General features: G+C 40.6%; 3 protein-coding genes across 4 annotated transcripts; all 3 read left to right on the top strand.

Moving 5' to 3' along the window:
* The first annotated feature begins 17,778 nt into the window (after nucleotides 1-17,778).
* Nucleotides 17,779-68,526, top strand: LOC133439458 (ubiquitin-conjugating enzyme E2 E2). Its single transcript, XM_061717483.1, has 6 exons — nucleotides 17,779-17,937; nucleotides 20,572-20,755; nucleotides 21,541-21,591; nucleotides 54,444-54,576; nucleotides 62,152-62,299; nucleotides 67,692-68,526. The coding sequence occupies exons 2-6, from the start codon at nucleotides 20,580-20,582 to the stop codon at nucleotides 67,787-67,789; spliced, it is 606 nt and encodes a 201-aa protein (XP_061573467.1). The 5' UTR covers nucleotides 17,779-17,937; nucleotides 20,572-20,579; the 3' UTR covers nucleotides 67,790-68,526.
* A 3,374-nt stretch (nucleotides 68,527-71,900) lies between these two features.
* LOC133439474 (ubiquitin-conjugating enzyme E2 E1) lies at nucleotides 71,901-92,535 on the top strand. The gene is made up of 6 exons (XM_061717484.1): nucleotides 71,901-72,014; nucleotides 76,373-76,556; nucleotides 79,207-79,257; nucleotides 82,219-82,351; nucleotides 88,521-88,668; nucleotides 92,239-92,535. The coding sequence occupies exons 2-6, from the start codon at nucleotides 76,402-76,404 to the stop codon at nucleotides 92,334-92,336; spliced, it is 585 nt and encodes a 194-aa protein (XP_061573468.1). The 5' UTR covers nucleotides 71,901-72,014; nucleotides 76,373-76,401; the 3' UTR covers nucleotides 92,337-92,535.
* A 4,355-nt stretch (nucleotides 92,536-96,890) lies between these two features.
* nr1d2a (nuclear receptor subfamily 1, group D, member 2a) lies at nucleotides 96,891-103,483 on the top strand. Of its 2 annotated transcripts, none has more exons than XM_061717487.1 (8): nucleotides 96,891-97,100; nucleotides 99,391-99,679; nucleotides 99,768-99,856; nucleotides 99,959-100,103; nucleotides 100,188-100,870; nucleotides 100,984-101,169; nucleotides 101,929-102,139; nucleotides 102,248-103,483. In XM_061717487.1, exons 2-8 carry the CDS (start codon nucleotides 99,526-99,528, stop codon nucleotides 102,445-102,447), a joined length of 1,668 nt encoding a protein of 555 aa, XP_061573471.1. In that variant the 5' UTR covers nucleotides 96,891-97,100; nucleotides 99,391-99,525; the 3' UTR covers nucleotides 102,448-103,483. The 2 variants fall into 2 exon arrangements, with proteins under 2 accessions (XP_061573471.1, XP_061573470.1); XM_061717486.1 differs by having other exon boundaries at nucleotides 99,440-99,679.
* Nucleotides 103,484-144,179: the final 40,696 nt, after the last annotated feature.

Here is a 144,179-nt window from a genome sequence, read left to right on the forward strand (position 1 = left end):
TGAAGCCGTTTTCCTTAACTGAGACGCATTAGGCCGTTGCAGTGCGTTTGGCCCTTGTCGGCCACCGTACTTCTGCAACTAGTAAACTTCTCTTCTCATCAGAAATAGTTAGAAGATCCAGCTCTCTGCAGGACTCAGCACTGAGTAAGCTGCACTTATGACAAGATGGTTGCATGATGATGTATTTTTAGCCATAGCTTTCTTGTATAAAGGAACGGTTGTGTTGGGTGAAGAAAAGAAAAGAGAAAAAGACAAATAAATAGAAAATTTAGCACTAGCATGGCAGCACCTGTGTCCAAATGGACTCACAGCAATCTGACCAGCACTGATCCATGCTGGACCCTCCTACTTGATTTCTTGCTTGTGTTGTTCTTTTAGATGTAAGTTGCTTTGGATAAATGTGTCTGTTAAATGACAGTAATAGTAGTAGCTAAACATGGGAGTGGAGATCAGCCTGTAAGCATGCAGAACAGTTCACAATAACTGAAATTTAAAAAACAAACCAACAAGATATGAATATGAGTTTATCCAACTGGCAAAAAGGAGCCTTTTGCACAGTGTCAGAATTTTACACCTTCATAATAAAACATTTCCTAATAGGGACTGTTATACAACATTTTGAACTTAGGATCTATTCAGACTGTGTAAGTAGCAAATCTCACAATAATAAATGTATTGTATTGAATTGAAAGCCTTTTATTGTCATTCTACAATGACATTGTGGAGCGTCTCCTGTGCTCAGTGCAAAACAATTAAAGTAAAAACAACACGTAAGTAAAAAGTGAAGATATGCAAAATAATAATACAAATAAAAAGTATGTCTTTAAATGCTTGTGGAAACTGTTTATCTTGTATTTGTTCAGGATGTTGATGCTTTTGGAAAGAACCTTTTCCCCAGTCTGTGTGTCCTTGCTGTTAAGTTTCTGTGGCGCCTGCCAGGCGGCGACAGCTCAAACAGCTGAGAACTGGGGCGTGAGCCGTCCTCGGTGATGCTGCGAGCTCTGCCGAGGCGCCGGGTGGAGTACAAGTCCGTCGGGGAGGGGAGAGGACACACGACGACCGCTGTTTTGACTGTCCTCTGAAGGCTCACTCTGTCCAGCTCCCGTACCAGGTGGAGACGCGGTACGTCAGCAGGCTCTCCAGCAGCAGCAGCTCGCTATGAGTTACACTAAATATATGCTATAGACATTGAGAAGCATGTTGTTTTTTCAGGGCCTACATCACTCATTTTTATCGCCCATTTTTTAAGAAAAACATCGACTATCGCACAGTATCATGTCCTGCTTTTCCAAAGACTTAAAAGCATAAAAGCCAAAATGATGTCAATATATTTTATTGCATTTGACAGTTGCAATAAATCGCGATGGTGTTGGGGAATACTGCGAGCGGCCGGTGGGCAGTTCTTCCCTGGCGGCTGTATGTGTGCCTGGTACTTTGTCAACACTCCTCCTTTGTTGGCATCGTAATCGAGCATGATTCAACCCTGCAGCCGTGATGTCATTAACTAAAATGTACCTCAATCATGTTACGAACCTCACGCCACCTCCATCAAAACTGATGCACAAGGTAAACGTCTCGTTTTTCACATTCCCGGTGCAGATATATTGCCCGCTGGACGACATCGCGCATGATGACTCTCATGTTGTTTTACTATTTCGCTGCTTCGAGGTTTCCTCCCACACGCCATCAAAGACCGGGAGGATTTTACGAGAGCCTTGGCTAATGTGGTGGGAACAGAGGTCATGTGACGGAGTCGGGGTCTCCCTTTAAACTCTGTCACCGCTGCCCCATAAATATGGAAACAAACATGATTTATGTCGTTTCACAGGTTCAAGATTCCATAACATGAAAGTATACAGTTTGAAAAATTTGTGTCCTGGCCTTTTTTATTTTTAAAAAAGCAGTTAAATGTTGTTGAAGGTAGTTTTGCTGTATGTAAATGTCAAACTTGACCCTAACAGTGTGGAAGGGTTAAGTCCTGAACCTGCATAAGATATACATCTGGTCCAAAAGGTAAACGAGTGAAGACATGACATGGAAATGAGACACACATGTAAACATGTTCAACGTGAGACCCACTAGACGAGCGTGGGTGAACCTGTTTTCAAGCATAAATTTTGGACAGACACACGGGATGTAGAGAGACCGAACAGCTGACTGAACCACAGTGTTTACATCCATGGTTTAAACATACAGCGGGAACGGTAATGTGATATAATGTGGTTTATATCACTGTACCACGCTGTACATTACGAGACGTTTCTTGATTATATTTTAACGTTACAGTCAGCTGTTTGGTCTCTCTCTACATCCCGTGTGTCTGTCCATTGAGCTGTTACGCTGAGAGCGCCCCCTGCAGGTTTGGTAACCGGTTATGAAGCGTTTTTCTTTTGAAGAAGGTTTCTGGTTTTATATCGTTTTGTGCTTTGCATCGTTTCTCTATTTGCAGCGCGTTTGGTCTGCATTTGTCTTTGTTTTTTGCAGCACGTTTTTTCATTTGCACCACGTTCCTCTTTTTATACCTCGTTTTGAGTTTGTGAATTTGAATCGTTTCTGTACTTGAAGCCGTTTTCCTTAACTGAGACGCATTAGGCCGTTGCAGTGCGTTTGGCCCTTGTCGGCCACCATACTTTTTTCTTAAGTATGAGGGAAATCTTTTATGAGCTTTATGTTAAAGGAGAAATATTATGTCTGTTATATTTTCTCAACTCTCAAACGTCTGAATTGCTTTGATCAAAATAACACAAGGATGCAACACAACAAGTCTTTTTTCAGCCGTGTTGGTACAGCTCAGTTCATAGCAGCCTGTTTTAGGGGGGCCAATATGACGCCTGACTCAAGAAGGTCAAGTGTAAAACTTTAGGGCCATGAAAGCAAATACTCCAACAGTACCAAACAGTAGTTCAGGGTAACGGAGCAGGACAGGACAACAGCTGGAGCAGTCCACAATGGCAGCGGTGCACTGGAGTGTGTGAACATCATATTTTGGGCGTTACTGTATCACGGCAGCAAGTCGATCTGCAAAAAAATGCAGAACGGTGCAAAAAAATGAGATGTTTGATTGTCTGTTTGTAGGAGGGTCCAGGTATGACAAGTCATGGGTGTCTGCTGCTGCCCCACCATGATGGAGCCGCTGAGGACAGAGAGCAGTCCCTCTTAGCACATGGTGAAGATGCAGGGGGGGTTGAGCTCTCCTCAGTCTCTGCAGGAAACAGACTTGCTGAGCTTTTCCACAATGGAGCTGGTGTTCAGGGTCCACGTCAGGTTGTCTCTGACGAGAACCCAAAGGAGCTTGGTGTTCTGGACAATCTCAACGTTGGCGCCCCCAATATTCAGCGAAGGTTGGTGCAGGTGTGTTCTCTCCTGACGTGAACAACCATTTCCTTTGTGTTGGATCTTCTTCGTCTTCTTATTTTTGTGCTATGTGTGCAGTTATTTCCACCCTTTGGCTATTAAAAGTTTGCAAGTAAAAGAAATCACACGCAGAAAGGTCAGATTGGATCCCTCAACATGCTTTTGTGCACATTTTAATGCCAGGTGTGAACACGCATGCTAAGCACTGGCCACATGTGGCTGCACAAGACGGATGGTATTGTAAGGTCTGAATGGGGCAGGTGATGTCACAGTCACTGAAATTTCACCCTGAATGTATACATGTCAGATATTTATGTATTTGTTTTTGTTTATGAATTGTTGAAAATGAATTTTGTATACTACAATATGTACTATGCTGCCTGAAATTTGTTTTTGATGAAAGATTATTTAATTTTGTATTCACTTATTTATTCAGTATGTATTTATTTGTTTTTCTTTATGAACTGTTAAATGTATCTTGTACTGTTTATTAACTGTCTTTTTGTATTTGGTAAACAGCTCTCATTTATTGTGTGTATTAACGTATATGTTCAATGTTTGACATTGTTTGTAAATTAAATTCAAATAAAAAAAAAAAATAAAAAAAATGTATACCGGTACATGTCAGATTTAAAAATACGGGAAATTTTCCGCCGCTGTCCCACCAGCCCAACCGAGGTCCAGTATTACATTTTAAAGGAGCTTGAGGCAGGATTTATGAAAAAAATGCGTATACGTTTTAAGTTTTCTAGTAATAATGTCAGATGAAGCGTTCCAAACCAAAAAGAATGAGCCCTCTAGCGTATCTCTCCGTTGCCTTGAACAGGCTGTGTGCTGCAAAATGTGCTGCAATTCCGGGCCCGAATTTCCCATCCTGCGGATGTGACGTCACATGACGCTGCATGCACGTTCTCCTGTGCCAGCTTCGCTGTTGGCTGCAGGAACCCCGACGGTCATCGTGGCGCTAATGAGTCTCATTTCTTATTCTTGCCTCAAGCTCCTTTAAGACAGGTTTATGAGAAATCTAAAATAACTACCTGTCAACCACTTAAAAGTACAATTATGTGCTCAGAATCTTACAGGCCATCCTTTTTTGACACTGAAATGCTGTGGACATTCCTATGTATGTAATTCCTACAATAGAGCCTAAATGAAAACACAAAGGGGAATTAAAGCACATTTAATTATTTCAAATATTTTCAGTTTATATACACAGTGATTGTCTTAAAGTGAAACATTTCCATTTTATTTTTATTTATCATTTTCACTCATGTGGTTCTCTGGCGCTGCGCTGGTGCTGCATCATTCGGATTTGTTGTTCCGAGTTGGGAAATTTACGGGAAAATACTAATACGGGAGGACGGCGGGAAAGAGGAGTAAAATACAGTAGTTTAAAACGGGAGACTTGACAGGTATGGGAAAGAGATATTTTCAGACCTAAGCAGGCTCAAAGAGAGTGTGTGGATTATGTATATGTGCTTTGCGGGAAACTTAACCTTTTTCATAATACGTCCCCTTTGAGAAGCAAGTCAATACATTTATCTGGCAAAGTCAAATGAAATCAACATGGCAATAAAGGATACAATAAAAGCTAACAAGCAGTCATCTGCCTCAGGGCTCCAACCCCCCGGGGCCTCAAATTCATTGTGTGTGAACTGGTTTTATAATGAAACAAAAAAGGAATTGTTGTATTTCACAAACTAACTGAACATTAAGTGACAGCATCCGCCGGCATGATAAGCTTCTGTATCTCTATACGCTTTGCATGTTGTCTAACTTTGCAGAACAGAGAATGCTCAGAGGAAACGTTTGCCCCGAGGACATCTCGTGGGTTAATCTGGCCGCATTTGTTGGTCAAGGAATGTTCTCTGGTAGAGAAGTCGTCTTTTAGCTGAAGGATTCACTTCGCTCGGGTGAACAAACTCAGTCGTCTGCAGGAGCGAGAGCCAAATAATGACCCGCATCCGCTTCGTTCTCCATTTCTATATTACAAAACAATTTACCGTGTAAAAACAATTTAAGTGCATATAAATCTGGTGTTATCTTTAAAAAAAAATCGACAACTAAAGTGTGACTATCCAAAATTTGGCAATGCACGCACACCTTTCTTAACATCATACTTAATAAGACCTGCGGCAATTGCTCAGGCAATAAATTTCACAGTGAAAACAACCATCCTCTGTTCAATAAATCTCTGCAAACAAAACATGAATGGCACGGCCCGAGCCTTTATGCGTTTCATTGATTCCTCAGCAGTAATCCCTCAGAGATGTGAAACAGTGAAACACACTGGTTAATCAAGATTTATTGTTTCCCTCTATTTACGGAAATTTTGCCAAAATATGCATGACTGTAATTAACAGGCATTTCACTACGGAGGAGCAAGTTTCACACCAACCGCTGGTTTGGAGCCAGTTATCGGGCAATTTATCCTCCATAGTTTACGAGCGAGCTTGCCCTCAGGCGTTCCCTTAGATCTCAGTGGATTTACTCTTGAGAAGGGAGAAGAAAAGAACAGTGCTTCCAGTAAGTCATTACTTCTGACTATGGGGTTATTAATCCAGACAATAAAGGCTGTAGCTCTCAGTAGTCTGTGTTTTACATTTATTTTGTGGGCTTTTAGCTGAGAGAGAGTTACAATGATTACGCAGGGAAATTTGGGGTTTTATTCAGCGACGGCTACGGTAACGCTGGTAATTATTTATCATATAAGCCACCGGTGGCTGAAGTATTTAGATTAGTAGGTGAAAGTCCAACAAGTAGAACATTTGACCTACTTTCTAAAAAAAATGAAGTGTTAAAGCAGCTTTTCTATTTTTAGATATTTCAAGCAAAACCTCTTTCCATTTCTTGCAAACAGACACAGGCACAAACATGAACACACAAAGGCAGGGGGAAAAAAAACAACAAAAAAACAAAAAGGAGAAGGGCCTGAAGCGTAAGTTTAGGAGACCTTTCATGTTCTGCACTTAGTAACACACCCTTTGGCAAGCATCACTGCAGTTCAGTCTTTCAGTTCTCGCTTGTGGGACTTTTGATCATCCGTCCCGCAAAACAGCATCTAGTTGTGTGAGATTCTCAGGCTGTCATGCTGCATTTTTTTCACGTATCTGCAGATTCCCCATTAAATTTAGGTCGCTGGACTGTGAGGGCCGTGACAAAACCTTCATCTCGCCCCCCTTAAGGGAGTACACTCTGGATTTCGAGGTACGTTTTGGATCATTTTCCTGCTGTATAAGCTGTCCCCTTTTCATCATCAGCCTTTTCTGAGAGACATGTTTCCTTCCACAACTTGCCACCAAGCTTTGAGCCGCCCCATGTGCTTTGGTCGCAATAAAAACCAAAAGCAAAGTTTATCACTTCCCAAAATCCTGCCAAACACATATGATTTAAAATGGTCACTGAGTGTATATGAAAGGGTTTAAAAATGAACAGTATTCCTCAGTGTTCACTGAGGATACAGATCTCAGACCAGCTCAAATGAGCCAAACAAATTCAAAAATACTTCATTAATCCTCAAAGGAAATTAATGATAGTTTAAGTAGTATAATTTCAGTCTCTTCAGAGAAGTTCATGGGCGAACTGTTGATGGCTGACCAACCGGACATAGTGGTTGACAAACTCCGTAAGAGAGCAGCGGTGACTGACGTGGCAATCCCAAGAGACAGTCAAGAAGAAGCAACGAGGAGCTTAAGAAGTACCCTGGGTTGGAGTAAGGAGATGGGGACGATGACCGTAGTGGTGTTGGAGTAGTTGGAGTAGTGTCCTCCAAGCTTGGAGAGGTCAGAGGTCAGTCCAAGGAACAGCAATAATACAACCCTCAAGCTACCAGGCCTTTGGTAGAGGACCCAGTGTTGAAGAGGGAAACCACCCACAAAGGAATGGGCAAGGGGTAGAAAAGCAAAACGTAAAATAAACCAAGTTTTATGAGACTGAGAAAAGAATCAGATCTGGTGGAGTTGTGGGAACAGAAGTCAATACTAGACATCACAAGTTGTCACAGTTTGTATCTGCAGCCTGGTTCACGTCACAGTATACCACACTCTCTCTCTGCAAAACTCTCATCCAAAGTTGGTCCATTCCCCAGAATCCTGACTGAGAAACACATTCTCCTCCGCCAATCATTTATTAAAGCATTTTCGGCACACATATAAGCAACATCGGACAGTTTGTACACACCGTTCTGGACAGTTTACCCAAGATTAAGCAGATTCAAGTCATACTGTATGGCTTGCATTATCTTATAAGACAGAAATCGCAGTGTGAACCTGGTCTAAGAACGGGCCGAAGCAACGAGACAAAAATTCTGATCACTTGCGATATTTAACCTCCTCAAGTGATCAGATCTGATCTAAAATGTCCTTGTGTCACCGTGGGAAAGACAAAATGAAAATGACTATTTGAATGGCCGGACTCTACAGTCTAAGGGGCATCTGCGAAAAAATGGACTGGAAATGCATTTAAAACCACCACTGTATGTGTAAAGATAACATTTAATGTTGTTTTTGGCTAAAAATTGGATCTGGGTTGGCAGTGTGAACACAGTGTTTATTAACAGCAGCTCACTGAGCAGGTGTGAAGCCCTCTAAACTCTGCAGTGAAGGCGTTGACTCATTCAGGGTTAATCCACCATGTTAATTAACGCGTGTGTTATTCCAGTGACCAAATACAAATCCACTCCTGTAACAACTGTGGTCCTTAGTTTGGCCCTTCAATCCACTGAGCTGGTTTTCTGTGCTGGTGGGTCGTCCTCCAACATCTTCAATGTCATGTTTCAACTTTTGTTCTTGGAAATGAGTCCAGGTTTATTTGTCTTTCATTTTTCCTCTGCATTTTGAGCAGGCTGACCAAATCCTACGAATTGTAGCATCCAGGGAAGATGCATCTATGTGATGACAGACAATAGATGGTATAGACACCAGTTGTGCCATAAAAATCCCAATTAGAGATGTATGAAGAACTGACTCTCTAATTCTAGTTCTCAGTTTTGTATGACACATACAGTCTAACAGGTTTCCATGCAAACCTGGGATTTAGCTTTACTTTGCCTCTGACCCCCAGAACGATAAACTTTTAATGAAATTCTGCACCATTTTCCCCAACAATGTTTTATTTTAACATATTTTTGCCTAATGTATAAATTTTCTGAAATTTCTGATGAAATTGCAGATATGGTTTTCTACTAATCAAACAACTAATCATGCATTCGCTAAGCTGTTCTTTCAGACTTGTCCACATCCAGTTTTTAAATTGCATAAAGTAATGAAAAAACCCGAAAAGACGGTGCTATTTCCTTATAATTTGTGCCTGCTTTGTGGTCATCGGTTATTTTATATTTCAAAGAACCAGGCAAAATCTGGCTTCTCCAAGACATCAAAGGCTAAAACAAAGAAGAATAAAAAGCAAGACTGTTGTATATATGGAATTGTTTATATTGTACATAAATCTCAAGTAAGCACCATGTCTTGAGAGATTTTCCTGCCTTTTATACCTTGTAACCTACTCTATAAAATTACCCATGAACTATATGACACCTGACTTTTACAGTCCCTTGGCTTATAGAAACAAGGAGGGCTAAATGTGTACAGGCAGTCACATGGTTGCAGTTACCTTGTTCCAGTTGTTTTGAATCAAGCATAACGAGGGCCATCAAACACTCGTAAAGGCCAGACACAGAGACTTTTCACATTTGAAGAAGTCAAACAATTACTTCAAAATCAGACCAATGGGAAGGTTATACACAGAGAAGATAGTAACTCTAAAGAATATGGTCTCAAATTATATTAACTGAAGGCAGATTATTAAATCTCATACACATAAAAGTCTTCATGCTACCCACCTATTTTAGATCTAAGTTGCTAATTTAAACATTTTTGAAAAATAATTATAGTGGATTTCATCCACTCATCCATCAATTAACTACCGCTCATCTGAGTTTGGGTAAAGGGAGAAGATCGGACCTCCCTCTGTCCAGTCACCTCCTCTAGTCTAGTAGTAGAGCCTTTCCTGGGAATACCAAGGCGATATGGGAATCTCTCCAGCACGTCCTCGGCCTCCCCAGAGAGGGGTCCAGTGGGCAGCCGGACCAAACGTCCGAGCCCCCTCAACTGGTGTCTGGATGTGGAAGAGCAGCAACTCTACTCTGAGTATCTTGCGAATCAAATCAAATCAAATCAAATCAAAATGTATTTATATAGTATATTACCTAATAAAATCAACATTTAACATGGAAAAACTCCCACACTCATGCTTAAAAACACACATCTGGTCATTTTCACACTCATCCTCACTTTAATACCCACACAGCACACACCCCTCCCCCACATAGACATTATTTATTTATTTATTTTTTAACAATCTTTTTATTACGTTTTTACATAAGAAAACAGCTGTTCTGTATACAATACAGTCACAAACTCAACATAATCACAGAACCCCCCCCCCCCCCCCCCCCATTGGCACCTAACCTCACATAATAGACATAAATACCAACAATAAATCAAATATGTAAATACTACTAAAGCTAAAATAAGTAAATAATAACAAAGAGAGAAAAAAATAATCATAAAATAAGTAAATAAAAAAATATATTAAAAAAAGGCCCAATATTACATTGTTCAGTTCAAATTTCAGGTCAAAAAAGGGGTCCAGGTCTCGTCAAATGAGATGCCCTTACCCATTAGAGACAGTCTAATTTTTTCCAATTTCATAAAATAAAGCACCTCCTTCACCCAGTTCCCACATAGACATTAAAACATAGGACGAAGGACCGAACTTCCCAATTTCCAAGGAAGAGTCCAACCGGTCCTTGACCCTCTTTTCCTTGTGCTGTGTGGCACCGTGTGGTAAATGGGCAGAACAAACGGGCCTGGGAACCCAGCTGTATCACGCCCTTCTGTCGGTCACTGAGCTTGGCTTACTTAGCTTATGTTAAGCTTGGATGATGATTGTTATCGCGCTTTTTTTAAGGACACTCAATGGTCGCAATGGGCCACATTATTCATTCACTCCCCATTCACACCTGGCCAATATGCGCTTAACGGCCTCTCCGACCACCACAACATTCATACGACATTCACACACCAGCGACCGCCTCACTGGAGGCGAGGAGGGTGAAATATCTTGCCCAAGGACACAACGACAGATGACTGGGGGGAGCGGGCTTCGAAACGCCAATGCTTCGATCATTGGACAGCCCGCTCCACCACCTGAGCCACTGCCGACCTTAAATAAAATATGTTTTAACATGGAGGTCAGAGAAGATTGATTTGCTTTAGGAGAAATGCCCCAGTGGGGAGTGAATTAAGTAAACGTTTTAATACTTAATTGTATTACTCCTGGATCAATACCACTGGGAAGTTGGGAGGTTGGTGTTTAGTCACTAACCAGAGTTCATGACCGTGTATAGTTTTCCTTTAATAAAACCAGAAATCTTGGTTTTAGTTAGATGACATTCACATCAGTTTTGTTTGTTTTGTTAACATAAAAGCAACTTCTTTTGGTGTTTCCCTTTTTAAGATTCACCACAATGTATCATTGGTTTCTTAATATTGATTTGGTACAGGTTTCCTGTCAGATGCCCTTCTCTTTTATCCAGGACTGACCAGCACCATGGTAACACTGTCTTGTTTGGTGGTAACTCAATGCCAAATGTATTTAGACTCAAAACCCGACATCTGAGAACCAAAGCGCAGACTCTAACCGAGAGTGTGATCATCTCTCTGGGTTATACTTCCCATTGCTGTTTTTAACTATCTCTCAGTTGTGCTTTTTTTCTTTTTGTGGTTACGAGTCTGAGTTGAGAGTCGAATCAGAACCGTGTCAATCTACAGCACGGAGGCGGGACATAGCTGAGATCTAGTAGCTCATTGACGACTGAAGGACTCGTTAGGCGCATTAAGGGAGCGGACGTTAACGGAGTTACGGAGTTGTACATTGTCTCGCATTTTAAAGATTTATACTGAACACATGGCAAAACTGGTTTCACTGAGTGTTGTTGATAGCCAGTTCACACTATAAGACAATGCTGTGGTTTTGTCTGATAATTTGAGTAATAAATCAATGTGTACAAATGTTTGAATTAATACTATTGACACTTTTCCACTAGTACCAACTCAGCTCAACTCAACTTTGTCTGGTTTCTTTTCCATTACAATTCAGCACCTGCAGCAGAAGTTGGCGGGTTGGAGCGAAGCTGCTGTGTCGTATTTGATTGTGTGATCTAAACGAAGAAGACAACAATACTAAAGATGTAGAACATGGAGTAGATGATATACTGTAGGTGCTGCTGGGTCAGTGGCTTGTGTTCGATATCAAGTTAAAAAATGAGAGTGAAAGAAGCTTCAAGCGGCGATGCTTTTTAATTTTTTTTAGTTTGTCTCGGCGCTGCTGAAAAGTCCGTTGGTAGCCGTGAGCAGCTATGAAGTGACAAAGCTCCTGGTAGATCTGGTCGTTCCTTATCGCCCGTCTAGATCCCTTTTTAATTCTGTCCTCAGCCACCAGGTTTATGAACATCTGCACCTCACAGTTGGATCATGCAACAGACTTTTGAGCTGTCATTGCCTGTCGAATAAAATGAACAAGAAGCCGCTGTCAGAGTCGCTCTTTTGTTGATGTCACATCCTGACTCAGACGTCTGACTCCCAACCCCCCGACCAATCGGTGGCCTGTAGTGTGATGACGTCAGATACAGGCCGACTCAGCCGCTTAAAACCATGGCATAGTAGATATAAAAAAGGTATCTACTCAGCACGTTACACCCCTAGTGGAAAGGCACCAAACAGAGGCGAGGCGAGTCGAGTCAGGCTGAGTATGTACTAGTGGAAAAGCTCCATAAGTAAGATTAGTTTCCCTAGTAGCAGTGTCATGTATACAGCACTCTGCTCTTTGTCAGGGAATCACAAGAAAAATGCTTAAAAATTGGATCCATTTGCAGTTTTTTTTTCAATACCTTTAGTATTTGGCGGATGTTTGGCTGGAAGCAGAGAGCAGAGTGGTGGTGAAGTTTCAGATCTAATATGTGTTTCAGTTGTTCACAGTTGAGTGGGTGGGAGAGTTTGAACAGTGAATGAGGTTTAAATATTTCACAAAACTGGCGCAGCATCGCAGAGTTGTTTGAACTAAGAGAATGAGTGGACAAAATGTTTAATTTATGAATTGACTTTTCCACAACCGTTAAAACATCACAGAGCTTTTTTTTCTTAGCGTTTGGACGTTTGGCAGTGCCGTCTGTTTCAGGCCCCATCCTTATATATGTTTCAGTGTTGTCTACACAGTGCTGGAAGTATTGATAACATGGATTAAGCACTCGGTCAAAAATGTGAAAATAGAAATCATCAGCTGCCAGGTTTTTAATTAGTGTGTCTTTGAAGGCATCATGTGAGCGATGCCCTGGCTGCTTCCTGCTTCAAACGCTGCCATGTTCTGTTGCCTCTTTTGTTGAATTTTTGGGCTTTTTGTAACAGCTGCCAGCCTGGTAATTCTCACATTTCACATGCGCAGCCAGAAAATTCTCCACTTCTCACTTTGTAAAGAGATTTTTTTTAAATCCCCTTCGTGTGGATGGCGTCTCGCTTCTTTTAAGGCCAAGTCTGAGAGTCTAATGAGAATAGTTACACGGTAATCTTTGACCGTTTACAGTGCGGTGTGCCCACCTGTGAAACTTCATTTTAATTAATTTGATTGTGGGATTTTTTTTCTTTCCCCCCCTTTTCTCTTCAGCCACAAACTGTAAACTGATTTGATGCGTGCCGTATCCCACAACAGCATTTCACTGACTTCAACGTACTGAGCACGATTGCTTTTGAGAAATGCTGCAAAAAAGCTTAAATATCCTTAACAGTTTATCTCAGTTCTTACATTTCACAGTCCTTTTTGCTAAATCGTGCGGTCGAGACCGCCAACGGAAAACTACTGAGTGTATCGTTGAGCTGAGATGATCTGGTTTGATTCAATTCTGGATGTTTTCCGCTTTGCTTTCTTACGACTCTGCTCGTGCTGATCATTCAAAATAACATTTTGGTTGGTTTTTTTCACTTCACCTGGCAGCGGCCTGGGCAGATCTGTTACTGTTTGGATGCTTCATCATTATCATAGCTTTTTCACCTCTACTTAGGTCTTAAAGCACATCAAGGACACAAAAACAACATCTGACAGGCTTTAAGTGAAGTTTATTTGGGCTCTACGTTCAACGATGAAACCCGTCCAAACTTCAGTGGTCTGTCAGAATCACAAGTTTCAATTGAACTGGACTGAACGAAAATGAATTTAATCAAATTCTAGTTCAATTCAAAATACGTTATTAATTCCCAAAAGGAGATTCATTCATATAACTTTATTAGATTTAATCAAACAGAAATTAATTGAACTGAAATTAAATGAATTTCATCAAATTCTAGTTTAATTGAAAATACGTGATTAATTCCCAAAAGGAGATTAACTCATATAACTATATTAAACCTAATCAAGTTGAATTTATCTGAATCAATTTCACCTAAATTGATTCAAACACTTTATTATTGCCAAAGCAAAGTTATTTTGTTATAAATATAAAAGGTTGTTAACTTTTTTTATATTTTGGAATACTGGGAATCTCAAGTACACTATTATTTTTCACAATATCTGAAATAAGATTCAAGCTTTTACTCTACAGCGGTCAAAATGACTTGAAAATACATATATAAGCAAGATATAACAGGATAATCAATGACCAAACAGAAAGCCACAAAAAGCAGTGAAATATGAACTGTTTAAACTTCAACATACTTTGAAGTCCGTACTATGCCTGTGTGCATCAACAGTTGGCATGAAAACTCCTTGAATATGTTGTTATAATAAAGAAATGTGCTGTAACTGTGTTATGATGTCACAGAGCCTTGTATTGTTTGCTATTCCCCGGAGAAAAGTCTGCAGGCTTGTGTTTTTAAATGGAAGGTTTTCTTAAAGCGATCAAACCCAGAGCGCTCTGTGGTTTCGCAGCAGAGCAACACCACCTCCTCACCACCTCCTCACAAACGTGCGTTTGTCAAGTCTGGAAGTGCTGGAACCTGGCCGTGAACTGGGCCCGCCTTCAAACCCCTCACTTACACAGTAATGACAACGACTAACTGTGAATATAATGTGTATGCAGGTTCTACGAAGCAGGAGGGGGGAAAAAAAACAGTAACACTTTGTTTGGGGGGGGGTTAGGTACTAAAATTTCTCATTCACTTGGCAAGTGACATCACGGATCCCAGTCAGAGAAGACTTTTCCAGCCTGTCCATTTTTGTCTCCACCCAACATCACATCTTGCTGCATTTGCTGGACCTCAGAAGTGGCGGAACTTCTGACGTGCCTTCATCCCACCATAAACAATGATCAAATTTCTTTGTGCACGCGACACAAATGGCACTTTTCCACTAGTACCTACTCGGCTCTACTCATCTCATCTCAGCTTGGCTCAACTTGGCCTGGTTTCTTTTCCACTACAATTATGCACCCGGAGCAGAAGTAGGCGGGTTGGAGCGAAGCTGCTGTGACGTATTTCATTGTGTGATCAAAACGAAGAAGACAACAACACTAAAGATGTAGAACCTGGAGGAGATGATGTATGTGCTGCGGGGTCTGTGGCTTGTGTTCAAAGTTAAAAAATGAGAATGGGAGAAGCTTCAAGCGGCGACGCTTTTTAAACTTTATTTTAGTTTGTCTTGGAGCTGCTGAAAAGTCAGTTGGTAACCGCAGCTATGAAGTGACAGAGCTCCTGGTGGATCTTGTCGTTCCTTATCGCCCGTCTAGATCCTTTTTTAATTCTCTCCTCAGCCACCAGGTTTATGAACATCTGCACCTCAGAGTTGGATCCCCAAACAGACTTTTGCATTGCCATTGCCTGTCGAATAAAATGAACAAAAGCCGCTGTCACATTCGCTCTTTCGCTGATGTCACATCCTGACTCAGACGTCTGACTCCCAACCCCCCGACCGATCGGTGGCCTGTAGTGTGATGACGTCAGATACAGCCGACTCGCCACTTAGAACCTCGGCAGAGTAGTTACAGAAACAGAATCTACTCGGCACGTTAGACCCGTAGTGGGAAAGCACCAAACCGAGTGGAGGCCAGCCGAGTCGGGCTTAGTAAGTACTAGTGGAAAAACGCCAAAACAGTGAACTTTCAGCGCTCTTTTCTTTGTGTGTGTGTGTGATTTTTTTTGGGGGGGGTTGTTTTGGTTTTTTCCACAATAGTTATCCATATCTCTTTGATTCACTGTGACCGGAAAAGCCGGAAGCTAAACAAAGGATCAACTAGCGCTCTGGGGGGTATTGCACCGCAGCGAAATTGAGTGACGGAGAAGTCCGAAGGGTTCACGACGCCATCACGGCAACGGCGTAGGCTCTGCGTTGGTTTAATGCAGAACCATGATTCAGGTTTTAATGTGACGCATAAGGTCAGGAGTGGAGTCTTAAAGGGGACCTATTATGAAAAACAAGTTTTTTCTTGCTTTAACATATATAAAGTGGTCTCCCCTCAGCCTGCCAACTCAGAGGAGGAGGAAAGCAACCAAATTCTGCAGTGTCTGTACAGCCGCCCGGATGATCCATCCAGTGTGATGTGGCTTCTACGAGCCGTTCAGATTCTGCTCCCTTTTCGTTACGTAACCAAAATGCGATTTACATAGGTTGGCCTACGATGCGTGAAACCACGCCCACAACTAACTCCGCCGGCCAGAGCTTCCGCCAGTTTTTCATAGCGGTGTATCGCGTCATTCAGGCAGCCAATCAGCACAGTACCTCATTATCATAGCCCCGCCCACTCAGAATCCCTCATAGAGAGTGAGGTTAGAGAATGGGAAGATAAACACATGGCTCAGAGGCTGAATTTCTCATTTATTTAGCAAAAAAAATCAAAAGCTTGTTTTTAAGACATTCAAGGCCTGTTTAAAATAGGTATTAGATGCCATAATAGGTCCCCTTTAAGTCGTCAATGTAACGTAGAGTGGGGTGGGGGGGCAGTCTGTGGCATTTTGACAAAATCATCTCATTTAGACCTCAGATAATCAGGCAATTATTTAATCAAATCGCAAATGTCATCTTTAAGACTGTGTTTTGCATAAAATAAGCTGTAAGTAATAAGGCAACCACGTGTTACTGTGTGCATAAGCTGGCATTGGATATTAAACACCTCTTAGCTGTGTGAATTGAAACGAGGTGGGGGGAAAGATGCAGTATGTGTGTGTGTGTATGTGTGTGTGTGTGTGTGTGTGTGTGTGTGTGTGTGTGTGTGTGTGTGTGTGTGTTTGTGTGTGTGTGTGTGTGTGTGTGTGTGTAGGCTTGCCACTGGTCCCTTGAAATACGGATTGGGAATTAAAAGTTGCGTTCCGTATTGAACCAATACAGACACATATCTTGCTCTTATTTATTACTGTCATAATATACAGGTGGAGGTCGGAAAATTTGAATATATTGCAAAGCTTCATTCGTAGTAAATTCAACTTAAGGTGAAATATTATTTCCCACTACATGCAAAGTGAGATATTTCAAGTCTTTATTTGTTATAATTTTGGTGATTATGGCTCACAGAAAACCCCAAATAAAAAATCTCCAAAAATTAGAATATATTATGAAATCAATAAACAATTCAATCATCAAAATTATAACAAATAAAGGCTTAACATATCTTGCTTTGCCTGTAATGAGACTATGTAATATACACGTATTAGTTTCACCTTTTAAGTTGAATTATTGAAATAAACTAACTTTTACACCATATTCTTCACCTGTAGGCTATATCATACATCTGGGCTGATGTGGACATACGTAGCATAGGAGGCTTTTTCAGTTGCTATATGGTTGTCTTACTTTAAACATTAAATCAAAGCGCTTTGTTTTTTCATATAAAATAAATACATTTCTATGCATTTTAGAAGTTTTGGGGATGTCCTTTTTTTTGGCTCCTGCGCTTTTCGGGGTGTCCGTTATTTTTATTTCTGAAAGGTGGCAACCCTATGTGTCTGTGTGTGTGTGTGTGTGTGTGTGTGTGTGTGCGTGCGTGCGCGCGTGCGCGTGCGTGTGTGTGTGTGCGTGTCTGTGTGTGTGTGTGTGTGTGTGTGTGTGTGTGTGTGTGTGTGTGTGTGTGTGTGTGTGTGTGTGTGTGTGTGTGTGTGTGTGTGTGAGGGGGGGTTGTTTCCTGCACACATGGGGCGCATAATGCGCAGCTATTCCCCCGCCTGAATAGACACTTTAAAACGTGTTAAAAGACACTTAATGACACATTTATAATACTTGTGATTCATTTCATTTGTTTATCTAACATTTCAGGCCTTTCTACTCACCCCAGGCCCGCATTTCGCAGACTAAACCGTACTTTCCTCCTCGGCTCAGCTCGGGCACGAGCGGGAGCGCGCCTGCCTGCCCGTCGGGAGCGCGCACGGGGGCGGTCCTGCGCGGCCTCGCTGTTTTCCGTGAGCGCGCCTGAGCTGCTGCTGCTGCTGCCTCCAGTGGAACAGCGAGCACTAGCCGTGCAAGGAGGAGGATATACACTTCTCCCCGTTCCTTTGCTCGGCACCCTGGGATTACGACGCGGGAAGTGCAGCATCGACGGCCAGCCGCCAGGTAAGAGAGCTCGGTCGAGTGAAAATGTCCCGTGTAAAAGTGTAGGAGGAAGAGGAGGAGGAGAGGAGAGGTGGATGTGTGGGACGAGCCTCTCTTTGTGCCGAGGAAGGGTCACTGGAACCGTCCTCCTCCTCCTCCTCCTCGTCCTCCATCAGCCACGCCGTCGTTCAGCCGAACATTCAACCTTACAAACGCTCCAACGCTCCCGCGCATGTTCAGTTAGTTTAAAATTAAAAAAAATAAAAAAATAAAATGGAGGCCTGTTTTTAGCTTATTTCCTTTTTTTTTTTTTTCTTTTCTTTTTTTTTTTTTTTTTTTTTTTAACCCCAACCCTACTTTCCGAGCCCCCCCCTCCCCCCCGCCTTGTAACGTTATTATGTTTACGTTGGCTCGGCTGCGCGCGCACCCCCCCATCGACCCCCTATTGTGTGTTTCATCTCTCCGCAAACGGTGACCTTTCCAGAGAGTCATATCTGCACCCACTCATCTAAGTTGGCACTGCTGTTATTACACCCCCCCCCTCTTTTTGAGGGGGATCTATATATATATATATATATATATATATATATATATATATATATATATAATTTATGTATGTATATGTCATGTGTATATAAAAACTGTCCCTGCTTCGAGTCTCCACCTCACCTCAGTCTTGATATCCATATCATCACCATAAAACGCCCCACGGGGACAGACAGACAGACAAGACAGTCTGTCCTCCTATTCAGTTCAATACGATCCGGCCGATCGATCTCAATCAACTACTTCCTAATCAGATATCTGATTCTGTTCTATTATTCCATTTCCAGTCTTGACGTATTTGTGACAGCGTGGTCATTTGGAAAGAAGGGCACGTTGGCTTCTTCCCTTTGATAATGTTCGTTTTGCTGGTTGAAAAGGCAGTTTTTTATCCCCCCATTTTGGTTAGGAAACCAATACGATCAATTTAGATCAACTGCTTCCCCATCAGATCTGATTCTATTATCTGTTCTATTAATCCATTTCCAGTCTTGACGTATTTGTGACAGCTTTGGAAAGAAGGGCACGTTGGCTTCTTCCCTTTCAAGTGTTTTGCCATTGATAATGTTCATTTTGCTGGTTGAAAAAACAGTTTTTTATCCCTCCATTTTGGTTAGGAAACCAATAATATCCAGTCGATCAATTTAGATCAACTGCTTCCCCCCATCAGATATCTGATTCTGTTCTATTAATCCATTTCCAGTCTTGACGTATTTGTGACAGCTTGGTCATTTGGAAAGAAGGGCACGTTGGCCTTTTCCCTTTTCAAGTGTCATTGATAGTATTTGTATTGCTGGTTGAAAATGCAGTTTTTTATCCCTCCATTTTGGTTAGGAAACCAATACGATCCAGTCGATCGATCTCAATCAGATCCAGTCGATCGATCTCAATCAACTACTTCCCAATCAGATATCTGATTCTGTTCTATTAATCCATTTCCAGTCTTGACGTATTTGTGACAGCTTGGTCATTTGGAAAGAAGGGAACGTTGGCTTCTTCCCTTTCAAGTGTTTTGCCATTGATAATGTCTGTTATGCTGGTTGAAAATGCTGTTTATTATCTCTTTGTTTGGTTAGGAAACCAATATGATCCAGTCGATCGATCTCAATCAACTACTTCCCAATCAGATATCTGATTCTGTTCTATTAATCCATTTCCAGTCGGACGTATTTGTGACAGCTTGGTCATTTGGAAAGAAGGGCACGTTGGCCTCTTCCCTTTTCAAGTGTCATTCATAGTATTTGTATTGCTGGTTGAAAATGCTGTTTTTTTTATCCCTCCGTTTTGGTTAGGAACCAATACGATCGAGTCGATCTCGATCAACTGCTTCCCGATCAGATATCTGATTCTGTTCTATTAATCCATTTCCAGTCTGACGTATTTGTGACAGCTTGGTCATTTGGAAAGAAGGGCACGTTGGCCTTCATCCTTCATCAAATGTCATTGATAATATTCGTTTTGCTGGTTGAAAATGCTGTTTTTTATCTCTCCTTTTGGTCCAAGTTCATTCCAAATCATAATATTTTAAGATATGCAATCAAAAGAAAAATATTAAAGATGACACAGACCTCATAAAGCCACTAATATAAAGTGTACTGAGCAGTAAAAGTAACCTCTTATCAATTACAAGGTGATTACATCATAATCTTTTACCTTGCCAGCCTCTTCCTGTTCAATTTATGTGAAGTTTTCAGCACTTTCAGTCAAGACAGAAACCTTAAACAAATTGGATGAGACGGATTAAAGTCCTTCAGTCCCTCAACATCGTTTTGAAAAATTCACAAAACACTTGATCTTCATAGTTAAGGTCAGTTAGACGGTATAAAATGAACATTTGGAAATGTATGAAAGTTTATTTCTACAGCACATTTAAAAAAACAACAAGCACTGAGCAAAGTGCGGTAGAAATCGCACAGATTAAACAAAGCAATATGACATAATTACGAAACCAAGAGCAGTGCCTAATGCAGTGAAAGAGCCTAAATAATGAGTAAAACACTTGTTCACATTTGTTTTCTGATATGTGACTGAAGTGTTAACCAGGGATCGGTGGCGGACGCCTTTTCTGGCTCTACGGTTGTCTCTTGACTCACGGTCCCGTGTCCTTTTCAGGGCCCACGATGTCCAGCGAAGTGCAGAGACCGGACGACAGCCCCAGCACAAGCGGGGGAAGCTCTGATATCGAACAAAGGGAAACGGTACCGCCTGAACAGGAGCGAGAGCAGGCACAGCCCAAAAAGAAGGAGACCAAGATCTCCAGTAAAACTGCTGCTAAACTTTCAACTAGTGCCAAGAGGTAAGTTAGAGGAAAAAGTAGAAAAAGAAAAAGCAGCGTGGATCTTAGTTTGGATAGCAGCGTTTACACTGGAGCTGTTTGTTAGACTGAAGGCCTCTCCCCCCCCCCCGCGCCTGAGGGTGTGAAGTTGTATAAAAAGACGACAGTCCCACAGGCATTCTCATTTCAAACATCCGTGCTATTCAGTGTGAAACCAAACCCACAGAAAAGGAGGTAGCTCGCTCAGCTCGGGCCCTGCAGTGTCAGCGCTGGCATTTCAAAGTGATATTCCCATTCCAGCCCGGTTGTTGCGAGGGACATGCTTCATGCTCTGCAACACTCCCCGTCTCTCCTACATGGCCGCCGCTCGCTGCTCCTCCGCCAGTCTCAGCCCCTCATTCTCGAAAAAGACAGGCAATGAGGGAGATTATGCAACCAGTTGAGCAAGGAGTTTGCTGAGCCTGCCGAGTCTTTTTATAAAAGTGACTGATGCGATGAACATATCCCCCTTTGTACGTCTGCGCTTCCCCTTAAAAGCAGCCTCTGTGAGAGGCCTTCAGCACAACAAGCGCCGTAATGTGGACAGACCTCAGTGTTGTCTGAGGCGCACAGCTTATTACATTAATGATTATAGCGGTAGTAGTTTGCACTCTCTTTGCTCTCTAAATCAGATTTTATTTCCGCTTGTCGATGATCAAAGATTAGTTCTCGTGCTTCGTTTTTTCTTTAGCTTCCTGTGCAATACTGAGTCCATGTGCTTCTGCTTTCGTCCTCCCGATGTAAACAATAAAATCCTTCTCTTCCAGGATCCAGAAGGAGCTTGCAGAAATAACACTAGACCCACCTCCAAACTGCAGGTAGGGACGCTCCGCCGCCTTGTGTTTTAAAAGCATTTCATGCACAGGAGCTGTAATGGATGCAGACAGCACAAATGTTCTCCTTTCATGGCTTCTTGTCTGCAGGAAAGAGAGAGAGAAAAAAAAAGGGAAGGTCACATCGTAATGCGCTCGCTTTTGTCTCTGTTCCCATAATGCTGCTGTTTGTGTGTTTTTGTTTTAAGATTGTAATCTCAGGTGGATTGGAGCGACTGTAGCGCACTCGCAGCCTTGTACATGAGAGTGTGGTGGCTCCACTGAAATGGTGGAAAATGAGTGGCGGTGTGACTTTAAAACCCGTTTTGATTCTCGTGTGGTCGCCCCCCCCTCCCCTCCTCTCGTCCTCCTCCTCCTCCTCGCTGTGCTGGGGATTTACCACAGACAATGGTTATTGTGTGCAACTGCCGCGGCTTTGAGCCTTTTGAGGAAGAGAGATGGTCGTGAGCGAGTGGCCGACCACATGCGCGTCGGCGTCCGCGGACACGACAAAAGGCGTACCTCTGGGGTGCTACTCGGGAGCCTGCCTTTATTAACCTAAATACCACAAAGTGACACGGTCATCGATTACAGCTCTGTTAATCGCAGCGCCGCAATTCATCTCCGCTTCTGCACTTGACTGCAAATTAGGAGAGAAAATGGAAGCCGGCCTTTGTTGGGGATGCTAGCGCTTTCTGATGATTTTAGATGGGCCGTATTCCTTCGTAGGCACCTGCTTAAGATGATTAAGGAAAATGGCTTGGTGTGTGTGACTCATCTGGCGGGTTGAAATTACTACACCCTCGACGGCATTGTTTATTGCATGAATTAATCAACCCCTGCTGGCTCTCCTCAGAAACCCTGACGTCATTAACCATAAACACCGAGCTAACCTTTTCATTTCAGCTCACAGCCCAGTTTTGTTATTGCACTGAAGGCTAAAAGAGATGTTGTTTTCCTTGAGGACTCTAATCTATCTCAACCCCCACCTCACCCCCCCAAAAAAAAAAAACTGGGCCGGCTCACACGAAGGATTTAGCTTGAGGACACAAGTAAGTCATTTGAAAGTAAAATAATCGCTCGCAGATATTTCCCAGTCATCGTCTTAATCGGGGAGCTAGTTGCTGGGGAAACAATTAAGCTTCTCCAGGATTATCGTTTTCCTGCGTGTGTTCCCCTTTTTTCTGTGCTCCAAAATCTAATAACGTGTTTTTCTGTGATGCTCTCACAAAGATTAGCCCTCTCTTAACAATGACGGGGTGTCGGATGCATCAGAAATGTCTTGTTGAAACGATCACAGCGCCGTGAATGAGCGCGAAACCGCGGCGGCGCCGTTCGTCGGGCGCGTGCGCGCTCCCGCTCAGGTGAGGCAGGCGAGGTTGTAAATTTCATTCGCTGTGACAAATGCAGGCAGAGACTCTGATCACGGAGGATTTCCCCCGCTCTTCATCCTGCAGTTACATCTGCAACGAGAGTCCTGCGTCTCCCAGGTTAGGAAACTATTGATCTAATTTAATGAAGCATCTAGACTCTTGATAAGTGTAATAAAACAGACGGCATCATCCTCCCTCTCAAGATAAGTGAAACCGTTTTGTTGCCTGCGTTTCTGTTACTGAAAAAGGCTGTAATGCCGATGTTTTTTAAAGGATTTCAATGCCGTGCGAGCATCATATCTGGGCCACAAAGTGCATCATCACTTCTTGGAAACTGCGGGCACGTATTTAAATTTTCTGCCAGGTTTGGTGTCTGTTCCGGTTTGTGACAGCCTGCTTGTTTTTTCCTCGGCAGTTGTCGTGCATCTGAGGAGAGCAGGGACGTGTTGAAGCCGAAGCGGATTTGACACAGGAATTATTCTCACTTTATACACTTGAAGTATTACTGCGCGGGCAGCTTGCGCTTGTACACCCATTAAAGCGTATAAAGCAGCTTTTGAAAGCTTTTCAGCAGCAGAAAACTTTGATTAGATGCATTTAAAGAAAAAGATGCTCGGCTTATCAATACTAATGGATTTCCAAAGCCTTAAAAGTTCACATTTATCTTATCATTGTTTGCATGTGTCGTGCTTATCTCTGCAGGCGTTAAGTCAGATGACAAAGGTCGTTGACCCCTAGATGTTGTTTACGTCTGACCTGTTTTTGCGTCAAGTAAAGTGATTCCGTAACATGTTTGACCCTTTTCTCCTTTTAGCTCTTTAAATTTGTTCTTGGTGAATTTAAAGATTGGTCAGCTACTCTGTAATTTGCAAGTTTGGTCTTTAAAATGTCATCATCACTCTCTTACCACTCATGTTGTGAAAGGCTTGCTTTGTTTGAATGCTCCCAAGCCTAAAGATATTAAAACATTTTTAAAAAACCCACACAATCTGAGGTGGAGGCATGAACCTAACCGCTAACGATGATAGCCGTAGGTAAATTGTTTTGGAGTTCCTCGGCTTTATCTCGCATCCCGGCCTAAATCGCATTCCATCTGTCCCACATCCTCCCCCTCTTTTCGCTTTGATATACTCTTGTCATAAAAAATTTCTGCTTTCCAGCTTGTATTTCCTCACCCATTATCTCTCTGTGTCATTTGCATTAAATCATAGATGTTTTAGCAGTGTCTGCTGTCACAGAAGCGTTTATTCGATGTGAAGTTGCACTGCAGACACTGTTATTTCAGTCAGAACCCCCTAAGAGGGATGCTTCCCGCCGGTTTGGCCCCTGTGCCGTCTCAATTCTCCCCGTGGACAGTCAGGCATACATCCATTACGACCGGAGTGATAGCAGAGCGATGTTCAGCACTCAGTTTGTAATAGCAAATATAATGTTTTTGAGTCAGACAATCCATTTTCAAAGGTGGCTTTTAAAGCTGCTGCTGTTCACTGATGTTGAACAGCCACAGCAGAATAATCCATTGCTGAAGAAGCAGAGATACAATTTTCTTCTTCTCCTAAGGCAACTTAGAAAGATTAAATGCAATGCAGCTGCAACCCTCGGTGCACTTTGGTAACAAGTTGAGCCTCCGTCTCTGTCAGCTTGCTCCTAATAATTCTGGGAAGAATCAGAAACCACAAGCTGAAGTGCAAGCAGACAAGGCTGAGAGGGATTTGATGTAGCAGAAAGGTTTTGTTTTTGAAACCTAATCGTAGAATAGCTCCCGTCGTGATTTGAAATAGTCTGGCTGATGCTTAAAAACACAGGGCCAAAACAGACCTTTTTATTAATTTATATTTGATAGAGTGACCAGATGGAGTTTGTTCCATTTCTATCACCTTTTGTAAGGGTGATTTTTAAATTTGCAAAAATGTGTGAAATTTGTTTCCATAATCCCCAGATCTGCACAAAACCAAAAGTTTAAAAAGAAATCCTGCAATGGAAATGGCACTAATTCGAAAAACTGTTAAAATATCAAATAAACCCTTTTTTTACCGGCAGGAGGTGGTTTTTCAGGCGATGCAATCCACTTATTCGCAAAGTGTCATGGAAATGTTATTTGCACATTTCATGTATCAAAATCTAGTTTCCAGCGTTTTTTGGCCTCATTAATACGATATAAATGTGCTAAAACACTATTAATTAATCATTATGGATTACATAAAGGCTTTTCCTCTGAATGATTTTTTTGAATGATCATCCTCTGTTCTTAGCAGCAATTGCAATAACTTGTCAGACAGAAGAGGTTTTTTGTCCATCTTCTTCAACGTTGAGATTTTTTTTGTTGTTATTTTGAAGAGATTTGCAGGATGATATACGAAAAGTTGCGAGAATTACGCTTATTTGACAAACAGTTCAATGGAAACATCACCCCCCTGCAGGGCCACCTTTATCACATTCAGAGATTCCATTTTTTTTTTTTTGCACAAAAGTGTAATGGAAATGCGATTTATAGATAAAAGTTAAATGTGACAAAGTACAATGGAGACAGAGGGAGTTCGGTGACTAAACAGCGGGCGTTTTTAGCTTGGATCCCGCTAATATCGTAATATAAACGCAAGACGTGTTATTTGTCACCAGACTCTTCAAAACACAGGGTTACAATAGTTGTTCAAGTGTGTAAGTGTCTGCAACTGTGTTTTTTTGTCATACATATTCAAAGTTGATTTTTTTCTTTTATTTGCGGCTGTACTGGCGCTTGTTTTGGTGACAACGTAACCTGCCTCTTATTTCTGCTACTCTAGTTACAAAAGAGCGGATGAGGAAAACTCTCTCTTGCATTTGTTTTAGCGTTTTGGCTGAAAGTTTTTATAGAATGAGAATGCAGTCGGAGGAAGACTTGACTGCTTGTTATTGTTGGCGATTTTTGAATGAACAGGCCTCTGAGCTGTTTTCCATAAATTCCACTCGCATGTAGACGTCTCTCTCAACAAGTAGAAATGTCGTGGCGACCTTCTTGGCAACAACAAAGCATTGTGGTCCACAAGACCATATTTTCCTACATGATCATATCCTCATCTGATCAAATAACATTGTTGCTTTGGCCCAGTCGTTGGTTTGTTCACAAGCCACATTTTTGCAACAGTGGCCATTCAATTTTTTTTTTAGCTTTATTTAGTTTCATCTTAACCTACAATCTACCAAAAAATCTAATTTAGTTTGGGCTTTAAGTCTAAAATCCTCCCTGTTGGTCTTCCTCTTTTTCTGCTGCCAGGCCGCATCCGTCCCCCAGTGTGTCACTATCCCTCCTCCCATCCTACATGAACCGTCTTATTTTGATTATTAGCTATGAAAACACTCTTTATACATGGGGTGGTTGTCAGATGTGCACTTTAGGCCCCGTTTACACGGAGCAATAACGGAGGCGTTTTCATGCGTTTTGGCCGTTCGTTAACACGAAAATGAAGCTCAAAGCCCCCAAAAACAATCATTTCTGAAAACTCCGGCCAAAGTGGAGATTTTCAAAAACTCCGTTTTCACGTTTGCTTGTAAACGGAGGAAAACGGAGATTTAGGCTTCAGAACGTCACATTATGCAACAGAAACGTCACCAGCGTCATTTGTGCGACCTGTGTTTACAATTTGTTTGGCCACCGTCAATATTTTCTTTTATTTGACCTGTTTTAAATTCTAAAGTCACACTTAAAAGTAACTCCACTTCTCTGTCACTCCAAACGAAAGACTGTCGTTCCGTCTTGGAAGTAACTGGCAGTCAAGGCTGATTTATGGTTCCGCGTTACACCAACGCAGAGCCTACGGCGTAGGGTACGCGGCGACGCGCACCGTACGTAGGCTACGCCGTCGATTTAACGCGGAACCATATTATTCAGGCTCCACACGTGTTGATGTGTTGATGTTTTTTTCCAGGATTCCGATTGGCTTGCATGACTTTACGCTTCTCGTTACACTGCCCCCTGCAGGTTTGGATGCTCATAGCACCTTAACAGCGTTTTCATGCGGGCTCGTGTAAACGAGGATATTTTTGAAAACGTAGAGGGGAAAATATCCGTTTTTGTAAATACCCGGCTATGTGTAAACGTGGCCTTATACATAGTGAAAATGAAGGCATTGTCATTCTTTTAAAGCATCTGGCATGTGTGCTGCAGCTTCTTAAAAGCGAGGATTTGATGTGATGATGACGTTAAACAAACTGATCCAGGGATCTGCTTTTATTGGGGGGGAAGGGGGCTGCAAGATTAACATTCTCAGCTTTAATGATGCTGCAAATCATTACTGCTTTCAGCCACTCTTGGTGTTTTCTACCCGTTTTGAGCATCAGCTGACTATCTTGACTATCATGTCATGACATCATGTCTGATTATCATGTAATTTCTCCTTCTTTATACCAGCGTGACACCGATGCTTAACAACAATGACCCTTTTGCATTCAATTTTCTTATTGAGGCATCATACCGATTTCTCACTGCCTGATTATGTCACGCAGGCGTCACATGATTGCTGACTTACAGCTTTTAACTTAAATATGCATCTTTAGATCATCAGAAGAGGCGAGGAAATGAGGCTGCCTTTGTTTCAGGTTCTGACCGGCAGCTCTGATGGAGCATCTCCGTGTCTGTGGTGGCTGCTTATTAGTTTTGTGAATGCCTCTGGGGAATAATGCGTGAGTGACACAGCCGGCATCATTTTTCACAGCGCTACCATTAAACACAGCAGGAGGGGGCTTATCAATATTCATGAGGGGGTGCTGGGGTGGAGGCCCCAGGAAGCGGAGGAGGGGGGGCTCATTGAATACCTCTCGGCTATTCAAGCTGATCGGTGTATCGTTAGCACTCGGGATACATTATAGGTGAGAGTTGCTGGTTGTGATAACAGCTTGAAGTGACAAAAAAAACACGCACCTTTCCCACACTTGCTCCAAAATCTGGCAGTGGTTAAAAGATGTCGGTCTTTTCTACTCCTTTCACATACCGCCATTGAGTATTTCCTTCCTCTGTCATCAAGAAATTTAAAAGAAACCAAAACAAACTGGATGACGCAGGAAATAAAGCACACATTTAATCTGTTGCTGATAATTACGCTCTGAAAGAATACTTGCATGTCCTCAGTGGAAAATGCACATTAAACACATCATCTTTTGTTTTAGTAAGAACAGCCAACACTCAAAATATTTAATGTTTCTTATTGTTTAATATAATTTAGTTCCTATCAAGTCGATAGGAAATGAGTCTTCCTACGGAGGTTTTTAAACCTCAACACAACTGGATTATTGCCTTGAATTCCAGAAAAACAACCGCTGTCAGCTCTTTGAGCCAACACATCTGCAGGTTACATCAGAATCTCCACTTGAACTCTGTCAGTCAAAATAAAAAGGCCTTATCTTGTGTTTAATGCCTAATTGTTGATTTTGCTACCAGTGTTTTCAGCGCCTGCCAGCATTGATAAAAGATTCAAGCATTTTTTTTTTGTGCCTCAGTCCCACAGACAGTGAAGTGACGCGGCCTGGTTTTGCTCTTTCCTCAGGTCTCACCAGGAATATGTGCTTTTGAACGCTGCCTCCTTGGCTTGATTCTGTGAAATTAAGGGTTTACTTCATGGTTTTGACACCACGTGAGAATCGTACGGTTATCTGCTCGTTTTAAAGACATTTTTATGACACCGTCATCGATTTACTCTTAATTGGTCACTCTCGTTTTCTCTTTCTCTCTTGGGCCTCTTGATTGCTTCTGCCATGATTTCCACTGGCTCTGTGTGATAGCTTTATCTTACTGCCGTTGTTGATCATCGTTGTTAGTGTGATGTACAGCAGTGTGCAGGCGTTGCAAGAGCCGACCATTACATGAGTCCAACTTGGGCCGGTTTTTGCTGCAAGACCGAGATGATACTTCCTAAAAACTGTCAAATATTTCTGGAAATGAAAATGAGGCCCCGTTTACACGGAGCAAAAACTGAGGCGTTTTCATGCGTTTTGGCCGAAAACGCAGCTCAAAGCCCCCAAAAATGATCATTTCTGAAAACTCCGGCCAAAGTGGAGATTTTAAAAACTCAGTTTTCACGTTTGCGTCTAAACCGAGGAAAACTGAGGAAAACGGAGATTTAAGATTCCATATGCACCAGAAACTCACCAGCGTCATGTGTGCGACCTGTGTTTGGCCACCGTCAATATTTTCTTGTATTTTACCTGTTTTATATTCTAAAAGTAACTCCACTTCTCTGTCACTCCAAACGAAAGACTCTCGTTCCGTCTTGGAAGTAAAGCCTGAATTATGGTCCTGCGTTAAATCGACGCAGAGCCTACGGCGTAGGGTACGCGGCGATGCGCGCCGTACGGTGTGCGTCACCGCGTACCCAACGCCGTAGGCTCTGCGTTGGTGTAACGCGGAACCATAAATCAGCCTTAACTGGAAGTTACACGTGTCATTTGTTGATGTTTTTTCCAGGATTCTGATTGGCTGGCATGACGTTAACAGCGTTTTCATGCGGGTCCGTGTAAACGAGGATATTTTTGAAAACGTAGAGGGGAAAATATCCGTTTTTGTAAATACCCGGCTACGCGTAAACGTGGCCTAAAATGAAAATATTTTAACATGTGACATTTTAACACTGAGGATCAAAGTAATGAAGCAATTCAGTTGTTGTTTTTTCACCATTTTTCCTGTGAACATGTCTGAAGATGTTCAAGAATACGGAGTTGATGATGATGATTGATGATTTTTTTTTTTTTTGCTTAACATTTCACAGGACTGCTTGAAGGCTAGTCCAATATCCATACCCTCTTCTCTTACTGCTGTCGTGCCTTTTGTAATGTGTGCAGACTATGGTTTTGCACTCTTGCCAAACCCTTTAAGTAAGTTGGTTTTACCTGATCATGACATATTTCTTGTGGGAAGCCTGTTGGAACGTAATGACTGGAGCGAATCACCAAAGCAGAACAGGCAACAGCTGGCTCATGCACTCCAGGAGATGTGATCGATAATGCTCCGAATCAGCCATTATCAATTAGGTTCAGGCTCTATGACGGTTGTGTTGATCTCATGAATCTTAGAAGGGGAAATACAGCTGAACCACAGTTGCAATGCTATTACAATGTCCTCAAGTAAAAGCAAGTCCTCTGAATCAAGCCAGCTAAGACGTTGAGATGGTTAGAGCCGTGTGAGACCAGCTGTTCTTTTTCAGAGAGCAATGATGAGCACAGACTGGTTTTCACGATCACTATTAACACTCCTGGTGTCATAATTGGGATTTACTGGATGTAATCTCCTGATTACTAAACTCCAGCGTAGTGTATAGTTTCATATCCTGTTTTGCACAGTGATTGGCAAACAGCGCCGCGGTGCTACAGCCGTAGCCGGACGAGGCCGTTTAACTGGACTCCTGCCTTTTGATCAGTCAGTCGTTTCATTTTACATGTATTTATACAAGGACACCGTGTCAGACGGTGCCACGATACTGCCGGCTTTCATCTTCCTACCATCGGGATATTCCAGTTCAACTAATATCCACGTCAAAATAACACCTAGATCTTTGTGCACCAAGTGCACATGTTATTTAACTGTCTTTTAAAGTAAGATATGCTCCATCAATAACTTTTACCCCTTTTACACCAAGCTGGTTCCAGGGCTGGTTCTGGGCTAGAGCCAGACTTAGCACCAGTTCTTTGGTTTTACACAGCCTAAGCACCGGCTCCTGGCTCTCAAAACTGGTGCTACACTAGCCCCAAGTCTTAGCTGGGCCAGCACAAAGAACCAGTTTCGTCGGGGGCTACGTGCTTACGTCGGGGGCTGGGGGCGGGGCTGGGGACGGTGTTACTGAACAACCAAAGCAGAATAAGCACAGAAGAGCGCCGTTTTTAAACAACGGAGCGTTGAAGACGGCGGTTAAATTAGAAGACTCTTTTATTATTACATCAATTTATTTAATAATGGATGTAAAACAGAAGCAGCAGTGGTCTATGGTACACTCCATCAACAGTAACGTCGGCGGGCTCCGTGCCCGCAGCCTCGCGTCCGAGCCCGCTCCCAGCCCGTCCCTGCGGGCCGGGAATTTTTATTCAGGGACAGGCGCCGTACGCCGTACCCTACGCCGTAGGCTCTGCGTCGATTTAACGCGGAACCATAAATCAGCTCCGGAGCCGGCAGTCAGCCAGAAATTCCGAAATTTTCAGAGCAAATTTCTTAACAGGCGTTATTTGGATAAACTGAGCCCAGGTTGGGGATCTTAAAGGTTACTTTACCTGAAAAAATATTAAAACTTAATAAAGTGCCATATTACCAGCGCTACAGCTGAAATTAAAACAGCTTTTGGCTCTCAGCTTCCTGATCAGGGTGGGGATGAAAACGAGGGGGAGTGGTGACGTGATGACGTGGCTCTCTGGCCAGCTGCTGGGCAGCACCAGCTTGTGTAAAAGCAAACGGTTCTTACTTAGAACCAACCGCGAACCTGCTCTAGCACCAGCACTAGCACCAGCCCTGGAACCAGCTTGGTGTAAAAGGGGTATTTGACAGCATAAAACAAAGTGAGGAGTGGTCACAATTTTCACTGTATGAATGAATGAATGAATGAATTTTATTTTTGTGTCATGTCCGAAGACCCATCCCTTACAGGATTATAAGACACCAGAAACAGAAAATCATCAATGTACAATATCACACGCACTTAATTGGGAGCTGCACAATGTACACCGGAAAAACAAAATAAATAAATCAAAAACCAGAATGGATATTTTTACATATATGTTACTTTTCTTCGCCTATCCCACACTTTCTCCAAATAGTCAGCAAGTGCAAATACTTTCTAATCAAAAATCCATTTGAGTCTCTCAGCATCGCTTACCCACATCAAATCCAAATTTGTATTCAATTTCCAGGAAATACAGGATTCCAAATCCTGTATTTATAAATTAAACCAGTGCAAGTAAAGTCAGTTTGTCAGCAGATGAATTATTTTTATATACATATATAACTGTATGCCATTCATCTTCCTAAAACTGGCACTTATATTAATATTAAAGGTTTATGGCTTTTAAAGTGCAGTTAAGGGCTATAGATTAAGTGTTATTTAAGTTGACAGCAAATATTTTGTATTGACTCTAGCAATTTCAAAAGCAATGTTTCTACACCATATTGAGACATAAATATGGCTCTCCAGACTATTTTGACGGTAACATGTTTAATGTCCATCTTGTATCTTAGATGAGCACGGGGAGCAAAATGTACATAGATGTTTCCACCACTCTCCATGTGCATCTCTGTGATGTATGCTGGAAATAGTTTGGATTTTTTTTATCCCAAACAAGTCAATACGTGCTCATTATTTTTCCTCCTCACGCTCAGTTTTGATTGAAAAATAAACACATTTGCTCCTGTAGAACGATGGTGCACATGGTGTCCCAGTGACAGAGACCTGATGTGATTTATCCCTAATGTTTTCCACTGCGGCAGTTGTTTGACAGGAAACACAGACCGCCTTGATTCATGTCTGTCATTGAATTCTCAATGTCCTCATTTGAGACGTAGTTTTCTGGCGAACATTTGTCCGCAGTGTTATTAATGGTTTTGTGGAGACATCGAGCATGAAGCATGACGTGTGGACATTTTGCGGTGCGACATTGCCATTACGGCGCTGCTTTCCACAGTAGCAGTTTAGGTCATTGAGAATGACTGAACGGTAATCTGAGGCCGACATGAAAGCAAACGGAAGAATCTCTTGGCAGGCGAGCAAATATGGTAACTCACAAGTAAACAATTGCTCTGAGATCCCATTACGCTTACTCAAAACCTAATGGATTTTTCTCCAAAGTCACAAATCAACGTTCCTGCCAAGAAGGTTAAGAGTGCCGTAATGACATATTTGCGGTTTGGGGGATGAAATGCTAATGCTCCTAATATTCTGTTGGTAGTGGTGCAATAAAGGATAACCAATGAAGAAGTCCTTAAACGACTACCCTTTTTTTCAGTGCTGATTTGTGCAATTGACGATATAAAAAAAGGCATTTCTCCACCTGCAAACCTTGGAGCTAATAGGGTGTCGGGGGAAAAGACGGAGTAAGGGGCTCTGCAGCAGATCTAGCAGCTTCAGATCACTGACCGTTTTAGTAATAAGTCTTACTCCCCTGGCCAAAACACTAAATGGCTGCCCAGAGTGCTTTTGCGGAAACGCCGGGGAAGTTGAAGAGCCTGTTTGCAATTTTGGCTGAATACACTTAAGTGGAAAGCTGTGAAATTAAAAAAAAAAAATATGAGCATTCGACTCCGAGCTAATGTACTCAATGAAATGCGAGAGGCTAAACACACAGTTTGGTCTCCGAGGTATTTTCTTTGCGGTAAATCCCTGGTCTGTTAGCCATTTCACACACTTCCAGTTTTCTATACCTGCCTCATCCTGTTCGGCGTCGGGGGTGGGGACAGGGGCCTGTTTTAAACAAGTGCTGGGGGGCACTTAAGGCAGATTGGCATCCCATCATGTGGCCGTGTAAAGACAAATGAAGCAGACTAGCATGAACACTCTCTCACGGTCGGCTCAGAGTCATCAATCAGCCGCCAGTCGGAGCAAACACAAGGAGATCACGCAAACTTTTCACTGAAACACCACAGCTGGGGTTCAAACCTTCGATCTGTGAGGCGACGTACGCACACTACTTCACTTGTCAACAAAGAGTTTATTCAAGCAAAGCAAGTACCGTATTTTCCGGACTATAAGTCGCTCCTGAGTACAAGTCAGAAAGGAAAAAACAGTCGCACTGGAGTATAAGTCGCATTTTTGGGGGACATTTACTTTATAAAATCCAACACCAAGAACAGAGATGTCATCTTGAAAGGTAATTTAAAATAAAAGTAGAATAGAGGCAACATCAGGATGAATAATTGTACGGTATGCTTACGTTACATGAGACAACTGAGAACGTGCCTGGTATGTTAACATAACATAAGAGTTATTCAGATTAGGGTTGTCACGATACCAAATTTCTGTTTCGATACCGATACCAATATTGTATTTCGATACTTTTCGATACTTTTCGATACTTTTTGTAAAAAGGTGGAACACTCTCAAATGTCAATATTTTCCTTTATTTTAAAGCAGACCTTGGGAACAATAACAACAATGAATAAAATAAATAATTGGCATGGGATATTAAAATGTTCAAACCTTTAGAACAGTGTGAACAAGTAAAATAAAGCAATGCCATTCAAATTAAAGTCACCATGTTAAATAAAATACTGAAGCAGCAAAAACTCCTGCTTCTGAGTGGGTGGTGTCACCCTCTCTGAGCCAGGAGCACTAGACTTCTGTAATTGGGGGAGGGAGGAGGTACAGTATTTTAATTAACATGGTCATTTTAATTTAAATGCCATTGCTTTATTTTACTTGTTCTCATTGTTCAAAATGTTTGTTTTGAAACTATAGGCCACATGAAACATTAAATGGGCATAACTAGAAAAATAAATTGAGGCTCATTCTATCATCTATACAGGACTGTCTCAGAAAATTAGAATATTGTGATTTTCTGTAATGCAATTACAAAAACAAAAATGTCATACATACTGGATTCATTACAAATCAACTGAATAATGCAAGCCTTTTATTAATTTAATATTGCTAATCATGGCTTACAGCTTAAGAAAACTCAAATATCCTATCTCAAAAAATTAGAATATTCTGGGAATCTTAATCTTAAACTGTAAGCCATAATCATCAATATTCAAATGATAAAAGGCTTGCAATATTTCAGTTGATTTGTAATGAATCCAGAATGTATGACATTTTTTTTTTTTTTTTTAATTGCATTACAGAAAATAAAGAACTTTATCACAATATTCTAATTTTCTGAGACAGTCCTTTAGGATAGGATTAGATATTGTAGGCTAATGGAATGTTTTACAAAAGTGTGTTTCAATATATAATATTAATTCATTAATATAATTCATTGCCTTAATGGTTTATAATATATATGAAACATTAAATAATATTAAAATATAAAAAATATATTAAAGTTATATTCTAGTCTGTGGAATTTTTTTTTATATTTTAAAAATGGCATTTATTAACCATGGACATGTTTTAACTCTGTATGTAGGCTACTGTAGGTTCACTACGGGGCTGGGAGAGGCTCTGTACTTCTTTCATTGACATGACAGTGCAGTGAACTGGTGAACAAAGTTATCAGCTGTTGTTCTTGACTGAAGTCGGGGAACAAGTCCGCGTGGTTGTCCTCGTTTCGACAAGTTTGAAGTGTTGCCTCCTTTTGCGAGACACACTTTGTAGCAGCGCTCGCACTGCGGTGCTGCTGGGTTCAGTGGCTCGCCCTTATCGCTCGGTTTGAACCCGAAATATTTCCACACCGTACTTCGGGCCCCCATTTTGTCCACAAGTACGGGCTTTTCTTCAGCTAGCTGCCATCTCTATTTATTATATATTTATTTATTTAACTTTATTTCAACCCGCTCTGTCTGTCTAACACGCGACTCGTTTCTCTCTCCTCCGCATGCGAGTGGGAGGGGGAGGCGGCTCTGCTTCTGCAACTACGTCACACTCGCTGAGCTCGCCGTGCTTAAAGAGACAGGCTCCAATTTACCAATTCGTTTGCATAGAAAAAATATATAAAAGTACCGTTTGTTTTTAAATGCTGGTATAGTACCGTTTTCAAAACTCTAGTACCGCGGTACTATACTGGTACCGGTATACCGTGCAACCCTAATTCAGATAACTATAGCATAAATAACATGCTAAGAAGTTTACCAAACCATCCATGTTACTCCAAATAACTAAAATCCAATGAAATCTTTTAAACGTAAAAACTCCAATCCTGTAATCCTGTAACTTTTGCACAGACTCATATCCTAAGTTCCTAAGTCACTTTTGTACAGACTCACCCGGCACTTTAAAACCTCATTTTGTACATATCTGGTCTACATTTTATTTTACTGTTTATACTTTTTATTGTTTATACATTTAATTTTATTTTATCTCTTATATATTTGTTTTTATATTTGTATTGTGTTGCACCAATCCCCAAAACAAATTCCTCGTGTGAAAACTTGGCAATAAACCCTTTTTCTGATTCTGATTCTGATTCTGATTATAAACAACTCCGCTAACTCCGGAGGTAGAAGATGCGGTGCTTCCTCTTCTACGTCGCTTACGTCAGACTCATCATCACTTGCAGTTCGCCCTCTTGCATTTTAGTGTGAAAATAACATGTGAAATGATATACCAGTAATAATGTGTTAATAATTTCACACATAAGTCGCTCTAGAGTATAAGTCGCACCCCCGGCCAAACTATGAAACAAAAACATGACCGTAATACTGTATGTCTAATTAAACGTGGTGTAAATGCTTCAGTGATCTTGCAGAATAATAAAAAAGCCTTTTACGTGTCAGTAAGTTGTTGAATGATGCTGTTCCTCACTTGTATTACAGCACGGCTTTGTTGGATATGTTTTAATGAGTCATGATGTTTTCTTTACACTAATCCCATCTATTATGGTGACGATATATGTTCTGTGCTGATCTCTGGCCGGTCTCTGCTGTTTGCTCGAGGCAACGCGCATGCTTTTGAAGAAAAATGCCCACGACGCCACAATCTGTGTCGTACCTCCTGAAACCTTTTTTATAGAATTATCAAGGAAACCCGAGGATATTTGAGACGGACGCCCTGCTGTATTTACTGCTTTGACTTCATATCTCAGTGCGTGCAAACTTCCTGAGTGAAAGGCCACTACTTTAAACTGCTCTTACGAAGTATCCTGCCTCAGTTCAATACACACTGCTCTTCGGATCGTCTCGGCCCAGCATGCACGGCTGTCTCCCCGTGGGAATGAAATTGTATCATTCCCTTTGACTTGAAAAGCTTGCATCCACCTACTCAACCATTTCCCTCGTCACCGGATAAACTTTCCGGTCAGTAATTACAGTATTCATTGTGCAGATTAACGGTAAAAGGCTTGATTATAAAACAAACCATGTCATTTCAGACTATATGAACAGAGGAAGGAGGTGTCACCTCAGCTGTTGAGCTGCATAGTAATTGGTTTTGGGGCTCTTTCACGCTTCGGGGGAGAGAAGATTGGTTCATTTAAGTTCCTCCTCCGATAACTGCAGCACCCACACCGTTAGGGAGAGAAGATCCCAACAATGTGACGGTTGGAAATAAACCGGAATGGCAAATAGTACAGATAATGGCTTTGTTTGTGCTTTGTTGTATTCACAAGCTCCAAAACATACTGGTTTACACTGTTTTATTTATAAGCACATTGGTGCGGTTTTTGCTCAGAGAGCAATTTACCTGCTTCCATAAACTGCTGGCGGTGTAACACTCAGCTGTTATGAGAGTACACTGGTTTCTTTTTTGCTTTTTCTTTCTTCTTTGTGGCCGACCACATCTTTAAAGTACCCAGTTGATGATGTGTCATTTCAGTGATTAAACCAGTTCTACCTTGAAGTCATTTCGATTACATGGAATTCCCCTTTGTGACTTTTCTTTTTCCATTTAGATTATTATGAATTAGTTTTTCCTTCATGCCATTCCTGCAACACTTGACTATCATCATCCTCGCAAACTTGCAACAACTGCGCCCATCGGTTCCAGGGATTATAGACTGTATTAGCCAGACGCCAAAGACAGAACCTTTCAGTAAACAAACCCCTCTTACACCCGCGTGAACAGCTGCAGGTGTCGGATCGGTTCGACTTCAGAACCCTCTAAGAATTGTTTTGCTTTATTTTCACGAGTCACGGAGCCGTGTCGTTTCGTCTCCATGGAAACATCTGCTCCAGCGCTGGTGTTATGTTGTCTGAACATCCTAGTCTGTCTGTCTAGTGAGCTCTGGATTTCTGGGATCGGGGATACAGGTCATGTTCTCCACAGGTTGCAGTGTTTGTGTCTGGTTTTCCCAGGATGCTGTTTGATTATCACCAGCCTGTGTTGATGAAGGATTTTGAAAATAACAATTCAAGATCAATAGACTGGTATTTAGTAAATTGTAGTGCAAACAGGGTTTCTAGACGTTTAATAATATTCAAATATTAACCAGAAGAAGGTGGTGGAAAAAGCGTCCTTGTGGGGTTTCCACTGCAGCTTTATTCTAATGTCCACTTGCTTATTTTCTTCTCTTTTTCTTTCGGTGGTAATAAACTTTTAATTAGTCTCCTGATATAAGCACTGCAAAGATATGACATTAAGCAGGAGTCATTGTAGCGTGCACAACTTCATCCATATTTTTGTCACACCATGTGGAGTTAAGGATTATTAGTATTCCACCAACGGAGACACGCTAAAGCTAATGGACCAGCACCAGAGCCTATTTAAGACGAGCTGCTTTTTTTGTTTTTTCTTCTCTTCTTCTTTCAGCTTTTCCCCCCAGGGGTTACCACAGTAGATCATTCATTTCCATCCTGCCCTTTCTTCTTCATCTCCCTGTCACATCAACCAACCGCACATCCTCTTTCAACCCCAATGTACCAAAAACATACGCTTGCAATTCACCAATGTTGCACCTGCAAGATAGTCACCAATGAACGGGAGGGGAAAAATACTTTGTTTACACAAATACAGCATCGATTATGTATCGGAGCTAGGCCTGTGTTGAAAAGATCAATTTTACAATTCTAAATCGATTCTCATATTAATTCCTAAAAATCGATTAATATGTCTAAAGATCGTTTTTTTTTTTTTGTTTTTTTTTACATTTTTTCCCATCATTACAACTTCTGGTATTTTTTTGTTTATGCCCAAAAAGGGATTTTGTTGGACACGAGAATAACTAGTGCCATGTTTTTGTCTTTTAGATATGTTTAAAAGTATGAAAACATTAAAGTTTTCAGTTATAATTGCATGAATTGTCTATATTTCTTTGCTGTATATACTGTCTTGGGGATAAATTGATAATTCTGCCCCACGATGTTTCTGAAAGCAGTTCTATCAGCATTCTGGGAGCTGATTGGTCCTTACAGCATCATTAGCTGCAATACTTGCTGTTGAATCTCAATATAATACTAGTATTAATATGTTGCAGAACTACAGTCATATCATTCATGCAACAGCTCAAAAAACTGTTTTATTAACAGTAACCCAATCAATATCGGAATCGGATCGAATCAAATCTTGATAATCGATTCTGAATCTTAAGAATAGGAATCGAATAGATTCTTGATATTTGAATCGATCCCCAGCCCTAATCGGAGCCAAAATAAAAACGATGTCCATTCGTCAGTTTTTCAGGCCGACTATTCTATACATATTCTTTATTCAAGCAGGTGAAATTCTTAGTGACGTTAAAATCTCTTTTAAAAGTGAGACTTTGTCAAGACTGCATCAAAACACATAACGGTTACATCACAAGTGCATTAAAACACAACACATAACTATCTCACACAAACAAGCAGAACACAGGATTTAGCTTCAGCTTGGGCGGCAACACTTCGCTTAAGATAGATTTAAACTCACCCAGCATTTTCAAATCTTTCTGAAGGTCATTCCAGGCTGAAGCAGCGGCATATTTTAGTTTAAGTCTTTTTTTTGTTGTTTATTTTCTCCCCAAGCTGTGTTTCCACTCTTGAGACCTGCATCTAGAAAGAACTTTGTGAACGAAGGGCATAATGAGTTCACAGAGATATGAGGAATACATCTTATCTGAGAACGTCTACAGACCAGCTCAACTGACGATCCGGTGAAGTTACTCGTGATATTAATCACAATATGTAACGTCATATTATATTTAAAAAGGTCTTTTTTTTTCGTGAATGAAACAGTATAGGGATGCAGCAAAAGAGCTAGAGAGGGCCACACAAGGACGACACCAAATGGAGTGTGCTAGCTGGAAAATAGCTTGTCTGGTGGGGAAAGAAGTCCCGTTTTCTTGAATGAAATGCAGTGGGGATGGAGTTTATTTGCCCTCTTGCCAATCAAAATGAAAGTCCAGGCCACAGCTCAGGTTTCCGGCATGCTGTCTGTTTTGTGGAGGTGGGGGTTGGGAGGGTCTGGATACCTGCATTTAATAAATATCTTGATATTCAAATATGCAGGTTCAGCTCTAAATTGTGGCAATCTAGTTTTATCCCCTTTAAAAATGCTTAAAAATGGCAAAGAAGTAGTGTTACAGGGAAATAGGTAGGAGGAAATGCAATGCAATCAAGCGGACCAATCACATTTGTTATGGTCTGTATCAACCTCACGCTTCCATTAAAGGAGAGATGCAGGCTAGGAAGTGTTGTGACCCTGCTTATGGGAGCAAAAACTAAATTATCACTATTTTTTTCAACTTTGAAATCACCATTATTTCAAACTATTATCTAATGACTTTAGATCATTGCATTTATTGACCTATTAATTTCACTGTAAGCTTAGATTGCTACCCAAATAAAAACTATTCAGAGCAACAGAGCAAATGCTGGTGGAGATTTTTAAATAATCTCTTAAACATGTTTGGCTGGAAACATCAGTATGACCGCAGCATCACTTGGGAGTCGCTCATCCATGGCCAAGTGGAGTTAATGTCTGTAGTTTGCATCTAATTCAGAACACACAGCAGATCATGTGGCAAAATAATAGTTTTTATCTTGATGACATTATTGTTGTGATTGTGGATATGAGCTAAATTGAAATCTGGGTTTGTAGTTTTTGTAGTTCCTTGAGGCTTTTTAATGTTAAAACTTGATATATGGTTTTTGTCTAGAATCTAAATCTGAACTTCAGTGTCTGATCTCATGACTGCATCCGTTTCATGAACTTAACCTGATCCTTAATGTCTGCGGGAATTTGCTTTGACTGATTACGATCAATAGATATCTTAACAATGTTGTGGAGATTAGCCCTGCTCATCCTGTAAGATAAAGGTTATCTTCTGGCATCAATCTGCAGATTGGATCGACGACGAAATCAGGCCGCATGGATGATTAAATGGGCAAAGAATAGTCTGGTCTCATATTCAGCACTGTATCACGAGGAAAGGTCATTGAATATATATGGAAATTAGCGCTGCCGCCTGTGAGCTCGGATAGTTTTTGGGAACTGGGAATGAAATGGCAATGTCAGGCTTCAGAACAACGTTTTTAGTGCGAGATACAATTACATACTCATGGTTTTTTGCTCGCGCTGTTTGCAAAAGCTGATGTTGCTTTAATCTGCTGTGGAAAAAAATGATTTCTCTATTAAAAATAGAAAACACCAGAGGAAAGGACAAACCTGAAAGCGGCGAGAGTCTGCTGAAACTCTATTTCGGTGCTCTTTTGTGGAGGAGCCAGGCCAGCTGTCAAAGTGGGTTTCTGCATGAGTGTAATGTCGGATGACAGGGCAGTGGCGGGATTCTCAGACACCCGCGCGCTGATGTATCCCCAGCCCCTGAAACAAATGACCCAAATACTCACTGAATCAACGCATTTGGCCGAGTATTGCAGATGTGGTGTTACTTCTGCAGAGGTTATTGTTGTTTCAGCGCTCACGACAAAGTCCTGAGGTGGCACTGTGGGTAAACGTGATATATATGCGATGAGTGCGTCTACCTGCTTGAGGTGGAGATCGTTCTTCCGCTGAGATAACATGAGCATTTGATGCTGTTTTCACACATGCACTCCGGGGCTGAAATGCTGCCCAGATCTCCCAGGAAGGTGGCATGTGAGAACACAAATCTCTGCAGCATTTTCTCTGCAATTCTTGCGGACATTTTTCACCCGGTCTAATGTGCAAATGTAGCAGCAAATCCTCCAGAGCGTTAACTGTGAATGAGTTGGAGGAGGGAGGACGGGGGGGGTGTTGAATAATTCCTTGTGATTTGGAAAAGTATTTAGAAATGTTCATCTTTAGTGTTTATCAAGACAAAAACAGTCATCGAGGTGCTTCACAGCGTCGCTGGTGTGAAAGAGAAGCGGCAGATTCCATACTGTACTCTTTGCATCATGTCATCCCTTTTTTTTGCAGCTCTGGTCGTTCACTTCCTGTCCTTCGTATTTCATGCTGGGAGACTGCATCCCCAGCAGAAAATCTTCTGCTGATTAGGGCATGTGTGAACAGCAACTGCAGGGGAAAAAAGTCCAGGAGAAAAATATCTGCACATTCCCCTCAGCTTGGTGTTCAAGGTTCATTTTATCATCTTTCTGAACATCTTGACGCATGATGATGATGGATTGTGTGACTAGTTGAGCGTGCCAAAACCCCAAAAAAAGGATTTTAATAGCAAGATTGTACAATATAAGCTTTTTTATATAAAGAATCTGGCAGAAATAGAGCAGTGGAATAGCTGGAGCAAGAAAAAAAACAAAACAGAGACGAGGTTCAATGAGATCAGACATTAAGGTGGGGAGTTCATGAGTCTCTGGTTAGAAGCTGGTTTTGAGCCTTGATGTTCTGGCTTTGATGCTTCGCAGTCTTCTGCCGGAGGGGAGGGGTGCGGACGGTGCATCTACAGGGTGGGTGGGGGCTTTCATAAGGCAGGACGCCCTTCTTCTGAATCTGCTGATGTAATCCTCTTCAATAGATTTTCTTTTTTTTTAATCCTTCTTTTGGACTTTACCACCCACTCCCTTTACTTCCTCTCAGGAGAAAAACAATTCCTGTCCTATGCTCTAATAAACAGAGAGAACTCTCTCCTTCATACACCTGTTGTTGCCTTATGTGACCTTGGACCTTACATGACCTTGGCTCTACGTGAGCTCCTTACAAATGCGCGACCGCCCTCTCCGAGCTCCGTGAAGTTGAGGTTTATTGGTGTTCTGCAAATGCTCCACCAGTGAAGGGATGGGGTGGGGGGTGTATTGCCTTCTCCTTAACCCTTTATGACCGGCTGGAGCGCCGGCTCTCCCGTTTGCATATTGATTTTCAAAATGTATGTACAATTACAACCGAATAAAACGGAGCAATAATTCTTTTTGCATGTTAAACAGGAATACTTTCACTTGCATATCCTGCAGTTAGTGTCCCAGAGTTTTAATCCATTAAATCATTTGGAAAAATCACATAATAGAAAAGCGCTGGATGAAGATGATCTAAACGCGATATATAACATGATATATCTCAAAAACTAAAGTATGAATTAATTCCAAATAAAGTTCCTGTGGTTTGAAAGGCTTCTGTGTTACTTTTATATTGTACTGTATTGACAATTTTGAGGGATCTAGTTATGAGATTTCTGTATTTAGAAAAATATGTGTAAAATTAAATAACGATTTACATTTTTTTGGTAGTTATTTGCACTTTTTAGCAATTTATTTAGTTAGTATGGACTTGTAACATACAGATTATTAAAGGTTGGCTTATATCGGATGTTTTGATGCATAGCAACTAGGGCTGTGCGATTAATCGATTTTAAATCTAAATTGGATTTATTAATCAAGACGATGTTAAAAAAAGGAAAATCGGAAAATCGATTTTCCTTTTTTGCAGCTGGCTGCATTACAGACAGAGCTCGTCTAGTCATCTTTGTTTGGTCAAGAAAATTGTAAATGTTGTCATTTTACTAAACTCAAGGAAGATTTACAGTATCTTTCAATTGCATTTCATAGGGAAATTTGTTTGCTATTTTTCTTTAAAAATAAAGATAAAATATTTGAAACAATTTATTCCATTGTCTTTTGTAGTTTTACCAAAAAAATCAAAATAGAAAATCGGGTTTTCAGAGAAAAAAATTGGGATTTTATTTTTGTCCAAAATCGCCCAGCCCTAATAGCAACTAAAAATACTCCATAAAATGGCAGTATAGCATGTAAAAATGTAAAACTATGCTTAGGCGGACTTGTTCTATGGTCGGTCATCATCTGATGCAGTTTTTCCCTCTACATCACCCTTTTTTCCACCTCCTGTCTCCGCTCAGACTGGTCATTGTCGGAGATTAAACCCATCACTGTGGTATAATTTGCAAATGTCACAATGTGATTGCGCTGGGATCTTGTCGAGCAGTTATATGTTAGTAGCGTGTATATTAGAGGACATGCAGCCATTTAAAGCGTGGCCTGACCGTCCTGACCAGATGATAGTAATTCATGTATGTCACAGCTTATTTCCTTGGGCAGAGATGATTATAGCTGTCTTGAGACATATTGGCACCACAGCTTGGGAGATTGATGTGTTTTTACGCTATGTGAATTCATGAGCGCAGTCTGTCAGCCCATCGGGGCATCAGGAAGAGATGAATCACAGGGGCGTACAACCTCTCTCTTGTTGTAAAAGGTGATGGCCTTGATGCTTTTCTACATGCTCCGAAGGTTATTGGTGGAAAAAGTGACCCTGCTTCTTAAGAGGAGCATTGGTCGCCTACTTTATTCCAGTTTCCAGATTTTTTTTTTTCCTCAAATCTGTGGCTTGACCCAGATGTTGAGTCTCTCTGACTCTCAGAAGAACTCCCTTCATTCATCCAAGGCTTCACGTTTGTATCAAAGGGGATTTCCTCAGTGGAGATGACCCCGAATGCGTTTACTGGTATGTCTGTAACCAGATGACACGCATTCCTCCGGATCCACCTCACAAATTGTGTTTCCCTGCAGATGTGACGGTTGGTCCTGGAGTGCACTCAGTCTTGCTGATTTTTAAGCACAGGATGGTGAGCAGGATCCAGCATAATGGAGGTGTGATTAGAGGAGCCCAAGTGGGGGTGGGGCTCCGCTCTGTGAGCCTCTTGTCTGCTGGTCTGCACATGGTCCTGTTTCCTTTGGTCGCCATGGAGACGTGCTGCTGGAAGCTGGGCTGAATGTCCATCAGTTTGGTGTTTATTCTCGGGTGCACAGATGTCCCTGGTAGCCTCGGCAGAGCTAGTGTTTGGGGGGGTTGGTCAGTCCCAGTAAACACCACTGCAAACTAGGGCTGGGCGATTTTGGACAAAAATAAAATCCTGATTTTGTTTTTTTTTTTGTTTTTTTTTTACTGTAAACCTGATTTCGATTTTTTTTGGTAAAACTACAAAAGACAATGGAATAAATTGTTTAGAATATTTTATCATTATTTTGAAAGAAAAATAAACAAATTTCCCTATTGGGAATGATGTGCAACTAAAAGATACTGTAAATCCTCATTGAGTTTAGTAAAGTGACAACATTAACAATCTTCTTGACCAAACAAAGTAAAAAATCGATTTTCCGATTTTCCTTTTTTTAACATCGTCTTGATTAATAAATCCGATTTAGATTTAAAATCGATTAATCGCACAGCCCTACTGCAAACTAGGGATGTCCTGATCAGGTTTTTTTGGCCCCGATCCGATTCCGAGTCATTTGATTTTCGAGAATCTGCCGATACGATTCCTGATCCGATTTAAAATAATGAACAAATAAGGAAAGGAAAATAAGCAGATCCAGGTTGTCCCCCATTTTTATTCTATTCACCTTATTTTATCATTTAGCACTTAAAACAGAGCAGTTCTCTTTGAGGTAGCTCGAACAATCAAATAATAATAGTGCAACTATTAAATAGTAAAAATAGTGCAAATTTAAACATGAATTTGAATTAAATAACAACAGCAACTCAACTTAAAATACCCAGCAGGCATGTAAACAAATACGCAAATAGAGGAGCAACAGTGTCATAAAGTGAGGCCAGTAATGTGCTTTTTAGACTCCTTTTCTGGCTTAAAGAATAAAATGTTTGTGTTTGAAGGGACCTACATTCTTCCTCACGGTAGCAGGGTGTCCATCACGCCGCCCTCATGCACGCGAAGTCGGCAAGAATACACGAAAACGCCTGTGGCGTTTTTCTGAGACGACACCGACGCTTCGCTCTGGTTTCAATCACCGTTGTAACTTATCTTTTATTTATTTGCCTCCGCTATAACGCTGCTGTGCTCATGTGCAGATAACCGCAAACAAAAAACTTTATTGAACTCAGTTTACGTCACACGCACCCCCCCGCCCCCTATAGCTTTCTTCATATTAGCAGTGTTGTAGCACAGAATTACGTGGACCACTTGCTTGTTGATACACTAGTTGTTTTGCATTTTTTCCAAATCCTCTTGATATCAAAATAATGAGAATAAAATATATCCGATCCCTGATCAGGATGCATCATCCGATTTCGATCAAGTCTGAAACAACATAGGGCTGGGCGATATGGACCAAAAGTCATATCTCGATATTTTCTAGCTGAATGGCGATACTCGATATATATCTATATTTTTTCTGTGACATAATTGGGGTTTCCCCCAAAGCATTATAGCATAGCATCTCTGTTAGCTTCATTTTTTTCTGAGGCAAACCGTTAAAAAAACAGTCAGTTTTAATACAAAGCCTCGTGCCAAATGTCACACAGGTACCTTTGTTAACAGAGGTCTGCACAATATCAAAATGTATAAAACAAATGAAATAAAAATAAACTGCCTGCATATATAGAATAAAAATGCTTCTTGAATAAAATAAAACAAATATCCCTTCCCTGCATAACAATTAAATTAAAATACACTGTGCAATTAATACAATGTAGACAGTAACAGGCAGACTTTTCCACTGAGGTTGACAGTTGTGCAAATAACAAAACATTTGTGTAAATCTCAAATAAAACATTCAAGTCAATTTGTCACAAAATAAGCTATATCAAAATCATAAAAAAAAAAGCTATATCGATATAAACGATATTGTCTCATACCATATCGCGTTTGAAAATATATCGATATATATTAAAATCTTGATATATCGCCCAGCCCTAAAACAACATGATGGGGCCGATTTCCGATCACGTGATCGGATCGGGACATCCCTACGGTAAACTCTTGCGGCAGGTAGTGTGGCCGACATTTCAATGCTAGATGTTTGATTGCTTCCGAACAATAGTTTTCACACCCGGCTGATGTGAACTTCTGTAATTTCTCCCCAACATATAGTTGCTATCGTCTCAGAAGAGAAACAGCCCGTCTTGCAAATGGAAATCGCTCATTTTTGCCATTTAGCTGTGTTTCCATGAAGAGAAATGGACAGCAGTTCCTCGTTTGTCTGTAGTTACTCGGAGCCCATCTTATTATCTGTTGAGTGGACATCGTCCAGACGGAGGGAAGGAAATGTGGCTTTATTGGCTTTAGCCTGACTAACAGACTGAACCCCCTTTTTTTTTTTTCTTCTTTTTTTTTTTCATCGTGCATACAATTTCCTCTCGGCTCATTTGTTTCCATCCTCCAGCCCGCTGTCATCAGGAGAGTCTGGCCAGCGCTGCTTTTAAGCTCACACACTCGGACCACAGACTTGTGATGGGGTTTCTGAAGGTTATGGGAGCTGAGGAGCTCCCAAAGGACCGCATAGCTCCACAGGGGGGTCTGATCGCTTTCAACCACAGATAAGAATCCTGAAACAAAGTGAGGGCCAGATGTTAAACTAGTAAAAATAATATTTATATGAAGATCATATAAATGAAGTGCTTCATATTTGTTCTGGTCCTGTGTGTTTTGTCTTAGGACTAAAGTTTACGTCGCCAACATTTTGCTGATGCTCACAGATGAGTTTCCTCATGAAAAACCCTTTAAATCAGATTTACAATTGGCCAGGTTTGCTGCAGTACGGTCTCAGAAAAAGGGGGAGAATATAGAATATAGTATAAAACTGTTCCTGTGTGGCCTGAAAACACGTTTATTGATGAGCATCAGCCAGCAAGACGAGGCAGGATCTTCGTAAAAATAGATGATAAAATCCAGAATAAAAAGTGAATGTGTCAACAAGAAAACGTGCAGCATTTGACCAGGATCAAGGAATCATAAACCATTTAACCTCTTGCATCCCCAGGCATTCGGTGCACCCTAGTGACAGAAGTCACGGTTCCATTACACATTTTCTTTAGAGTCTCAGAGTAATCAATCACTGTGCAATAATAATAACCACAATCATATGCTGTAACAATGCACCTTTCAATAACCATGTCTACCTCATACTGCTGCACCTTCCACTTTTTTTAAATTGTATATGTTAACCCTTGTGCTGTCTTCCGGTCAAGGAAGGAAGGAAGGAAGGAAGGAAGGAAGGAAGGAAACAAGGAAGGGAGAAAAAAGGAAACAAGGAAGGGAAGAAGGAAGGAAACAAGGAAGGGAGAAAAGAGGAAGGGAAGAAGGAAGGAAACAAGGAAGGGAGAAAAGAGGAAGGGAAGAAGGAAGGAGAGAGCGGAAGGGAAGAAGGAAGGAAGGGAAAAAAGAAGGAAGGAAGGAAGGAGGGAAGGAAGGAAGGAAGGAAGGGAAAAAATAAGGAAGGAAGGAAGGAAGGAAGGAAGGGGAAAAGGAAGGAAGGAAGGGAAAAAAGAAGGAAGGAAGGAAGGAAGGAAGGGGAAAAAGAAGGAAGGAAGGGAAAAAAGAAGGAAGGAAGGAAGGAAAGAAGGGAAAAAACAAGGAAGGAAGGAAGGAAGGAAGGGAAAAAAGAAGGAAGGAAGGAAGGAAGGAAGGAAGGGGAAAAAGAAGGAAGGAAGGAAGGGAAAAAAGAAGGAAGGAAGGAAGGAAAGAAGGGAAAAAACAAGGAAGGAAGGAAGGAAGGGAAAAAAGAAGGAAGGAAGGAAGGAAGGAAAGAAGGGAAAAAACAAGGAAGGAAGGAAGGAAGGAAGGAAGGGAAAAAAGAAGGGAAAAAACAAGGAAAGAAGGAAGGAAGGGAAAAAAGAAGGAAGGAAGGAAGGAAAGAAGGGAAAAAACAAGGAAGGAAGGAAGGAAGGAAGGGGAAAAAGAAGGAAGGAAGGAAGGGAAAAAAGAAGGAAGGAAGGAAGGGAAAAAAGAAGGAAGGAAGGAAGGAAGGAAGGAAGGAAGGAAGGAAGGAAGGAAGGGAGGAAAGAAGGGAAAAAGGAAGGAAGGAAGGAAGGGAAAAAAGAAGGGAAAAAACAAGGAAAGAAGGAAGGAAGGGAAAAAAGAAGGAAGGAAGGAAGGAAGGAAGGAAGGAAGGAAGGAAGGGAAAAAACAAGGAAAGAAGGAAGGAAGGGAAAAAAGAAGGGAAAAAACAAGGAAAGAAGGGAAAAAACAAGGAAGGAAGGAAGGAAGGAAAGAAGGAAGGAAGGAAGGAAGGAAGGAAGGAAGGAAGGAAGGAAGGAAGGAAGGAAGGAAGGAAGGAAGGAAGGAAGGAAGGAAGGGAAAAAACAACAAGGAAGGAAGGAAGGAAGGAAGGAAGGGAAAAAACAACAAGGAAGGAAGGAAGGAAGGAAGGAAGGGAAAAAACAACAAGGAAGGAAGGAAGGAAGGAAGGAAGGGAAAAAACAGGAAGGAAGGAAGGAAGGAAGGAAGGAAGGAAGGAAGGAAGGGAAAAAACAACAAGGAAGGAAGGAAGGAAGGAAGGAAGGAAGGAAGGAAGGAAGGAAGGAAGGAAGGAAGGAAGGAAGGAAGGAAGGAAGGAAGGAAGGGAAAAAACAAGGAAAGAAGGAAGGAAGGGAAAAAAGAAGGGAAAAAACAAGGAAGGAAGGAAGGAAGGAAGGAAGGAAGGAAGGAAGGGAAAAAACAACAAGGAAGGAAGGAAGGAAGGAAGGGAAAAAACAACAAGGAAGGAAGGAAGGAAGGAAGGAAGGAAGGGAAAAAACAACAAGGAAGGAAGGAAGGAAGGAAGGGAAAAAACAACAAGGAAGGAAGGAAGGAAGGAAGGAAGGAAGGAAGGGAAAAAACAACAAGGAAGGAAGGAAGGAAGGAAGGGAAAAAACAAGGAAGGAAGGAAGGGAAAAAACAAGGAAGGAAGGAAGGAAGGAAGGGAAAAAACAAGGAAGGAAGGAAGGAAGGAAGGAAGGAAGGAAGGAAGGGAAAAAGGAAGGAAGGAAGGAAGGGAAAAAGGAAGGAAGGAAGGAAGGAAGGAAGGAAGGAAGGAAGGGAGGGAAAAAGGAAGGAAGGAAAAAAACAAGGGAAGAAGGAAGGAAGGGAAAAAAGAAGGGAAGAAGGAAGGAGAGAGCGGAAGGGAGAAAACAAGGAAAGGAGGAGGGAGGGAGCAGGAGGAAAGAAGGAAGGAGAATTAGGTCATTTTGACCCGAACACAGCACAAGGGTTAATAAGAGCTACATTTGTCTATTTACTGTTTGCTACTATTTAAATCTGGGTACAGTGAGCGAAATAACCGGAGTCAAATCCCCTGTCTGGCATGTTCAAACTTGGCCAATAAAGATGATTTTGATTCAGATTTTTCGCAAAAGAAAAGCGAAACTCTGAATTTGTGATAAATATAGGGTTGCTGGGGGGTCGGTTTTTCCATTTTCTCTGTATGAGCGTAACTCTCCTAGTTCTCTCTTCGTAGCTCTCAATACTCGGTCCTGCAAGATCTATTTTCAAAACAACGAAAAAGATAAAGCTCTTGCTTCATTTGAGTATCACACTCCTCACTTCTCCCAGAACTAGGAGCCGAGCAAGAGGCTGTCAGGGCTTGAATGAGCCGGCCCTCAACCACCTGCAACAAAGCCCCGCAGGAACGCCCGAGCCGGTCGGGGGAACGCTTCTCCGAGCAACAGTCTGCGGTGGCATGCACATTCATTTATTGACTTAGTATTTAGCCACAGCTCTTGTGTAGCTGTCAGGTCGCCTACAGCAGTGTCGCTGCTGAGTGAGTACCTCTGCCAGTGGCCGCCAATCCCGTCTTTCCATCGCGTCAGACTTATAATCACTGCTGCACACACATCGGCCCCCAAAGAAATGACCATCTGCTTCTATTGTGGATACTTGGAAACCAAATATTCAACCCTCTTTCACTGCTGTGCCAAAATGGCTCTTGATTAGTGTGGTTGTTATAAAAGTGTTACCTAGAGGTGTGAATTGTACAGAAATGTGTTGCTTTCAGGAGGAATGTTTTCATAAAGAAGGGCTCCTTTGGCAGCAGGAGGTGTGTCAGCGAAGGGGTGGTCACGTTCAGTCATTAGCTACATTTGGAGAGATGTTCATTCATTTCTTGATCAGAGGTACATTGATCAAATTGAAGCAAAACAGGAGTTTGGAAAAGCCACGGATGAAGGACGGTGACAAAAGGTTCTTCTGAACTGGATTACCGTATTTTCCGGACTATAAGTCGCTCCGGAGCACAAGTTGCACCAGGCATAAAATGCATAATAAAGAAGGAAAAAACATATTTAAGTCGCACTGGAGTATTTTGGGGGGACATTTTTTATTTTTTTTTATTCCATCACCAAGAACAGACATCTTGAAAGGCAATTTAAAATCAGAATCATCTTTATTGGCCAGGTTCGACATTGTCCAACAAGGAATTTGACTCCGGTAATTTCGCTCTTTGGTGATAAAATAGAATAAACAATAAACCAAATGTGGAATTTCTATGATACAGAATAAACAGTATAAACATTTAAGGTGCAGCAGTTTGAGGTAGAGAGAGAGAAAAGAAAAGAAAAGAAAAGAAAAAGGGACAGTTTTGAATAAAAATAAACATAACCTATTTACAATTTTACAGGGAAAATAAAAATAGAATAGAGGAAACAAAAGGCTGAATAATTGTACGGTATGCTTACGTTACATGACACAACTGAGAACCTGCCTGGTATGTTAACATAATATATTAAGAGTTATTCAGATAACTATAGGATAAATAACATGCTATGAAGTTTACCAAACCATCCGTGTCACTCAAAATAACTATAATCCAATGAAATCTTCGTCTTCGGTGTCACTTTTAAACAACTCCGCGTCCTCTTCTACGTCGCTTACGTCAGACTCATCGTTAGTTGCAGTTCGCCCTCTTGCAGTTTAGTGTGACAATAACATGTGAAATGATATACCGCTAATAATGTGTTTAATAATTTCACACACAAGTCTCTCCAGAGTATAAGTCGCACCCCCGGCCAAACTGGGAAAAAAACACGACTTATAGTCCGGAAAATACGGTACTTGAAAACGGGCTGAGACATACCTGCTGTAATGGCGCTTATCCTTTAGTACCTACTTAACGCCTCCCAACTCGGGACGCCTTCACCCGCCTCTTCCTCGTTTGTTTTCAACACCCAGGTGTGAAGTGGGCGGGTTGGAGCGAAGCTGCTGTGACGTATTTGAATGTGTGATCTAAACGAATAAGACAACAACACTAAAGATGTAGAACATGGAGGAGATGATATATGTGCTGCTGGGTCTGTGACTTGTGTTCGATATCATGTTAAAAAATGAGAGTGAAAGAAGCTTCAAGTGGCAAACCTTTTTTTTTTTTAATTTTGTTTGTGTCGCGCTGATGAGAAATCAGCTGGGAGCCGCGAGCGGCTGGGAAGTGACCGAGCGCCTGGTAGATCTGGTCGTTCCTTATGGCCCGTCTAGATCCCTTTTTTAATTCTCTCCTCAGCCACCAGGTTTATTAGAGTTGGATCACCAAACAGACGTTTGCGCTGCCATTGCCTGTCGGATAAAATGAAGAGCCGCGAGTCGCTCTCGCGCTGATATCCCGCTTCCTGATTCAAACGTCTGACGCCCCCCGACCAATCAGTGGCGTGGAGGGTGATGACGTCAGACACAGGGCCAACTCAGCACGCTTAGAACCTCGGCAGAATAGGTACAGAAAAAGTATCTACTCGGCCAGCCTCTACCCGCCTCAGCCCGTAGTGGAGAAGCGAAAGACGGGGGCTCGGCGAGAGGCTGAATAGGTACTAGTGAAAAAGTGCCATAAATATCCAGTAATAGTCGGGACAGGCATAATTGTCGGGGAATGGTGAACTGATTGTACTAGTCTTTATCCGTAGATGTATTTTCCACCGGTTTCTTTCTTTCTCTGCTGACAAAAGCTCCAGTTTCTTTTCTTGGATTTATTGTATTTGATGTTTTTCTTTGAATTCCTCTCAAAGACGTGGTGATGCTGCACTGCATCCACACACCTGCTGTGACATCACACTTGCTATTTTCAAATGCATGAGATCTGATCTAATTACTGCTTCAGACTTTTGTGGTCTGAAGAATTTAAACGTGTTTTTGATGTTCATTCACTGCAGATTTGGGTGCTGGGCATTGAAGCTCTGGTTCTTTTTAAGTAACAAATCCATGACTTCCTTCATCTGCAGAGGGAAAATAAATCAGTTCAAGTCAAAGAACTCCTGAGTATTTCTCATCTGAGAGTCTTTCTCACTGGGCTGAATTTGGCAACTTGACATGTTTCAAAACCCATTCACTCTCTACGAGTTATGATTGAAACATTAAAGTCCCCTGCTCTAATTTAGTCTCTGTTGAATAACATTCAAAGAGAGGAGGCACATCTGAACATCAGGAGTAGTTCACGATGTGGCTTGACCTCACTTTATAATGTTATGACAGGCTCGAACTGCTGGCTATCAGGTGTCGACATCTGTCTGCAGCACCCATAAATCCTTCTATTTTGAGGTCATTTCCTTTCAGATGTTCAGATGTTTCGCTGACTGAGCTAATGCATCGACATTTGTTTGGAGGAAAAACAAAATCTTCAATGTTTCGGGAGGGTATTTGATGCCTTTTTAAACTTCCGGCAATGCCGTTTCTGTCTGCCAAAACAAATTTAAACCCGTGTTGGACAGATTTCATAATCTAAATAAAGCCTTCTAACATGCACATGCTGTTTTAGACCATCTGTAGTAAAAAAAAAAAAAAAAAGGAGTTATCAGTTACCTTAGTCCCCACTAAGAGACCAGTATCTATACACTTAAAATCTAAGAAATCTTAAAGAAAAGATAATAGATATCTGCAATGTCCTTTGAGCCAGTTAGACCTTCTTATAAACACTGTGTTTTGATGTAATTCCTTGGAGAAAAATAAAAGACACTCTGCTAATTCAAGAAAGCTTAAAAAAGAGGCGATGTAAAAGAGTGGCGAAAAAGACTAGTTGAAATTTGTGTGTGTGTGTGTGTGTGTTGACACTGAAGGAGGAAGGAAATGTCTCATTTCTATTTATGGAGAGTGATCTATTGTCAAGGGCATCCTTGGAGCCAGATGCTGCCTCGAGCACGGTGTTGTTTGAGGCTGCAGTGCAGTTGCTTTCAGGAAATATCAGGCCTTTTATTATTGTTTTTAAATAAAAGTGAGCCGCGATGCCACCGCCGGACTCAGTGAAAGCCAGCCCGCCTCGCCCGCCGTCCTCAAGCGCACATTCATCTGCACGTCTGCACGTCTGCCAGCAGCTCCGGGTTTCAGTTAAACACTGTCCCTGGTAATTACACCAAATCGCAGGGATTGTTCATTGTCCCGGGCTTTGTGATCTGGACATTGTCCCGGTCTCTTCCTGGCTCCGAGCCAGTTCAGGGCCTTACCGCAAACAACGGAGGGGGAGGGAGCTCCTAATATGGAAACGGCATTAATTACTTGGCCTATACAACAGATGTGACCTTCAGCCTTCACACAGCATAAATACTCATTCTATGAAAAAAGGGGGGGAAATGAATTAATTTTGCTCTTTTCATCCAGAAGCTCTTTTATGTTTAATTTTACTGAACCGTTTCCGAAGAAATGCCTGCACGTGATCATTATTGTGCGTCATGTCGTCATAACCTTCAGTGGCAGAAACTCCAGTGTGTATAAATTAGATGGTCAGAATCCACCATTTACCACCTGAGCAGCTCGTTCCCTCAAATCTGTGTCGGCCCGCCGTCGCCCTCAACGCGCTGCTTTGATTAACATGTTAACCCGTCTTTTGTTTGGATTTTCCAGCGCCGGCCCTAAAGGAGACAACATCTACGAGTGGAGGTCGACCATCCTGGGACCGCCGGGCTCCGTGTACGAGGGCGGCGTCTTCTTCCTGGACATCGCCTTCACACCAGACTACCCCTTCAAACCCCCCAAGGTCAGCGGCTGTGTAGATAAACTTTAAAATATGTTAATGTGTCACTTCAAATGTGACGTCACAGCAAACCACACAGATCCTGAAAAGGAGAGGATTCTTCAGCTCTTTTTAAAATCATGAAAAGCTAAGAGATTTGGAAAATCTGGAAATACTATTTGTTGTCTTTTGTGCCGAACAATTTTGCATTTGCTTTTTTTGGCTAAATCAGGGGTCGGCAACCCAAAATGTTGAAAGAGCCGTATTGGACCAAAAACACACAAAACAAATATGTCTGGAGCCGCAAAAAATGAAAAGTCTTGGATAAGCCTTAGAATGACGGCAGCACATGCTGCATGTTTCTATATTAGTTATAACTGGGGGAAGATTTGTTTTTTTCATTATGTCCTGAAAAAAGTAGAAATTTTGAGAAAAAAGTAGAAATTTTGAGAAAAAAGTTGAAATGTCGAGAAAAAAGTTGAAATGTCGAGATTAAAAAAGAAAAGAAGAAAAAAAGAGAAAAAGAAGGAAAAAAAGAAAGAAGGAAAAAAGAAAAGAAAAAAAAGGTCAAACATTTTTGAAAAAGTTCCAGGAGCCACTAGGGCGGCGCTAAAGAGCTGCATGCGGCTCTAGAGCCGCGGGTTGCCGATCCCTGGGCTAAATGAACAAAAAGAGGGAGGGAGCACATGCCTACCACCTACTATGATCTGTGGGTGTGAACATTTAAATCAGAGCTATTTGAAATCTTTTCTCGGGTTTAAAATGTTAATTGCGCTCTAACTTGGAAAGCTAAAGTCTGTTCATTTCCATGACGGCAACACGTTCAATCACTTTGAACAACCTATTGATTTTTGTATGAAAGGTACCCTACAGGCTTTCTCCTCCTTTTTCTCCTAAAAAAAAGTATGTATAATTAGAGGCGTGGCCTTTTGATTGGCAGCGGGCCGAGCCTATTGCTAGCTTTCATCGCGTTTGCTGCTTAGATTTAAGCGCTGTGTTGGCTTCTGAGCAGGGCTGGGCGATATATCGAGATTTTAATATATATTGATATATTTCCAAACGCGATATGGTAGGAGACAATATCGTTTATATCGATATAGCTTATTTTGCTACAAATTGACTGTACATCAACACTGACCCCTCTCGCTGGCAAAAAAGTACCTTTTGTGTGCTGAAACCTGACAGTGTTGACAGGTTAGTTTTCCTGGCACAAAATCTGCAAAATGTACAGTACTTACTTACTTACTTACTTACTTGTTGTAATTATTTGAGATTTGCTCAAAGAGATGGAATATCTGTTTACATGTTTTATTTGAGATTTGCACAACTGTCAACCGCAGTGGAAAAGTCTGCCTGTCTACATTGTATTAATTGCACAGTGTATTTTAAATTAATTGTTATGCAGGGGAGGGATATTTGTTTTATTTTATTCAAGAAGCATTTTTATGGAAAAAATATTGATATATATCGAGTATCGCCATTCAGCTAAAAAATATCGAGATAGGACTTTTGGTCCATATCGCCCAGCCCTACTTCTGAGCTGCGAACAGATAATAGTCATTAATTGTAAACAGAGCTCAGTGACTGGGGGTGCAGGGGGGGTTAACCACGCATCAGCTAAAAGCAGCGGTCAGTTCTGATGTCGCCCCCTGCGTTTGAGACTGGATTTCTTGCTGTGAATGCAGCTCTGCCGCTCCTCCAGAGCGGATCAGGTAATGAGCGGGGAGCTGAGCTAAGCTAACTGTGACTGACAGGAGGTGGGCGTGTCCACTGCTCATCCAATCCATTTGCAAATGAAAAACTGTTACAAGAAATGATGAAAGCAGAGGAATGTGACAAGCTACTTCAGATTTTTCCATTTTTTGCTGATTCAGGTGAAATGCCCTTTGTTCTCCTAAAAGGAACGTTTTTGAACATGTCGACGTGTAATTAGTTTAGTTTATTTTTGACTTGACCATTGATGGCAGCCTTACGCCAGCGGACTGACAGCTGTGAACCATCCTGGGAAAATCAATCAATTTAGTCTCTTTTTTTTAATCCGTGAGTTGATGTATTCCAGAGCTGCCACGTCACAATACAGGTAGTTTTAAGGAGAAAACTTCACTGTAGAAACTCCTTATCAGTTCTTGCTTGAAGGTTTTCTGCTGATTTGCTGCTGCGGGAATGATGCATTTAGGGAACGTTGAAACAAATCTGATTTAAGTTCCGTTAAGATTGATATGCTTTTTCAAGCTGAAAAGTCACCAGCGAGTGCATCCCTAGTTTTTCCTGAAAGTTCCCTAAAATCCTTCGTCCTACATGGTTCCTGACTTTCTTTACATAACGGACCTTTTTTGTTTAAAAAAAAAACAACCTTTTCTTTCACATTGCATTAAGCCAAGTGACTTCAACTGTTTAATTTTTAACCTAAGAAGGGAAAAAGCAAGTACAAGAATGAAGCAGAATAAAAGGTAAAAACAAATATTTTTTGTTGTTTTTTCTCGTCGTATCTTTTATAGAGGTGAACATCTCAGGTTCTCTTCCTTCAATAACTTTTGTGTACCGATGAACATAAAAGGGTTGATGACTGTACAGCTGTCAATTTTTGAATTGAAATCTTAAAGTTAAAGTCATACATTTTGAGAAAATGACACTAAATCAAAAAAAAATCTGGACTGTTTTCACATTAGCATGAAAATGTTTCAGACACTTGATTCAGTCCAGTATTTTGTATTGAAAATTTAAACGGTAGTTTTTTCCTTGAATCATTTATTTGATTGAATCATTGATGAGTCAACCAGCCGCCGCAGCCCTGCGACAGAGGAGCTACTTTTACATCTGAGCATTGTTAGAATCCACGAGTTTCCCTCCGTATAATCACAATGACCTCACATTAACCCGACTGCACGTGTGAATGAGCTGTTTTATTCAGCACCTTTATTTAGTCTTGACAACTCAAAGCACATTCATGCAGCTGAATGTGTTTTAACGGCCCATTCAGAGCTTTGCCAATCACAAACCTCTGAAAATCAATCAGCGGGTATTCTGTGCATGTTGATGACCGTTGTGTGTTTTTAGAGGGCATTATGACAGCTGAACAATTGAAATCAGTTAGGCGTCATGTTGTGCAGCTCAGTCTGGACTAATTTTGTGAGTTAACGTCGTCACTTTGAGCTGAAAAGTCGGGGTAGTGCAGGATCCTCGAGTGGTTGCGGTTTGTGGTTTTGTCTGCAGGGTACTTCCGTTATGCTGAGCGGATGTTTGTCAGCGAGCACGCAACGCTGTCGGGGACGGTCTCCTCTAGTGGCACTTTTCCACTAGTACCTACTCGACTCAACTCGGCCTGGTTTCTTTTCCATAACAACTCAGCACCTGGAGCAGAAGTAGGAGGTTGGAGCAAAGCTGCTGTGACGTATTTGAATGTGTGATCTAAACGAAGAAGACAACAACACTAAAGATGTAGAACATGGAGGAGATGATATATGTGCTGCTGGGTCTGTGGCTTGTGTTCGATATCAAGTTAAAAAATGAGAATGAGAGAAGCTTCAAGCGATGACTCTTTTTGATTTTATTTAGTTTGTCTCCGCTCTGCTGAAAAGTCCGTTGGTAGCCGCGAGCAGCTATGAAGTGACAGAGCTCCTGGTGGATCTGGTCGTTCCTTATCGCCCGTCTAGATCCCTTTTTTAATTCTCTCCTCAGCACCAGGTTTATGAACATCTGCACCTCAGAGTTGGATCATGAAACAGACTTTTGCTGCCATTGCCTGTCGAATAAAATGAACAAGAACCCGCCGTCAGAGTCGCTCTTTCTCTGATGTCACATCCTGACTCAGACGTCTGACTCCAACCGCCCGACCAATCGGTGGCCTGTAGTAGGGCTGGGCGATATGGACCAAAAGTCATATCTCGATATTTTCTAGCTAAATGGCGATACTCGATATATATCGACATTTTTTCTGTGACATAATTTGAGTTTCCCCCAAAGCATTATAGCATAGCATCTCTGTTAGCTTCATTTTTTTCTGAGGCAAACCCTTAAAAAAAACAGTCAGTTTTAATACAAAGCCTCGTGCCAAATGTCACAAAGGTACATTTGTTAACAGAGGTCTGCACAATATCAAAATGTATAAAACAAATGAAATAAAAATAAACTGCCTGCATATATAGAATAAAAATGCTTCTTGAATAAAATAAAACAAATATCCCTTTCCTGCATAACAATTAAATTAAAATACACTGTGCAATTAATACAGTGTAGACAGTAACAGGCAGACTTTTCCACTGAGGTTGACAGTTGTGCAAATAACAAAACATTTGTGCAAATCTCAAATAAAACATTCAACTCAATTTGTCACAAAATAAGCTATATCAAAATAATAAAAAAAAAAAAATGGATATAAACGATATTGTCTCGTACCATATCGCGTTTGAAAATATATCGATATATATTAAAATCTCGATATATCGCCCAGCCCTAGCCTGTAGTGTGATGACGTCAGATACAGCCGACTCAGCTGCTTAGAACCTCGACAGAGTAGTTACAGAAAAGTATCTACTCACCACGTTACACCCCTAGTGGAAAAGCACCAAACCGAGTCGAGCCGAGCCGGGCTGAGTAGGTACTAGTGGAAAAGCGCTATTGGTTTTCAGTGCACCCAAAACTCCTTTCACGAGGCCTTTGCCCCCCCTCCCCACCCCCTCTTCTCACACTTGGTCCTGTGTTGCTGCCAGCTCTGCGTTTGACAGCAGACTCAAACAAATCCACAGGCTCCAGACCAGCTTTCTGTGGCCAGAGGGCCTCGAGTGTTTCCGCCCCCCTTCAATACCTCCTACCCCTTCAACACACTGTGATATGCAGCCAAAATTCCCTGCTCACACACAGAAACACACACACACACACACACACACACACACAACCCCCGGGCCTGTTGCTGCCATACACCCCCTCACTATAGAAATGCTCCAACGAAGCTCAGTAGCTGAAGTCGCTCGTATGGAACGCTCGGGGGAACTTTGGACCCACAACCCGGCCCGCTTTTTTAAGATCTCGGGACTCGGAGAGGGAAAGGAGAGTCGTCCTCAGTCGGCCTGACAAGTTCACCAGGTGGACGTGTTTGTGCTTCTGAACCGGAGCCAGCGGAGGAGCTCTGTGTCTGCACAGGCGTCCGTTATTTATAACGCCCTCCCTTGTGGGATCTCTGGGAATGCCAAGGCTCGTTAGAGGTTTTCCTCTGGAGGATCGGGGTCGGGGGGGGGGACAGATGTTGGCGATCGGAGCAGCAGGGCAGACCGAGGTGTCGTGACCGAGCAGATGTCGGGCTCGTCTCAAGGCCGGCCCGGCAGACGTAAACACCCCGCTTGGAAGGGGACGCTTCACACGACTTGTGCTGCGTCTTATGAGTCATAGCTGGAAACTGTGGTTGTTTACTTTTACAAGTAAAGAAACTAATTGACACTTTGGTGCCGGAGTCCAATATTTCAAGTGACAACAGAGCAGTTATTGTTGTGCTGCTGTGATTTTACGCCTTGCTGCCCTCTGTTGGCCGCTCCGTTTCAGGAGGTCTCGGATCAGATGTGATCAAAATGAATCCAAATCTTGTAAAAATATAGATAAAATATGCTCTGTATTTGGACACCCGTGTATTTGTGGCGACAGGCACGTCAGCAGGAATGACAAATGGTGTTAAATGGCCCCCAGCGGAGCAATCAGGCAAAACCATTACACCGACACTGATGCTGACACATCAGAGTCGGTGTGGGGGGAGGACGAGGAGGAAGTGAAAGCCTGCAGCAGCTTTCAGCTGTCCTCCTACTATTACATCCAGTTACGATAAGATGACAACACAATCCTTAACGTTAAAGACCGCACAGCAAAACAGACGGCCTTAGATAACAGTCCCATTTTATACATTTAACTCTATCCAGTCCTAACAGGCTGCTGTTTTTAACAAATCATCCATCTGCAGGTTAGTACTTTCTCTAATGATTACCGCTAAAAAGAGTTGACTTTATGGTAAAAAATATTGGTTATTTTCATGAAAAAGGAGTTAAAATCTCCAAAATATACCGCTGTCTTAGTTTTTCCCACCAAAAAAATCTGTTTTCCATTTTTAGTTTGCCTAAAATGTATTTAAACACTTACGTTTCCTAATTTAGTTGTTGTGCCTTTCTACAAAAAACCATCCATCTGCAGGTTAGTACTTTCTCTAATGATTACCACTAAAAAGAGGTGACTTTATGGTAAAAAATATTGGTTATTTTCATGAAAAAGGAGTTAAAATCTCCAAAATATACCGCTGTCTTAGTTTTTCCCACCAAAAAAATCTGTTTTCCATTTTTAGTTTGCCTAAAATGTATTTAAACACTTACGTTTCCTAATTTAGTTGTTGTGCCTTTCTACAAAAAACCATCCATCTGCAGGTTAGTACTTTCTCTAATGATTACCACTAAAAAGAGGTGACTTTATGGTAAAAAATATTGGTTATTTTCATGAAAAAGGAGTTAAAATGTCCAAAATATACCTCTGTCTTAGTTTTTCCCACCAAAAAAAATCAGTGTTTCCATTTTCAGTTTGCCTAAAATGTATTTTAAACACTTACGTTTCCTAATTTAGTTGTTGTGCCTTTCTACAAATCATTGAAATGGCTCAGCTCTAAGTCACGGTTAATCAGCGTTGATTGTAAACACTGTTCATTTGTGCACATTTTAATGTGTATTCTATATTTACACACGAGGAACTGAGTTTCCTTAAATGAGGACTTTAAAATTGCAGCAGTTTGTTTCGACATCGGTGGTTTTAAGCTGTGGAAAGAGACATTTGACAAGTTTCAACTGCTTTTGCATTTAGTAGCTACTCTTTTTTTTTTCCGTTAGCTGGGGAAAGGAAAATGAAAAGAAGTATATTAAAACTGTAATAACCAGAATAGCTGCAGCCTAAAAGTGGGTCTCTTTTGAGGTGTCACCTTGGTGGCACCAGCTCAGTTTGTTTTGATTAAACTGCCATGAAAGGTGGTGTTTCCTTGGACCGAAGTGATGATACAGTTGTGATCAGACGGCCTCAAACTGGGCCCTTTCACTGACCCGGCGAGCCTTCCGCCTGCAGACACAGTACCGGGAGGCTTTAACCAGATTACCTAAACATACTGTATATGTAAAGTTATGTGATGTGGAAAAACTCCCGCTGGGAAAGAGGTTTTTACATTTGACCATGAAATATTAGCGCGTTTTAGCGGGTCGTAAAGCTCTAAGCACTAGGGATGTGCTCGGCTGCCACGAGTAACAGAATAATGCAACTTCCTGTGCCTATAAAAATCCCTAATTTACATACTCTTTATCTTTGAGCAGCGACTTCCTCGGGTTTCCTTCACGAGACACCAGAAATCTCAAGTAACAGTTAATCTTTGCACATGTAGAAGTGTGTGGAAGATAATCAGCTGCATTGTGTTGATTCAGTTGGGCCTTGTTTTGTTTTTTATTATTTCCTGGTCCTTTATTTGCTTGTAAATAATTAATTCAGTACAGTGAATCATGTCATGGGTAAAAGATGCTTGCAAGGTTGTTTCCCGTTAGCTTGCTGAGGTTGCATCTGCATTTCTTGACGCTGGTGTTGCGGTGTGTGCAGGTAACCTTCCGTACGAGGATCTATCACTGCAACATCAACAGTCAGGGGGTGATCTGTCTGGACATCCTGAAGGACAACTGGAGCCCCGCCCTCACCATCTCCAAGGTGCTGCTGTCTATCTGCTCCCTGCTCACAGACTGCAACCCAGGTAAGGCCACGACGGAGACACACGACATCAATTTGACGTGATTCATCGTCGGATCAGGAGACGCGTAGCAGCTGGAAAAGACTGAAAAATGAGCCGGCTGCCTCCTGCTCACCGTTGCATGTCATTCACTTTTACTCCAAGATATGAAGTTAACGCAGAGTCTAAATATTTTTTCCAGACCGTTAGAAGGATATTAAGTAAATCATGACCGATTCAGACCTGGGTCGTTTCCTCGAGGCTGTCGGACTCCGACAGCTCTTTGGCACAGCTGATGGCCAGAAGCTGTAAACAACAAAGCCACATTTTTACGGCAGATAAGACCAGATGACCCACAGTGTTCAGTGAAAACAAATATTATCTGGCGCAAGCTGTTAAAGCTTCTGCAGATTTACAGCATCATTTGTTGTTTTGGCGTAAGATCAAAGTGTCATCCACCTCTGTTCAATAAAATGAGGGTTTGTTTTGATTGATGGGAATCTAATGCAGGCTGGCAGAGTGCAGGGAACTTATAAATGATGCTTCATGCTCATTTTATGTGTTTCCTCAACTCCTCCAATCTATAAAGTCACTGTTCCTTATCAAGGCCTTAATTGTCATTGATTTATAACAATAATCTAGTCCCTCAGTTGTATTTTGAACAGTGTGATCAAAATAACTAAAGGTCAGAGTAACATTTTAAACTGTCGACATTAATCTGGTAGATTACGTAATGATTTTAGTCTCTTTTAAATTCTCCCTTTTATCTGATTTTTATTTGCCCCTGGACTTTATTAATAAAGCATCACTGAGCCAAAGAAACGACATTTTGCCATCGATGGATATCAACCGTGTTTTAATCACAATAAAAAGCTCTTTAACTATGCCGACTGCGGCTTGTACCGGCTGCCGGGAGCAGGTGGAGTCGAGCTTAGTTTCAGGTTACTGGATCGATTTCTTTTTCACTGCAAAACATCGTTGTAGATACTGTATTTAAATCACAAAAGGGACGTGATTGTCTAAAGTGACTCAACTGATAAAAGTTCTGACATGACGTAATCCTGTCACCTTGTTGGGGAGTGATGACTTTCAGTAAAGTTTTACTATTTTATACATTTAATATTGACAGTGTAATCACAAATTGATAATTTCCTCTGTTCCTTGTTTGCAGTGGTGTATAGGTTGTAATCAGTACTCGAGTTGTAAAAAAAAATCAGGGGGGATGGGGGATTTTATAATATGGGGACAGATAATTTGTGCTGATTACAAATAATATAATATATTACAAATAATAGCACTGACCAAAACACCTGCAGAAATACTGCAGGAATGACATAGCAGCAGTTAAATGCAGCCTTCTGTAAGCTTTAAATATCCACTGGGCTTACATCAAATACATCAAAACACTAAAATACAAAACAGTTTTCTGAACTTATCAATATGACTCTGTCCTTCACAGGATAAATAAAATGGATCACTGCAAAAACTCTAAATCTTAACAAGAATATTTGTCTTATTTCTAGTTAAAATGTGTCATTTTAGTAAAAAAAAACTCATTACACTTAAAACAAGACTCATCACTGGAAAAAACAACAATTTTCACCTGTTTCAAGTAGATTTTCACTTAAAATAAGTAGAAAAATCTGCCAGTGGAACAAGATTTTATTGCTTGTAATGAGAAGATAAATCTTGGCCCATTAGCAGATTTTTCTATTTATTTCAAGTGAAAATTTACTTGAAACAGGTGAAAATGGTCAAATAAGTTATTTTTCTGGTGATGACTCTAAATGTTGAAATAGCAGTAAAACCACATTCATTGATGAAATAACATAAGGGATGGAAAGGGGGGGTGGCAGTTTTACTGGGGGGATGATTTGGACCGTTTTTATTTCAGGAGGGGATGCCACCCCCCTCATCCCCCCTCAACTCCAGTACTGGTTGTAATACTCATTTAATGTCTGGAGTTCAACCATAGTTAAACTACTTGTTTCAGATGTTTATCTCTCGCCAGTCTTCCATCACGCTGTACCTCTGAAGTGAGTAATTTAAGGTTGAAACACCACTTTCAAAGCAGACACACCCAGCAGGAGGAGCTGGACTTGATTTCCCAACTTCAGCTGTGAACAGAGCTGTAAAAGCATCGCAGCAACTTAAATGAAGTCGGGTCACAGCAGCCGCTTTCGTTCCAGTCTGAATTACTCACATAAATCAGCAGTAACGTTCCTTCGCTCAGGTACAGACGCCGCGGGGCTGCCATCCGTATCAAAGAAAGAAAGTTAAATGGAAACACTATAACCGGCCCAGCCTGACCTCTGAATGTGATCAGAGCAGTGGTGCGTTTTATCACAGCGCTGGTTTCAATATGACAACAACAAACAGCAGTGGGGGATCTTTGAAGATGATGACACGTCAGTGACATGATGTCTGCCAACCAGACACTCTTAAAAGTGATCTGGGGGTTGCCAGAAAACCACTCCAAAACACAGGAACTTAGTCATTTCTATCATAATTAACAAATGAATGAGTGTATCAGGATATAATCATCTGACCTGGAAAGCTCTATTCAGTTTCTTGGTCGCCACGGGGATGATTTGATGATTTCTACTAATTTTGTCCCCTCTACAAGACTAGTGAAACCAGCAGAGGTGTCAAAAGTATTCACATTCATTACTCAGGTAGAAGTATAGATACTAGAGTTTAAAAATACTCCTGTAGAAGTTGAAGTATCAACTCAAGTTTTTTACTCGGGTAAAAGTACTGGTTTCAAAACTACTTAAAGTATAAAAGTAATGTAAGGGGGGGGGGGGGGGGGGGGGCATTAAGGACAAAAGCCATTGAAAATGAATGCATCTAAGTATAATGTAAATATATTAAAGAACCATATATGTGTACTATTGAGCATTAACATGTGTTTCAGAGAGCAGACGCGTACAAACCAATAAGGGTATTATGTTTATACTTCTCATCCAACCACAACCAAATTCACTCTATCCGGATGGAGCAATTTAACTGGATAGTTTTTTTTTAAAGGCCGAAATGAAATAGAGTAACGAGGCTGTTTTTAAAATGTAAGGAGTAAAAAGTACAGATAATTGCGTGAAAATGTAAGGAGTAAAAGTAAAAAGTCGTCTGAAAATAATTACTCCAGTGAAGTATAGATAACCAAAATTTCTACTTAATTAAGGTAACGAATTATTTGTACTTCGTTACTTGACACCTCTGGAAACCAGTGCCCTTTTTTAAAAGTTCAAACTTAGAAGGAGAGATTGGCAAACTAAAAATGTTTGTAGTGGCAACGCACACAGAAAATGGTAAAGGGCCCATAAAAAACGATGCTCCCTGCAGCGTTTCTTCTCCCAGTGCCTGCATGCAGCCTTGAAGGAAAGTGAAAATAGATGCTCAAAAGGAAAAAGGAGAAATTTGCAAATACAAGCTCTGATACTGAGAAACGTTAACAGATAGGACTCCTGGGATCCAAAGTCTCTGTGAATATTTAAACTCACCTTAAACAGCTTCCACTTACTTCATCTGTAGACAGGAGTTTTGTAGATGATGGTAGTATTTTGATGCATTAGTGGGTCTTGCTTTAGAGGAGCTGATAATCGCTCCGCTTCATGGTCCAAACTCAACTACACAGTTTATGTCAAAGTGTTTATGGCCATTTGAAAAATCTAAATTTAGCAAAACTACAATATAAACACACTTTATACCATCAAGAGGTCACATGACACACCATGTCTGAACTACTTGAGGATTATGTTGCATACGTTTTGAATCTGCTGCTGATCCACGAGGTTGTGGACACAGAATAGCTGACTTAAAACAATAAATAAGTAATATGAAATGGTGTGTATCCATCACCGTCGTTCTTGGGAAGACTTATCGCAAGAGGAGAACAACCTTTTATTGCCGACCATATGCTTGACAATTTTATTAAAGTGCTATATACTGAGTAGTTTTTTAAAAGACTAAAACCCTCTCATATCTTAAGACTACACCAAATGTGACAGGTCAGCGTAGCAGCATTATTCTTCTTTGTGTTTCCCGCTACTACTACTTCGTCGTCTTCAAGCTACAGATGGATTGCTGTAATATTAGCAAGAATTACTTCTGCTAAACATTTATCACCTCCAACATCACATAAAGTGAGGTTCACTTGCTCCGTTACTTTGTCTAAGATGCATAAAGGAAGGAAACATAAGGAACCACAGCACAGCGAGATATAGTGCTACAGAAAAGAGCCAGCACCGCCACCTAGTGGTTGGTGGTGTAATTACAGAGTGACACAGTTGACAAATAGGACATGTGCTACATGTGTCGTTTCTAATAAATCAGGTTGGGGGTGTTGCTGAAGATTCTTCTTGATTACTCATTCCTCTTTCTCTTGGCTGGTAATGTGTTGGTGACCATGAAATCTTGGGTAAAATGGTTGATTTTGAGCTCGGCAGCCGTTAGATAACATGAGTTAACTTTAACTGCGTCGTTTCACAGTTGAGTTTTATCAGTGTGACGTCCGAGGAAGCGGTAAATCTGACCCGACTGATGCCTTTTCACCAGAGCTGGGTAGAGTAGCCAAAGATTGTACTCAAGTAAAAATACTGTTACTTCAGAATAATATGACTCAAGTAGAAGTAAAAAGTAGCACCCAAATAATTACTTGAGTAAAAGTAAAAAAGTACTTGGGGAAAAAACTACTCAAGTACTGAGTAACTGTTGAGTAACGTCTGATTTATTTTTTTAACACAACCCTTCAAACAGACAAAAGTACAAAATTATCTTCAGGCAAATTAAATAAATAAAATAAAATGAATAAAAAATAAAAAATAGCTTAAATTAAAATAATAAAGTAAATTCAAGTAATTCAAATAATAAAACAACAGAATAAAAAAATTAATTAATCACAAAATTTCAAGCCTTTGTACTTTTCTTTTTTAACCAGGCAGAACTCATATAAATATAATGTGTGTCTTTGAGTCTGTGTATATGTGACAAAACATTTTTCCCAAATAATCACTCAGTGATGTCATGAGATTGACGCGTACGTGGATAAAAGAAAAGTAACAGCTCAACGTAGCCTCATGTAGCGGAGTAAGAGTAACAGTTTGTTCTTCACAAATCTACTCAAGTAAAAGTAAAAAAGTATAGTGATTCAAAACTACTCCTAAAAGTACAAAATTTCCCAAAACTTACTCAAGTAAATGTAACGGAGTAAATGTAACTCGTTACTACCCACCTCTGGTTTTCACACCTGGGCATCGGATCAGAGTGGTCACTGCAGATACTCAAATTCATGTTCTTTGTGATTTTAGATTTTTCTTTCTCTTTCTTTTCTTTCCCGTTTTTTTTAAAGAGCTGAACTTGAAGTATTACTGCTGGTTGTGTTTGTATTTCATGCATTTGTCTCTGTCCCTTTCAGCCGACCCTCTGGTGGGAAGCATCGCCACACAGTACCTGACCAACAGAACGGAGCATGACAGAATAGCTAAGCAATGGACGAAGAGATACGCCACATAGGCTCCCCGCTGCGGACCCCCCTCCCCCTTTACCTCCCTCCCTCTTAATGAACCTCTCTCTACCTCTCACCCTTAGTCTGTCAAAGCACACTCACTAAGTGCAACGGTATACCTGCCCTCCTGTTGGCCCCCCTCTTCCTCTTCTTCCTCCCTATTTTATCTACCTTTTCTGTGCAAAAACATAAACAAAAAAAATCAAGACAAAAAAAAAATGTTCCTTGTTCCTTGTTGACTTGAAAGCTTCTTTTTTATACAGAGAGTAGATTGGGATTTTTATTTTCCAATATCTGAATGTTGGAAGTATTGTACTGGAGAAAAAAAACACAGAATATTATAATTATCTTATGCTTTGTCCTCCAGCTATACAGTATGTATTCTCTTTTTCTTAGTGGCACCTGGAACAAACATGCAGAATATGCTTTATTTTGTTTTTCCTTGTTTTTTTTCTGTTTGTTTGTTTTGCTTTTTGTATTTGTCATCAGTATGTTATCTGCATGGAACAGGAAGGTTTGCATCAGTGGATTCTTCATGCTTTTTACCTTCCTCTGATTTTGTTTGTACTGTATGTATTTTTTCAAAGGCTTTTGAGGCAGACCACGAAAGTATAGGTCTGCCTGTGAAAGAGGCAGGACTTGTATATTTACTGGCTACCCGCCACCTCTGCAATTGCAGAGTGGTTTGTCGTGCACTTGTATTTCTGAAGCACCCAATAAAACACACTGTGGTTGGCTTGTGAGAAAAAAACAGCTCTCTGCGATTTGTGTTCATCTGCAGCCTCGACATCCTTGAAGACTCCTCACCTTCTCACTGCTCATGTCTCTCACGTACACATTACATCCGAGTCCGCTGTGGTCTCCTACCTTTTATTAGCTTTTATTACTGGTATCACGGACATTTCTATCCGTTAGTCCGTCAGTCAGCAGGATATCTCTAAAACCCAAGACCAGATTTCCCTGACTGACCTTTTTAGAAGTAGCAACTATTTTGGCAGCGATCAGGGTTTGAGACATCTTCATTGTACTGGGTTTTATAGCATTTTAAAAGGTAAATGAGGTCGTGGGAATATTTTGAGGCAGGAAAGTAACTCACTGAAGTGTTTTGTTTTTTTTCTAAGGTGCTCCTTTGAGTACATTTAAATTTTTAACTCCTTTTTTGTTATACTTATGTGAAAGTAGCGACTCGGTTCAAAATATAAATAAATGAAAACCAGCTGGATGAATTGCACTGAAATGTTGCACACACAGGACTCTTCGGTACAAAGACTTAAGTCTAATTTTGAAGCGGCGGCGCCAGCGACTGCAGAAGAAACTTCTTCTGGACGCCACGATATTGGCATATAATCAATCAGAAACGAAGCATGCGACGGAGGAAGGACAAGAAAACCAGGTAACCATATCAACAAAAGAAATCCAAAAAGGTGTCATCGCACAAAAGTGTCCCTGTTGTGATCGGTTCGGTATGTTCCGTACCACTGGAAATGGCACCGTCACTGTGAGGGGAACCAGAACCTGCTTCACAGGAGAGGATCGTTGCGGTGAGAATGGATGTCGTTGGCCAGCTACGGAAAAAACCCCTGAAGTACCAACAGAAACCAAGAGTGTGACATGCAAACGCCAAAGCTGCGTTTCACATTATTCTCCGAGATGATCGCAAAATCAAACACAGTTGTATGGATGTCTGAAACCTGGATACTTAAATCATAGTGTGTATGAAGATAGGAAGAACAGGGTTTCAAACAGTTAATATAACCGCTAAATGAGGAACATTTAAACCTGGTTCAGACACCCATTGCAGAAATTCTCCACTTATAATCAAAAAAGAAACTTGTTCAGACAGTTTATGGATTTGTTTCTTAAAAGTCTGTAGGTATATTTGCTATTTTAAAACCATCCGTGCTTAAAAGAGAATTTAAGAGTGGATAATGTTTGGTACAAAAATATTAAAAGCAAATCAGCATTCAAGACGGATATACTGGGGGGAAAAATGGGGAATATTTCTATATTATATGAATAAAGCATACAACACAGGCTCTAAGGCTTTTCCTACTGAAGAACAGGACATAAAGCTTTTGGTTTGTTCTCATTAATACAGATTTGGTATTCCAGTTAGGATCCCCATGAATGTTGTGATTGATTAGCGGTATCTATGAATATTAATGTGACCATCGGCCTGCAGACATGAGCCAGGCAGCTGCTTTCCAAACTGGCTGAGCTCTCTGACTGTGTGCCCAAAACACAACAGTAAGTGCTGTTTTTGTTTGTTTGTTTTGGCCTACGATTAAATGAGAGGATTGTGTAGATCTTTCAGAGTCAAAACAGTGTTTTAATTATCCATGTCTAGATCTTACAACTGGATAAGGCCTTTATTTATTTATATATATATAAATGTGTATGTATATATATACACATACATCTGTAGGCATTATGCTCTGTTTGAAATCAGATGATAGAAGGAGCAGGTGGACTGTTGAGGCTTATTTTTAATGTAAACACATTTTTAATAAAACAAATTGTTTAAAATGAGAAAATTCTACCTGCAAATCATATAAGTGTCATTATCTGCTTCGTGGCAGCATTTCCCCTTTACAAATCTACTGATGCATGACATGAAAGTAAGTGTCAAAGAAAATAATGAGATCTGAAACTATCTGTGTGCACAATAATAACAGCAGAAAATGCAAATTAAAAAAACAAACACGTCTGTCAATATTTTGCAAACTGAAACTGAAAATTACATTTGAATGTCATGAGCATACAGTTAAACCTCATGAGTAATTCTTATTGTCAATGTGGTCAGTTATAGCAGAGGATATTTATTCAAGTTTCAGTGGCTGGTGAAACAGCAACTGAGTCATAGCCGACGATTACTAAATAAATACCAGATTGTTTTTTGTTTTTTTTAATGATTCTAGTATTGCAGACACGTGGCCGCCTTTTCATAACCTCCCCACACATACTGATTGTTTTGACCTCTACATCAGAAACGTATTATGCATAATTTATGCCTGAATGTATATATTAGAAACTAATGTATGCATAAATGTATATATTAGAAACTAATTCATGCATAAATGTATATATCAAACTAATTTATGCACGAAGGAAGGTATATATTAGAACGAAATCAATGCATGAATGTACAGTATATATTAGAAACTATGCATGAATGTATATATCAAACTAATTTATGCACAAATGTATATATCAGAAACTAATTGATGCTAGAAAGTAATGTATGCATGAATGTATGTATTAGAAAGTAATTTATGCATGATTGTATACGTTAGAAAGTAATTGATGCATGAATGCATACATTAGAAACTAATCTATGCATGAATGTATGTGTATGTATATATATATATATATATATATATATATATATATATATATATATATATATATATATAAATAAGTGTTTTCCAGACTTATATATACAGTTATATGTATATATGTTAATAAGAGTGTTTTCCCGACTCATATATACATATATATATGTATATATATATATACATATATTAATAGTGTTTCCCAGACTTATATATATATTTATATATATTAATAATAGTGTTTTCCAGACTTGTATATATATGTATATATATTAATAGTGTTTTCCAGACTTATATTTATATATATTAATAATAGTGTTTCCCAGACTTGTACATATTTATATATATATAGTGTTTCCCAGACTTGTATATATATTTATATATATTAATAATAGTGTTTTCCAGACTTGTATATATATTAATAATAATGTTTCCCAGACTTGTATATACATATATTAATAATAGTGTTTCCCAGACTTGTATATATATTTATATATATTAATAGTGTTTCCCAGACTTATAAATATATGTATATATATTAAAGTGTTTCCCAGACTTGTATCTACATATATATATATAGTTTCCCAGACTTATATTTAAATATATTAATAATAGTGTTTTCCAGACTTGTATATATATGTATATATATTAGTATTTTCCAGACTTATATATATTTATATATATTAATAATAGTGTTTCCCAGACTTGTATCTACATATATATATTAATAATAGTTCCCCAGACTTATATTTAAATATATTAATAATAGTTTCCAGCCTCTCCTCCTCTCTCCTCTCCTCTCCTCTCCTCTCCTCGTCTCGTCTCCGGCCACTTCCGTTCCGCAGAGGGGACAGGCACCAGCCAGCCTGACGGTGGCGGAGGTCCGGACACAATAGAGCGGGTAGGTCTCCCCGGGCACCGGGCAGGGCGTCAGCACCGGCGGGTCCGGGTCTCACCGGGCCGGACGGGGGGTTCGTTAGTGTTTTGAGCTGAACAGACAAACAAACAGGGCGGCCAGGGTTTAGCCGGGCCCGGGGGGGAAGGGCTCCGGCTATGTGCTGGACCGGGGGATCTGTTTATAACCCCCACGCTGCGGACGAGTCAGGTCTGCATTTATATGGATATAGATCATTCTTAATACGGGGTTGCGTTGTAGTAATATGTAGTTATTATAAATCAAAGGGTGTATTTATATGAGTTTCCATCGGTTGTGTCGCAGGGCCTGAGGATGAGGGAGATGGGGGGTGTTAGCACCTATCACACCCAGGATGCGCTGGACTAACTAATGTGAAGGAATTATCGGGATTAAACTGTGTTTATAACGTTGAAATGGTCAACTTTAATGCAGAAATTAACCCAGCACCGCTGGCTAATGTGAGGAACGCGCAGAGGCCAAATCGCGGATTTAATGACTTCTCGCGAGATCGACCGCAATTGGGGAAACGAGACCTAAAAATGTCAGTCATAGGTTTAATGTGCTATTTCTTTTTTTTTATCTATAAACAGGGGTGAAAGTAGGATAAAGTTCTGGTAGGGGGTTGACAGAATTTGGATTAACACATTCGTACATAAATTAGTTTACACGTATACATTCATGCATAAATTAATGCATCAATTACTCTAATATATACATTCATGCATAAATGTGTTTTGTAATATTTACATGAATGCATACATTAATTAATTTCTAATATTTACATTCCTGCATAAATTAGTTTAATATATATATACATTCATGCATACATTTGTTTAAAATGCATACACATGCATAAAATAATTTATAATATACATTCATGCATACATTAGTTTCAAATGTATTCATTCATGCATGAATTAGTTTCTAATGTATACATTCCAGCATAAATTAGTTTTATAATGTATACATTATTAGTTTCCAATATATACATTCTTGCATGAATTAGTTTCCAATATATACATTCTTGCATAAATTAGTTTCCAATATATACATTCTTGTATAAATTAGTTTCCAATATATACATTCATGCATAAATTAGTTTCCAATATATACATTCATGCATAAATTAGTTTCCAATATATACATTCTTGTATAAATTAGTTTCCAATATATACATTCATGCATAAATTAGTTTCCAATATATACATTCATGCATAAATTAGTTTCCAATATATACATTCATGCATAAATTAGTTTCCAATATATACATTCATGCATAAATTAGTTTCTAATATATACATTCCTGCATTTGTTTCTAATCATTCCTGCATACAGTAGTTTCTAATATATACATTCATGCATAAATTAATGCATAAATTACTATCTAATATATACATTCCAGCATTAATTAGTTTCCAATATATACATTCCTGCATAAATGTGTTTGTAATATATACATTCTTGTATAAATTAGTTTCCAATATATACATTCATGCATAAATTAGTTTCCAATATATACATTCATGCATAAATTAGTTTCCAATGTATATATTCCAGCATAAATTAGTTTCGAATATATACATTCCTGCATTTGTTTCTAATCATTCCTGCATACATTAGTTTCTAATATATACATTCATGCATAAATTACTATCTAATATATACATTCCAGCATAAATTAGTTTCCAATATATACATTCATGCATAAATGTGTTTCTAATATATACATTCATGCATAAATTACTATCTAATATATACATTCATGCATAAATTTGTTTCTAATATATACATTCATGCATGAATTAGTTGTAGTGTAGTAAAATTAAATTCCGCTGCACCGAGTTGGACAATAGCCTACATAAATTAAAAGGTTCATGCTAAATCCGGTGTATTTACACTGCTTTATGTATATACACGGCCGGCGTCTGTACAGCTAAACTGTTCGTACACTTTACCAAAAGCGCAACGCCATCTTCTTCCACTTTATAAGGGACACGTGCGTTTTAGCAGGTTGTGTCACATTAAAAAGAATCCCTGCGAAACGTGAATTTTAAATTTTATTTTTTATTTAAACAAGATTCGAGGCAGAGGAACTTATTCAATATTTTTTTGTAATTGACGGTGCTTTCAGACCTGTGGCCCATTTGTTTTGTTCCAATTCAGGGGCCAAATCGATACAGTTGTTTAGTTTTTCGTTTGTTCACGTTGTTCACAAGGCACCGTCTGTAGCGGTTCAAAGCTGTTAACAAATGCCATCCATGAACCAACTGTTCTCTCATTGGTCAGAAATGAACGCAGGAGTTCCCTTTTTATTTTAGTGTTGCCTTGCATGAATGCATATGGAGAAAGTGTGTACGCATGTTTGTTTACACATATTGTGTGTTGTGCAAAGAGAAAATAGTGTTTGCACACATGGCAAACAATCAGCTGAAACACCAGAAAGCCCGGAGCCGGTTTAAGAAAAGTGAGATTTGTCAGATGGGCACAGTGGTGGAAAACTAAAGCTGAATTTAATCATCGTGTTCAAGGAGATGACTTAATATCACTGAAACTTATTATTGTGTGTGTCTATCCTCATCTCCACTTTGAGCCAATATATTTGGCTTGATAAAAGGCTGTTAGCTTATTTCACCAGAGCGAGACACACTAACTGTAGATGGCTGCAGACAGACATCTACCACCACTGTGGATTTGGCAGATGTTGCACTTTCTGGGAACTGGTCTTTGTCAGTCTGTCAGTCTGTCTTGCTTTTTCAATTACCTTACCATCTGTGTTTGTTTGGCACTTGGAAAAAACTCCCAAACAGCTAATTTCCCTTTTGATAAGTCATATAAAACTGGTCCTATCACTAAAAAAGTGATGGGACATCAATATTTTAAAGCTATGCTATTCTCTGATTACAGGGCGTTTTGTAAATCTGCTGTACTGACAAAATGACCACTTACAGTTCTGTTTTAATAGGTGGGGGTGACCTGGCTGGTCTTTTAATACCACTTTGTACCATTAGAGGTGAAATTTGTAGTCTCACCGCAGGGTCATCAAGACTTCTGATATGCCTTCGTTATACCATAAACAGCCAATCAGATTTCTTCATGCTGGCTACACAAATAAGCCACATACTTTAAAACTGTCTCACCCCCTCGATTTTCGTTGGGTTGCAACAGCCACAATTTGATTGGCTTACACTTGCATTGAAGAGTCAAATGTTTGACATCATGTAACTCAGTATGAATGGACGGTGATGCTGAGGACTAGTGATGCACCGATTGTTCGGTAACCGAAATTGTTCGGCCGAAAATGGCAAAAAAAAACACTTTCGGTGTTCGGTGGAATAAGTGGGAAAAAAACCGAACAATTAATAACGGCGTTGTAAAATAAGGAAATAGACTGGCCGCTGCGTCCCGTAACGTTGCGCACTACATAAATCGTTGGCCAACCAAAAACTAACCCCATAAGAATTTTACCTAACATTCACCAGGAGGTGGAACCAAAACAACATAATGCTGGGAAATTAAAAAAATGTAATTTATGTTTATGTTCAATAAATATTTTCTACCTTGTAATTTTGAAAAGCATGCCTAAATCAAATTTATTTGATTCATGCAATGGTGAAAACATTGGCAAAATAAATGAAAAACTGCTGAAGAACCATGTTCGGTATTGTTCGGTATTCGGCCAAGTGTTTATTATTATTTTCGGTTTCGGCCACAAATTTTCATTTTGGTGCATCACTACTGAGGACACATTCCCGGTATACGTTAAGCCAAGATTTAACATGGACTTTGTTGTTATACTGCTCATGTGTGGTGACAAGGGGAATTACTACGTGGTGTCTTTAATATATACCAGAGCTCTTCAAGTCTGGTCCCGAAGGGCCGGTGTCTTGCATATTTTAGATGTCTCCTTGCATCAGCACACCAGATTAAAATTAATGGACCATCATCAGCTTGTCATGAAAGTCTGCACTAGTCTGTTAATGACACAATCATTTCTATCAGGGTATGTTGGAGCAGGGAAGCATCTAAAATATGCAGGACGTCATGTTTCGAGGACTGGACTTGAAGACCCCTGCTGTGTGTTTTTATTTTATTTTATGCATGTATAATCCAGAAACTATCTGAAGCAAGCTTCAAAAACTGTTGACATTGTCTGGGGAGCGTTTTTCTCATCCATGTGAATCCTTTTCTACTGCGATGTTTCAAAATGCAAATGAAATATTGACTGTCACGGCCGAGCAGTTGCCGTGTTGGCTCTGGTTAGAAACCACTCTGAAAGTGCTCCGTTTCCTGTACCAGTGCTTTCGCTGAATCTGTGTTTCTTGTCTTCCCTCTTTCTTCCTCAGGTCACGACTCTTCTCTAATCCAAACCGGTATGTCGGATGAGGATTCTCGTGCCAGCACCAGCTCTTCCTCGTCGCCACCTTCCTCCAGCCAAAACAGACAAAAAGACACATCTTGCAAGAAGAAACGGGAAAGCAAAGCCAGCATGAGCAAGACCTCCAAGCTGCTTTCCACCAGTGCCAAAAGGTAAAAATAAAACCTCAGATCATGTAGCAACGGGTTCCCAATATTTCTTCCTCTCCTGATTCTAAGCTGAAGGAAAAAAAAGAATGGTATAGGCAATATATTTTCAAACGGTCTTTAATTATAAGAAATAAAATGCTTTATGTGACAATCTTGTTAAGAGCAGCACCTGATAGTAATGCATTATCAACACTGCAATAGAAGTAATGTGCTTGGTTGTTTGCCAACTCCTGGACCACACAAACACAAGGTTCACAAGCCATGAAATAAACCCTGTTTTATGGGGGAAAGATGCAGAGATCTGGAAGGTCTTTAAACGAATAAAGCCGAGCAAAACTGCCATCAGCTGTATGTTCAAAACTCTGTAATTGTGGTTTCATAAAGTTCAGCAAACCCGTTTCTTAATGTATGAAACAGTTGGTTGTATTACTGTTGTATTTGTTTGAAATGCCCGTTTATAGGACATAAACTACTTTAATATCAATATAAAATCCAGTTATAGATGAATGTGACACCATAGTGCAGCCATGAATAATCCGCTTCAGTTCAATAATATTTTATTAATCCCCTAAAGGAAATTTTGTTACACTAACTCTCATTTAAGTTTTATGAAGCTGGGTGGGACATGAAATAAGAAAGTTACCCAAAGCACCCCCTGTAAAATGCTGAAGAATGTTTTTCTGGCATCATGATTCAGATGTCAGAAAGAGAAGTGATGGATTGTTGGTAATTGTAGGTAATTTCAACTCAGACACGAGCTTTTATAGACCATAACTTACTTACTTGAAGGTAGGCTATGCTGCAAAGGAGTACAAAATGTCCCTTTTCTTTGTATGTTATGTTTTAGCTTGGCATTTATTGTTATTGACTTTTATATTAACTGGACCAAACTGGAGTGAATTGCATTGCATTTTTGAAGTGCCTTGCAATGACATTGTCGTGATTAGGCGATATAAACCTGAATTGAATTATCCCTTTTCCCCCCACCCACTATCCTTTGTTAATTTTTTATTTTTTTTTTACACAATCCTAAATATTGACTTCTGTCTAAGCAAATAATTTATATAGGGTTAACTGAGCATCATGGCATCTAAATCACCGTTTTGTAAAAACTAGAGCTGTCAATTGATTTAATTCTTTAATTGCGATTTAATCAAAAGATTTTCATTGTTGACTTGCTATTAATTGCAATCAAGCTCACTTTTTGAATGTTCTGTTAAAAAAACAATATTTTTAATCTTAAATTGTCATGATACAGGAGCAGATAATTATCCTTGCTTTGAACAAATGTTTTTTGTTGTTATGTCAAAAACATGTCTTGAAAGTCTAGAGGGGACAAACTTCAGTCCAGCAAGCAACAACTGATGTTTATCTGAGTAATTCTGACACAAAATAATGTCCAATTAAAAAAAAATCCCCTGTTGTTTTTAAGCAGTTTTTAAATCAACACATTTACAGCCTGGTTAAAAAAAAAAAACCCTTGGTTTTACTGTTTGAATTCACTTCCATGACACCTCTGAGGGGGGTTAATTTTCTTAATGAAACAAATGTACTTATAACATGAGGCGTAACCTTTTGATTGACAGTTGGCTCAGCCAATGGCTAGCCATCATCACCTCTTAAACTGCAGTGTAAATCAACCCAACGTCGACTAAACGCAGCAGTAATTTCTGCTTTTGCTGCCGGTTCTGCTGTAAACGTCCACTGGCAGCTCTGCAGCTCCTCCGATGTGGGTCGGTTGAAAGAGTTTGTAGCGACAGCTAACTTTGATCATATTTACCGAAACGTTGATGCATTAATCTCGCTTTTTAAGAAACTAATATAAAAAAATCAGAGGTGTCAAAAGTATTCACATTCATTACTCAGGTAGAAGTATAGATACTAGAGTTTAAAAATACTCCTGCAGAAGTTGAAGTATCAACTCAAGTTTTTTACTCAAGTAAAAGTATAAAAGTACTGGTTTCAAAACTACTTAAAGTATAAAAGTAAAAGTAATGTAAGGGGGAAAAAAACCATTAAGGACAAAAGCCATTGAAAATTAATGCATCTTAGTATAATGCAAATATATTAAAGAACCATATATGTGTACTATTGAGCATTAACATGTGTTTCAGAGAGCAGCAGATATGATGACTAGTTGCCTAAGTATTGTAATGGTGCAAAAAGTCAAACTTCAGAGGCATGTTATCATTTATCCTAACCTTTATTGGAATGTACATCCAAGTTTAGTTGCAGGAATCTGAGGGAACGGATGTAAGAACAAAACTGGACAAGAACATCTGAAACAACCACAACCAAATTCACTCTATCCGGATGGAGCAATTTAACTGGATAGTTTTTGTTGAAATGAAATACAGTAACGAGGCTGTTTTTAAAATGTAAGGAGTAAAAAGTACAGATAATTGTGTGAAAATGTAAGGAGTAAAAGTAAAAAGTAATCTGAAAAATAATTGCTCCAGTGAAGTATAGATAACCAAAATTTCTACTTAAGTAAGGTAACAAAGTATTTGTACTTCGTTACTTGACACCTCTGAAAAAAATATATAATGGCGTTAACTTTGTCAGCCTGAGTCATAACATTTGAGAGACTGAAGTGTGAATATTTTGACTTTTTTGGTAAATCTGTGATTCTTCTCACTTCTCATGTGTGCAGGATTCAGAAAGAGCTGGCCGACATCACTCTGGACCCTCCACCCAACTGCAGGTGGGTTTTACTGCTTCTGTAATAGCAGTTAACTTTCTGTTTCTGTGATGTACTCATCAATGCAACAATTATCACCTCACTTTTTTTTTCCTTGTTGAGATAGTTAGTTGGTGCCCAAAAAGGCAGGTTAGTATCAACGATAAACAGAAAAATTTGGTTAGTGACATAATAACATAACAGTGCAGCGCCTCAATGAAAGTGTCAATACCTTTAATCACTTAGTAAATCCTCATCTCACTCACATAACATCACTAAGTAAGGAAACATTAGTCTATAATTAAACAGTACTTAGTTTGACCATGCTTGACATACGGGTTAAAGTTGATCATTTAAGTGGAATAACATTTCTAAGTCCTTTCAGAGGCTTTAAATAGCTATTTACTTTTATGTAGGTCAAGTGGCCCAAAGTGCTTAAATTAATCGCCATTTGTTGCAAACACTTCTCAATCAAAACTGTTTAGAGTTGAGCTGTTTTGGTCCGTGACAGAAATGTACACTCTTTCCTGGAGTTGATTTACCTCCAAAAGGTTTCTTTAAGAACTTGGTTCAGCTTTCTCACTGTAAAGCTGCAATTTAAAAAGTCTGTTCTTGAGAACGAGACGGGGCTGAGTTCAAGATTGTGTTGCAGAAAGTGTTGCCCCCCTGTGGAGTCCTCAAGCAAATCAGTGAAACTCTCAGCTTCTGGCCTCCTTATGAAAAGAAAGAAGAGTAATCTCTTCCATGTGGCCTCCAAGATCAAATGGGCAACGTCAAGAGCACAGACCATCCCGAAAATGAACACTTTGTATAATTGGGGAGCAATCAGTTTTATTACCATGTTTTTACTCCCCCCTCCGTTTCATTAGCTTAATTCTCAAGCGTGAAACCACAACTTCTCAGGCATGTTCTGCTTGAGAGGCAGTTGTATTTCACTCTGTGGCCGGTAGTTGCCGTCTTTTCTAAATCACCCAGTTTGTAAAAAAGCAGATGCTTGACGTCACTGAAGCACACAACACAAACAAATATAGTTGCATCTTTAACAAAGCTCTTTTTTCTCGTCCTTAATTAGAGGAGGCAGACTTTAAAAGGGTTTAGAACAATATAGTCAAGGGGCAACTTTAGAAAAGAGCCTCCGTTAAGACTTTTGCTCACATGTCTGGGTAAAGTTTGACAACCTATTTTTTTTGTTAGAACAAATCTATAGAAGGAATTTTAGGGGTGTCGTCATCTTGAATTATTTAGCTGGTGACCACTAGAGACGCTAGAATATTCAAGTTCTCAATTCAGGCATATGGTCAGTTTTGGTCAACCTGTACAATTTGTATGCATAATTGTCAAGATTAAAACATTGTATATCTAAGGAAATAGATAAAACAATACTAAAAAAGCCTTTATGAATCATATTGTAATATTTTAGCCAATATTGGATAGAAAATATAACTTTTTTATAAATATTTTTGACACAGGATTTCATAGAAAATGTGTTTCACTGTTAAAAAAAATGTGCTTATTATGTGTGTGTGTTAAAAACGCCTATAAAAAAAGTCATATTTTTTAACCAATATTGGACAAAATATAGCAATACAATAAAAAAAAGTTTTTCAATTGATGTTTTATCCATTTCCCTAAATATAAAATCTTGAACATTGAAGATTTTGCATAAACTGTACATTTTGACCATTATTGTGACCATATGCATGAATGGTCATCAGCAAAACAATCCAAGATGACAACACCCCTATTATTCCTCCTAGGGGTTCCTTCTAACAAAAAAATAAGGTTGTCAAACTTTACCCAGAAGCGTGAGCAGAGTTATCAATCTTAGGGTTTGCCCCCTGACTAATAACTAAATGTATCCAGCAATTGTTCTGTTGTTGCTTAACAAAGTCGTCCTCATTAAGATACTGATGTGGTGACTTTGTGGTTCTGTATCTGCATCTTCCAATTCACACGTTACAGAAGCCGCCTGGCTATTTTAAACCTCCCTTTTTGAACACGATTTACAGTTCTGGCAGAGGTGGCTGCTGTACAACTGTGTGAAAGCATTTATTATTCTGCTTTAAATTACAGAGAAGGTTTGTGCCTTCCTAAATCCAGCGTAGCTGATTGTCACAGATGTGGTTGAGTGGTACTTAGGCTGGCTATCGCCGTGTGATGGAAGTGCGATATTATTAAACCCAGCCACTTGGAAGTTGAATCCGTCCCTGTAATGAAGGTTTTCATCCGTCACATTTCCAGTCACGTCTTTTTATCCAGTTAATGAGCTCAGATTGTTGATTTTTTTACTCTGTAGTGATTTACAAGGAAGCTGCCAAACATCTGCTTCAACTCTGATCAAAAACAAATAGAAGAGCGCAATCAATACTATCACGACTGATATTCATGACCTCGTCTCCCTGTGGGGTTCATGCCCACATGTTCTGCTTCAAGGAAAAATCAATAGAGATTACAGATCATGACGCACAGACGCCTCGGAGGAGATGTGCTTTGAACTTGGTCTCACGAGAAAGAAACCCAAGACAAAAAAGGATTCCAACAGCTCTTCTTATGAAGGGAAAATGTCCTACGCTTGTTTGTTTGATCAGCAATCTGCAGAGTTATTTAGTTTATTTGTGTAATTTCAGTTAAAAATGACAAATCAGGGGGTATTTGTAGCTTTAGCTCAGCTCCTGTCTGTTTCAAGTAACTGCATCAGTCTGCACCAATGACTTTATTTATTTATGATGCTTTACTTGCTGTTTGTTTTCCCTGTTTGTTGATTTAAAACAGCTTTGTAACAGTGATGTTATTTCTGCTGCACCACTTAGGAGACGGTGATCTTTGCTGATGAATACCACAGACAAACATCCCATCTAAATACTACATGTCACGTATTTTAAAGCCCATAGGAATGTATTTAAATGAACCTTCTAGGACTCTAGTTTCAGTGCTTCTTATGAATTACTGTGTGGTTGTGAGTGAGTGTAATACTTGTGTCTGCAGCGCTGGCCCCAAAGGAGACAACATCTATGAGTGGAGGTCGACCATCCTGGGACCGCCGGGCTCCGTGTACGAGGGCGGCGTCTTCTTCCTGGACATCGCCTTCACACCAGACTACCCCTTCAAACCCCCCAAGGTACTGGATGAGCCCGTCTGTGAGCTCAGCCGACACGCCGAGGCTTCAGTCTGAACGCAGCTGAGGGGGAAAACGGCATATGGTGTCAGTCGGTGGTAACAGTTTTTTTTTAGCCAAAGACAAGTGGGATGTGAGAGAGAACAAATCTAGTTTCAATAACAAACCCACAACACTGACAAATAAGTCAAAAACTACTCGCATTTTAAAGTGTAGACTTGACTGGTGTTTTTTTTGTCAGCCTGTTTCAATTTTAGTTTTAGTCTAGTCTTTGGGTCAAACTATCATTTTAGTTTTTATTAGTTTTAGTCACATTCATTCTCCTTTTAGTCATGTCAAATTTCAGTCGACTAAAAATCTGAGCATTTTAGTCTCGTTTTAGTCAAAGATTGAATTTAGCCAAACCCATTTTATAATTCAAACAAGGTTTCTTATTATTATATTATTGTTACCTTATAGACCAGGGGTCGGCAACCCAAAATGTTGAAAGAGCCGTGTTGGACCAAAAACACAAAAAACAAATATGTCTCGAGCCGCAAAAATGAAAAGTCTTGTATCAGCCTTAGAATGAAGACAACACATGCTGCATGTTTCTATATTAGTTAGAACTGGGGGAACATTTTTTTTTCATTATGCACTTCGAGAAAAAAATCGAAATGTCGAGAAAAAATTGAAATGTCGAGAAAAAAGTCGAAATGTCGAGATTAATGTTGAAGTACAATCTTAAGAAAAAAGTCGAAATGTTGAGAAAAAAGTCGAGGAAATAGTCAATATTTTGTGAAAAAAGCAGAAATGTCGAGAAAAAAATCCAAATCTCAAGAAAAAAGTCGGAATGTTGAGAAAAAAGTTGAAATGTTGAGATTAAAAAAAGAGAAAAAGGAAAAAAAGAATAAAAAAAAGAAAGAAAAAAAAAAAGTCAAACATTTTTGAAAAAGCTCCAGGAGCCACTAGGGCAGCGCTAAAGAGCCACGGGTTGCCGAGCCCTGTTATAGACTCTTTTTCCACGACACATTGGGTTTTCTTTTCCACGTCTATGTAGGAAAGTGTATCCAAAGATGGATCTTCTTCTTCTTCTCCAGCCCCAGAGCAGATCCCTGCGTTTCTCTATGTAACTTTGTTTTTAATGTACGTGAACCTAGAGCTCTGCGTTAACGGCATCAGCCTCTAACTCTGCAGCTGCATCTTCTGGATCTGATTCCCCACTGCAGCGACTGAAATTGAGGACGTGACGTCACCCAGCAGCAGAACTAAACCAGAGGAAACTACTGAAAACATGGACATTAAGGACCTTTGGTAGAACATTTTGTCTCGTTTTGGTCAACGAAAATGAAGACACATTTTAGCAGAGTCTTCATTTTGTAATCTACATTTTAGTCTCGTCTTTATTACTCTACGATATTGCATTATATATTTATCGTTATCGTCACAGGACCATTATTTTCGTTGAGTCTCGTCTCGTTTTCCTCAGGTGATAAGGGTTCGTTGATGACGATATTTAGTCATACGGTAATTTTCGTTGAGAAAAGCAACTTTACTTGACGCTCCTGTGTGTTGTGACATGAGCTGGAGTTAATCTCCTGGTGTGGTTTACCGACGTGTGTGTAATAAGTTCAGACATCAGAGCTCTGCAATGCAGAAAACTTGCTGACAACCAAACTGACAACATGTATGAACGTGACTCAGCTTCTCTGCAAACAATGAAGGGATGCTTTTATTTTGACAAAACTCGAGCTTTAGGGAACGTAAATGTAGCAGGTTTTCAAAACCAGAAACTGCATGTGTTGGTATGCAGTCGTCGTTGGGATGCAGTGTCCCCACTATGACATAAATTATTCTACAGTATAATCAGACGCTGACCGCATGACCGCTGCAGCTTTTGCTGTCATGCACATTGCATTATGGGATACTGTGTGTGAAACAGACGGGCAGATGGAAAACTTTCCCCAAAGTATCCAACCATCTTTTTGTATTATCCTCTATTAGCACAGATGAGGGCTGAATATACTTGATTAATAAATCACAAAGATTGCTGTTAAAGTTGCTTTTGTCAAGATAAATATGTTGTAAACTCAAATTAGAGTCTTCTGTATCTGGAATGAATGTATTCTTGAGTCTATAAGGTAACAATAATATAATAATAAGATAACCTTGTTTGAATTGTAAAATGGGTTTGGCTAAATACAATGTTTGACTAAAACGAGACTAAAATGGTCCTGGAGAAGGAGAATGAACGTGACTAAAACTAATAAAAACTAAAATGATAGCTTGACACAAAGACTAGACTAAAACTGAAACAGGCTGACAAAAACACTAGTTGCTGTTAAATTACACTTTATGCAATTGTTCTTACCTGCAATTAAAACATACCTGCTTGTTATTGTTGGGTCATTATGTCTTAAGGCTCAGTTATGCTTCTGCGTCAAAATGACGCCGTGCCTACGGCGTGTGGTTTGGATCGACGCAGAGGACACGCCGTCACCTGCGCCGTCACTGACGTGCACCTCCTGAAAATTGTAACTACGCGTCGAGGAGACGCAGACCACACGCAGACGGAGAGGGCTGTGATTGGTTCGTTTGAAAGTGAAGCATTTCCGGTTTCCGGTTTGAATCAGTAGTGAACTTCCAGGGCTCTTTTCTTCGTTTATATGTGATTTTTTTTGTTTTGGTTTTTTGCACAATAGTTGTCCTTATTATCTCTTTGATTTACTGTGACCGGAAAAAGTCGGATAAACCATTCAGAAAAAGATCGCTAACTAGTGGCCACGGGGGGTACTGCACCACGACCAAACGGAGAGACGGAGAACTCTGAAGGGTTCAGCACGGCATCACGGCTGGGGCGTGTGCTCTGCGTCGGTGTGACGCAGAAGCTTAATTCAGCCTTTAGTTATGATCTTAGTTGTGTTAGTCATGGCCTCCCTTGAGAAGTGCCATCCTCTTCATGTGCTGGTCACGATAAACCAGTCAAAAATGACCAGAGTCTAGACAGGTGGACGAGAAGCACAACGTTTAATTATCTCCAGCCGAACGGGCTGTTTAACCCAGACGCCCGGGTTAAACAGCAGGACTCGTCTCCTGGAGGCATTTGGGATTTGATAAAGGAAAGGAAGAGCAGAAAAGGGTGGACTGTGCCATGATGCTTTCCCCTGAAAAGGAACATGTAAGCAGTAAATATCGGTTTCAGGCTATGTTAACACATGAAATTAAATCAGATATGAATTAGTTAGGTGCACCTGCGTCTGCCGTTAAATCAGACGGATTGGGTTTACCCTGTTAATGCGACTTAAACACTCCACCTGACTTTCCCCGGGCCTTGGCTTGTTTCTCCTGCTAGTAACTAGTGTAAATGCAGATATTGGAAGCGACTCATATTTTTTATTAAGTTATCCTACCACAATTTTTTGCAAAAAAAAAAAATGGACATGAAGCTAAACAATGTGGAATTTTATGTCTCCGCAGTTGGTTTGTGATCAAGTCGGACGATTCAATCATTCCTGCATCCTCACCGATCACTTTCAGCAGAAGAATCTCTGTTTTTCAAAATGACAAAATTGTGTAATTTCAGTTAAAAATGACAAATCAGGTTGTATTTGTAGCTTTAGTTCAGCTCCTGTTTGTTTCAAGTAACAGCGTCAGTCTGTATCACCGACTTTATTTATCTATGATGCTTTACTTGCTGTTTGTAGATTTAAAACAACTATTAGAATAGAATAGAAGACTTTATTGATCTCCCAGAGGAGAAATTCAGTCGTGCAGCAGCCAAAACACACACACGCTCAACGGTTTATACAAAAAATTTTAAATAAAAATAACCAATAAATAGTTAAATAATAAAAAAAGCAATATAAAAAGTAGAAAAGAGTATGTACAAGAGAAGAAAAAAAAAATAGTAAACACCAAAAAATATTTACAAAAATATTTATATTATTTCTGCTGCACCACTTAGGAGATGGTGATCTTTGCTGATGAATACCACCAACAAACATCCCACCTAAATACTACATGTCGTATTTTAAAGCACATGGGAATATATTTAAATGAAAAATGCTGAAGAATCTGTATAAAAATGACAAATTCATGTAAAATCCACAGGTCAGTGACTGAATTTGAGCTTGATATTTGCAAATCCAATCACAACATTTGTCAGAATAATTGCAATCCCTGTACTGCGTATTGATTTTGGCAAAAATCGTTAAGGCCCAGTAGCGTACAGGCCCAAGTGTTGCTCTGGGACGAGAGCCATGGAGCTGCAGAGCAAGAGCAAACCCTGGTGTTGTGCTGAAGTTAATGAGGTGGTGGGCTCAGTGACGATGCACAAACACCTCCGGCACAACGCTGTTATCAGACAGCTGATTCGTGTGAAACCACATGCACATGCAGATCTGCGCGTTCGGTCAGTTTGATAACCAGGGCGTGTTTCGTTTGCAGTGAAATTTGTCACGCAGCAGTTTAACTATCAAACATTATCTCAGCATTTGTTTCTTCCTCGGTGCAACTTCCTCCCGTCATGTACGCAGTCAAAGCTTCGTATTAGGCAGCTTTGTTTTGTTTTTGTGTGGCTCATTACCCATTTTCTGCACACTCAGGATCAACAAACATTTTCATTCTTCACACATGACTGCATGAATAATGCTTCATTTGTTTTTTTCCCCGAAGGATTCATTTTACCAGTTATGTAGCGAGTGTAGTTCTTCACAGTTATAACATTTCTTTGTTTAATTGGTGCTCATTTCTTGCAGGATTAAAATGAATGTCTTAATAACAGTGATAGTGGCATCGTCAACAGGAAAAATGGGACGGAAGAACAAGTTGTTAAAAAGAAATGCAAAATAAAGATGCAAATCAAATATTTGTAAGAGTTTTGCATGGGCTAAATAAAAGATACAGAAAAGACTGATAAATGGACCATGGTTTTTGTGGCACCATTGGCCTTGATTTAGAAAGTAGGTAGACAGGAAACGGGTAGAAAGAAGGGGAGACATTGCAGTAAAGAGCGACAGGCCGGGACTCAAACCCGCGCTTATTTGACATATTTATTTGACTTATTTGCACATTTGATCATGTTGTAGTTATGAAGGCTGGGTTTGGGGTACGGGCCCATTCTCAGAACTGATTCGATACCATTGTGATTTTTAAAAAGCCCTTTTTTTATTTTAAATGTTTTTGAAATACTAATACGGCAGATGATTAGTTAGGCTGTGAGATTCAACATCTGTTAATCACCAAAAGGGTCTGGTTCTATTGTTTAGTCTGTTTTCTGTCTGTCTGTGAGGAACTTCTTTCTTTTTGGGTTTTATCCTCCGTTACACTAATGTGTCATATCTTTTGAAGGTATAAAATATATTCACAAACTTCTGGTAAAGGTTATTTATTTTTTTATGAAAACTAGATAACTTCTGATTGGAATTAAATGTTAAACTAGAGCAGAAGCGTTTCACTCTTATCTTTCTGACACTAAATAGAGCATGTTTTGAAAGTGGGTGGAGATAAAGATGACATTTTTTCAGATATGGACAGAGTTTTTGAAGTTGCATCCACTTTTATCAAATATATTCCCACAAATAGAGAGGGGAGGAAAAAAAATGAATTTCCCCTTTTTTTTTTTCTTTTTTTTTTTTTAATACCTCAGAAATCAAAGTTGTGAAAGGTTGTCCTGGTAAATCTGCTTTATCTTAACCTACAGTGATTTGATAAACATCAGAATTCCTGCAGTAATGTTCAACAAAGTCGTTACAAAACTGTTTTGCTTTCAGTCTTGCGTCAGTACGTGTGCTGGGGATAAATCTATGAAACTACTGAAAGTCTTTCTTCTTTCTCTGCTCTTCCTCCTCTCTGTGGCCACTGATGGATAAAAAGGAAAAGCCTTTTGAGTCATAAATAAAGAAAGTCTTTATTTAATGTTGATGGTTATATGGATAAAGCAGATTCCATTTTCAGGAGAGGGAGAGTTTGCATTTGAAGTTCCTCTGTTCAGCCACTAGGGGGCGCTTCTGACCGCAGTATTGACAGCAATCACGTCTCATGTCCTGAACCTGAACTGTTGTTCCAATCAGTTAATCCCCATAAAAGAAACTTAATAAGATGATTTTATACTGGGTTTGACAGGTGAAGGACAGGATTCAACACTAGTGAGATGTATCGTTCTTTCCTCACTCCGTAGTGTTTGTGTGTGCAGGTAACCTTCCGTACGAGGATCTATCACTGCAACATCAACAGTCAGGGGGTGATCTGTCTGGACATCCTGAAGGACAACTGGAGCCCCGCCCTCACCATCTCCAAGGTGCTGCTGTCCATCTGCTCCCTGCTCACAGACTGCAACCCAGGTAGGACCCAGACCGTGGTGACGGCTCAGTCGGTGCTTAATAGTGACAATCAAAACGTCTAGATCAAGGTGGTGTCCAAGAACTACTATTTTAATCTCCGTAAAGTGCCTCACATCGCAAAACATGTCCATGGTTTACGAGGCTGTAACGCCACCCTTGTAAAAGATGATGTGGAGCCACATTTTTACACCGTAAATCCACTCTGCCTTTAGGCCTGTGTTCACACGGTGAGCCTGAATCAGATTTTTAGCATATCAGGATGGATTTATATTTTCTTCTTACTTTCCTCACTCCAGTCTAGTGTTTTTTGGCAGCCTGTTTCAATTTTAGTTTAAGGCTAGTCTTTGGGTCAAGCTATCATTTTAGTTTCTTATCACCCATCACGGGTTCTATTTTAGTTTAGTATCATTTAGTTTTTACTAGTTTTAGTCACGTTCATACCTCCTTTTAGTCGTGTCAAGTTTCAGTCGACTAAAAGTCTGAGCATGTTAGTCTTATTTTAGTCAGAATTGTCCAGGACCATTTTAGTCTAGTTTTAGTCAAAGATTGTATTTAGCCAAACCCATTTTACAATTCAAACAAGGTTATCTTATTATTGTTACCTTATAGATTCAAGAATATTCATTCCAGATACAGAAGACTCTAATTTGAGTTTACAACATTTATTTTTCCGCATTTGTCCCATCTTTTTCGACGACACATTGGGTTTTCTTTTCCACGTCTATGTAGGAAAGTGTTTCCAAAGATGGATCTTCTTCTTCTCCAGCCCCAGAGAAGATTGCCACGTTTTTCTTTGTAACTTTGTTCTTAATTGACGTGAACCTAGAGCTCTGCGTTAACGGCATCAGCCTCTAACTCTGCAGCTGCATCTTCTGGATCTGATTCCCCGCTGCAGCGACTGGGATTGAGGACTAACGTCACCCAGCAGCAGAACTAAACCAGAGGAAACTACTGAAAACATGGAGATTAAGGATCTTTGTTAGAACATTTCGTCTCGTTTTGGTCAACGAAAATGAAGACACATTTTAGCAGAGTTTTTATTTTGTAATCTACATTTTAGTCTCGTTTTTATTCGTCTACATTGCATTATATATTTAAATATTGTCACATGACCAGCCTTTTCGTTGCGTCATGTTTTCCTCAGGTGATAAAGGTTCCTTGACGGCGATATTTAGCCATAATTTTTGTTGACAAAAGCAACTTTACTCCACTCAGATCTGAACCACACGGGGGTCTTAGGGATGTGGCTTTATGTTTGGGTTTCACATGCATTTCCAATAGCTTCCTTCACAGATGTGTCCTTGTCTGACTGGTCCTGTTTCGCAAACTGAAAGTCAAAAGTCAAAGCAGTCCCCAGATGTTTCCTCCATCTCTGGCGCTATCTTGTAGCTGGTGGACCCACGCCTCCGCATAACCCTTTGCAACTGCCGTAAAACCAGTTCCCAACTGTCCATTTTGGGTTGTTTCCATTCAGTGTACATGTGAAGGTTTCCACGGCAACCATGTGGATGTGGAAACGTCATCAAGGACAGGCCTGATCTGATCACTTTCAGAATACAGTGGGGTAAAAAAGTATTCAGTCAGACACCAGTTGTGCAAGTTCTCCCACTTAAAAAGATAAGAAAGGCCTGTAATTTCCATCACAGGTATATCTACTAGGTATATATTACTCACCGTTCTTGTGATCATTTTTCCCCCACGGGGTGAGATCTTGCGTGGAGCCCCAGATGGAGGGAGATTATCAGTGGTCTTGTGTGTCTTCCAGTTTCTAATAATTGCTCCCACCGTTGACTTCTTCACACCGAGCTGCTTACCTATTGCAGATTCAGTCTTCCCAGCTGGTGCAGCTCTACAATTTAGTTTCTCACATCCTTTGACAGCTCTTTGGTCTTGATCATAGTGGAGTTTGGAGTGTGACTGTTTGATGTTGTGGACAGGTGTCTTTTATACTGATAACGAGTTGAAACAGGTGCCATTAATACAGCTAACGAGTGGAGGACAGAGGAACCTCTTAACCCTTGTGCTGTCTTTGGGTCAAGGGAGGGTGAAGGGAGAAAAGATGGAAGGAAGTGGGAAAGGGAGTAAGGAAATAGGCATGGGACGATATGAAAATTTCATATCACGATATTAGTGGACAAAAATATCACGATAACGATATTATCACGATATTAGCGTGTCGCTTATAAAATTCTTAAAATGCAAGGAAAAACACTAACCGTGGATCCACTGGTTCCTTCAGAACATTTATTCTCAAATCATTCTCAACACAGTGACACTTGAGGTAGAGAACAAATAGTGTACTGTAAATGTTATGCATTACAAAGTGTAAACTATAGTACCGGTACTGGTACTTATTTGAACTTTCTTTTTTTGTAAGAAAATACTTCCCTGAGAGTCGAAAGAAATAAGTGACAAATAGAAATAAAGTGACAAAGTAGAGCCAAATGCACACTGATTGTATTACTCTCTGAAACTTTAACAGTGGCTGGCTGCCTGCTACTTAGTACGGCTCTCTGGAAAAATAATAAAATAAAGGCACTGCTCTGTAGTATACAAAACAAAAGCTGCATGGCCAACACAAAGATTGAGTGAAAATAAAGTGCCACAGTAGTCAAATGCACACGGATTGTACTACACTCTGAAAAAATATTAAATAAATAATATTAATAAAATACATGAAAAAAATAACACTGGCTTCTACCTGGCTGGTAGCCTTGTGTGACCAAAAAAAAAAAAAACATTTTATTTGGCGATAATTACAGTACCCCACGATAACGTTATCGCGGCCGTTTTTTATCGCGATATACGATAATATCGTATATCGCCCCATGCCTAGTAAGGAAGGGAGGAAAGATGGAAGGAATGGAGAAAGGAGAAAAGAAGGAAGGAAGTAGGAAAGGGAATACGGAAAGGAGAAAAGTAGGAAAGGGAGTAAGGAAGGGAGAAAAGATGGAAGGGAGGAAAGAAGGAAAGAAGGAAGGAAAAGCAAAGAAGGTAATAAAGGAACGAATGACAAAAGGGAGGTAGGAAGAAAAAGGAGTAAAGGAGGAAAGGAAGAAGGAAGGAGAGCATGGCAGGAGGAAAGAATGATAGAAGAATTGGGTCATTTTGACCCAAAGACAGCACAAGGGTTAAAGAAGAAGTAAAAGGTCTGAAAGCCAGAAATCTTGCTTGTTTGTAGGTGACCAAATACGTATTGTACCGAGGAATTTACCAATTCATTCAGTAAAAATCCTACAATGTGATTTCCTGGATTCTTTCCCCCCCATTCTGTCTCTCATAGTTGAAGTTACCTATGATGAAAATTACAGTCCTCTCATCTTTTTAAGTGGGAGAACTTGCACAATTTGTGGCTGACAGAATACTTTTTTGCCTCACTGTTTACGACAATGGAAATAGTCAAAATCTGATGTGGGCAGTGTGACCATAGCCTTGAAGGTTTTATCAGCCACTTGGAGCGGCAAGATTCCGCTATCTTATTCCACTTGCTTCAGCTTTTTTGTTATGACTTCTAATATACCTGCAGATAAACTTAACTTAAACCTGGTTTGTTTTTTGTTTCCCTTCCAGCTGATCCCCTGGTGGGAAGCATCGCCACCCAGTACACGACTAACAGAGCGGAACATGACCGAACAGCCAAACAGTGGACGAAGCGATACGCCACATAAACCCAGAGGCCGGCGGTGGGAGTAGACGCAGCGCTGGGGGTCGGGGCGGGGTCGGGGGAGGGAGGGGGGGCTCGTCTCTGGGTTGTTTGTCTGGGGGTTATTTCTATCTCAGATTTTTAGTACTTTATTGTCTGGTATATTTTTTTGCTTCCTGATTAAGTTATCTCCACAAATAAGGTAATAAAGCAACACAGTGGAAGTCTTGTCGTCCTCTTTGTTTTTCTTTCAATGTGCATGAATGAAGTGTTCAAACTTGTTGTTTTTAAACTTTGTAGGCCTAAATACGGGGTGCGTTCTTTCTATTTAGTACAATTGGTTGCATATACAGGACTGTCTCAGAAAATTAGAATATTGTGATGAAGTTCTTTATTTTCTGTAATGCAATTTAAAAAAAAACAAAAATGTCATACATTCTGGATTCATTACAAATCAACTGAAATATTGCAAGCCTTTTATTATTTTAATATTGCTGATTATGGCTTACAGTTTAATATTAAGATTCCCAGAATATTCAAATTTTTTTGAGATAGGATATTTGAGTTTTCTTAAGCTGTAAGCCATGATCAGCAATATTAAAATAATAAAAGGCTTGCAATATTTCAGTTGATTTGTAATGAATCCAGAATGTATGACATTTTTGCATTACAGAAAATAAAGGACTTATCACAATATTATGATTTTCTGAGACAGTCCTGTAAGCTTTTTATCTGTAATACCGTTAAATGTAGCTGTGAGGAAATAGTCATGAATGTTTGTGTCTGCAGGTAGAATTAATTTACAATCAATTATAATCAAGTGTACAATACTTTATATCACAAGTTGCTTTACAATGTTTCCACAGGATGACCTGTCTGAATTTGGCATGTTAACATATTTCAAATATTAACATACTTATGTGTTTTAAATTGCCCCCAAACATGCCCATGAAACACTATACAGTGCAGCGGGTAACCAGGTAACAAAGTCTCTATTTCAGACCACATGTTCCAGTTATTAACTGCATAACATTGTCCTCCATCTCACTCAATGACAGTCTAGATAAATCAGTTTTTTCCTGAGAGCAAGTTTGAGAATATTTGGCCATTTCAACCTGGAGGTGCATTGATTTTAAGGATTATTGTATTAAAAATGAAAATTACTGCGAGTAGTTGCCAAATATAAGCACTTTCCAGCATAGGGTGAAGTGAAGTTATCTGTCTCTAGATGTCAAACAAAAGACCACCAGAGGGATCAGATCCTCTGTGACAGAAACATGCACTTAAGAATTGATGCAAAACTGATTTCACACCACAAAAAGCTGCATGATGAATTATAAATCCTGAACTTTTAAAATAATTATTCACTTCAGTACAGAAAGTTAAGACTTGCCAGCGAACCTGTGTTTGAACACAACAGACGTCGATGCCTCCAGCTTGACGCCCTGCTACACCACCAAAATATTAAAAAGCAATATGCATGGTTTCCTGCGGCGACCGTGATTAAGTCTATTATTACCCTCTGGCAGGCTTAGGCTTTTGTTATCCGCGCTGTTGCTTTGGGAGTGTTTTCGATGACCAGATTGTACGTCCTGCCAAGACTGAATTATTCCAGCAAGGCTTATCCTCCGAGACTACTTTCCCAATTCAGCTGTCTGGCCAATCTGTGAATGTTGGTACTATAAAAGAAAAAAAAAGGTTTTAAAACCGTGACACTGTTTCTCTTAATTATTTTTCTCCTAAATAAGTATTTTATAAAACTTTTGTTTTTATTTAAAACCTCCAGCTGGCGTTGCACGGAAATTAAAACAAACCTGATCGGAGAATTACCATGTTGGAGTCGGTTTAAAGGTCAATTATTAAAATCATTCATGCTTTAGGTAGAGTTGGCAGTTTATGCTCTGAATTTGAATCAAGCCCAAGCTGTAAATTGACTTTTGATATTCTTAGGATAGGAAACATTATTAGATGCAATAAAACTGATAAAGGATGTCCCTGACAGAAAATAAACAACAAAACGGATGAATGAGTTACATTTAATCCTGGATCAGTGTCTCCCTGAAGTATGTGCAGCAGAGCCTGGAGCATTAAGATCTCCTGGTTTTAGGGACTTCAGGATGGCTGACAAAACTGAGTAGGAACAACAATCTAATGCACATAAAAAAAAAAAAAGAAGTGTATTAGGGCATATGCATCATTTCAGATAGCCACTTTTTTGAGTAAAACCTTTGCTGAGACCATGTCTGTCTCCAGGTTTATTAAAAATGAATAGCTTCTTTTTGTTAAAAAAAATTAATTTGAAAGGCTTCTGTTCAAACGCACAGTGAACCGGAAAATCAGTTTGAGATTACCGAGATAAATGCAGTCAATAAAAAAAAGATTGTTATCCAGTAAATGAAGTTAAAACCATGTGGATTAGATAAACATTGTCCTGTTTTGATCCAAACACTAAAAGAGGTGCAGCTTTCTTTTCAACCATCTGTTCAATGTTTGCATATTGGTCCCATGTGAATTGCTTGCAGTGGTTCTGCTCGGGTACATGGGTGATGAAAGTACATGAGCCCAAAATGGGCACATTATCTAGGTCCCACACCCACATAAGCAAACCGAAGGGGACAATGGACATGGGGCCGATGCTTATCCACCAGAGAATCCCATGTAGTGCCCCATTTATCTCCGCCGGGCCCCACTAATAAATGTTTACCCCCACCCTCCCAAAGTAGGATTCTGTTATCTCAGTTTTTGAGTTGGTGGTTACTAAATACACCCAAAGCATATGCTCTCAACCACAAAACATGTGCTTCTTTTCATAATATGCACAACAGAACTCGATGTGAAAACGAAAGAAGCTGGTTCAATAGTTTTTTTTGTTCTGTGTGGGAAGTCTCCTGTGGCTCGTGCATGAACACGTGGTGCCTCGAGATGAGTTTTACCACATTCTTAATATTCTGTTCTAATAATCTGTTCCTCGCCGGGGGAACAAACTTCCTGTAGACCTGAGGTCTGCACAAACTGTCAGCTCCTTTAAATCAGGGCTAAAAACATTACTGTTTACTGAAGCGTACTATTAAATTAAATACTTACCTGCTGTACTCTGCTGGCCTTACTTTTGAACAACTTGTGCTTTTTATTATTTTACCTCTTTTCTTATCATTTTATTTCATCTTATTTGTTATTTACTGTTTGATTGTGTCTTGCTGCTTTTAATGTTGATGTAAAGCACTTTGAATGATATATATATATGCGTGTGTATATATATAGATATATGTGTGTGTATATATATGTATATATATATATATATATATATTCAATGTAAGGGAAATAATAATATATATATATATATATATATATATATATGTGTGTGTGTGTGTGTGTGTATATATATATATATGTATATATATATATATATATATATTATTATTTCCCTTACATTGAATATATATATATATATATATATATACTGTATATATACACAGAGAGAGAGAGAGAAATAGCAATAGAATAGAAAGCCTTTATTGTCATAATAATATAATGAAAGAATGAAAGATGGCATTTAATTTTTTAAAAGGACAATCATTCATTTACCACTGCAGCCAAGTGCCAGTCTGCACATTTTGCACAAAAAGTTGACAAAATTGCATTTGCTTATTCTTTTTTTTTTAAATCAGTAAGTCATTTAATTTAATTAAATTGTCTCTTTAATTAAAGCAGCTCCATAAAAGTGCACACATGTAAAAGGCTGTGTAAAAACAAAATAAGAAACAGGCAATATAAATATATATACACTATAAAAATTATATATATATATATATATATATATAATTTTTATATATATATATATATATATATATATATATATATATATATATATATATATATATATATATATATATATATATATATATATATATATTTATATATATATATATATATATATATATATAATTTTTATATATATATATATATATATATATATATATATATATATATATATATATATATATATATATATATATATATATATATATATTTATATATATATATATATATATATATATATATATGTGTGTGTGTGTGTGTATGTATATGTGTATAAAAATTGTGTCTTGCTGCTTTTAATGTTGATGTATGTAAAGCACTTTGAATTACCTTGTGTTGAATTGTGCTTTACAAATAAACTTGCCTTGCCTTGTCTAAAATGTATGCAAAAGGTTTTTTTTTTTGTTTTTTTTTTAATTATAAATGATGTACTCCTGACCATCCTGATGAATGTGAGTAACCCGGTCGGCTGCACCACAGACATGTGTACATGTCTGTGGGCTGCACGGCTCTGCAGGATCAGCCCTCGTTCACGTTGTGCTCTGCAACGTGACAGCTGTTACCGTCCCGCTGTTACGTCGTTTGGCCCCGCCCCCTCCCCCTCCGCTGTGCTGAAAGCGTCCCGCTGTTACGCCGCTTGGCCCCGCCCCCTCCGCGGAGCTGAAAGTGTGTCACTGGGTTAAAGTGGGAGGGGCGTAGCCGACAAATGGGTCACATGGGCGAGCCCACTATTCTGAACATTTAGTCCTCGGTACAAAACCCGCAGTCGAACACAACAAGCGGGGACTTCCTCGTGTCCAGACGTTTCTCTACTCAACCTCTTCCGAGTTTGACCTACGTTTTAATGCAGTTGTGATAACTGGATTCAGTTTTTTCAATTTATTACTGTTGGAGATCTTCTTTTTTCTACATATTTTTGTTTTTCCTCAGTATATAAAGATGCCAGAGGACGTTGGGACAGCCAAGTCTGGTAAGAGACAATTTAATTAAATTAAATGACTTACTGATTTAAAAAAAAAAAGAATAAGCAAATGCAATTTTGTCAACTTTTTGTGCAAAATGTGCAGACTGGCACTTGGCTGCAGTGGTAAATGAATGATTGTCCTTTTAAAAAATTAAATGCCATCTTTAGCCGTTTTTAATGTTTAAATCAAAGGATTTGCGTTATGAAATTATTATTGAAGTAAATTCAATTCAGTTGGATTTAATTTTATTGATAATAGCGTGTGCAGGAGTGTGCTACATTCACGTTTGACACAACAACAGTGTTCCACTTCCTCGCTCCCGCTCACATGGCCGGAGTAGCCTGGCCATGTGTCCATGTGTACACGCTCCGAGCTGCTGCGCTCTGATTGGTCGAGGGGCGTGGCTTCGCGGGCTGCGCCGCTCTGATTGGTCGAGGGGGCGTGGCCATGCGGGCACACGAGTGAGCGGAATTCTCCTCTGATTGGCTGCGGCGGCGGCGGTGACGTAGCGCATTGCATAATCCGCCTGCCACCGGCTCGGCTGCAGCGGACACGTGAGAGCGGCGGCTGACCTACATTTGTTTTGTTGGCGTGTTTTTCTTCTGGTGCCTCACGCTGTGCTTCCGAAGAAAGTCGTGACGGGGCCACGTGTGGGTGGGTGAAGAGAACATGGTGGTTGGGGTTAGGTAATAGCCTGCTGTGTCCTCCAAACCAAGTCTGTTCCTCCCAAGTGAAGAAAATAAACTAGTTTGACAGAAGTATTCCTTAAGAGACAGTAGTTATTTTATTTATTTATTGTCTGCATATATAGCAATGGTTAATACCAAGTTTCTCAAATCTAAAGCAAATAAATGCATTCAATATATAAATCTTTTTTTTAAATATTATATATATTAGTAGGTATTTTAATATGCACCACCTTTATTCATTAATTTAAACACTTTCCACATATATTATAGCACTTTTATTTATTATTATTATTTCCCTTACATTGAAAAATAGTTACTAGAACATTTTGTCCACATCTTTCAATTCAATTCAATTTTATTATATATCAACTTTATTGCAGACACAGGTCCATATAAAACATAATACAATATAAAACGTATAAAAAAGAAATACAAAATATACATTTTTAATACATATAGAATAGAATAGAAGACTTTATTTATCTCCCAGAGGAGAAATTCAGTCGTGCAGCAGCCAAAACACACACTTTATACAAAAAATTTAAAATAGAAATAACCAATAAATAGTTAAATAATAAAAAAAGAGCAATATAAAAAGAGTATGTACAAGAGAGAAAAAAATAGTAAACACAAAAAAAAAGGATAATATTTACAAAAAATGTACAAATATTTTCAAATATACAAGCTATTGCTTGTATATACAAAATATTCAATTAATAAAACATACAAGCTATTGCACCAATGCAACCTAAGCCTAGAGGTGAATCTATAGCAGCTTTTCAAAGGGCTGACTAAAGCTTCAATTTTGTGGTTCTCTGATTTGTCCAATCGACACATAAAATTATTCATATAGCATCTATTACAACAGAAGTTGTCTCTAAGCCCCATAGCAATTACTGCATAAACATTAGATTTGATTAGATTAGATATTCCTTTATTCATCCCTCAGTGGAGAAATTCGCCTTGAGCAGCAGCAGGAAACACAACACACACATGCAGCAAAAGAGGGATAAAAAGTAAAAAATATATAAATATATACAGTGGAAGGAAAATAAAAGTAATGCAAAAAAACCAGATAGGATGTGTATGAGGTTTTAACAGAAACAGTGGCAGGTAAAAAACTCCCATAGTGGATAAAAACAACAGTTTCAACAGGGAGCAGAGTTATAGGGCCAGATATGTCACCAGATAAAAGAACAAGAGGATGTTTTCCCTTTTCCCTGTTGCGTTGCCACGGTTGCCCTGGTGCTTTAGTGACCCTGTCTGTTCATCCAGTCATCAAGTCACACTCCCAGAGCACGGAGACCCGGGCCTGTTATGTAACAAGTGTTATCCAACCAGCACTTGCAGTGATAAAGCAGGTCAAAAGCAGCTGTGATTAAGCCAACCAGGGCACGACGCACATGTACGTACAGGGAGAGCCTCGTGGGCCGCCCTGGGTGTGTCACGACGGGCACGTGTACCGGCTGTGAACAGTTTGTTTATGTCTCCATTTCTATTACACTGCAGCCCGGCGTTATCTCTTCACTCGTGTGCATTTACAAGCTTAATGTTTAATCAAGTTCACTTAAAAAAAACATAATTTTTATTCATTTGTACTCTGTAGATCACATTGAGACAGGCTCAGTGAAGTATCCGTCTCTTCCTGTCCGCAGGCGGAGTCATCGCTTACATTTCCTCCAGCTCGGTGTCCGGCTCAGAGTCCTGTCTGAGCAAAAGCCCCAGCGGCAGCAGCGGCTACATGTCGGTGTCGCCGGCCCTGTCGCGGCCGTCGCTGCCCAGCAGGGCCGTGGGGATGCTGGTGGACATCGCCCCGCCGGCCAAGACCCACGCACGCGGCCAAGGCGCAGAAAAGGCCGGCCGCTCCTCCACGTCTGGCAAGAGCAGCATCACGAGTAAGGAATCAAGTTTCTCGACATATTTACACATTTCATCACCAAGTACGCTGCATGTCACTCACCATGGCGACTCTTATCTGTGCAGAAATCAACGGCATGGTCCTGCTGTGCAAGGTGTGCGGTGACGTGGCCTCGGGTTTCCATTACGGGGTCCACGCATGCGAGGGTTGCAAGGTGAGACGGAGAACAGCCCAATAAATCAAAGTTACACCCTGTGAAACCTCATTGGACATGCTCACGTGCTTAACGTTCCTTGTGGGGTTCTTGTTTCCGTAGGGCTTCTTCAGGAGAAGCATCCAGCAGAACATCCAGTACAAGAAGTGTCTTAAGATGGAGAACTGCACCATCATGAGGATCAACAGGAACCGCTGTCAGCAGTGCCGCTTCAAGAAGTGTCTATCCGTCGGCATGTCCAGAGACGGTGAGCGCTCAGATCTGTTCGTGTAGAGACTCCTGTTCAGCTGTTTGATTGTTGATCTAAACGGCTGCGATCTTTCACCCTCAGCTGTGAGATTTGGCCGCATCCCAAAGAGGGAGAAGCAGAGGATGCTGCTGGAGATGCAGAACGCCATGAACAACATGATGAGCAAAAACAGCCAGCTGCACAGCATGCTGCACGGCCACGGCCAGGTGTCCATGGACGCCATGAGCAGCGACACCAGCTCCTCCTCGTCTTCCTCGTCCTCCTCGTCCTCCTCCGACTCCCCGTCCTGCTCCAACCCCTCCTCCCCGCAGTGCCCGCAGGACTCGGAGTCTGTGGTTTCCATGGACACCAACTCCAGCTCGGGCTCGTCCTGCGCGTCGGACAGCAGCGAGGACGAGGCCGTCGTCAGCGGGAACAGGCAGCATCAAGAGGCCTTCGCCTTCGGCCAGCAGAGGTCAGCGGCGCAGGGCCAGGCCTCGCTGTCACCCGACGCCGTCCCCTCGGAGACGGGGTGCGACAGCCGCATGGAGGAGCAGCAGCAGGGAAACTGGAGCTGCTGGAACAACGGCGCCGCCGTGGCGGGCTACCAGCGCTGCCCTTACAGCGGCGGCCACGTCAGGAACTCTGCTTACACGGAAGAGCGCGCCGTGTTCCCGCAGCAGCTGGGCGGCGTCTCTCGCGCCGACCCGTCAGACGAGGGCCAAAGACAGCAAGAACTTCAACAAACCTCCCTCAGTGGCTGCGTCAAAAGTAGAGCACACCTGGTAAGTGATTAAACATTTACACGCCCTGGTAGCTCGCCTAGACTCCTTATCTGAATTCACATCTCTATAAAAGGTCAGTGTGTTTAAGTTTCTCCGTTTCCGTGATGTTTCAGGTGTGTCCGATGAACACCTCGCCGTACGTGGACCCCAGCAAGCCCAGCCAGGAGATCTGGGAGGAGTTCTCCATGAGCTTCACCCCGGCCGTGCGGGAGGTGGTGGAGTTCGCCAAGAGGATCCCGGGCTTCCGCAACCTGCCGGAGCACGACCAGGTCAGCCTGCTGAAGGCTGGAACCTTCGAGGTGAGAGGGCACGGAGGGGCTTACAAACACTCACTTTATCGGCTTTGGAGATGAGCCGCTGTGGCAGCCTGTCAGCGTTAGCAGCAATATTTGTTCTGATAACAGACGGAGGAAATCACAGATTCAGCATGTGTATATGGAACGCTGAAACAGTCAGAATTCATTAAATAAATGATTAATTCATTAAATCATTGAATAAATGTACAATGAGATAAATAAAATTGGAAATACATAAATATATAATTTGTTTTAATATACAATTAAATAATTAAATGGTGAATATATTTATTTGGATATACATTAGTCGAAGTTTAAATAAATTCATGATGTGCTTCAGCCAATACAGGAACCATGAAATAATTAAATATATATCCAATGAAATATTCAAAATTGAATTATTTAATGACACATTTAATTGTATATTAAAAAAATTATATATTTATGTATTTCCAATTGTATTTATTTCATTGTACATTTATTTAATGATTTAATTTAGTCATTATTTAATTAATTTTGACTGTTTCAGCATTCCATATGTTTACACAATTTAAAAAGTATTTATTCCTTTATTCTGCACATTAACGACCTGCTCCTGAGGCCCGTGCTGGAGACGGAGTGCAACCTTTGAGATAAATTAAGAGTTGAAATGAAGGGAAATAGTTTCTACTAATCAATAATTAACGCTCCTGAGTCAATTTGTGCAACTTGTGTTTCCCTCCACAAATCTTGAGTTAACGTCTTCCTTCGCTGCCTCTGCAGGTGTTGATGGTGCGATTCGCCTCCCTGTTCAACATGGCCGAGCGAACCGTCACCTTCCTGAGCGGCAAGCGTTACAGCCTGGACACGCTGCGGTCGCTCGGCGCCGGCGAGCTGCTCAACTCCATGTGCGAATTCAGCGAGAAGCTCGCAGGCCTGCGGCTCAGCGCCGACGAAATGAGCCTCTTCACCGCCGTGGTGCTCGTCTCTGCCGGTAAGGCCGCACTCTTTTGTTTTATTCACTTTCAATTCAAAACAAAACCGCAGCACTTTAGCCGTTTTTTTTGTCGTGCAACGTTAACGCGTCTCCTCTGTTGCTCAGATCGCTCAGGGATCCAGGACACGGACGCGGTGGAGGCTCTGCAGGACCAGCTGATCCGGGCGCTGAGAAACCTGGTGATGCAGCATCACGGCGGCGAGTCGGCCACCACCTTCACCAAGCTGCTGCTCAAACTCCCCGAGCTGCGTTCGCTCAACAACATGCACTCGGAGGAACTGCTCTCCTTCAAAGTGCACCCATGAAGGCTTCCAGCGCGGGTGCAGCGATGCCCTCCACCACCTTCCAACCTCCACCAGGACCTGCCTCTTACAGCCTCCCACCCTCTTTATTTGACCAACCGTGTTGCGTGTTCGTCTCCAGAATGTATGAAGTTATTTTTTACGTCGAGAAGGAGAGTATAAAGAGTACTGTATTTATAGAAGGGATAGCTTTGCTTGTTGCACACGAACACACGCACATGCATGTGTGGCAGAGATTTCAGTTTAGCTGGTTTTCTATTTTAAAGAAAGAAAAGAGGACTTAGATTTTATGAAATTAGATCAAGTAGAAACTAATCTGTCAGTTATGTTGATGACATTTTTTTTTTTAATATGTATATTTAACATGTTTCCTCCAAAAGCCATTAATTCCAAAGTGTATTCTCAGATGAGCGGGTGAATGTGAGAGACGACGTATATACTGTACCCTTCAAACATGTCTGACTGCTTCGTGCGTGGCGAGGAAGGCAAGCTATCGGAGAACTTATTGATGAATGTGTGACGATCGCTGCTGATGCATGGCTGTATTTAACGCAACTATTATCTGGCTGTGCGCTGGTCATTCATTTGATGTAAATACTGCTGTATGTTCATTTTCATTTTTTTTTTCCTGCCTATTTAATGTCCTGTACATGTTTATGTCCATGGGAACTGCCTGTATGCTACCGCATGTTTTTTATTTCATTTCTTTTTTCTTTTCTTTTTTTTTATATAATTGGTAATGGATCAGTTGACATCAGCATCTTAAAGCAAAAAACACTAAATTTGCACAAGTTCTGGAGCAGAAACAAAGTAACAAACTCCTATTTTTTGTTTTTTCCTTGTTTTCTTTTTTTAAATCAAACTTTTGGGCACAGCACTGAATTCTGATACTTGTTTTCACTTTGTTTGAGATGTTTGCTTATCCTACTGGCAACCACTGCCATATGTACATAGCTCTATAAATATATATATATATGAAATATATAAATATCAGATGAACAGACTATAAATAGTATGAATAAAAACAAATGAAGAATGATTTGTGTGCTCGGTGTTTTCATTGTTTGAGTTGCACTACCTCTCTTTCGCCACTAGGCGGAGCTGCTTTCCTGCAGCATTTTCCTCAGACGTCACTGTCTGGTTTCGCCTGCTGAGCGTCTAATCTGCCGACATTGATCCTGCACACGTCACAGGCTGCTTAGCCTAGTAGGCTTAGCTCTGTCTGGTACTGACGGCTGTTCTCAGCAGAATAAAGACGGGAAAGCAGCCTTGCTGCAGGGCATGCCACCAGATCCAATAAGGGCACGCAAAGCAGGTGTAATACAATCTATTTTTGTGCAGATATGCAAAAGGCACTGTTTGTCAAGATAAGCACAACAATTTATAAAGTTAATAAAATATTCCAACCCTGGGAAAAAAAAATTCTATTTTTTTTTGTACATCACAGATAAAACCACTTCAACCATTTTAATTGCAAGGTACGATCAAAACAAATTTTACATATACTATACACAGTACTCGAGATGAGGGGAGATGGCATCCCCCCTGAAATAAAAATAAAGTCAAAATCAGCCCCCCTGTAAAACTGCCATCCCCCCTTTCCATCCCTTATGTCATTTAATCAATGAATGTGGTTTTACTGCTATTTCAACATTTAGAGTCATCACCAGAAAAATAACACCAGAAAAATAACTTATTTGACCATTTTCACCTGTTTCAAGTACATTTTCACTTGAAATAAGTAGGACAAATCTGCCAATGGGACAAGATTTATCTTCTCATTACAAGCAATAAAATCTTGCACATCCACATGCACATTTTTGTACTTATTTTAAGTGAAAATCTACTTGAAACTGGTGAAAATTGTTGTTTTTTCCAGTGATGAGTCTTGTTTTAAGTGTAATGAGATTTTTTTACTAAAATGAGACATTTTCACTAGAAATAAGACAAATATTCTTGTTAAGATTTTGAGTTTTTGCAGTGATCCATTTTACTTATCCTGTGAAGGACAGAGTCATATTGATAAGTTCAGAAAACAGTTTTTTATTGTTGTGTTTTTGATGTATTTGATGTAAGCCCAGTGGATATTTAAAGCTTACAGAAGGCTGCATTTAACTGCTGCTATGTCATTCTTGCAGTATTTCTGCAGGTGTTTTGGTCACTGCTATTATTTGTAATATATTATATTATTTGTAATCAGCACAAATTATCTGTCCCCATATGATAAAATCCACCACCCCCCCTGATTTTTTTTACAGCTCAAGTACTGACTATACTATATAAAGTGCAGACTTTCAGGTTAAATCTGAGACCATTGAGGAAATGCATACATTTAAAGCAAAGTTCCTAATTTTGTCTTCAAAAAGGACTCAAAAATATTTGGTTAAAGTGACACAAATGAGAACATGACTGTAATTTCTGATACTTGGATGTATACTTCAGTAAATGAAGAGCACATTCTTTCAGAATGAAATGAGGCGACTGATTGTGTCATTGAAGAATATTCATTTTCTTTGCCTTTAAAAAAAAGTGTCAGAGTTGTTTTCACAGTGTGTTTCAGGACCTCCATCTGCCTGTGAGTTCCGCAACATTTGGCTGAATCATTCAACCTGAATGTGAGCAGAGATTAGAGCCCAGTCCCTAATCTGGATACTTTCATCATCAGCAAACGCCAGTGAGCTCACGCCGTTCACAGCCACATGTTTCCGTACCATGACGCTACCTCCACTGTGTTTGACACATGCTGATCTGATTCATTTTTATTAAAGAAGATTCCATTTTAAGATATACTGTAACTTATTGGTAAGAAGTAGTACTGGAAGTAAGTTTAAACCTCCACAGTCTCTGGTTTTTTGTAACATTATTAAGCTAATACAATGCGGTTTGTTTTTCCATAGAAATTTTGAAACCTATGAGTCCAGTTACGTAAACCATGAGGAAGGGGGTTTGAAGAGAATCATTGAGAAAAGATTATTTATTTTTGGTAAAACCAAACCTTACCCCTTCCATCGGGTAAGATCATCTTCTATTTTTTTTAGGAGCTGAACATAATTTAGTTTTAGACAGACTAAGGTAGATTTTTATGCCTAAATATCTGATGTTTCCTGATTGTAATTTAGTAGTGGGTGTAAATTTCAGTTAATACACAAAACTGTGGATTTGGACCAATTGATAGAGTAGTCAGAAATCTATCTATGAGTGCAATTGTCTGTGACAGTGAAGTTTGTGAGTTCTGGAGGAAGAGTAATACATCATCAGCATAAATACTTATCTTGTGATCTAAGGTTTTGCATTGTATGCCTTTAATATTCTTGTTTTGCCTAATAGCAGCTGCTAAAGGGTCAATAAATATTGCAAATAGTGAAGGAGAAAGGACAACCCTGTCTGGTACATCTCTGCAAGTTAAAGCTAGTAGAAGTTTGATTGTTTGTCCTTTCATGCATGCCTTGGGAGAACTATATGTCTTTATCCAATCAATAAATGATTTGCCAAATCCAAATTTATGCAAAGTTGCCAATAGAAATTTTCAGTTTACACGATCAAATGCTTTTTCTGCATCTAGAGATATAATTGTAGTTTCCTGTTTATTGATATTCGAATAATCTATAATATTAATTAGTGGACGTGTATTAGTAGAAGAATGTCTACCTTTAATAAAACCTGTTTGATCCGCGTGTATAATAGAAGGGGTTATTCTTTCCGAACATTTGGAAAGAGCTTTACAGATTATTTTGAGATCTACATGTATAAGGGATATTGGGTGGTACCTCGATAAAATAAAACGTGATGCCGACTTCATAGACAATATATGTCAATGTTTTTAACATTTATCTTTTTTATTGTGAGGACAGTATTATCTGTTCTTGATACATGTGTGCTTTTAGCATTAAAAGGTTGATACTGTAAACTATGAGCAATTCATCAGAGACAACGTTATCAATGCAGCCTCTCTCTCCAAGTAAATTAAGCCTGATAATAAAAAGGCAGCTGTTGATGCAGAGATTCCATCCATCCATCCATCCATATATCCATCCATCCATCCATCCATATATCCATCCATCCATCTTCCACAGGCAACACCTCCAGTCACCTTCTCCATGTTCTCAAACAAGCCAACAGATATAACCTGTCTAGTATGTACCAGGTCTGCTCTGGTTCCTCCTACATGGCCTAAAACACTTTCAGAGGGAGGTGAAAACCTCACTAGGTGTCCAACCCATCTGAAATGAAGAGTCACCTTTCATACATTTGCATTAAACTCTGAAGGGCTGAATAAGAATCCCGTTTAAAGACACAAACGGTTAAATTACCCTCATCCAAACAAAAATATAAAAAAGAGGCTTTTATGGTCTTTAAAATGACGGTTAATTTTAACCACCGTCAGTAAAACTAATATTTTGGAAATGATGTAAAAAAACAAACCACAATCAATGACTTTCAAAGTCAAACTTTGCATATGAAAATAGTTTTCCCAAGTACCATATACATATGTGATGTTCACCTACACACACACACACAATGTTAAGGTCTGAACCTCACAGAAGCATCCAGAAGTCTAGTGAGTTTCTATTTTTACAAGATATTGATGACAAGCATTAAGCAACATTATCACCACAGAGGAACATAAAGCTGAGAACAATTCTAAAAAACATAGAAGCATCTTTATGACAAATGAAAAGACAAAACTTTGGCTCAGAGAAGCTGACAAAAGCTTTTTAATCTTAAAATCAAATCAAAATTTAAATGTGACATTTTCATATATTTGTGAGTGATCATAATCACTTTTATTATTTGTAATTTTACAATCAACAACATAGGGGTTGTGGTTGATGCATTTATGAACGCGTAAACTCAAACGCGAATGGAGGAAAAATTAAAGGAAGCTCAGAAAAACTGTAAAACATAACAGAAGCATCTTTGCTCAGGTTTATGAGAAATGAAAAGACAAAGGTGAGCTTGGAGACGCTGGAAGCGCTACAATTTACATTTATTCTTAAATTTCCATGTGAAATGTGCAGGTATTTAGAATAGAAAGCCTGTCATATAATTTACAACAATTTGAGCGCAAGGTTAGACATTATTTTTTCATACATATTTGCACTCACATGCATAATTTGCATACATACTCTGATTACAGCTTGTTATGACCCAGCTCTGCCAGGGTGTCGCAACAAAGGCAATCATGACAAGTTAAACGTGAATCACAGGAGTTTATTGTAAAGCCAAAGAAAAGGTACAAAAAGAACTTCTTATACAAAAGGCCTTAACCATTTACTCAAAACTAAAATCCTAAATATCCAAACTCTGGGCTAAAAGTTGTAAAAACGTACTTAAAGGAGCATGAGGCTCCTTTTAAGAAATGAGACTCTCTAGCGCCACCCTTCACCACGACGGCCGTCGGGGGTACTGTAGCCAACAGCGAAGCTGGCACGGGGGAACGGGGAGAACGCACATGCAGCGTCATGTGACGTCACATCCGCAGCCCAGTGCGGGAAATTTGGGCCCGAATTGCAGCACATTTTGCAGCACACAGCCTGTTCAAGGCAACGAAGAGATACACTAGAGGGCTCATTCTTTTGGGTTTGGAACGCTTCATCTGACATTATTACTAGAAAACTTAAAACGTATGCGAATTTTTTTCATAAATCCTGCCTCAATCCTGCCTCATGCTCCTTTAAAAGGCCTACTAGTTTAACTAAAACAAACAGACTGAACAGTCGACTGAAAACCATAGAAGTAAATCAGAAGGTATCAGAGCTACAAAGCGCTATCTAATAAATTTAACCATCTATATCAATTACTCACACTGATACAAATATTGTGCTTGATCTACTTAAAAAAAATAAGTCAACTTTTTGCATGAGATTATTATGTAGATCAAGAAAGACTAGTCTTTGTATAAACTACTTAATTTTATGTATGAAAATAATACATTTTGCAAGTACAGTCAACTTAATTGTGTTAAGTTTACTTTATTTATCAAAATTAAGTTGACTTTACTTTCAAAGGAATTTTGTACATACTAAAAATTAAGTAGTTTATACAAAGACTAGTCTTTCTTCATCTACATAAAAATCTCATGCGAAAAAGTTGCATAATTTTTTCTAAAGTAGATCAAGCAAGATATTTTTTACTGTTGTGTTGTACATAAAACAAATAAAGCATGTTTCATCTAAACGTTGGTCAATCTGCCCAATAGATTAAAATTGTGAAAGGAAAAGTAAATACAACAAGATCATTGCTTGTTGTTTGTGTGTAAATGAAATGATTGCCTGGGATTACAGAAATACTGCTTGTTAAGGAAAAAATGCAAAATGTCTTGTTTTTTGAACAAATGCAGATTAAGTTCAAAACTAGATGTATTCATGTAAAGCAACAAACTTAATTTTTAATTGTTAATATCACAGATTTAAATATGTTATATTTCCAAGCGCTTAGATTTATTTTTTTCATTGCACTAGTCAAAAATCATCAGGTCACAATTTTGAGGCAGACTGTAGCTGAGCAAACATCTGCCTCCTGAACGAAGGCTGACGGATCGATGCCTCTTGTTTCCTGGGGCTCTGCTTCAATAGCGGTGATGGGATGGCTGCAACCAATGGAGAAGGCAGTAATAAAGGTGTGTGGACATGGGCCAATCCCCTCCAAGCAATCAAGGGAATAAAAGAAACAGCTGGGGTTAACTGAAGTCGTAACACAGCTTTAAAATATAGGAAAATGTAAGACAGTCCCCAGCAGGGCTGAGTAGACGAGTCAGGGGACGACTACTGTGGAAAAACTGTGGCAGAAGCCCTGTTAGTAACCTGCCAAGAAGGTGACGGAGAGCTTTCCCTGTGGTTGCGGGAGGGAAACTTGGCCATTGCAGATATTTTGGCACTACAGGACTCACTTGTCCCTGGCCGAATTTTCTTCACAAATATGTCACTGTAGCTTTGGCAAAGTCACACGCGACTGGATTTAAACAGAAAGAATCACACAAATACCTGCCCAAGTATTTTAATGTGGTGCTCCCAGGTGGACGTGTGAGGAATTACATCATCGACATAACTGTTGCCTTTTGTTAAACCTGTTGAAAAAGTATTTACTCATCTTTGTAAGTCTTTAAAGGGCCATAGTGGAATACTGAAGAAAATGATCAGAGATTTTGGACGCATGGGGAGTGAGAGGAACCTGCCAGTGACCTTTAAACACGTCTAATTTGGTGACATACTTGGCAGAGCCTAGATTATCCATGCAATCTTCCGTATCTGAATGAATCAGGAGTTGTAACGCTGTTTACTTTGCAGAAATCTGTTATAAACATGGGGATTCTGTCTTGGTTTTATCTGTACAAGGCATGGAAAACTCTGGGTACAGATAGGCTCTTCTGGAAGAGGGCATTTGCCTCATCTTCCATCAGTTTATGTTTTGTGGGATTAGCGGTAAAGATGCTGCTTAATGGGGTGAGTGCTTCCCACATCTATGTCATGTTCAAAGAAGACAGTAGTTCGGTTCATGGAGCAGGCAGGAATATTGGTTTGTTAAGGCGATCATGTCATGTTGCTCATTTTACAGATGGCTTAACTGATAAGGTAATATTTGCTGTAATGTACTGAGTGGGGTTGGTGCTCAAGTGCACTGCTCTCCACTACTATCGCAGCACAACTGCATGCAGCAGTGATTCTGTGGGCACTTCTTTGCAGAAGTACTTTTTCAATTTGTTAATATTGCGTATGCATGTTTTTTTGGCATCTTTCCCAGGTAGCTTTGACATAATCTGTATCACTGAGGCATTTAACAACAGATCATGGTATTTTGCAGAGAGGGCCGATCCAGGTGTTGACAGCAAAGTCAATACCCAATCATCAACTTGGAAATTACGGAGTCTAGCAGAACATTCATAGAAGCCTTTCATCCCAAACGGGGAAGCTGAGAGACTCTTGTGATAGAGCATTTGCTCGGTGCAACACATTCACAAAACTGACTAACAAACTCCAACACATTCGGACAAAGACACAAATGTTTCCTTCAAAAACTTAAGTGGCCCCTCCCAGACTATGACCAAAGACATGCTCTGCAGGATTACAGTAGCTACGGAAAGTATTCAAACCCCTTTAAATGTTTCCTTCTTTGTTTCATTGCAGCAATTTGCTAAATTCAAAAAAGTTAATTTTATTACTCATTAATGTACACTCATCCCCCCATCTTGACAGAAAAAACAGAAATGTAACCTGAAAAATAAGCATACATCCGGATATCGGAAGATGTACACTGCACGCAAGCAATTTTATGCGCAGTTGCGTCGCCACCATCCATGCTTTCATATGAGGGTAATTTAGTCTTTGTAAATGACTCAACTGAAGAAAAAGTAATAATAAATTAAAGCTGCAAGCAGCGATGAACGGGCCCTCGCGCATGCAATTTTCACCGATAAAAGTCAAGGACTCAAAACTGAGTTCGATGACACCACCCACGACTCTTTATGTCAAACCATTCAAAGGTTATGGCAGAAAATAGGAACTATCAATCGTATCGACCAATCAGATGAAGGGGGGGCGCGCTTTTTGGCGTCTATCGTTGCCACGGTAACACTTTTGACTGAAAAAAGTAATGCCCATCGTCGCAGGATTGAGACGCACATCTTGATGTATAACACACCTGGGTGCACGTTACGATTTGGCCGCATTAACGGTCGAAGACGTGGCATAAATTGCGCCAAAATTACACGATTAATTCAAAATGGCCGACTTCCTGTTCGATTTCGGCCATGGCGCCAAGAGACTTTTCTTTAAATTGCAACATGATACAGGTGTGTACTGATTTTCTTGCATGTACGTCAAACCGTATTGTGGGGCTTGAGGCACAAAGTTTTCTAGGGGGCGCTGTTGAGCCATTAGGCCACGCCCATTAATGCAAACCATTAAATATAAAATTTTTCGCCAGTCCTGGCTTGCGTGAAAAATTTGGTGACTTTTGGGGCACGTTTAGGGGGGCAAAAATGCCCTCATTTCGTCAGAAAAATAAAAACGAGGAAAAAAATGAGAAAAACAAGAAAAAAAACTAAAAAAATTCCTACAGATACAATAAGGCCTTTGCACTGTCAGTGCTCGAGCCCTAAAGAGGCAGCTGCATAATAACTATTTATCATATGAAATTAATGCAGGAAGTGGTTTCTTAAAGTTTTCATTCACACAGTAAACAGTGTAATATCTGCCGGTAACATTTGATTCTAACACGCCGATTACATTAACCGACACTGACTGTGTTGGTGTTGTAAAATGATGTCCAAAGTTGAATGTTCACAAATCCCAGGCATAAAATGTCCATTTATACCCCCCCTCAAGGCTTTTGTGGCTTTTTTAAAGAGAATCCCTGGAGTAGGGTGAAGGGAAAGTTGATCAGGTAGTTGTAGATGTTGGGATATTGGAGGTCTGGTTCTGGTTTTGATGCTTGTAAAAAGTACTCCCGGAGCTTTGTAAGGGTCAGTAATATTGAATCTTTCAAGTTTAGCAACATAGTTCTCTTTATCTTTTGGGTTTAAATGTGTGGAAAACTCAGACGCTCCGAAGTTCATGCTTACACCGGGACTTTCCTGCCAAAATGGTGCTGTACACAAAACGGGTCACGGAGCTCTATTGGCTATCCTAAAAGGCGATTATTTACAGTATCACCTAATTTACATAATTGTCCATTTGTATGTAACTGTAATGGGATGCTGCAGGGGAGATAAAGTTGTGTGAGGACAAGAAGCAAGTACAAAAAAAGAACCCTAAATACAGTATGCTTAGAAGTACAGATGAACTTGATACCGTAGATTTTTTTTTCTAATGTCACAACTCTGATTCTGCTCTGTTATCCTGAGAGTAATGCAGGAAGGGATTAGCCAGCGTCAGCTTTGCCTGTGTGGTTCGTTTGCAGTTGGGTCATTTGTCAGAGCTTTGGGAAGGGGAGGGGCCCAAAGAAGCACCCACTGCTCGCTGAGAAGAGTGACAACGATATGTGCTTTCACGTCAGTCGCCAATAAAACCTGAAATAATTGAAAATCACCTTCCTGAGTCTGCCCCAAGTCCTCCCACATGGCCTAAAACTTCCCAATGCACGTGCCAAGTGGCATCCTAACTTGGTGTGCTTTTAATACATTTGCATCAAATGCTGAAGGGTTGAAAATAGTTGAATATGAACAACCTCCAAAGAATGCCTTTCGCCAAAGTCAAACTTTGCATATGAAAATAGTTTTCTCAAGTAGCTTAGTCACAACATTTGCCCGTGTGCACATCATACTTGAGGTCTGATCATCGCAGCAGCATCCAGAAATCAAACTTGTGAGTATTATTCTATATTCCCAAGATATTGATAGTCAAAAGTGTTCAGTAACATTGATCTTTTATATGTAAGTATAAGTAGAGGGAAAAATAAAGCAAGCTGAGATTAGATTGTGAAACATAACAGTAGAATCTTCAGGTACCGGTATATGAAGAATGAGAAGACAAAAGTTGATTTTGGAGAGTCTAGCATCTACACAACAGTCTGCTCGAAGGTTTTTAATCTTAAAAATCCGTTCAAAATTAAATTTATAATTTGCAGATATTTGTGATCAATGTTTACTTGGTAGTTCTTCGATAATTTTTGGACCACAGCTACTTTATTTCATTGTTTCTGCCATCTACAGTGAATGCATTGATAAACACTTAACATTTATGGTGCCTATAAACCTTTATCATAATAGGGCTCTCCTCCGTCCTCCACAGGTCCCTCCAACCAAACCTGAGTCCATAATACACATTTGCAAGTACATATGAGTACATACATTTGAGTAATAGTACACATATGTGAGTATTTATCTTTAGCTTTCTTTTCAGATCTGTGAAATCTCATTCTTGTCACTAGTTTTGACCTCGTCAGGACTACAGAGGCTTTAAAACTGATTAAATGTCACAAAGTCATTGTTTTCCTCTTTTTATTTTTTTGCAGTCAAACCAAAAATGGATCGACACGTGAGTTTGATGACTCTCCTCTTTCTTGGTAAGAGCCCGTGGTCGGTCGCATCAACTTTTATTTATGTTTTAGATATAAAACATAAATAAATGTGGTAGATATCTCGACCACTGGTTGCCTCTGAGCCTTCGTATCTGGTGAAGAGCAGAACTCGTGATTCTGTGGCTCCAGACAATCACTGATTTGTTTCCTTTTCAGGATATCGTAATATTATCATTGTTAAGGCGTTCAGCCGTCCATTAGTTGCTTTGTGTTTGATTACCTGGCCATGAACTAAACTGAGGCCAAAACATTTCAACCCCATGCATCTATCCATCTGCCCTGTTTTTTTTTGTTTGTTTTTTTTTACAGAAATTGTGGTATTGAATGTCCAGGAGTACTATCATTTTTCACAGAAAATGTAAACATTATTGCAAAAGTTGTAGTATTTTATCCTCGTCAAAAGGTACTGCAATACTGGTGCAAATAAGAAGGCTGCGAATATTCAGGAACAGCTAAACTTTAACTGTATTTTTCACATGTCTTTTTAAAAACAACTAACCCTCTATCATCAATCTTCAGGGTTTCATCTCAGCTCCTGCTCACAGTTCCCTCTCCGCCAGTACCATTACATTAACTTAGAGATGAACTGGACCGACGCTCAGCAGTACTGCAGAGAGAAATACTCTGATCTGGCCACCTTCGAGAGTGTGGACGACATAAACAGGCTTCAGGCTGATTTTTCCTATGACTGGGCCTGGATTGGACTCTTAGATGACCCCAAGTCCTGGAAAACGAGCATGGGCAACGATCCCAACTCCTGGAGGTGGTCAGCAACCGGAGACACAAGCAGAACTGGCTACCAGAGCTGGGGTTCTTCTGAGCCAAACTACTATTTAGGAAGAGAAAGCTGTGTAGTCACCGATGGGGGACTATGGGAAGATGTGACCTGCGATCAGATCCTAACCGCTCTTTGCTACAATGGTAAGAAAAAATGTGGTTTCTGGATCGAATCCCCTGATTTGACAAATACACGCAGAAAGAAAATCTGAACTCATTAACATGATTGTTAAATATTCATTCTGACACATGGCACTTTCATTTTGGAAATTCATTAACTGTTTTTTTTAAAGAAAGGCAGTACTAATCAACTAACTAATATCTAAAGTGTTTGTCTTGAGAGGTAAAGAATTAGGTTGACTGACAGGGCTGCTAATTAAGTACTTTTGAGGAAAAACTTGCTGTGATTTGAAACAAAGCTTTGTTTTTAAAATGATGAGAAGAAAAAAAAAGGTAAATTATCCCCAAATTAATTCAATAATTTATCATTGAAAATTATTGAATTACAGTGTCAGCCGTTGCTGTGGTGACAGGTTTTTGTCAAGAAAATCACGTGCAGACACATTTTCACTAAAATGCAGCATCTGTGCTGTGCAAAAATACTCCAAGCACATATATATATATATATATATATTGTCTAAAAATTGATTTGACACAAGTACTTGTGCCAAACATGTGGTATGGGGGCCCAGTGGTACTTTTATATCTGTACCCGTTCTTGTATAAACGTAACATGTAATTTAATTTACCGTAAGTGAAATGGAATATAAAGAAATAGTACAAATTTTTGTTTTTATATCCAACTTTTACACATATATATATATATATATATATATATATATATATATATATATATATATATATATATATATATATATATATATATATATATATATATATATATATATATATATATATATATATATATATATATATTTTGGTTAGTGAGTCCAGAGTGCATCAGTACGCTCACAGACAAATCACAGTCAGTCAGCAAATAAAATCAAATTCAAAATCAATGGTTTAAACATATGTTAAAGATTGCATTTGCTTTAGTTGAAGCCATTCAGAGATGTCTCTTTGAGTGACGGCCCCTTCATTTACATTTGTGTTCTGTAGTACCAGTGTAATTTGGTAGGTGTCATCAAAAGAACAGAGTTCAGTTTACATCCTTCGTAGTTACTTACTGTGTGCGTGTGCATGTGTGTGCGTGTGTGTGCGTGTGTGTGTGCGTGTGTGTGTTAAAGCCGACTGGACTCCGTCGCCTTGAAAATGCTGCAGAAATAAGTACCACCAAAAGTAATGTCTATTTTCAGCATTAAATGTTAACATGTTTTGGCAAACCTTGAAAACTTGATCAGAGATATATAAATGAGAATAATATTGGCTTGAATTTAATAAATCTATGGTCTGTTTTCTTTGAACGTAAACATCAGTAGCCTGGTTCCTGACCAGTGGTACGAGTCTGGTTACCTTGTTATGAGGTCATAGTGCATATTTCTATGACCTAAATTACTCTTATTTTTTTTATATATCAGTTTCAGAGGAAAACAAGAAAGAATATGTGTACATCCCAGAAGAGATGACGTGGGATTCTGCTCGGGAGTACTGCAGGGAACACTACAAGGACTTGGCAATGATCGAGAACGAGGAAGAAAACTTGAAGGTTAATGAAATTACACCAGTTGAGGCTTCAGTTTGGATTGGTTTGTACAGAGTTCCCTGGACCTGGTCCGACAAGAGCCCGAGCACCTTCAGATACACGTCCATCATTAATAACTATTATGGCCAACAACACTGCGTGCTTGAGGATACTGCACATCTGTGGATGGATGACGGATGTTCTATGAAGTATGTCTTCATCTGCCAACAAGGTGACTGGACCAAAGCTACGATAAACTGTGTTGGGATTAATCAACCAACATGTATTCTAGTAATTTTACTGTTTTCTGGGTTGTTCAGTTGTGAAGATTAGCAGCACTGTGAAGATGACGATGGCTACTGATGCTGACCTGACTGATCCTGCCGTCAACATCCAGGTCCTCCAGCAGGTAAACTTCAGTCTCTCTTTACTCCAATACATACAGATTATATGTTTATAAGGGTTTATTTTGTTCCTCTTCAGCTTAATGATTTGCTTACAAGTCAGGGATTCATCGACTTCAAACTGGGATGGAAGATTCAACCGAGAAAAAAGGAGAAAGAGGAATGCACCAAAGATCATTCTGAGGTTTAAAACTTTTCCTTACTCTGACTGCCAGCTGTCTCACGTCCTAACTTCTACAACATAATGATAACATTTACATACCAAGCAAGATTATTTCTACTTTTATGTAGTTTATGAAATAATAATAATAAAGGATTTATTGCAGCTTCTAGATTGTAAAGACCTGTAGATTGTGTTTGCATTCTGCATCAAGATTATATTGAGGCAGTTAGTTAATGTACATGTGTATAAATTGAACAACCAACACATATGTACCGAGTAACGGTCAAAACTAATACAGGTGACAAGCACAGTGAACATTTAATCATTTGGTAGACACTCATCCAAAGCACCGTGCAAGTGAGGAACAATAGTAAAGCTGCAGGTCTGAAATAAACCCTGACTTGATAAAAGCTCTTTTTCTCAGAGCTTTAAATATTCAGGGTGAAGCAGCCGTCTGCTTTTTGCGTGTTGGACCTAAATTAAATTCTGCAGATGGAGCTGAATTCATTGAATCTTTTGGATTAGCTGCAGCAAACTTTTATACACATGAAGTTTACAGAACATTTCAGAGACACAGATTTCTCCAGGTAAATCACTGATGCACAGTTGGACTATAGGAGCGCTGACTCTGGTCGGCCACAGAGGGATCGGTCAGGGACTCATGCTGATGAATAAATTCACTTCACGCAAACTTGGTTGGATGTGAAAACCAGGAAATAAAATAAGGTCGGGGAATTAAATTCAAGGAAATGAATGTATTTCGCTATCTTATAACCATGGTCACTGCACGAAAGAAAAAACGAACCAAAAAATATTCAATCACAATTTATTTTATTGTTACAATAATCTTGTGCAAAATGCTTCTTTAATCTAAACCTTTTGACATGTTGTGCATTTATTTCTGAAGATACAAGAGATTGTTCAGTTAGCCAGAGTTATGAATTATGTACATTCATTTGTTTTAGTTTAATGCACATTCGTCATCTTGTTCTGCTTCGTTGTATTTTTATTGTAATGATGGATGCAGGGAAATAAATGTTAAATAAAACTTCAAACTGACTGACATGTCTTGGTAATCAGTTTTATTTAAATGTGTTTCCCTAAAATGTGACGTTGAAGGCTAACTGTGGCTTGTTTTAAGATATAAAGAGAATCTAAATAAGTAACATTTTTGTCATGGTTTTGGTGTTTAATTCCTGTTTTATTTTGAAACTGTGTCTTTGTGTTTCAGTTATGTCTTCCCTTGTTTCCATCTGCTCTGATTGTCTGCACCTGTGTCTCGTCAAGCCTTCTGTATATCTTGTCTTGTCTTTCCTTTGCTGCCTGCTGCTCCGTACTGTTTCCTTCCTCCAGGTGTGACATCAGGTTATTTTGGATTTTGGCATGTTCATGTTCTGGTTTGTGCATCCTGCTAAGCAGCATGTTTCTTTTGTTTAAGTTGAAATAAACACGTTTTTTTTGGAACTCCTGCCTCCTGGGGCCTGTACTACGAAGCAAGTTCAACATACCCAGGATATCTTTTCCTTATCCAGATTCACTAACCCGGACAATTGCAATCACGCTAAGCGGTCACACGACGGTGGTTATCAACTCGGTATATCAACCCAGGTTTCTCCAATCTGGATATGAGCGCGTGCACATAAAAGGGGCGGTTATTTCAGTAGCGAAGAGCAAACAATAATTTTACGGAAATATGATGAGTATAGGCATATAATACAGGCAAAAAGCAACACAGTTGCAGCTGCAAAATGCAGGAAAGACAGCTGGCAAAAGATCGCTGACTGTATAAATGCATAAGTTCATAGGGATATAAACATCACTGCCCCATCATTAGGGCATAAGTAGATCTGACTATAATTACAGTTGTCTATTCTGTTAAATGCATGTGTTGCTTAGATGTATTCGTATGGCGTGTATGACAATTGTAGCCTCATTCCTTCAGCTGCAACCCCAGCGGAGTGAAACGCACATGGGAGCAAATAAAAAATAAATATAAAAACATAATTCAAAGCGGTAAGTAGGCTCACTTTCATATCTTAGAAGTACAACAAGTACAAGGCTTTAGTGTTTCTATCACTCTCTGTTTTAGGATGATATCAGTATACAAAAGCACAATGAAATAGCATTGACATTACTTGCAGCACACAGAAAAAAAAATGACAAGAAGAAGATCGGAGGGATCCTCTCACGATCCGCGCACCGAGCTCCACTGGATTCTCTTCGAAAGGGCCATTTTCCAAGAGAGCTGATTGGTCAGTGGGCGGTGCTTTTATACCCGGCGATCTGTATCTCGAACATAACCTGCTCCGGAGCAGGTTAGCTGTTCAGCATAAGTTACCATGGCGATGTACCCCGGCAAGAAGTGAACCACCGTCGTAGTCCTGAAAACCCAGGGTTAAACCTGAAGTTACCTCGCTAACCCCAAATCCCGCTTCGTAGTACAGGCCCCTGGTCTCCTGCATCTGGGTCCTATCCACCACACACTTTTAGTTTACTCTCATATAGATTATTAAAAAAATAAATACAAAATATGCAGCTTTAAAAACGGTTCAATAACATTTTTCACTGTGAAATGACTTATAAAAGATGTCCCAACTTGTTTTGCATGGAAGACAACTGTCTTCAAAGCCTCATCGTACAAAAGGTGCAGAAGTGAAAAAACAAATCCGTGTTCAAAATTACATAACAAATTAAATAAAGTTTAACATTAATACTGGCAAGGTATCTACATTAGCAAAACATTTTCAAACAATTCTTTATTTACAAATCCTCGTACCTCGTACTTATTAGTGCAATTCCATGATTACAGACACATTTCCAAAGTTTGGACGTCATGCTCTATTAGTGCACATTAGTATATGGTGTTGTGTACAGCTGGAATACACTGTGAGCGTTATCCATTTCCCCATCTTATTCTAGCATTTCTGTTTAAATATTTGTTGTGATTTTGTTTTGTTTTTTGCTAGGATATTATAAAGTAAAACTATGACCTGTTCTACTTGATACTTGATGTGCTTTGACTTTTACAGACTGATGAGGCGCTGCAGCAGAAACAGTTTTATTAATGTATCTTCATAAGTGGATAAACCTGACAATAAAAAGGCATCTGTTGACAGAGACATCCATCCATCCATTCATCCATCCATCCACCCATCCACCCACCCATCCATCCATCCATCCATCCATCGGCCCAGTATTTCTAGACTCTGTCCTCCGACATGGACACTGAGACACCTTCCAAGGGAGGTGCCAAGTGCCATCCCGACTAGGTGTTTGAAAACATCTCAAATGGTGCAGAGTCACTTTTCATACATTTGCATTAAACTCAAAAAGGCCGAATAAGAATCACGTTTAAAGACAGAAACAGGTTGAATTACCTTCATCCCAACAAAAATAAACAAGGAGGTTATTATTGTCTTTTACCTCAAGACACGCCTCAACCACAGTCAGTTAGTGAAGCTGTGATATTTTGCAAACATTATAAACGACCCACAAACAACAACTTTAACCAAAGACGGACTTTGCATATGAAAATCGTTTCTTCTGGAGTAGGTTATATGATGGTTGCCCGTACACACGTTAAAGTTCAGGTCTGAACCTCAACAGCAGCATCCAGAAACAGACCGGTGAGTGTCTCTCTGTATTTACAGCACATTGATGACGAGGGTCACGTAACTATGACAACAGGGGAACATACAGTAGAGTAAGCTGAGAAAAACCCAACAGAGGCACCTTTATCAGGTTTATGAAAAAATTTAAAAGCAAAATTTGAGTTTGGGGAGGCTGGGAGTTTCACATCCAGCTACCAGAAACTCCAATGCAGGTTCTTTGACTAAACACGGGGGCTTTTGATTATATGAAGCATTTATGAACGCTTAAACTACAATGTGAGTGCAGGGAAAAAATAAGTAAGCTGAGAAGCACTGTAAAACGTTACGACCGAAGCGTCTTTGTCCAGTTTTACGAGACAATAAAAGACAAAATGAGCTTGGAGGCACTGGAAGCTTTTCAATCTAAAAAATAATCCGGTTACACCTTCAGATGTTCACATAACTCAGATCTCTAATTACTCGAGTTTTTTGTGATGAACTGAAGTTTTACAGTAAACGACACAGGTGATGGGATTAAGTTCAAGGGTTTTTAACTAAGAGTTATCTTTCTGGTTCCTTTTGCAGTAAAGAACCATAAACATTCTTCTGCTGCAGCTGCCGTGATGTGACACTTGACATTTGACTGTTAGATCAATAAATCATGTTTTTTTAGCCCTCTGATTCCCAAATTCTAACTTTTTTGACTATTTCTGCCATCTTATTACCTATTTAGAACACAACTAATGCACTTTTCTCTTTGGAGGTGTTTTTGAATCAATAAAACCTTGAATCAATAAATATGCACGTCTTATTGCTCATCTTCAACCTCCTCTTCACCTCTCTCTCATATCTCATCCTCGTCACTAGTTTTGACCTCGTTGGGACTTGTATATTTGCGCCACTCAAGCAGAGGCTTTAAGTCGATCGAATGTCCCATAAATCAATTAATTTTCTTTTGTTTGCAGTCAAACCAAAAATGGATCGATGCATGACTGGAGTGAGTCTTCTCATCTTTGGTAAGACGAGCTGTCGACTGCATTCGGTTTAAAAAAACGCATTACGATGCATCATTTTAAGCAAAATAGAAAGACCTCATTAGATAAAATAAAATCACGCAAGCACTCAAGCCAGTATTAATGGAACCTGTTAAGCTATTGAGTGAAGTCTGGTAATAACACCTTGATTGATTTAAATTGGTATCCTGGAGCCGTTTGCAGTAAAAGACGAGGTCGATGGACAGTTTAACAGTCTGGTTTATAAAATAGCATTCAAAGTTGTGCAATACTATGCACCGTTTCACTCTACGTACCGCGACGGGATGATACCCTACCCTGTATTTATAACATTACCATAAACCCTGTCATATCATTAGATCGACATGTTTCAGCTAGTGGATGGTGAGGTTAAATTAACTGAGCCTGACAGAAGGAATTCTGGGTAGAATGGATGTTCATGTAGAATCTCTTACTCAACCTTTAATGCTGTTGGTCTTAAACATCTTAGAAGAGCCTGGCAGTTATCTTACTCTCACATCTGACTTTCTTGTCACAGTGGAATTAAATATTAATCACGAAAAAGAGCCTCCAAATACAAGTTACACTTCGTGAGTCAGCCTGTATCGTTTTCTCTAAAGCAAATTGTTCTGAGACACAGTAAAGAGTTCAAATAAAATGTATAAATCCACCCATCTAAAAATTGTAAAGTTGCAGTTGCATGTTTATTTGCTTACATTATATTGTATGAGTATAATAATAATAATTCATCTTGTCTTTAGTTCCAATTTTTCAGAAAGAAAACCTGACTGAACCATTATTTTTGCAGAAAACGTAAACATTATTGTAAATTACCCACGTCAAAAGTCCTGCAAAGCTAAAGCATCTAAGTTTTAGATTATAAACTTACAAACTTACAGACGTATCACCATATCTGAATGTGACGAGGCTGTGAATATTTAAGAATTCATCTCGCACAAACCAACTAAGTTGAGCAGCTTTTACCAAACTTAGTTGTATTTTTCATCATTATTGTTTAAAAACAACTAATTTTCCATCATCAATCTTCAGGGTTTCATCTCAGCTTCTGCTCACAGTTTCCTCTCCGCGAGTACTATTATGTAGACTTGGAAATGACCTGGTCTGACGCTCAGCAGTACTGCAGAGAGAAATACTCTGATCTGGCCACCTTCGAGAGTGTGGACGACATAAACAGGCTTCAGGCTGATTTTTCCTATGACTGGGCCTGGATTGGACTCTCAGATGACCCCAAGTCCTGGAAAACGAGCATGGGCAACGATCACAACTCCTGGAGGTGGTCAGCAACCGGAGAAACAAGCACAACTGGCTACCAGAGCTGGGGTTCTTCTGAGCCAGACTACCATTTAGGAGGAGAAAGCTGTGTAGTCACCGATGGGGGACTATGGGAAGATGTGAGCTGCGATGATCTTCACTCATTTCTATGTTACAATGGTAAGAAAAGATATAGTTTCGTGGATTTATGGCTACAACCAAAGGTAACTGATAAAATTGATTGAACATGTCACTTCTCCAGGACCATTGCAGCCTCCTGAGACTATTTACATTAGCTGACGTAGCAAATGTTGTATGTTCACTTGCAAATGGCACCTTCAGGTGAGACTCATGCATTTACACCGTGTCCTAACTGCATGCGAGCGTCCGACTATCGCGTCGCACTGCGTGGCATCGGACGCTCTCCGTCCACACTGAGATGGGCCCCCACGTTATTTTGATTGACAGCTGAAACTTGCTTTTTAAAAGGCTGATTTATGGTTCCGCGTTACACCAACGCAGCCCTACGGCGTAGGTACGCGGCGACACGCACCGAACTGTGCGTGTCGCCGCGTAACCTACGCCGTAGGCTACACTGTTGATTTTACGCGGAACCATAAATCAGCCGCCCATGTGCTCCTGAAAGAAACTCCTAAAATAACTACTAAAAGAGTAAAGAGACAAGTAAAAGATGGGTGATTACTTGTAATCTTTCTACGTTTGTACTTTCTAAACAGAAAACAAGCTTTATATTGTGATATTTAAATGTTCTTCTATTTTCTTCCTGCCGCTCGCATTGAAAGCCGGTTGAAAGTGCTGTAGGAAACGGTCATGGATGAGGCTGATCCAGCTAGTTGAAATGAAAAAAATTATCTCTATGATACCTCATCATTTCACTACAAAAACCTAAATAAAGTGATAGAAAGAAACGGGACGCACAGCGCAGGAGATCGGGATCGCAGAGAAAAGGGCCCTCTTCTCTTTTTTCTGATTAAATGCATCCGAAATAGACAAACAGGCGATCTATGAGTAACTTCAATGAGAAATTAAAGCTGCAAGCAGCAATGAACGGGCCCTCGCACTCACGGCCACCACCCCCCATAAGCATATGAGAAACGATACCACCCACGACTTCCTATGTCAAACCATTCAAAAGTTATAGCAGAAAAAAGGAACAACCAATTAGAAGAAGGGGCGGGGCTAATTCAGGCCAATGAAGGTCAAGGACTCCATACAGAATCTGATGACACCACCCACGACTCTCTATGTCAAACCATTCCAAAGTTATAGCAGAAAATCGGAACAACCAATCAGAAGAAGGGGCGGGGCTAATTAAGGCCAACAAAGCTTAAGAACTCATTACAGATTCCCATGACCCCACCCACGACTCCCTATGTCAAACCATTCCAAAGTTATAGCAGAAAATCGGGACAACCAATCAGAAGAAGGAGCGGGGCTAATTAAGGCCAACGAAGCTTAAGAACTCATTACAGAGTCCCATGACACCACCCAGGACTCTCTATGTCAAACCATTCCAATGTTATAGCAGAAAATCGGGACAACCAATCAGAAGAAGGGGCGGGGCTAATTAAGGCCAACGAAGCTTAAGGACTCATTACAGAGTCCCATGACACCACCCACAACTTCCTATGTCAAACCATTCAAAAGTTATGGCAGATAAAAGTATTCTAGGGGGCGCTGTTGAGCCGTTAGGCCACGCCCATTAATGCAAACCATGAAATATCAAATTTATCGCCAAGTCTGGCTTGCATGCAAAATTTTGTGACTTTTGGAGAGCTATCAAATATGGACCAATCACATGAAGGGGGGGGCGCACCTTTTGGCGTCTAGCGTCGCCACGGTAACACTTTTGAAAGAGAAAAGTAATGCGTGTAGTCGCAGGATGTAGACGCACATTTTGATGTATAACACACCTGGGTGCACGTTACGGTTCGGGCTGAATTAACTGCCGAAGGAATGGCATAAATTTTGCCAAAATGACACAATTTATTCAAAATGGCCGACATCCTGTTCGGTTTCGGCCATGGCTCCAAGAGACTTTTCTTTAAGTTGTGCCATGATACAGGTGTGTAGCGATTTTCGTGCATGTACGTCAAACCGTATTGTGGGGCTTGAGGCACAAAGTTTTCCGGGGGTCGCTGTTGAGCCATTTTGCCACGCCCATTAATGCAAACCATGAAATATCAAATTTATCGCCAGGCCTGGCTTGCATGCCAAATTTGGTGCCTTTTGGGGAACTATCAAATATGGACCAATCAGATGAAGGGGGGGTGCGCTTTTTGGCTTCTAGCGTCGCCACGGTAACACTTTTGAAAGAGAAAAGTAATGCGTGTAGTCGCAGGATGGAGACGCACATTTTGATGTATAACACACCTGGGTTCACGATACGGTTCGGGCTGAATTAACTCTCGAAGGAATGGCATAAATTGCGCCAAAGTGACACGATTAATTCAAAATGGCCGACTTCCTGTTCGGTTTCGGGCATGACGCCAAGAGACTTTTCTTTAAGTTGTCCCATGATACAGGTGTGTACCGATTTTCGTGCATGTACGTCAAACCGTATCGTGGGGCTTGAGGCACAAAGTTTTCAAGGGGGCGCTGTTGAGCCATTTTACTACGCCCATTAATGCAAACTATTAAATATCAAATTTTTCGCCAGGCCTGACTTGGGTGCAAAATTTTGTGACTTTTTGGGCATGTTAAGGGGGGCAAAAAGGCCATCACTTTGTCAGAAGAAAAAAAAAAATAATAATTAAAGCTGCAAGCAGCGATGAACGGGCCCTCGCACTCACGTCCACCGCCCCCCATAAGCATATCAGAATGACACCACCCACGACTCTCTATGTCAAACCATTCAAAAGTTATAGCAGAAAAAAGGAACAACCAATCAGAAGAAGGGGCGGGGCTAATTCAGGCCAATGAAGGTCAAGGACTCAAAACCGAGTCCCATGACACCACCCACGACTCTTTATGTGAAACCATTCAAAAGTTATGGCAGAGAAAAGTATTCTAGGGGGCGCTGTTGAGCCGTTAGGCCACGCCCATTAATGCAAACCATTAAATATCAAATTTATCACCAGGCCTGGCTTGCATGCAAAATTTGGTGACTTTTGGAGAACTATCAAATATGGACCAATCAGATGAAGGGGACGGGCGCTTTTTCGCGTCTAGCGTCGCCACGGTAACACTTTTGAAAGAGAAAAGTAATGTGCGTCGTCGCAGGACAGAGACGAAAATTTTGATGTAAAAAAAAAAATTTCGGCATACAGCCGGTCTCGAACTCCGGACCTCCGGGACCATAGACCGTAATGCTCTGGTTGAGCTAAGACTCAACTATTACGTTTTCTTTGACTTACTGCCTTAGGAGAGACCAACATAGCATTATAATGTCTGGAACTTAGTTTCCTAATTTTTTAAATATTTGTAAGGTATAAATATTAGTAAAACACTACTATTTTATTTATTACTCTTTCTGTAACCATTCCACCGTGGTTCTAACCGGCCTGAGCACGGGACTATTTCTGACGTCACCACATTACAACAGCTGATCGGTCGGGGGGCGGGGCCGTCATCACCCTACTCGCCACTGATTGGTCGGGGGGCGGGGCCGTCATCACCCTACTCGCCAGTGATTGGACGGGGGGCGGGGCCGGCAGAAGTTTGAATCAGGAAGCGGGAGTCAAACCATTAAAAAGTTATAGCAGAAAAAAGGGACAACCAATCAGAAGAAGGGGCGGGGCTAATTAAGGTCAACGAAGCTTAAGGACTCATTACAGAGTCCCATGACACCACCCACAACTTCCTATGTCAATCCATTCAAAAGTTATGGCAGATAAAAGTATTCTAGGGGGCGCTGTTGAGCCGTTAGGCCACGCCCATTAATGCAAACCATGAAATATCAAATGTATCGCCAAGTCTGGCTTGCATGCAAAATCTTGTGACTTTTGGAGAACTATCAAATATGGACCAATCACATGAAGGGGGGGCGCGCCTTTTGGCGTCTAGCGTCGCCACGGTAACACTTTTGAAAGAGAAAAGTAATGCGTGTAGTCGCAGGAGGTAGACGCACATTTTGATGTATAACACACCTGGGTGCACGTTACGGTTCGGGCTGAATTAACTGCCGAAGGAATGGCATAAATTTCGCCAAAATGACACAATTTATTCAAAATGGCCGACATCCTGTTCGTTTTCGGCCATGGCTCCAAGAGACTTTTCTTTAAGTTGTGCCATGATACAGGTGTGTAGCGATTTTCGTGCATGTACGTCAAACCGTATTGTGGGGCTTGAGGCACAAAGTTTTCTGGGGGGCGCTGTTGAGCCATTTTGCCACGCCCATTAATGCAAACCATGAAATATCAAATTTATCGCCAGGCCTGGCTTGCATGCCAAATTTGGTGCCTTTTGGGGAACTATCAAATATGGACCAATCAGATGAAGGGGGGGTGCGCTTGTTGGCTTCTAGCGTCGCCACGGTAACACTTTGGAAAGAGAAAAGTAATGCGTGTAGTCGCAGGATGGAGACGCACATTTTGATGTATAACACATCTGGGTTCACAATACGGTTCGGGCTGAATTAACTCTCGAAGGAATGGCATATATTGCTCCAAAATTACGCAATTAATTCAGAATGTTCAAAATGGCCGACTTCCTGTTCGGTTTCGGCCATGGCGCCAAGAGACTTTTCTTTTAGTTGCGACATGATACAGGTGTGTACCGATTTTCGTTCATGTACGTCAAACCGTATTATGGGGCTTGAGGCACAAAGTTTTTTCTGTCGAACCAATCAGATGAAGGGTGGGCGCGCTTTTTGGCGTCTAGCGCCGCCACGGTAACGCTTTTGAAAGAGAAAAGTAATGCGTGTTGTCGCAGGATGGAGACGCACATTTTGATGTATAACACACTTGGGGGCACGTTACGGTTCGGGCTGAATTAACTTTCGAAGGAATGGCATAAATTTCGCCAAAATGACACGACTAATTCAAAATGGCCGACATCCTGTTCGGTTTCGGGCATGACCCCAAGAGACTTTTGTTTAAGTTGTCCCATGATACAGGTGTGTACCGATTTTCGTGCATGTACGTCAAACCGTATCGTGGGGCTTGAGGCACAAAGTTTTCAAGGGGGCGCTGTTGAGCCATTTTGCCACGCCCATTAATGCAAACCTTTAAATATCAAATTTTTCGCCAGGCCTGACTAGGGTGCAAAATTTGGTGACTTTTTGGGCATGTTAAGGGGGGCAAAAAGGCCTTCACTTTGTCAGGAAAATAATAATAATAATAATAATTAAAGCTGCAAGCAGCGATGAACGGGCCCTCGCATTCACGGCCACCGCCCCCCATAAGCATATAAGAAATGACACCACCCACGACTTCCTACGTCAAACCATTCAAAAGTTATCGCAGAAAAAAGGGACAACCAATCAGAAGAAGGGGCGGGGCTAATTCAGGCCAATGAAGGTCAAGGACTCATTACAGAGTCCCATGACACCACCCACGACTTCCTAGGTCAAACCATTAAAAGGTTATAGCAGAAAAAAGGGACAACCAATCAGAAGAAGGGGCGGGGCTAATTCAGGCCAATGAAGGTCAAGGACTCCATAAAGAATCTGATGACACCACCCACAACTTCCTATGTCAAACCATTCAAAAGTTATGGCAGAGAAAAGTATTCTAGGGGGCGCTTTTGAGCCGTTAGGCCACGCCCATTAATGCAAACCATGAAATATCAAATGTATTGCCAAGTGTGGCTTGCATGCAAAATTTGGTGACTTTTGGAGAACTATCAAATATGGACCAATCAGATTTCAAAATGGCCGACTTCCTGTTCGGTTTCGGCCATGACTCCAAGAGACTTTTATTTAAGTTGTGACATGATACAGGTGTGTAGCGATTTTCGTGCATGTACGTCAAACCGTATTGTGGGGCTTGAGGCACAAAGTTTTCCGGGGGGCGCTGTTGAGCCATTTTGCCACGGCCATTAATATAAACCATGAAATATCAAATTTACCACCAGGCCTGGCTTGCATGCCAAATTTGGTGCCTTTTGGGGAACTATCAAATATGGACCAATCAGATGAAGGGGGGGGGCGCGCTTTTTGGTGTCTCGCGTCGCCACGGTAACACTTTTGAAAGAGAAAAGTAATGCGCGTAGTCGCAGGATGGAGACGCACATTTTGATGTATAACACACCTGGGTGCACGTTACGGTTTGGGCCGTATTCATTCTCGAAGGAATGGCATATATTGCTCCAAAATTACGTGATTAATTCAGAATGTTCAAATTGGCCGACTTCCTGTTCGGTTTCGGCCATGGCGCCAAGAGACTTTTCTTTAAGTTGCGACATGATACAGGTGTGTACCGATTTTCGTTCATGTACGTCAAACCGTATTATGGGGCTTGAGGCACAAAGTTTTTTCTGTCTGAACCAATCAGATGAAGGGTCGGCGCGCTTTTTGGCGTCTAGCATCGCCACGGTAACACTTTTGAAAGAGAAAAGTAATGCGTGGTGTCGGAGGATGGAGACACACATTTTGATGTATAACACACCTTGGTGCACGTTACGGTTCGGGCCGTATTAACTGCCGAAGGAATGGCATAAATTTCGCCAAAAAGACACGATTAATTCGAAATGGCCGACATCCTGTTCGGTTTCGGGCATGACTCCAAGAGACTTTTCTTTAAGTTGTGACATGATACAGGGATGTACCGATTTTCGTGCATGTAAGTCAAACCGTATCGTGGGGCTTGAGGCACAAAGTTTTCAAGGGGGCGCTGTTGAGCCATTTTGCCACGCCCAATAATGCAAAGCATTAAATATCAAATTTTTCGCCAGGCCTGGCTTGGGTGCAAAATATGGTGACGTTTGAATCAGGAAGCGGGAGTCAAACCATTAAAAAGTTATAGCAGAAAAAAGGGACAACCAATCAGAAGAAGGGGCGGGGCTAATTAAGGCCAACGAAGCTTAAGGACTCATTACTGAGTCCCATGACACCACCCACAACTTCCTATGTCAAACCATTCAAAAGTTATGGCAGATAAAAGTATTCTAAGGGGCGCTGTTGAGCCGTTAGGCCACGCCCATTAATGCAAACCATGAAATATCAAATGTATCGCCAAGTCTGACTTGCATGCAAAATTTGATTACTTTTGGAGAACTATCAAATATGGACCAATCAGATGAAGGGGACGAGCGCTTTTTCACGTCTAGCGTCGCCACGGTAACACTTTTGAAAGAGAAAAGTAATGTGCGTCGTCGCAGGACAGAGACGCACATGTTGATGTAAAAAAAACACAAAATTTGCTTACAAAAATGTAAGTATCGTGCCAGGCTCGAACTCCAAACCACCGGCACCAAAGACCGCAATGATCTGGTTGAGCTATATCTCAGCTGATACATCACATTGACTTACTGGCTTAGGACAGACCAAGATAGCGATATTATGTCAGGAACTTTTTTTTCCTAATTTTTTAAATATTTGTAAGGTATAAATATTAGTAAAACACTACTATTTTATTATTACTTTTTCTGTAACCATTCTACGAGGTTCTAACCGGGCTGAGCACGGGACTGTTTCTAACGTCACCACATTACAACAGCTGATTGGTCGGGGGGCGGGGCCGTCAACACCCTACTCGCCACTGATTGGTCGGGGGGCGGGGCCGTCATCACCCTACTCGCCACTGATTGGTCGGGGGGCGGGGCCGGCAGACGTTTGAATCAGGAAGCGGGAGTCAAACCATTAAAAAGTTATAGCAGAAAAAAGGGACAACCAATCAGAAGAAGGGGCGGGGCTAATTAAGGCCAACGAAGCTTAAGGACTCATTACTGAGTCCCATGACACCACCCACAACTTCCTATGTCAAACCATTCAAAAGTTATGGCAGATAAAAGTATTCTAGGGGGCGCTGTTGAGCCGTTAGGCCACGCCCATTAATGCAAACCATGAAATATCAAATTTATCGCCAAGTCTGGCTTGCATGCAAAATTTGGTGACTTTTGGAGAACTATCAAATATGGACCAATCACATGAAGGGGGGGCGCGCCTTTTGGCGTCTAGCGTCGCCACGGTAACACTTTTGAAAGAGAAAAGTAATGCGTGGTGTCGCAGGATGTAGACGCACATTTTGATGTATAACACACCTGGGTGCACGTTACGGTTCGGGCTGAATTAACTGCCGAAGGAATGGCATAAATTTCGCCAAAATGACACCATTTATTCGAAATGGCCGACATCCTGTTCGGTTTCGGCCATGGCTCCAAGAGACTTTTCTTTAAGTTGTGCCATGATACAGGTGTGTAGCGATTTTCGTGCATGTACGTCAAACCGTATTGTGGGGCTTGAGGCACAAAGTTTTCAGGGGGGCGCTGTTGAGCCATTTTGCCACGCCCATTAATGCAAACCATGAAATATCAAATTTATCGCCAGGCCTGACTTGCATGCCAAATTTGGTGCCTTTTGGGGAACTATCAAATATGGACCAATCAGATGAAGGGGGGGTGCGCTTGTTGGCATCTAGCGTCGCCACGGTAACACTTTCGAAAGAGAAAACTAATGCGTGTAGTCGCAGGATGGAGACACATATTTTGATGTATAACACATCTGGGTTCACGATACGGTTCGGGCTGAATTAACTCTCGAAGGAATGGCTCATATTGCTCCAAAATTACGCGATTAATTCAGAATGTTCAAAATGGCCGACTTCCTGTTCGGTTTCGGCCATGGCGCCAAGAGACTTTTCTTTAAGTTGCGACATGATACAGGTGTGTACCGATTTTCGTTCATGTACGTCAAAGCGTATTATGGGGCTTGAGGCGCAAAGTTTTTTCTGTCTGAACCAATCAGATGAAGGGTGGGCACGCTTTTTGGCGTCTAGCGTCGCCACGGTAACGCTTTTGAAAGAGAAAAGTAATGCGTGGTGTCGGAGGATGGAGACGCACATTTTGATGTATAACACACCTGGGTGCACGTTACGGTTCGGGCTGAATTAACTTTGGAAGGAATGGCATAAATTTCGCCAAAATGACACGACTAATTCAAAATGGCCGACTTCCTGTTCGGTTTCGGGCATGACGCCAAGAGACTTTTCTTTCAGTTGCGCCATGATACAGGTGTGTACCGATCTTCGTGCATGTACGTCAAACCGTATCGTGGGGCTTGAGGCACAAAGTTTTCAAGGGGGCGCTGTTGAGCCATTTTGCCACGCCCATTAATGCAAACCATTAAATATCAAATTTTTCGCCAGGCCTGACTTGGGTGCAAAATTTGGTGACTTTTTGGGCATGTTAAGGGGGGCAAAAAGGCCATCACTTTGTCAGAAGAAAAATAATAATAATAATAATAATAAAAATTCCTGCAAATACAATAGGGCCTTCGCACTGCAAGTGCTCGGGCCCTAATTAAAGCTGCAAGCAGCGATGAACGGGCCCTCGCACTCACGTCCACCGCCCCCCATAAGCATATCAGAAATGACACCACCCACGACTCTCTATGTCAAACCATTCAAAAGTTATAGCAGAAAAAAGGAACAACCAATCAGAGGAAGGGGCGGGGCTAATTCAGGCCAATGAAGGTGAAGGACTCATTACAGAGTCCCATGACACCACCCACAACTTCCTATGTCAAACCATTCAAAAGTTATGGCAGAGAAAAGTATTCTAGGGGGCGCTGTTGAGCCGTTAGGCCACGCCCATTAATGCAAACCATGAAATATCAAATTTATCGCCAAGCCTGCCTTGCATGCAAAATTTGGTGACTTTTGGAGAACTATCAAATATGGACCAATCAGATGAAGGGGACGAGCGCTTTTTCACGTCTAGCGTCGCCACGGTAACACTTTTGAAAGAGAAAAGTAATGTGCGTCGTCGCAGGAAAGAGACGCACATCTTGATAAAAAAAAACACAAAAATTTGCTTACAAAATTTTCGGCATACAGCCTTGAAAGAGAAAAGTAATGTGCGTCGTCGCAGGAAAGAGACGCACATCTTGATGTAAAAAAAAACACAAAATTTGCTTACAAAAATTTCAGCATCCTGCCAGGCTCGAACTCCCAACCACCGGCACCAAAGACCGCAATGATCTGGTTGAGCTATATCTCAGCTGATACCTCACATTGACTTACTGGCTTAGGAGAGACCAAGATAAGGATATAATGTCTGGAATGTCTTTTTTTCCTAATTTTTTAAATATTTGTAAGGTATAAATATTAGTAAAACATTACTATTTTATTATTACTTTTTCTGTAACCATTCAACCGCGGTTCTAACCGGGCTGAGCACGGGACTATTTCTAACGTCACCACATTACAACAGCTGATTGGTCGGGGGGCGGGGCCGTCATCACCCTACTCGCCACTGATTGGTCGGGGGGCGGGGCCGTCATCACCCTACTCGCCACTGATTGGTCGGGGGGCGGGGCCGGCAGACGTTTGAATCAGGAAGCGGGAGTCAAACCATTAAAAAGTTATAGCAGAAAAAAGGGACAACCAATCAGAAGAAGGGGCGGGGCTAATTAAGGCCAACGAAGCTTAAGGACTCATTACTGAGTCCCATGACACCACCCACAACTTCCTATGTCAAACCATTCAAAAGTTATGGCAGATAAAAGTATTCTAGGGGGCGCTGTTGAGCCGTTAGGCCACGCCCATTAATGCAAACCATTAAATATCAAATGTATCACCAGGCCTGGTTTGCATGCAAAATTTGGTGACTTTTGGAGAACTATCAAATATGGACCAATCAGATGAAGGGGACGAGCGCTTTTTCACGTCTAGCGTCGCCACGGTAACACTTTTGAAAGAGAAAAGTAATGTGCGTCGTCGCAGGAAAGAGACGCACATCTTGATGTAAAAAAAACACAAAATTTGCTTACAAAAATTTCAGCATCCTGCCAGGCTCGAACTCCCAACCACCGGCACCAAAGATCGCAATGATCTGGTTGAGCTATATATCAGCTGATACCTCACATTGACTTACTGGCTTAGGAGAGACCAAGATAGCGATGTAATGTAGGGAACCTTTTTTTCTTAATTTTTTAAATATTTGTAAGGTATAAATATTAGTAAAACATTACTATTTTATTATTACTTTTTCTGTAACAATTCTACCGCGGTTCTAACCGGGCTGAGCACGGGACTATTTCTAACGTCACCACATTACAACAGCTGATTGGTCGGGGGGCGGGGCCGTCATCACCCTACTCGCCACTGATTGGTCGGGGGGCGGGGTCGTCATCACCCTACTCGCCACTGATTGGTCGGGGGGCGGGGCCGTCATCACCCTACTCGCCACTGATTGGTCGGGGGGCGGGGCCGGCAGACGTTTGAATCAGGAAGCGGGAGTCAAACCATTAAAAAGTTATAGCAGAAAAAAGGGACAACCAATCAGAAGAAGGGGCGGGGCTAATTAAGGCCAACGAAGCTTAAGGACTCATTACTGAGTCCCATGACACCACCCACAACTTCCTATGTCAAACCATTCAAAAGTTATGGCAGATAAAAGTATTCTAGGGGGCGCTGTTGAGCCGTTAGGCCACGCCCATTAATGCAAACCATGAAATATCAAATGTATCGCCAAGTCTGACTTGCATGCAAAATTTGATTACTTTTGGAGAACTATCAAATATGGACCAATCACATGAAGGGGGGGCGCGCCTTTTGGCGTCTAGCGTCGCCACGGTAACACTTTTGAAAGAGAAAAGTAATGCGTGTAGTCCCAGGATGGAGACGCACATTTTGATGTATAACACACCTGGGTGCACATTACGGTTCGGGCCGTATTAATTGCCGAAGGAATGGCATAAATTGCGCCAAAATTACACAATTAATTCAAAATGGCCGACTTCCTGTTCGGTTTCGGCCATGGCTCCAAGAGACTTTTCTTGAAGTTGTGCCATGATACAGGTGTGTAGCGATTTTCGTGCATGTACGTCAAACCGTATCGTGGGGCTTGAGGCACAAAGGTTTCCGGGGGGCGCTGTTGAGCCATTTTGCCACGCCCATTAATGTAAACCAATTTATAACTCCGGTCTCCAAACAAAAATTGAACCCAAGTGCAACTATAATACATTTGAAAGCCTCATGCTTGGTCTGAAATTTCCGAGCCGGAAATCAGAGAAGCCAGTTGTGTTAGTGGTAGTGTACCGGCCCCCTGCTGGTGCGTATCTGGAGTTTTTGTCTGAATTTTCAGATTTCCTTTCTGGATTATTGATCAGCACAGATAAATTCATCATAGTGGGTGATTTTAACATTCATATGGATGTTGAAAGCGATAATCTTAAATTAGCCTTCGATTCTCTTCTAGAATCAATGGGTATCTCACAAAAAGTGGATAAACCGACGCACTGTTTTAATCATACTCTCGATCTCGTTCTCACCTACGGTGTTGAAACTGATGGTCTGTTGGTGTCACCTGTAAACTCCCTTTTATCCGACCATTACTTAATAACGTTTGAATTTAATTTTGTTGATGTTGAAGTGCAAAATAGGAGGTATTATTTTAGCAGATGTTTGTCTGATGAAGTTATTGTTAAATTTAGGGAGGCCATTGCTTATCTTACGACAGTGCGAAATAGTGATGTAGTCGAGGCCAGTGACCTGGGTTCTACCTCTGCAGATGTTGATTTCCTTGCTAGTAACACTGCTGATTTGTTGCATTCAGCTTTAGATGAAGTTGCTCCTTTGAAAAGGAGGGTTTCTAGCCACAGGAGCTTAACTCCCTGGTACAATTCAGATATCCGCATGTTGAAACAAAACGTGCGTAAAATGGAAAGGAAGTGGTACTCTTGTAGGTCTGTAGACTCTCATCGTGAATGGAAAGATATTCTAATAGTATATAAAAAAGCCATTCGCAAAGCCAGAACAGCTTATTATTCAACGCTGATAGAGGATAACAAAAGTAACCCACGTTTTCTGTTCAGCACTGTAGCCAGGCTGACAAAGAGTCACAACTCTGTTGAGCCGTGCATTCCTGCAGCTCTCAGTAGCGAGGACTTTATGGGCTTCTTCAACAGTAAAATCGCGAGAATTAGAGAAGAAATCAACCAGCCGGTTGTAGGTGTTTCTTCAGCTTTAGCGACTTCCCTAGGCTCTGACTTGTCTCTAGACTGTTTTGATCCTATAGACCTCCCTGAGCTGACTTCACTCGTTAATAGAGCTAAGTCAACCACATGTATGTTAGACCCCATCCCGACTCGTCTATTCAAACATGTTTTTTCTCTTATTGGTACGACAATACTGGACCAAATTAACCTATCCCTAAGTTTAGGATATGTACCACAGGTTTTCAAAGTCGCAGTAATTAAACCTTTACTTAAAAAACCTTCTCTTGACCCAGACACCTTAGCTAATTATAGACCAATTTCCAACCTTCCATTTGTGTCTAAAATTCTGGAAAAGGCAGTTTCAAGCCAGTTATGTGACTATTTGTATAGAAATGATCTGTTTGAAGTCTTTCAGTCAGGGTTCAGAATGCATCATAGCACAGAGACAGCACTTGTTCGAGTCACGAATGACCTCCTTATGGCCTCAGATAAGGGATTAGTCTCCATACTGGTTCTACTGGACCTCAGTGCTGCTTTTGACACTATAGATCATGGCATTTTACTGCACAGGTTAGAGCATGTTGTTGGGATTAAAGGGACAGCTCTATGTTGGTTTAAATCATATCTATCTGACAGGTTCCAGTTTGTTCATGTACATGAGGTTTCTTCAGAACAGTCAAGGGTCTGTTATGGTGTTCCGCAGGGTTCAGTGCTAGGGCCAATCTTGTTCAGTTTATACATGCAGCCGTTGGGAAGTATAATCCAGAATCACGGCATACACTTTCATTGTTATGCTGATGATACGCAGCTCTATTTGTCTATGAAGCCGGATGAAACAGAACCGTTAGTTAAACTTCAGGCATGTCTTAGGGACATCAAGGACTGGATGTCCAGAAATTTCCTGCTTCTAAATTCAGATAAAACAGAGGTTATCATTCTTGGTCCAGAGCATCTTAGGAAGGGATTAGATGGTGTTGCGATGGCTTCCAGTGCAACTGTGAGAAATCTTGGTGTTATTTTCGATCAGGATTTGTCGTTTAAACCATATGTCAATCAGGTTTGTAAAATAGCCTTTTTCCATCTCCGTAATATTGCAAAGATTAGGAAAATCCTCTCACAGAGTGATGCAGAAAAACTAGTTCATGCGTTTGTATCTTCTAGACTAGATTACTGTAATGTGTTGTTAGCAGGATGTCCAAGTAATTTGCTGAATAGGCTCCAGCTGATCCAAAATGCAGCAGCACGAGTACTGACAGGAATTAGCAGGAGAGACCACGTCTCTCCAGTGTTAGCGTCGCTCCATTGGTTACCCGTAAAATTCAGAATCCAATTTAAAATTTTATTACTTGCGTATAAAGCCCAAAACGGCTTAGCTCCGCATTATTTGCAAGACCTGATAGTGCCTTATGTTCCTGTCAGAGCTCTCCGTTCTCAGAGTGCAGGTTTACTCGTAGTTCCTAGAGTATCTAAATGTAGATTTGGAGGGCGGGCGTTCTGCTATCAGGCACCATTACTTTGGAACCAACTTCCAATCTGGGTTAAGGAGGCTGACTCCACCTCCACCTTTAAAACTAAACTTAAAACCTTTCTGTTTAGTAAAGCCTATAGTTAGTGTTTAGTAAACCTCTAGCTGGTGTTGGTAAATCTCTAGGTAGTGTAAACTTTAGTGTGTCAGAGTCGCTCCTGTAGTTTCTTGTGCTGGCCCCCCCTTCTCCTCCCTTTTCTCTCTTTTGTCCATGTTGCAGCATCCTTTGCCGGACACCGGAACCTGCAGGTGGTCGTGGGTGGCTTGTAGCTTGCATTACGGAGCACAAGTCTTTCCCTGACCCTGCACCCCAACCTGGGACTTGCTGATTGGGCCGGAGCTTCGGGAGCTGTGTGCTGGCCTGCGGTCCCCACCCCTGGTCATCCCGTTGCTGCCCCCCCCTTCTCCTCCCTTTTCTCTCTTTTGTCCTGCAGGTGGCCGTGGGTGGCTTGTAGCTTGCATTACGGAGCACAAGTCTTTTCCTGACCCTGCACCCCAACCTGGGACTTGCTGATTGGGCCGGAGCTTCGGGAGCTGTGTGCTGGCCTGCGGTCCCCACCCCCGGTCATCCCGTTGCTGCTTCCACCTGCCTGCTGTGCTGTTGCCGTCCCTGACCCACCAGTCTGGCCCTCGGCAGGAGGGTCCCCCCTGATGAGCCTGGTCCTGCTCAAGGTTTCTTCCCTCCTAAAGGGGAGTTTTTCCTTGCCACTGTTTGGCTTAAGGTTTTTCTCCCACTAGGGGAGTTTTTTTTACCTGCCATTGTTTATGTAATATCTGCTCGGGGGTCATGTTCTGGGTATGGGTCTCTGTAAAGCGTCTAGAGACAACTCTGTTGTATTAGACGCTATATAAATAAAATTGAATTGAATTGAAACCATAAAATATCAAATTTACCGCCAGGCCTGGCTTGCATGCCAAATTTGGTGCCTTTTGGGGAACTATCAAATATGGACCAATCAGATGAAGGGGGGGTGCGCTTGTTGGCGTCTAGCGTCGCCACGGTAACACTTTTGAAAGAGAAAAGTAATGCGTGTAGTCGCAGGATGGAGACGCACATTTTGTTGTATAACACATCTGGGTGCACGATACGGTTCGGGCCGTATTAATCCTCGAAGGAATGGCATATATTGCTCCAAAATTACGCGATTAATTCAGAATGTTCAAAATGGCCGACTTCCTGTTCGGTTTCGGCCATGGCGCCAAGAGACTTTTCTTTAAGTTGCGACATGATACAGGTGTGTACCGATTTTCGTTCATGTACGTCAAAGCGTATTATGGGGCTTGAGGCGCAAAGTTTTTTCGGTCTGAACCAATCAGATGAAGGGTGGGTGCGCTTTTTGTCGTCTAGCGTCGCCACGGTAACGCTTTTGAAAGAGAAAAGTAATGCGTGGTGTCGGAGGATGGAGACGCACATTTTGATGTATAACACACTTGGGGGCACGTTACGGTTCGGGCCGTATTAACTGCCGAAGGAAGGGCATAAATTGCGCCAAAATTACACAATTAATTCAAAATGGCCGACTTCCTGTTCGGTTTCGGGCATGGCTCCAAGAGACTTTTCTTGAAGTTGTGCCATGATACAGGTGTGTAGCGATTTTCGTGCATGTACGTCAAACCGTATCGTGGGGCTTGAGGCACAAAGTTTTCAAGGGGGCGCTGTTGAGCCATTTTGCCACGCCCATTAATGTAAACCATTAAATATCAAATTTTTCGCCAGGCCTGCCTTGCATGCAAAATTTGGTGACTTTTTGGGCACGTTTAGGGGGGCAAAAAGGCCCTCCTTTCGTCAGAAAAATAATAATAATAATAATAATAATAACGCGAAGAATTCCTACAGATACAATAGGGCCTTCGCACTGCAAGTGCTCGGGCCCTAATTAAAGCTGCAAGCAGCGATGAACGGGCCCTCGCACTCACGGCCACCGCCCCCCATATCAGAAATGACACCACCCACGACTTCCTATGTCAAACCATTCAAAAGTTATAGCAGAAAAAAGGGACAACCAATCACAAGAATGGGCGGGGCTAATTCAGGCCAATGAAGGTCAAGGACTCCATACAGAATCTGATGACACAACCCACGACTCTCTATGTTAAAAGATTCAAAAGTTATAGTATAAAATCGGGACAACCAATCAGAAGAAGGGGCGGGGCTAATTCAGGCCAAAGAAGGTCAAGGACTCAATACAGCGTCCAATGACACAACCCACGACTCTCTATGTCAAACCATTCAAAAGTTATGACAGAAAATAGGGAGAACCAATCAGAAGAAGGGGCGTGGCTAATTCAGGCCAATGAAGCTCAAGGACTCAATACCGATTCAGGTGACATCACCCACGACTCTCTATGTCAAAACATTCAAAAATTATAGCAGGAAATATGGACAACCAATCAGAAGAAGGGGCGGAGCTAATTTTCACCAATTATGGTCAAGGACTCAATACCGAGTCCCACACCACCCACAACTCTTTATGTCAAACCATTCAAAAGTTATGGCAGAGAATAGTATTCTAGGGGGCGCTGTTGAGCCGTTAGGCCACGCCCATTAATGCAAACCATGAAATATCAAATGTATCGCCAGGCCTGGCTTGCATGCAAAATTTGGTGACTATCAAATATGGACCAATCAGATGAAGGGGGGGCGCACCTTTTGGCGTCTAGCGTCGCCACGGTAACACTTTTGAAAGAGAAAAGTAATGCGTGTTGTCACAGGATGGAGACGCACATTTTGATGTATAACACACCTGGGTTCACATTACGGTTCGGTCCGTATTAATTGCCAAAGGAATGGCATAAATTGCGCCAAAATTACACAATTAATTCAAAATGGCCGACTTCCTGTTCGGTTTCGGCCATGGCTCCAAGAGACTTTTCTTTAAGTTGTCCCATGATACAGGTGTGTAGCGATTGTCGTGCATGTACGTCAAACCGTATTGTGGGGCTTGAGGCACAAAGTTTTCCGGGGGGCGCTGTTGAGCCATTTTGCCACGCCCATTAATACAAACCATGAAATATTAAATTTATCGCCAGGCCTGACTTGCGTGCCAAATTTGGTGCCTTTTGGGGAACTATCAAATATGGACCAATCAGATGAAGGGGGGCGCGCCTTATGGCGTCTAGCGTCGCCACGGTAACACTTTTGAAAGAGAAAAGTAATGCGCATAGTCGCAGGATGGAGACGCACATTTTGATGTATAACACATCTGGGTTCACGATACGGTTCGGGCCGTATTAATTCTCGAAGGAATGGCATATATTGCTCCAAAATTACGCGATTAATTCAGAATGTTCAAAATGGCCGACTTCCTGTTCGGTTTCGGCCATGGCGCCAAGAGACTTTTCTTTAAGTTGCGACATGATACAGGAGTGTACCGATTTTCGTTCATGTACGTCAAACCGTATTATGGGGCTTGAGGCGCAAAGTTTTTTCTGTCTGAACCAATCAGATGAAGGGTGGGCGCGCTTTTTGGCGTCTAGCGTCGCCAAGGTAATGCTTTTGAAAGAGAAAAGTAATGCGTGGTGTCGGAGGATGGAGACGCACATTTTGATGTATAACACACTTGGGGGCACGTTACGGTTCGGGCCGTATTAACTGCCGAAGGAATGGCATAAATTGCGCCAAAATTACACAATTAATTCAAAATGGCCGACTTCCTGTTCGGTTTCAGGCATGACCCCAAGAGACTTTTCTTTAAGTTGTGCCATGATACAGGTGTGTAGCGATTTTCGTGTATGTACGTCAAACCGTATCGTGGGGCTTGAGGCACAAAGTTTTCAAGGGGGCGCTGTTGAGCCATTTTGCCACACCCATGAATGCAAACCAAAAAATATCAAATTTTTCGCCAGGCCTGGCTTGCATGCAAAATTTGATGACTTTTTGGGCACGTTTAGGGGGGCAAAAAGGCCTTCCTTTTGTCAGAACAATAAGAAGAAGAAGAAGAAAAAGAACTAGAAAATTTCTGGAAATTTTGATATGGGCATGCCCTACCGCCCATTCGACCCCTCTTGCTGCTTTGGTTTGGGGCTGTAGTGGTTGTGTTTGGGGTGGTTCTATGTCAGTATGAGGTGTTTACGGTTGTATTGCATTCATTCCTGTGCTCCCAATAGTTAAAAATGGGGCGCGCTTTTTGGCGTCTAGCGCCCCCCACGGTGACACTTTTGACTGAAAAAAGTAATGCCCATCGAGGCAACATGGAGACGCATCTAACGATGTATGCCGTGCATGGGTGCACGTTGCGGTTCAGGCTACATTAATGGATAGGTTTTTGTTTCACCGTGGTAAAAAATCCCATCCGAATGAATGGGGCCATTTGGCATGGATTTTGACATAAAATTTCCTTAAATCCCAGCTTCATGAAATTTGAATACGTTGACGGCCACAGCGTACCGAGTCGGGGAACATTTGTACGATGTCTCTACGATAATCTGTCGCCTAGCAACAAGCGTCCAAAGTCAAATGGAAATTTAAAAAAAAAATGAAAGGTTAATATCGCAAAAATTTTAATAATTGGCATAATGAGCTTGTACGGCCCGTTAGTGCCAATCGGGCCGAGTGTTTGAAAGTTTGAACGATGTCTCTACGATAAAGTTCGACCGAGCAATAAGCGTCTGAATTTTTGCCTTTTTTTTTGCTTTATGGCATCTAGCGTTGCCACGGTAACACTTTTGACTGAGAAAAGTAATGCCCATCGAGGCACGATGGAGACGCATCCAACGATATATGCCATGCATGGGTGCACATTCCGATTCGGGCAGCATTAACAGATTGTTTATTCACATGGTCCCCCATACAAATGCATTGTTTTTTGTTGCCATGGTAACAAGCCCCATAAGATAGAATGGGACAATTTGGCTTTAATATCTCAAAAGCTGTAAACGACAGCGTAATGAGACCTCAGTATGTTGTAGTCCACAGCAACCCGAGTCTTTTAACGTTGAATTAAAGTCTCTACGATATTGTGTTGCCGCGCAACAAGCATCCGAAGTTCCGTTAGCATCAAAATGAACAATGTGGAATATCTCAAAAACCGTAATAGCAAGCATGACGAGACTAAAATATGTTGCAGTACAAAGCGTCCCGGGTTGGTCAATGTTGTAATGATGTCTGTACGATAAACCGTTGCCTAGCAACAAGCGTCCAAAATAAAAGTGATTTTTTTTTTAAATTGAAAGTTAAATATCGCAAAAACCGTAATAACTAGCATGATGAAGTTGTATGGTCCTTTAAAGACTATCGGGCCGAGTGTTTCAAAGTTTAAACGATGTCTCTACGATAAAGTTCGGCCGAGCAATAAGCGCGGGAATTTTCGCCTTTTTTTTTGCTTTTTGGCAACTAGCGTTGCCACGGTAACCCCTATTACGGAGAAAAGTAATGCCCATCGAGGCAAGATGGAGACGCATCCAACGATGTATGGCATGCATTGGTGAACGTTGCGGTTCGGGCCGCATTAACGGACGAAAAAAAGTGCGGAATAAGAATAATAATAATAATAACTAGAAAATTTCTGTAAATTTTGATATGGGCATGCCCTACCGCCCATTCGCCCCCTCTCGCTGCTTTGGTTTGGGGCTGTAGTGGTTGTGTTCGGGGTGGTTCTATGTCAGCTTGAGGTGTTTTTACGCTTGTATTTCATTCATTCCTGTGCTCCCAATAGTTATTAATGGGGCGCGCTTTTTGGCATCTAGCATTGCCATGGTAACGCTTTTGACTGAGAATAGTAATGCCCATCGAGGCAAGATGGAGACGCATGTAACGATGTATGCCATGCATGAGTGCACGTTCTGGTTCAGGCTACGTTAACGGATAGGTTTTTTTTTTCACCATGGTACAAAACCCCATCCGAATGAATGGGGCCATTTGGCCTGGATTTTGACATAAAATTTCCTTAAATACCAGCTTCATGAGATTTGAGTATGTTGAAGTCCACAGCGTGCCGAGTCAGGGGACATTTGTACGATGTCTCTACGATAATCTGTTGCCTAGCAACAAGCGTCCAAAGTCAAATGGAAATAAAAAAGAAAAATTAAAGGTCAATATCGCAAAAATTTTAATAATTGGCACAATGAGCTTGTAGGGTCCGTTAGTGCCAATCGGGCCGAGTGTTTGAAAGTTTGAACGATGTCTCTACGATAAAGTTCGACCGAGCAATAAGCGTCTGAATTTTCGCCTTTTTTTTTTCTTTTTGGCGTCTAGCGTTGCCACGGTAACACTTTTGACTGAGAAAAGTAATGCTCATCGAGGCACGATGGAGACGCATCCAACGATGTATGCCATGCATGGGTGCACGTTCCGGTTCGGACAGCATTAACAGATTGTTTATTCACATGGTCCCCCATACAAATGCATTGGTTTTTTTTGCCATAGTAACAAGCCCCATAGGATAGAATGGGACAATTTGGCTTCAATATCTCAAAAGCTGTAAACGACAGCGTAATGAGACCTCAGTATGTTGTAGTCCACATCAAGCTGAGTATTTTAACGTTGAATCAAAGTCTCTACATTATCGCGTTGCCGCGCAACAAGCGTCCAAAATTCCGTTAGCGTCAAAATGAGCAACGTGGAATATCTCAAAAACTGTAATAGCTAGCTTGACGAGACTAAAATATGTTGCAGTACAAAGCGTCCCGGGTTTGTCAATGTTGTAATGATGTCTGTACGATAAACCGTTGCCTAGCAACAAACGTCCAAAATAAAAGAGATTTTTTTTTTAAATTGAAAGTTAAATATCGCAAAAACCGTAATAACTAGAATGATGTAGTTGTATGGTCCTTTAAAGACTATCGGGCCGAGTGTTTCAAAGTTTGAACGATGTCTCTACGATAAAGTTCGGCCGAGCAATAAGCGCGGGAATTTTCGCCTTTTTTTTTGCTTTTTGGCAACTAGCGTTGCCACGGTAACCCCTATTACTGAGAAAAGTAATACCCATCGAATCACGATGGACACGCATCCAACGATGTATGCCATGCATGGGTGCACGTTGCGGTTCGGGCCGTATTAACGGACGAAAAAAAGTGCGGAATAATAAGAATAATAAGAAAAGGGAAACTTTTCTGTATACCAATATATCGCCTTCATTTTCATGTTTTTCCTCATTTTTTCGGACGTGTTTTAGTTTTTGGGGATTTTTTTTTTCCACATCAGTGCGGGGTCATGCTGTACACCCGCTGGTGTGACGTGGGACTTTTGCGACTTTAGCTTGTTAGCAAAATGCTAGCAACATTGCCCTTTGGGCCATTCTGGACGATTGCAATATGGTCATGCCATTACTTGGCA

This window comes from Cololabis saira, chromosome 3, assembly GCF_033807715.1.
Source record: "Cololabis saira isolate AMF1-May2022 chromosome 3, fColSai1.1, whole genome shotgun sequence".
NCBI classification, from domain to species: domain Eukaryota; kingdom Metazoa; phylum Chordata; class Actinopteri; order Beloniformes; family Belonidae; genus Cololabis; species Cololabis saira.

Excerpts from the sequence above, each read along its gene's own strand:
- LOC133439458 (XM_061717483.1), top strand. The coding sequence starts at position 20,580 with ATGTCCAGCGAAGTGCAGAGACCGGACGACAGCCCCAGCACAAGCGGG. Across the intron at positions 54,577-62,151 it reads ACCCCTTCAAACCCCCCAAG|GTAACCTTCCGTACGAGGAT; the intron begins GTCAGCGGCTGT and ends CGGTGTGTGCAG. Across the intron at positions 62,300-67,691 it reads GCTCACAGACTGCAACCCAG|CCGACCCTCTGGTGGGAAGC; the intron begins GTAAGGCCACGA and ends TGTCCCTTTCAG.
- LOC133439474 (XM_061717484.1), top strand. The coding sequence starts at position 76,402 with ATGTCGGATGAGGATTCTCGTGCCAGCACCAGCTCTTCCTCGTCGCCA. Across the intron at positions 76,557-79,206 it reads CTTTCCACCAGTGCCAAAAG|GATTCAGAAAGAGCTGGCCG; the intron begins GTAAAAATAAAA and ends TCATGTGTGCAG. Across the intron at positions 79,258-82,218 it reads GACCCTCCACCCAACTGCAG|CGCTGGCCCCAAAGGAGACA; the intron begins GTGGGTTTTACT and ends TTGTGTCTGCAG.
- nr1d2a (XM_061717486.1), top strand. The coding sequence starts at position 97,070 with ATGCCAGAGGACGTTGGGACAGCCAAGTCTG. Across the intron at positions 99,680-99,767 it reads TGGCAAGAGCAGCATCACGA|AAATCAACGGCATGGTCCTG; the intron begins GTAAGGAATCAA and ends TTATCTGTGCAG. Across the intron at positions 102,140-102,247 it reads CGTGGTGCTCGTCTCTGCCG|ATCGCTCAGGGATCCAGGAC; the intron begins GTAAGGCCGCAC and ends TCTGTTGCTCAG.